This window comes from Vulpes lagopus, chromosome X, assembly GCF_018345385.1.
Source record: "Vulpes lagopus strain Blue_001 chromosome X, ASM1834538v1, whole genome shotgun sequence".
Classification (NCBI taxonomy): Eukaryota; Metazoa; Chordata; class Mammalia; order Carnivora; family Canidae; genus Vulpes; species Vulpes lagopus.
This window is the reverse complement of record NC_054848.1, coordinates 71,274,436-71,418,614: the sequence shown is the minus strand read 5'-3', so window position 1 is coordinate 71,418,614 and position 144,179 is coordinate 71,274,436. Positions and strand designations below refer to the sequence as shown.

The 144,179-nt window shown below is 38.1% G+C and overlaps 2 pseudogenes; both read right to left on the bottom strand.

The window, feature by feature from the left end:
* Positions 1–72,846: 72,846 nt before the first annotated feature.
* On the bottom strand, positions 72,847–109,389 carry LOC121482572 (annotated as a pseudogene).
* A 9,866-nt stretch (positions 109,390–119,255) lies between these two features.
* LOC121483338 lies at positions 119,256–119,757 on the bottom strand (annotated as a pseudogene).
* Positions 119,758–144,179: the final 24,422 nt, after the last annotated feature.

Here is a 144,179-nt window from a genome sequence, read left to right as displayed (position 1 = left end):
GAAGCAGGAACTTTAAAAATCCGCACCTGATTCTTCCTGGATGAAAAGGCACTTAGCAGGGAACTTGGGCAGAACCACAGGAGGGGCAGTGGAGCCTCCAGTCTCCCAGGGTCAGTAACAGGGGAAGTGCACCCTAGGGGAGAGTGAGCGACAGACCACAGAAAATCTCCATAAAGAGCGGGAGTGCGCACCCGGCCAGAGGCTTGTGGGAAGCTCAGGCAGAGGCTCTGGATGGAGGGGGGTGAGCCCTGCTGCCTTCAGGAGCCACAGCCCCAAGAGCCTGATTCCAGCAGTTCAGAGCCCAGATCCCAGGACACCAAGTGGACACAGCTGGCGATTCTGTGCTCCCCTTGCGATAGGCTGATGTGGGGAAGGCACAGGACAGCGAGGATTCCTACCTCTGGTGCCCCCAACCTGTGGAGATCAGCACCTCCTGCCCCCGGAGCATCCAGACCAGTGTGGACTGGGAGAGTGTGGTAGATACTGTGGGAGCTGACTACAGAGCTGGAGAGGTGGCCACAGCCAGTGCTATTGCTCCTCCTGGTGTCACCCTGTGCCTGGAATGGAGCCAGGCCACCAGGGAACAGGAGCCTCACAGGATAAACAGCTCCTCCTGAGGCCTGCACCTAGCAGGGGGCAGGGCAGCCCCCACCCCCAGGTGCACACACATGAGAATCAGCACAGAAGGCCCCACCCCAAAAGACCAGCTGGAAGGAGAGGGGAAGAGCAAGTTCTTGACCAAGCAGTGCTAGAAAGCTCCAAGGGAAGTCAAAGGATTTACAGTACATAGAATCAGAAGATACTACTCCTTTTTTTCTTTTTTCTTTTTTTTTTAATGCTTTTTCCAGTAAAACTCGTCTTTAGCCAATCTGCCCCGAGCAAAATGACTAGAAAAAACTCACCACAAGAATGAAAATCAGACAGTACTCTCTGCCACAGACTTACAGAATTTGGATTACAATTCGATGTCAGAAAGCCAATTCAGAAGCACAAGTATAAAGCTACTGGGGGCTCTGGAAAAAAAGCATAAAGGATTGAAAAGACCTCATAACAACAGAATTGAGATCTAATCAGGCCAAAATTAAAAATCAGATAAATGAGATGCAATCCAAACTGGAGGTCCTAATGATGAGGGTTAATGAGGTAGAAGAACAAGTGAGTAACATAGAAGACAAGGTAATGGCAAGAAAGGAATCTGAGAAAAAAGAATAACAATTAAAAGACCAAGAAGAAAGGTTAAGAGAAATAAATGGCAGCCTCAGAAGGAAAAAATCTACATTTAATTGAGGTTCCAGAGGGCACCAAGAGGGACAGAGGATCAGAAAGCATATTTGAACAAATCATAGCTGAGAACTTTCCTAATTTGGGGAGGGAAACAGGCATTCAGATCCAGGAGACAGGTGATTCCCCCTAAACTCAATAAACACGTCGACATTTAATAGTGAAACTTGCAAATTCCAAAGACAAAGAGAAAATCCTTAAAGCACCAAGACACAAAAGATCTGTAACCTATATGGGGAGAACTATTAGATTAACAGCAGACCTCTCCACAGAGACCTGGCAGGCCAGAAAGGGCTGGAAGGATATATTCAAGGTCCTTAATCAGAAGAACATGCAGCCAAGAATACTTTATCCAGCAAGGCTCCCATTCAGAATACAAGGAGAGATAAAGAGCTTCCAAGATAGGCAGAAACTGAAGGAATATGTGACCACTAAGCCAGTTCCGCAAGATATACTAAGGGAGATTCTGTAATAGAAAGAGGAGGTCCAAGGGAACAACCCACAAAAACAGGGACTGAATAGGTATCATGATGACACTAAACTCATATCTTTCAATAGTAACTCTGAACGTGAATGGGCTTAATGACCCCATCAAAAGGCGCAGGGTGTCAGACTGGATAAAAAAGCAGGACCCATCTATTTGCTGTCTACAAGAGACTCATTTTAGACATAAGGACACCTACAATCTGAAAATAAAAGGTTGGAGAACCATTTACGATTCAAATGGTCCTCAAAAGAAAGCAGGGATAGTTATCCTTATATCAGATAAACTAAAGTCTATCCCAAAGACTGTAGTGAGAGATGAAGAGGGACACTATATCCTACTTAAAGGATCTCTCCAAGAAGAGGACTTAACAATCATTAATATAAATGCCCCGAATGTGGGAGCCGCCAAATATATCAATCAATTAATAACCAAAGTTAAGACATATTTAGATAATAATACACTTATTCTTGGTGACTTCAGTGTGGTGCTTCCTACAATCGATAGTTCTTCTCAGCACATCTCCAAAGAAACGAGAGCTTTAAATGATGCACTGGACCAGATGGATTTCACAGATATCTACAGAAATTTATATCCAAATGCAATTAAATACACATTCTCCTCAAGTGCACATGGAACTTTCTCCAGAATAGACCACAGACTGGGGCACAAATCAGGTCTTAACCAATACCAAAAGATTGGGATTGTCCCCTGCATATTCTCAGACCATAATGCCTTGAAATTAGAACTAAATCACAACAAGAAGTTTGGAAGGATTTCAAACACATGCAGGTATGCAGGTTAAGGACCATCCTGCTAAAAGATGAAAAGGTCAACCAGGAAATTAAGGAAGAATTAAAAAGATTCATGGAAACTAAGGAAAATGAAGATACAACTGTTCAAAATCTTTGGAATACAACAAAGGCAGTCCCGAGGGAGAAATGCACTGCAATACAAGCATCCATCCAAAAACTGGAAAGAACTCAAATACAAAAGCTAACATTGCACCTAAAAAATCTGGAGAAAACACAGCAAATAGATCCTACACCCAGCAGAAGAAGAGAGTTAATACAGATTCGAGCAGAACTCAACGAAATCGAGGCCAGAAAAACTGTGGAACAGATGAACAAAACCAGGAGTTCATTCTTTGAAGGAAATAATAAGATAGATAAACCATTAGCCAGCCTTATTAAAAAGAAGAGAAAGAAGACTCAAATTAATAAATCATGAATGAGAAAGGAGAGATCACTACCAATACCAAGGAAATACAAAAGATTTTAAAAACATATTATGAGCAGCTGTATGCCAATAAATTAGGCAATCTAGAAGAAATGGATGCATTTCTGGAAACCACAAACTACCAAAACTGGAACGGGAAGAAATAGAAAACCTGAACAGGCCAATAACCAGGGAGGAAACTGAAGCAGTCATCAAAAACCTCCCAAGACACAAAAGTCCAGGGCCAGATGGCTTCCTTGGGGAATTCTATCAAACATTTAAAGAAGAAACTATACCTATTCTACAAAACCTGTTCAGAAAGATAGAAAGAGATGGAATACTTCCAAATTCGTTCTATGAGGCCAGCATCACCTTAATTCCAAAACCAGACAAAGAGCCCACGAAAAAGGAGAATTACAGACCAGTATCTTGGATAAACATGGATGCAAAGATTCTCATCAAGATATTAGCCAATAGGATACAACAATACATTAAGAAGATTATTCACCATGACCAAGTGGGATTTATCCCCCGGATGCAAGGCTGGTTCAACACTCGTAAAACAATCAATGTGATTCATCATATCAGCAAGAGAAAAACCAAGAACCATATGATCCTCTCATTAGATGCACAGAAAGCATTTGACAAAAGTCAGCATCCATTCCTGATCAAAACTCTTCGGAGTGTAGGGATAGAGGGTACATTCCTCAACATCTTAAACGCCATCTACAAAAAGCCTACAGCATATATCATTCTCAATGGCGAAGCACTGGGAGCCTTTCCCCTAAGATCAGGGACAAGAGAGGGATGTCCATTCTCACCACTGCTATTCAACATAGTACTAGAAGTCCTAGCCTCAACAATCAGACAACAAAAAGAAATGAAAGGCATTCAAATTGGCAAAGAAGTAGTCAAACTCTCCCTCTTTGCAGATGACATGATAATCTACCTAGAAAAGCCAAAGGCCTCCACCCCAAGATTGGTAGTACTCATACAGCAATTTGTCAGTGTGGCAGGATACAAAATCAATGCCCAGAAATCAATGGCATTTCTATACACTAACAATGAGATGGAAAAAAGAGAATCTAAGAAGTCAATCCCATTGACTATTGCACCCAAAAGCAGAAGATACCTAGGAATAAGCCTAACGAAAAGGTAAAGGTCTATACCCTTAAAACTACAGAACACTCCTGAAAGAAATTGAGGAGTACACAAAGGGATGGAAAAATATTCCATGCTCATGAATTGGAAGAATGAATACTACGAAAATGTCAATGCTACCTAGGGCAATTTATGCAATTAATGCAATCCCTATCAAAATACCATGGACTTTCTTCAGAGAGTTGGAACAAATCATCTTAAGATTTGTGTGGAATCAGAAAAGACCTTGAATAGCCAGGGGAATTTTAAAAAAGAAACCATAGCTGGGGGCATCACAATGCCAGATTTCAGGTTGTACTACAAAGCTGTGGTCATCAAGACAGTGTGGTACTGGCACAAAAACAGACACATAGATCAATGGAACAGAATAGAGAACCCAGAAGTGGACCCTGAAATGTATGGTCAACTAATATTTGATAAAGGAGGAAAGACTATCCGTTGGAAGAAAGACAGTCTCTTCAATAAATGGTGCTGGGAAAATTGGACATCCACATGCAGAAGAATGAAACTGGACCACTCTCTTTCACCATACACAAAGATAAACTCAAAATGGATGAGAGATCTAAATGTGAGACAAGATTCCATCAAAATCCTAGAGGAGAACACAAGCAACACCATTTTTGAACCAAGCCATAGTAACTTCTTGCAAGATGCATCCAAGAAGGCAAGAGACTCAAAAGCAAACATGACCTATGGGTACTTCATCAAGATAAGAATCTTTTGGACACCAAAGGATACAGTCAACAAAACTAAAAGACAACCTACAGAATGGGAGAAGATATTTGCAAATGACATATCAGATAAAAGGCTAGTTTCCAAGATCTATAAAGAACTTATTAAACTCAACACCAAAGAAACAAACAATCCAATCATGAAATGGGCAAAATACATGAACAGAAATCTCACAGAGGAAGACATAGACATGGCCAACATGCACATGAGAAAATGCTCTGCATCACTTGCCATCAGGGAAATACAAATCAAAACCACAATGAGATACCACCTCACACCAGTGAGAATGGGGAAAATTAACAAGGCAGGAAACCACAAATGTTGGAGAGGATGTGGAGAAAAGGGAACCCTCGAGGGAGGGGCAAGATGGCGGCAGAGTAGGGTCTCCAAGTCACCTGTCCTCAACAAATTACCTAGAAAACCATCCAATCATCCTGAAAATCTACGAATTCGGCCTGAGATTTAAAGAGAGACCATCTGGAACGCTACAGTGAGAAGAGTTCGCGCTTCTATCAAGGTAGGAAGACGGGAAAAAAAAGAAATAAAGGAACAAAAGGCCTCCAAGGGGGAGGGGCCCCGCGAGGAGCCGGGCTGAGGCCGGGGCGAGTGTCCCCAGGACAGGAGAGACCCGTCCCGGAGGAGCAGGAGCTGCACCGACCTTCCCCGCGGAAAGGCCTCCCGGGGAATTGGAGCAGGATCCCCAGAAAGGCGGGGATGCCCTCGGGCTCCCGGGGACAGTAACAGACGAACTGCGCCCCGGGGAGATGCGCCGAGCTCCCTAAGGGCTGCAGCGCTCGGCGGGACCCGGAGCAGCTCGGAGGGGCTCGGGCGGCGGCTCCGCGGAGGGGGCTGCGGGGCTCCGGGAACAGCTCAGAGGCGGCGGCTCGGGCGGAGGAAGAAGGGGCTCTGGGAACAGCTCGGAGGGACTCGGGCGGCGGCTCCGCGGAGGGGCCTGCCGGGCGGGAGCACGAATCCAACAGCCCAGGCCCCGGAGCACAGGGCGCCGGGACACAGCCCAGGATCCGGCCTCCCCCGGGACAGGCAGAGGCCGGGAAGGCCCAGGACAGCAAGGACGCTCCTGCCTGGAACTGAGCAGATCAGCGGCCCCGCCCCGGAGCCCACAGGCCCTGCAGACGGAGAGCCCCGGAGCTACTGCGGGGGCTGACTCCAGGGTCTCAGAGCTGCCCCCGCTACTGTGGCTTCCTCCCGGGGCCTCACGGGGTGAACACCCCCATTGAGCCCTGCACCAGGCAGGGGCAGAGCAGCTCCCCCAAGTGCTAACACCTGAGAATCAGCACAGCAGGCCCCTCCCCCAGAAGAACAAGGAGACGGACCAGTTCCAAGGGAAGTCAAGGGACTTAAAGTATACAGAATCAGAAGATACTCCCCGTGGTTTTTGTTTTTGTTTTTGTTTTGTTTTTTTGTTTTTATTTTTGTTTTTTTTGTGTTTTTTTTTTGTTTTGTTTTGTGCTTTTTTTTTCTTTCTTTCTTCTTAATTTCTGATTGCTTCCCCCACCCCACCCCACCCCTTTTTCTCTTTTTTCTCCTTTCTTTCTTTTTCTTTCTTTTTCTTCTCTTTTTCCCTTTTTTTTCTTCTTTCTCTTTTTTCTTTTTCTATTTTCTTTCCTTCTCTCTCTTTTTCTCCTTTTCCCAATACAACTTGTTTTTGGCCACTCTGCACTGAGCAAAATGACTAGAAGGAAAACCTCACCTCAAAAAAAAGAATCAGAAACAGCCCACTCTCCCACAGAGTTACAAAATATGGATTACAATTCAATGTCAGAAAGCCAATTCAGAAGCACTATTTTACAGCTACTGGTGGCTCTAGAAAAAACCATAAAGGACTCAGGAGACTTCATGACTGCAGAATTTAGATCCAATCAGACAGAAATTAAAAATCAATTAAATGAGATGCAATCCCAGCTAGAAGTCCTAACGACGAGGGTTAACGAGGTGGAAGAACGAGTGAGTGACCTAGAAGACAAGTTGATGGCAAAGAGGGAAACTGAGGAAAAAAGAGACAATCAATTAAAAGACCATGAGGATAGGTTAAGGGAAATAAATGACAGCCTGAGGAAGAAAAACCTACATTTAATTGGGGTTCCTGAGGGCGCGGAAAGGGACAGAGGGCCAGAATATGTATTTGAACAAATCCTAGCTGAAAACTTTCCGAATCTGGGAAGGGAAACAGGCATTCAGATCCAGGAAATAGAGAGATCCCCCCCTAAAATCAACAAAAACCTTTCAACACCTCGACATTTAATAGTGAAGCTTGCAAATTCCAAAGATAAGGAGAAGATCCTTAAAGCAGCAAAAGAAAAAAGTCCCTGACTTTTATGGGGAGGAGTATTAGGGTAACAGCAGACCTCTCCACAGAGACCTGGCAGGCCAGAAAGGGCTGGCAGAATATATTCAGGGTCCTAAATGAAAAGAACATGCAACCAAGAATACTTTATCCAGCAAGGCTTTCATTCAAAATGGAAGGAGAGATAAAGAGCTTCCAAGACAGGCAGCAACTGAAAGAATATGTAACCTCCAAACCAGCTCTGCAAGAAATTTTAAGGGGAACTCTTAAAATTCCCCTTTAAGAATAAGTTCAGTGGAACAATCCACAAAAACAAGGACTGAATAGATATGATGACACTAAACTCATATCTATCAATAGTAACTCTGAACGTGAACGGGCTTAATGACCCCATCAAAAGGTGCAGGGTTTCAGACTGGATAAACAAGCAGGACCCATCTATTTGCTGTCTACAAGAGACTCATTTTAGACAGAAGGACACCTACAACCTGAAAATAAAAGGTTGGAGAACCATTTACCATTCAAATGGTCCTCAAAAGAAAGCAGGGGTTGCCATCCTTATATCAGATAAATTAAAATTTACCCCGAAGACTATAGTGAGAGATGAAGAGGGACACTATCTCATACTCAAAGGATCTATCCAACAAGAGGACTTAACAATCCTCAATATATATGCCCCGAATGTGGGAGCTGCCAAATATTTAAACCAATTAATAACCAAACTCAAGAAATACCTTGATAATAATACACTTATACTTGGTGACTTCAATCTAGCTCTTTCTGGATAGGTCTTCTCAGCACAACATCTCCAAAGAAACGAGAGCTTTAAATGATGCACTGGACCAGATGGATTTCACAGATATCTACAGAACTTTACATCCAAACTCAACTGAATACACATTCTTCTCAAGTGCACATGGAACTTTCTCCAGAATAGACCACATACTGGGTCACAAATCGGGTCTGAACCGATACCAAAAGATCGGGATAGTCCCCTGTATATTCTCAGACCATAATGCCTTGAAATTAGAACTTAATCACAACAAGAAGTATGGAAGGACCACAAACACGTGGAGGTTAAGGACCATCCTGCTAAAAGATGAAAAGGTCAACCAAGAAATTAAGGAAGAATTAAAAAGACTCATGGAAACTAATGAGAATGAAGATACAACCATTCAAAATCTTTGGGATGCAGCAAAAGCAGTCCTGAGGGGGAAATACATCGCAATACAAGCATCCATTCAAAAACTGGAAAGATCTCAAATTCAAAAGCTCAGCTTACACATAAAGGAACTAGAGAAAAAGCAACAAATAGACCCCACCCCCAGCAGAAGAAGACAGTTAATTAAAATTCGAGCAGAACGCAATGATATCGAGACCAAAAGAACTGTGGAACAGATCAACAGAACCAGGAGTTGGTTCTTTGAAAGAATTAATAAGATTGATAAACCATTAGCCAACCTTATTCAAAAGAAGAGAGAGAAGACTCAAATTAATAAAATCATGAATGAGAAAGGAGAGATCACTACCAACACCAAGGAAATACAAACGATTTTAAAAACATATTATGAACAGCTGTACGCCAATAAATTAGGAAATCTAGAAGAAATGGACGCATTCCTGGAAAGCCACAAACTACCAAAACTGGAGCAGGAAGAAATAGAAAACCTGAACAGGCCAATAACCAGGGAGGAAATTGAAGCAGTCATCAAAAACCTCCCAAGACACAAGAGTCCAGGGCCAGATGGCTTCCCAGGGGAATTCTATCAAACGTTTAAAGAAGAAATCATACCTATTCTACTAAAGCTGTTTAGAAAGATAGAAAGAGATGGAGTACTTCCAAATTCGTTCTATGAGGCCAGCATCACCTTAATTCCGAAACCAGACAAAGACCCCACCAAAAAGGAGAATTACAGACCAATATCCCTGATGAACATGGATGCAAAAATTCTCAACAAGATACTAGCCAATAGGATCCAACAACACAATAAGAAAATTATTCACCGTGACCAAGTAGGATTTATCCCCGGGACACAAGGCTGGTTCAACACTCGTAAAACCATCAATGTGATTCATCATATCAGCAAGAGAAAAACCAAGAACCATATGATACTCTCATTAGATGCAAAGAAAGCATTTGACAAAATACAGCATCCATTCCTGATCAAAACCCTTCAGAGTGTTGGGATAGAGGGAACTTTCCTCAACATCTTAAAAGCCATTTACGAAAAGCCCACAGCAAATATCATTCTCAATGGGGAAGCACTGGGAGCCTTTCCCCTAAGATCAGGAACAAGACAGGGATGTCCACTCTCACCACTGCTGTTCAACATAGTTCTGGAAGTCCTCGCCTCAGCAATCAGACAACAAAAAGACATTAAAGGCATTCAAATTGGCAAAGAAGAAGTCAAACTCTCCCTCTTCGCCAATGACATGATACTCTACATAGAAAACCCAAAAGCCTCCACCCCAAGATTGCTAGAACTCAGACAGCAATTTGGTAGCGTGGCAGGATACAAAATCAATGCCCAGAAATCAATGGCATTTCTATACACTAACAATGAGACTGAAGAAAGAGAAATTAAGGAGTCAATCACATTTACAATTGCACCCAAAAGCATAAGATACCTAGGAATAAACCTAACCAAAGAGGTAAAAGATCTATACCCTAAAAACTATAGAACACTTCTGAATGAAATTGAGGAAGACACAAAGAGATGGAAAAATATTCCATGCTCATGGATTGACAGAATTAATATTGTAAAAATGTCAATGTTACCCAGGGCAATTTATACGTTTAATGCAATCCCTATCAAAATACCATGGACTTTCCTCAGAGAGTTAGAACAAATTATTTTAAGATTTGTGTGGAATCAGAAAAGACCCCGAATAGCCAGGGGAATTTTAAAAAAGAAAACCATAGCTGGGGGCATCACAATGCCAGATTTCAGGTTGTACTACAAAGCTGTGGTCCTCAAGACAGTGTGGTACTGGCACAAAAACAGACACATAGATCAATGGAACAGAATAGAGAACTCAGAAGTGGACCCTGAAATGTATGATCATCTAATATTCAATAAAGGAGGAAAGACTATCCATTGGAAGAAAGACAGTCTCTTCAATAAATGGTGCTGGGAAAATTGGACATCCACATGCAGAAGAATGAAACTGGACCACTCTCTTGCACCATACACAAAGATAAACTCAAAATGGATGAGAGATCTAAATGTGAGACAAGATTCCATTAAAATCCTAGAGGAGAACACAGGCAACACCCTTTTTGAACTTGACCACAGTAATTTCTTGCAAGATACATCCACAAAGGCAAAAGAAACAAAAGCAAAAATGAACTATTGGGACTTCATCAAGATAAGAAGCTTTTGCACAGGAAAGGGTACAGTAAACAAAACTAAAAGACAACCTACAGAATGGGAGAAGATATTTGCAAATGACATATCAGATAAAGGGCTAGTTTCCAAAATCTATAAAGAACTTATTCAACTCAACACCAAAGAAAAAAACAATCCAATCATGAAATGGGCAAAAGACATGAAGAGAAATCTCACAGAGGAAGACATGGACATGGCCAACAAGCACATGAGAAAATGCTCTGCATCACTTGCCATCAGGGAAATACAAATCAAAACCACAATGAGATACCACCTCACACCTGTGAGAATGGGGAAAATTAACAAGGCAGGAAACCACAAATGTTGGAGAGGATGCGGAGAAAAGGGAACCCTCTTACACTGTTGGTGGGAATGTGACCTGGTGCAGCCACTCTAGAAAACTGTGTGGAGGTTCCTCAAAGAGTTAAAAATAGACCTGCCCTACGCCCCAGCAATTGCACTGTTGGGGATTTACCCCAAAGATTCAGATGCAATGAAACGTCGGGACACCTGCACCCCGATGTTTCTATCAGCAATGGCCACAATAGCCAAACTGTGGAAGGAGCCTCGGTGTCCATTGAAAGATGAATGGATAAAGAAGATGTGGTTTATGTATACAATGGAATATTACTCAGCCATTAGAAACGACAAATACCCACCATTTGCTTCAACGTGGATGGAACTGGAGGGTATTATGCTGAGTGAAATAAGTCAATCGGAGAAGGACAAACAGTGTATGTTCTCATTCATTTGGGGAATATGAATAATAGTGAAAGGGAATATAAAGGAAGGGAAAAGAAATGTTGGGAAATATCAGGAAGGGAGACAGAACATAAAGACTCCTAACTCGGGGAAACGAACTAGGGGTGGTGGAAGGGGAGGAGGGTGGGTGTTGGAGGGGAATGGGTGACGGGCACTGAGGTGGACACTTGACGGGATGAGCACTGGGTGTTTTTCTGTATGTTGGTAAATTGAACACCAATAAAAATTAATTAAAAAAAAAAAAGAAAAGGGAACCCTCTTGCACTGTTGGTGGGAATGTGAACTGGTACAGCCACTCTGGAAAACTGTGGAGGTTCCTCAAAGAGTTAAAAATAGATCTGCCCTACGACCCAGCAATTGCACTGCTGGGGATTTACCCCAAAGATACAGATGCAGTGAAACGCCGGGACACCTGGACCCCAATGTTTATAGCAGCAATGTCCACAATATTCAAACTGTGGATGTTGTCTCGGTGTCCTTCGAATGATGAAAGGATAAAAAAGATGTGGTATATATTTACAATGGAATATTACTCAGACATTAGGAAGAACAAATACCCACCATTTGCTTCAATGTGGAGAGAACTGGAGGGTATTTTCCTGAGTGACGTAAGTCAGTTGGAGAATGACAAACAGTATATGGTCTCATTCATTTGGGGAACATAAAATATATTGAAAGTGACTAAAGGGGAAAGGAGAGAAAATTAGTGGCAAATATCAGTGAGGATGACAGAACATGAGAGACACCTAATTCTGGGAAATGAACAAGGAGTAGTGGAAAGGGAGGTGGGTGAGGGGCTGGGGTGACTGGGTGATGGGTACTGAGGGGAGCGCTTGATGGGATGAGCACTGCGTGTTATGCTATATGCTGGCAAATCGAACTCCAGTAATAAAATATGCAAAAAACAATAAATTCCTTTTGAAAATCAAAGTTAATTGGACAGCAATTTAGAAGCATAAAGAAACAAATTGCATATTTGCAATTTTACAATAATATATTTAAACATATGCATAGGGGCTTAAGATTAACAAACTATAGAACAGAAAACATCTTCCAAAGCTTCAAATGAAGATAAATGAACTTAAAAATAATGGCATTATAATTTGTTGATTTCAGGGACTCTCCAGGAATCAGGACCAAGGGGAGTATCTCTTTAAAATATTGTCTGAAACATGAGAGACACCTAACTCTGGGAAATGAACAAGGGGCAGTGTAAGGGGAGGTGGGTGTGGGGTTTGGGTGACTGGGTGATGGGCACTGAGGGGGGCACTTGGTGGGATGAGTATTGGATGTTATGCTATAAGTTGGCAAACTGAACTCCAATAAAAAAAAATCTTAAGAAATATTGTCTGAAAAAGATCTTAGCGTTTTCCAAAAAGAGCTTTTCCAATACCAACTTAGTGCAATTTCAAATTATACATATATATAGTCATCAGGAAAGATAACTATGTTTTTCATATTTTAAAGATTGAAGAATCAAAAAAAAAAAAAAAAAAAAAAAAAAAAAAAAAAAAAAAATAAAGATTGAAGAATCAAAGCACTGTATTATTATGTAGCATTATGCATGTCACTCTTAACACAACTTGAAATAGAACTTGTTTCTTGATAATTAATCATGGAGGGCAGCCCGGGTGGCTCAGCAGTTTAGCACTGCCTTCAGCCCAAGGCCTGATCCTGGAGACTCGGGATTGAGTCCCACATCGGGCTCCCTGCATGGAGCTTGCTTCTCCCCCTGCCTGTCTCTGCCTCTCTGTCTCTCTCCCTCTCTGTTATTCTCATAAATAAATAAAATCTTAAGAAAAAGATAATTAATCATGGAAAATTCCTTGAGGGCAGGGGTCCTATCCCATTGCAATTAGTACCACAGACCTTGCCACAGAGTACCTGCTCAATAAATATTTGTTAAATGTCTGAGATAACCACTCTTTATCAGGCTCAGAAGAGCCATTTTCCTTTCACTCACTGCCTAGAGTTTTTTTCCAAATACCAATAGAGAGTAATATAGAACTTGTCAATATCAGTATCTTGGAAACTGAATATATAGCAGTTGGGTGGGTTGTATTGTCCCAGTTAAACTTTAGAAAATAAGTGTCGTTTTAGACATCTGTTTGCTCAAAATTCTTGGGTTTGGGGTTTTGTTAATGATCGTATTTAAAGATAGTTATTTTTAGTTGATATTTCCATTTTAACAAGGAATGAACAAAACATATGTTGTTGCACTATGGTCTTTGCACTCATATAAAGAAGGTCCTGGGCTCTAGTGTCTGTCGGTGGAGTGTCTAGATTAATCTGATCTTGGCTGGTCATGCCCTTCCAAGTCTTTACATATTCTACCAGCCTTTCAAACAACAGTGTAAGAGTGGTTTCATTATATCCTGTGCTGGAAACTACCTTGTTTATTTTTAAGGAGTAGATTTCTCTGTTAAATGGTATATTCTAGCATATCTTCTAGTCTATTAATTCCCATATAAAATACAGATTATTGACCTATCATTCATATGCAGTTTCAGTATATATTGATCTCCTATCAATGTGCTGAACTTGGCATCAGGTACTTTTTCCACACTTTGCCTTACATAATCCTCTCAACAACTTTGTGAAATAAGGGCTATTATTACATTTCACAGATGAGTTAACTGAGGCGCAAATGAAGTATGATACTTTCATATTGTCATACAAAGGGGCATTCCAAGCCTCTGGAATTATTGTTGCCATGACAACTACATTATTCTTCTAAAATGAAGTTTGTTGTATTAATTTTATATTATTACAGAAGCAATGCATTTTCATGACAGAAGTATCTTAACATAAGAACAAGTAAAAGGGAAAAGGGAAAAAAATAAATATCAACCATAATAAAAAACATTTAGAGATAATTACTGGTAATACCTTACTATATGTCTTGCAGGATTTTCCTATCTGTATTTTAAGGATCATACTGTGGTAGTTCTATAATTATTTTTTCAATTAATAATTATGACCAAATTTTAGCCAATAAAAAAATGACTAGGAAGACAGTGCAAGATGATGGCATAGAAAGACTCTGATCTCACCAAATCCAGAGCTACATAGAGAATAATTCTCTCTTAAAAAGACTTGAAATCTAGCTGAACAACTCCTTCACAACAAAGGATTAAAAGGCCACATCAAGATGAGTAGAGAGGCAGTAACATGATCTCACCAAAAACTCCACTTCCAGTGTGGTGACCCATAACCAAGAGGGATATCATAAATATGGAGGGTATCCATGAGGAACAAGGAATTTGAATCCCATATCAAGCACTTCAACCTTTGGGAACTGCAGTGGAAAGAAGATTCCCCAAAATGTTTGGCTTTAGAAACCAATGGTGCTTACATCCAGGGGACTGAAAGGACTGTAGGAAACAGAGACTCTGCTTTTAAAGGGATCATGCACAGACTCACTTACCCAAGGACACAGAACAAAAGCAGCACGTTGAAAAGTACTTAGATCATATGTGAAGGAGATTTGTTGGCTAATCCTAAAGCATCTGTCAGAGGGGCAGAGTTCTGTTGGAGCTCTCTCTAGGAATAGAGGTGCCATTTTTGCACTCTTGTTTAATCTTGTTAACACTGGTGCTGGTGGGTGCCATTTTTGCACTGTCCCTCTACCCTATTAGCAGCACTTGCTGTGCCCTTGTGCTCCCCCTGGTTCTGCCCTGCTAAAACCAGCAGGCAGGTGTGTTTCCAGCCTGGTGCTCTCTCATGATTCTGCCAAAGCTACCTGATGCACAGGTTAAACAGGGAATGCCCCTTCAGTGCCTGGTTCTGGTGGCCAGGGACACTAGTGTTTCTGGGACACAAGGAACTGAAGCAATCTGAGAGATAATTTTTGTCAGGCTACCACTCAGGGCACTGCACAGATAACAGACTGAAACTCCCCCAGTCTTCCATCAAGACTGGGAAAAAGAGATGCCTGGGTGGCTGAGCAGTTAAGTATCTGCCTTCTCAGGGAGGGATCCCGGAATCCCAGGATCAAATCCCACATCGGGTTTCCTGCATGGAGCCTGCTTCTTCCTCTGCCTATGTCTCTGCCTCTCTCTGTGTGTGTCCCTCATGAATAAATCTTAAAAAAAAAAAAAAAAAGACTGGGAAAAATAGCTGTTCAGCCCAGTATGTTGAAACAAACATAGACAATCCACAAAATGAGGAAACAAAGGAATATGTTCCAAAGGAAAGAACAAGATAACCTCCCAACACACACACACACACACACACACACACACACACACACACACACATTTAATGAAATAGAGAAAACTGATTTATCTGATAGAATCCAGAGTAATGATCATAAAAACGTTTGCTGGAGAATGGATATACACAGAATGAACCTCAACAAAGAAATAGAAAATATTTAAAAATACCAGACAGCTGAATAAGACAATAACAAAACTGAAAAAAAATATATACTAGAGGGATTCAACAGCAGCCTAGATGAAGCCGAGGAAAAGATCAGTGACCAAAAAGACAGGTAGTGGAACTCACACAAACAGAGCATCAAAAAGAAAGATGAATTTTAAAAAGCCAAGATAGCTTCACTATGGGACCTATGGGACCTATAGGACCTATAGGACAACACCAAACAGAACAACATTCACAGTCTAGGAGTCCCAGAAAGAGAGAAGAGAGACAGAAAAAGACAGAAAACCTATTTGAAGAAAAATGGCTCAAAACTTTTCCAACCTGGGGAAGGAAATAGACATCCAGATATAGGAAGCTCAGAGAATTACAAATAAGATTAACCCAAAGAAATCCATACTAGGGCACATAAAGATAGTTTTCCAGATAACCAAAAAGTAAGAACTCACCACCACTAAACTTCTTACTTCTTGTAAGAAATGTTAAAAAGAATTCTTTAAGGGGAAAAAAGGGCATTAATTAGTAACAAGAAAACAAATGAAAGTAAAAATCTCAATAGTAAAGGTAAGTATACAGTAAAAGTAGTAAACTAGTCTCATAATTAACATGAAGTTAAAAGACAAAAGTGGTAATAATAACTACAGCTACAACAATTTGTTAAGGAATATACAAAATAAAAAGTGTAAAATGTGGCATCAAAAACATAAAACATAGGAGAGGGAAGCAAAAATGTTAGAATATGTTCAAATTTTCTATAGAGTTATATATATATACATACTTATATATTTATATATATCAGCTTCTATCTTTCTATTGCTATCTATCTATGTGGAGAGAGAAAGAGAGACTGATATCTGTAAGCTTCATGGCAATTGGAAAGCAAAAACCTATAGTAGATATACAAAAGATAATGAGAATGGAATCTAAATGTAGCATTAAAGAAAGGCATCAAACCAAAAGAGAAATAAGCAAGAGAATAAGAAAAGAACAGCCAGAAAACAATTAATAAAATTACAATAAGTACATATCTATCTTATAATTACTTTAAATGTAAACAGACTAAATGCTTAAACCAAAAGACATAGAATGGCTGAATGGATTAAAGACAAATGTATATATTGCCTATGAGAGACTAGTCTCATATGTAAGGCACACAAAGACTGAAAGTGTTGGAAAGGAAAATTATGTTTCATGGAAATCAAAACCAAAAAAGCAAGCTGAGGTAGCTATACTTAGAGAGAATAGGACTTTAAATAGGACTTAGAAAAATAGACTTTATTTATTTATTTATTAAATAGACTTAAAAAACAAAAACTGTAATATAAGACAAAGATGGGCATTATATAATGATAAGCAGTCAATCTAGCAAGCAAATATAACATCTGCAAATATTTTTGCATCCAACATAGGAACACCTAAATATATAAAGAAAATATTAACAGACATAAAGAGGGGAAGTAACATCAATGCAATAATAGTAGTGGACTTTAATATTCTACTTACATTAATAGTTATATAGACAGAAAGTCAGTAAGTAAATATGGCCTTCAAAGATACATCAGACCAGATGGACTGAATAGATATACACAGAACTTTTTATCCTAAAACAGCAGAATTCATATTCTCCTTAAGTTCACATGGAACATTCTCCAGGATAGATTATATATTGGGTCACAAAACAAGCTTCAATAGATTCAAGAAAATTGAAATCACATCAGCCATCTTTTAAGACAACAGAGGTATGAAACTGGAAATCAAACACAAAAGAAAAAATGGAAAAATCATGAATAGGTGATTAAGCAACATGCAATATAGGAATCAAAGGAGAAATAAAGAAATACCCTGAGACAAAGGAGAATAAAACCACAACATATGAAAATCTATGAGATGCATCAAATGGCTTCTAAGAGGCGAGTTTATAGTGATACAGGCCTGTTTCAAGAAACAGAAAAACAAATAAACAATCTAACTTTATACCTAAAGGAACTAGAAGAGAAGCAAAGCCCAAAGTTAGAAGAAGAAAAGAAATAATAAAGATCATAGTGTAAATAAATGGAAGAGAAACTTAAAAGATGATAGAAAAGATCAACGGAACTAAAATATGGTTATTTATTTTTAATATTTTATTTATTTACTCGAAAGAGAGAAAGCACAAATGTTGTGAAGGGGCAGAGGGAGAGGGAGAAGCAGACTCCCCACTGAGCAGGGAGACCAACATGGGGCTGAGATCATGACCTGAGCTGAAAGCAGACACTTAACCAGCTGAACCACTCAGGCATGCTTTGGTTATTTATTTAAAAGATAAAATTGACAAACCTTTAGGTAGATTCACTAAGAAAAAAAGTGAAAATGGGAAATAAAAGCAGGGAAGTTACAACTGATACAAAAAAAAATACAAAGGATCATAAGAGACTTCTATGAACAATTATACACCAGTTGTTCTAGGACAGCCTAGAAGAAATAGATAAACTTCTAGAAACATACAATCTCTTTAAACTGAATCATGAAGAAATAGAAAATCTGAATAGACTGATAACCAACAAGGAGATTGAATCAGTCATCCAAAACCTCTTAACAAACAAAAAGTCCAGGACCAGATAGACGGCTTTACTGAATTCTAGCAAATATTCTAAGAAGATTTACCACCTATGCTTCTCAAAATTTTCCAAAAAAGTGAAGAAGAGGGAATTCTTCCAAAATCATTTTTTGAAGCTAGCATTACCCTGATACCAGAAACAAAAAAGGACACCAAACAGACACAACACACACACACACACACACACACACACACACACACACACATTTATAGGCCAATATCTCTGATGAACATAGGTGAGAATATCCTCAACAACTAGCAAACAAGATTCAACAATATATTAAAAAAGATCATACACCATGATTAAGTGGGATTTATTCCAGCAATGCAAGGACTGTTCAATATCAATATTTGACAAAATTCTACATTCATCTATGATAAAAACTCTCAACAGAGCAGTATAAAAGAAGTATGCCTCAACATAATAAAGGCCATATATGACAAGTCCACAGCTAATATCATACTCAATGGTTAAAAGCTGAAAACCTTTTCTCTAAGATTAGGAACAAGACAAGAATTCCCACTTTCACTATTTTCATTCAACATAGTAACAGAAGTCCTAGCCATAGTAATAAGCAAGAAAAAGATATAAAAGATATCCATATTGGAAAAGGAGAAGTAAAACTATCACTATTTGTAAACAAAATTATTATATATATATATAAATGCTAAAGAATCCATCAAAAATTGTTACAACCAATAAGTGTAGTAGAGTTGCAGAATACAGAATCATTACACAAAAACCTATTGCATTTTTATACACTAACCTCAAACTCTCAGAAGGAGAAATTAAGAAAACCATTTCATTCACAACTGCATCAAAATAATAAAATAGGGATGCCTGGGCGGCTCAGCAGTTGAGCGTTTGCCTTTGGCCAAGGGCCTGATCCTGGAGACCCAGGATCAAGTCACACGTCAGGCTCCCTCCTCCCTCCAAATATTCTCCCTCTGCTGGTGACTCTGCCTCTCTCTCTATCTCTCATGAATAAATAAATAAATAATTTTTTAAAAGGAATAAACTATCTATCAACAAATTTAACCAAGGTGGTAAAAAAAACTGTACAATGAAACCTACAAGGTGCTGATGAAAGAAACTGAAGACACAAATAAATGACAAGATATTCTGTGCTCATGGATGGGAGGAATTAATATTGTTAAAATGTCTATATTACCCAAAGCCATCTATAAATTGAATGCAATTGTTATCACAATTTCAATGGAATTTTTACAGAAATAGAACAGGCAATCCTAAAATTGGTATGGAACGACAAAGGATCATGAATAGCCAAAGCACCTTGAGAAAGGAGAACAAAGGTAAAAGCATCATGCTCCTCTGTTTCAAAGTACAAAGTTATACTCATCAAAACAATATAGTATTGGCATAAAAACAAACATGTACATCAATAGAACAGAATACAGAACTCAGAAATAAACCCATGCACATATGGTCAATTAGTGTATGACAAAAAAAGGAAGGAATATACACAATAAGGAAAAGACAGTCTGGTTTATAAATAGTGTTGAGAAAACTGACTAGCCTTATGTAAAAGAATGAAACTGAACCACTATATTACATTTACCATTATATTAAATCATACACAAAAATCAACTCAAAATTACTAAAGACTTGAATATAAGACCAGAAACCATAAAACTACTGGAAGAAAATATAGACAGTAAGTTCTTTGAGATCACTCTTGGTAATTTTTTTAAAAATCTGACTCTAGGGGATCCCTGGGTGGCGCAGCTGTTTAGCGCCTGCCTTTGGCCCAGGGCGCGATCCTGGAGACCCGGGATCGAATCCCACATCAGGCTCCCGGTGCATGGAGCCTGCTTCTCCCTCTGCCTGTGTCTCTGCCTCTCTCTCTCTCTGTGACTATCATAAATAAATAAAAAATTAAAAAAAAAATCTTTAAAAAAAAATAAATAAAAAAATAAAAATCTGACTCTAAAGGCCATGGCAATCAAAGCAAAAATGAATAAATCAGACTACATTAAACTAAAACGTTTCTGCACAACAACAGAAACAAACCATCAATAAAATAAAGTGGCAACTGAACGGGAGAAGATATTTGCAAATCGTAAATCTAGAAAGTGGTTAGTATCCAAAATATATAGTGAACTCATAAAACATAATAACAGAAAAAAATATGATTATTAAATGGGCAAAGGATCTGCATTGATACTTCCAAAGACATACAGATGGCCAACAGGCACATGAACAGATTCTCGACATCACTAATCATCAAGGAAAGGCAAATCAAAATCCCAATGAAATATCTCCTTATACCTGTTGGAATGGCTATGACCAAAAAGACAAGAAATAAGTGTTGGTGAGGATGTAGAGAAAAGGGACCCCTATGACTTGTTGGTAGCAATGTAAATCAGGGATCCCTGGGTGGCTCAGTGGCTTAGCGCCTGCCTTTGGCCCAGTGTGTGATCCTGGGGACCCTGGATCAAGTCCCACATCGGGCTCCCTGCATGGAGCCCGCTTCTCCCTCTGCATGTGTCGCTGCCTCTCTCTCTCTCTCTCTCTCTCTCTCTCTCTCTCATTAATAAATAAATAAAATCTTTAAAAAATAAAAGAAATGTAAATCATTGCATACACTATGGGAAACAGTATGGAGATTGTTCAGAAAACTAAAAAAAGAACTACCATATGACCAAGCAAATACACAACTAGGTATTTACCCCAAGAAAATAAAAACACTAATTAAAAAAATACATGCACTCCTATGTTCACTGAAGCATTATTCACAAACACTAAGTTGTGGAAACAACCAGAGACCATCAATGGATAAGTGGATAAAGAAGATGTCATATACATATAGAAAGGAATACTACTCAGCCATAAAAAATAATATCTTGCCATTTGTGACAAAGGAGATGGAACTTGAGGTTATTATGTTATGTGAAATAAGTCAGACAGAGAAAATCAAATACCATATGATTTCACTTATATGTAGAATCTAAAAAACAAAACAAAATAATAGATACGGAGAACAGAATGGTGGTTGTCAGAGGGTTGGGGATTTGGGACATGGGCAAAATGGGAGAAGGGGTCAAGGGGTGCAATCTTCTAGTGATAAAATAAATATTTCATAGGGATGCAATGTACATCCTGGTGATCATAATCAATAATATATTGCATATTACATAAGTTTATATGGTGACAAGGGGAATTAGACTTATTGTGGTAATTATTTCACAGTGTATACAAATATCAAATCAATGTGTTGTCCACCTGAAACTAATATAATGTTATATATCAATTATACTTCAATTTAAAAACACTAGCATAATCATTTTAGTGACTGCCTAATATACCATTTTATGCCTATGCCATGTTACTTCATTGAAACTCTTTTCTTATACTTTTAAGCTATTTCCAATGTCTTTCTATAACAAATCATCCTGTGATAACTTGATCACAACTCTGTTTCTGCACACACTTTTATTAATATACTTGAGAAAAATTCCTGAAATGGAATTTCCAGATCAAAGAGCACAAACATTTTGACGTCACTTACAGACATATATACTGTGTCTCTTAATTTAAGCCTAGTGACAAGAGAAACAAAAGCAAAAATGAACTATTGGGATTTCATCAAGATAAAAAGCTTCTGCACAGCAAAAGAAACACTCAACAAAACTAAAAGACCTACAGAATGGGAGAAGATATTTGCAAATGACGTATCAGATAAAGGGCTAGTTTCCAAGATCTATAAAGAACTTCTTAAACACAACACCAAAGAAACAAACAATCCAATCATGAAATGGGCAAAAGAAATGAACAGAAATCTCACAGAGGAAGACATGGACATGGTCAACAAGCACATGAGAAAATGCTCCACATCCCTGGCCATCAGGAAAATACAAATCAAACCCACAATGATATACCACCTCACACCAATGAGAATGGGGAAAATTAACAAGGCAGGAGACAACAAATGTTGGAGAGGATGCAGAGAAAGGTAAACCCTCTTGCAATATTGGTGGGAATGTGAACTGGTGCAGCCACTCTGGAAAACTCTGTGGAGGTTCCTCAAAGAGTTAAAAATAGATCTGCCCTATGACCCAGCAATTGCAGTGCTGGGGATTTACCCCAAAGATACAGATGCAATGAAACGCCAGGACACCTGCACCCTGATGTTTATAGCAGCAATGTCCACAATAGCCAAACTGTGGAAGGAGCCTCGGTGTCCATGGAAAAATGAATGGATAAAGAAAATGTGGTTTATGTATACAATGGATTATTACTCAGCCATCGGAAACGACAAATACCCACCATTTGCTTCGACGTGGATGGAACTGGAGGGTATTATGCGGAGTGAAATAAGTCAGTTGGAGAAAGACAAACATTATATGGTCTCATTCATTTGGGGAATATAAAAAATGGTGAAAGAGAATAAAGGGGAAAGGAGAAAAAAACTGAGTGGGAAATATCAGAAAAGGAGACAGAACATGAGCGACTCCTAACTCTGGGAAATGAACTAGGGGTGGTGGAAGGGGGAGTGGGCGGGTGTGGATGGGGTGACTGGGTGACAGGCACTGAGAGGGGCACTTGGGATGAGCACTGGGTTTTATTATATATGTTGGCAAATTGAACACTAATAAAAATAAATTTATAAAAAAAAAAAATAGAACTACCCTATGACCCAGGAATTGCACTGCAGGGGATTTACCCCAAAGATACAGATGCAGTGAAACGCCAGGACACCTGCACCCCAATGTTTATAGGAGCAATGCCCACAATAGCCAAACTGTGGAAGGAGCCTCGGTGCCCATCGAAAGATGAATGAATAAAGAAGATGTGGTTTATGTATACAATGGAATATTTCTCAGCCGTTAGAAACAATGAATACCCACCATTTGCTTCAATATGGATGGAACTGGAGGGTATTATGCTGAGTGAAGCAAGTCAATCAGAGAAAGACAAACATTATATGGTTTCACTCATTTGGGGAATATAAAAAATAGTGAAAGGGAATAAAGGGGAAAGGAGAGAAAATGAGTGGGAAATATCAGAGAGGGGGACAGAACATGAGAGACTCCTAACTCTGGGAAATGAACAAGGGGTGGTGGAAAGTGAGATGGGCAGGGGTGGATGGGGTGACTGGGTGATGGGCACTGAGAGGGGCACCTGATGGGATGAGCACTGGGTGTTATGATATATGTTGACAAATCAAACTCCAATAAAATGTATACAATTAATTAACTAATTAATTAATTAACATCCTTAACAAAAAGAAGATGTGGTATGTATACAATGGAATATTACTCAGCCATTAGAAACAACAAATACCCACCATTTGCTTCTATGTGGATGGATCTGGAGAGTAATTATCCTGAGTGAAATAAGTCAATCGGAGAAGGACAAACAGTATATGTTCTCATTCATTTGGGGAATATAAAAACTAGCAGAAGGGAATAAAGGGAAAGGAGAGAAAATGAGTGAAAATATCAGTGAGGATGACAAAACATGAGAGACACCCAGCTCTGGGAAACGATCAAGGTGTAGTGGAAGGGGAGGTGGGCAGGAGGTTGAGTTGACTGGGTGATGGGCTCTGAGGGGGGCACTTGCCTGGATGAGCACTGGGTGTTATGCTAAATGTTGGCAAATTGAACTCCAATAAAAAATTTTTTTAAATAAAAAAATAAAACAAAATAAAAATAAAAATTGAGCCTAGTGATAAACTCTAATGAAGACACTTTTTAAAAGAAGAAATACTGCCATGTTTCTTCTTTCTTAATGAGTATCCTACCCCTATCTGACTTATCATTCCTCAGTCATCCCTTCTTCCAGTCATTTGCCATCTCAGCATTCATACTTTGCCAGTAAGTTTACTAAAGACTGCCAAGAGGGCAAAGCTAGAATCTTAACTTACATCTTTTTATGAATGATGACTGGCCAAAGGTAGTCACAGAACCATGAACAGGCAGATATATAATTATTAGCATTTGGTATTTGAGTGGATCTTTCTAAAATAGGGACTTCTGGTCCAATAATTCAGATATTTAATATTCAATTATATCTTTCCATTTCTTTATATTGATCTTTCTGATTATGATCTTGCTTTCAGTCTAGTTCCCAACACATTAAAAAAATATTAGACATATTTTTCATTCTACATTTTTAAGGAGGAAGTGTGTTTGTACATTGCCTACAAATAACAGTTCAGGTTAAGGATTTCATTCCAGTGTTTAAATGCAATTAGGGCTTAAAATGACCTGTAAGAAATACCATATTTCAGTAGCTGTGAATAGAGACAAGAAGCATGTATTTGAAAATGAGTTCATCTGTAACATATGAAAGGAATTTATTTATGCTTTTACATCTCCATTAAAGGCATGATGGCCCAATGTCACAACTCTTCTTGATCATTTTCTTCTGTTAATGGCAAATACTTCCCTCTTTAGCACAGTAATTAGTGAATGATCATAATGAAGGCATAGACTATAAGAAACAAACCTAGGAATGCCAGATATATTTTGACTGGCTCAGGGCAATTCTTGCTATAATTAATACTATTAAAATATTACTTCTATAGGGAGCCAGACACAAAGACAGTCTGCAGCTGAGATCCCCTATCAAGCTGGATTCACTTACTGCTGGTGTCTAATACAACAGGATGCTTAGCATCATCTGTTGCAATAGGATTTTATGTGCATCCAGATTTTCTTCTCAGTGGTCTGAATAGCAATTCTTTCTCAATTAAAGTCATTTTAGTTTTAAACTGTGATAGCATATAAAAAAAATAGTATAGAATACATAAGCAAGAATTCCAGAAAATGCTCTTTGCTGCTTTTTATCCCTTTTTTATCCTGTCCTTTTCCGGAATCAAATCTTTATTTTGAATTCTGGTCACCTCCCTCCTGGGTGACTACAATCATCTTGCAATCCTCCTTATATCCAAATTCATTCCACTACAATAAATCTTGTAGCTCAAGCCATGGCATAAATAATCTTTGGTATATTACTGACATACGAAAGTGAGAAATCATAAAGGGAAGTGGAAAATTAAAACAGTCAAGGAAGACGGGAATTGAATACGAAGGAGGAAGCGTAATTTCAGTGGGTAAGAGGGAATTACATTTGTGCCCACCCTCACACACAACAGCACCCCATCTACCTTGATTAGATGGCAGATGCTGGGAATATCAAAGAGATAGAGAATGAGAGACAGACAGAGACAGAGATAAAGGAAGACAGAGACAGAGAGAGAGAGAAGGAGACTGCATGTGACTACCGTTTCCTTGCCAGGTTTCTTTCTCTCTCTCTTTTTTAAAGATTTTATTTATTTATTCATGACAGACACACACAGAGAGAGGTAAAGACACAAGCAGAATGAGAAGCAGGCTCCCTATGGGGAGCCCGATGTGGGACTTGATCACAGGACCCCAGGATTATGACCTGAGCCAAAGGCAGACACTCTACCACTGAGCCACCCAGGCGCCCCACTGCCAGGTTTCTAAGCCAATACTTTTTAAAGAGCAGACAGAACACTCACTTTGAAGAAAGAGCTTAATAGTCTGAACTTCCTCCTCATCCTTGCTTCTCTCATCTGTGTCTGGGGCTCAACCCCTTGGGGACTTAGACAAGCTCCCTCATCTCTATAGCCAGTGCTCCTCCTACATGCTTTGCCACAAGAGCCTACAGTTGATGTTACAAAATATATAAAAACACCTAAAAGGAAATAGCTCAGCAAAATTTCAGTGTCTCAAATGTTAGAAAAGAAACTACACCTTGACCATTCTAGTTTCTCTCTTTAGAGGTTTCTTTCATTCCAACTTAAAAGAAGGAGCAGGAAGGAGATTAGTGGAGAAAGTTAAACTATGGATTACCCTTACAGCATCCTCAGCAGTGGTGTGTATCTAGGTCTAGGTGCCTATGTGTCTGCTTTTGTGCTTAAAGTTCAACACTTTTCTAGAAAATGTAGAGTAGCAACTAAGAACCTGGGATTGTGTATGTGTGCTGTGGTTTTTCTTGGTGTAAGCATAACTATTTTTTAACAGTGTTATTAGTCTCAAGTGTACAATATAGTGATTCAACAATTCCATTCATCACCCAGTGCTCATCACAAGTGCACTCCTTAATCCTCATCACCTATTTCACTCATCCCCCCAACTTCCCTCCTGAAAACCATCAGTTTATTCTAATTAAAAATCTGTTTTTGTCTTCTCTCTCTTGCTCTCTCTCTCAGTCTCTCTCTCCTTTTTTTCCTTTACTCATTTTTTTTGTTTCTTAAATTCCATGTATGAGTGAAATCATATGGTATTTTTCTCTGATGGGCTTATTTCCCTTACCATTATACTCTCTAGATCCATCCAGGTTGTTGCAAATGGTAAGATTTCATTCTTTTTTATGACTGAAAAATACTCTATTAATATTCCGTATAAAAGAATGAAATTTTGTCATACACACACACAAGCACATCTTCCTTATCCATTCAATTGATGAACACTTGGGCTGGTTTCATATCTTGGCTAGTATAAATAATGCAGCTATAAACACAGGATTGTGTGTATCTCTTTGAATTAGTGCTTTTTGTATTCGTTGGGTAAATACCCAGGAATTTAATTGCTGGATCATAGGGTAGTTCTATTTTTAACTTCTAGAGGAGAGTCCATATTATTTTCCAGAATGGCTATACCAGTTTGCATTCCCACCAAGAATGTAAGAGGGTTCCCCGTTCTCCACATTCTCGCCAACACCTGTCTCTTGTGTTATTGATTTTAGCCATTCTGACAGACATAAGGTGATATTTCATTTTAGCTTTGAATTGCATTTCCCTCATGGTAAACGATGATTAACATATTTTATGTGTCTGTTGGCCATTTGGATGTCTTCTTTAGAGAAATGTCTGTTCATGTCTTATGCCCATTTTTTAATTGGATTATTTGTTTTTTGGGTATTGAGTTTTATCAGTTATTTAGATAGATTGGATACTAATACTTTAGCAAATATGTCATTTGCAAGTATCCTCTCCTATTCGTTATGTTCCCTGTTTTTTTTCTTTAAATTCATTAGCTGACATATAGTGTATCATTACTCCCAGATGTTCAACAATTTTTTAAAAGATTTTATTTATTCATTCATGAGAGACACAAACAGAGAGAGAGAGAGAGAGAGAGGCAGAGACACAGGCAGAGGGAGAACCAGGCTCCATGCAGGGAACCCGATGTGGGACTCGATCCTGGGTCTCCAGGATCACGCCCTGGGATGAAGGCCACTCTAAACCATTCAGCCACCCGGGCTGCCCAGTGTTCAACAATTTATCAGTTGCATATAATACCCAGTACTCATCACATTATGTGCCCTCCTTAATGCCCATCATCCAATTACCCCATCCTCCTTCCATCCACCTCCTCTTCAGCAACCTTGTTTGTTTCTCTCATAGTTTATCTCCCTCTCTGATGACTTCCCATTCAGTTTTCCCTCCCTTCTCCTATGATCCTCCATGCTGTTTCCAATAGTTCACATATGTGTGGAACCATATGATAATTGGATTTCTCTGATTGACTTTATTCACTTAGCATAATGCCCTCCAGTTCCATTTATATTAATGCATATGGTTAGTATTCATTCTTTCTGATTACTAATAATAATTATATGTCATATATATATATGACATCTTTTTTATCCATTCACCTGCCAATGGTCATCTTGGCTCAATCCACAGTTTGACTATTGTGGACATTGCTGCTATAAACACTGAGGTATGGGTGCCCCTTCAAATCACTAAATTTGTATCATTCAGGTAAATACAGAGTAATGAAATTGCTGGGTCATAGGGTAGCTCTATTTTTAAATCCTTAAGGAACCTTCATAGTTTTTTCAGAATGGCTGTACCAGCTTGCATTCCCACCAACGGTGTAAGAGTATTCCCCTTTCTCCACATCCTCACCAACATCTGTTGTTTCTAGTCTTGTTAATTTTAGTCATCATGACTGGTGTGAGGTAGTATCTCATGGTGGTTTTGATTGTATTTCCCTGATGCCAAGTGATGTGAAGCATTTTTTTCATGTGTCTGTTGGCCATTTGGATGTCTTCTTTGAAGAAATGTCTGTGCATGTTTCCTGACTATTTCTTGCCTGGGTTATTTGGTTTTGTGTCTTGAGTTTGATAAGTTCTTTATAGATTTTGGATACCCTTTATCAGATAAGACATTTGCAAATAACTTCTCCCATTCCATAGGTTATCTTTTAGTATTGTTGACTATTTCCTTCGGTGTAGAGAAGACTTTTATCTTGAAGTTCGTCCCAATAGATCATTTTTGCTTTTGTTCCCTTTGCCTTTGAAGACATGCTACACCGAGGTTAAAGAGGTTGCTGCCTGTGTTCTCCTCTAGGATTTTGATGGATTCCTGTTTCACATTTAGGTCTTTCATACTTTCTGATTTTATCTTTATGCATGGTGTAAGAAAATGGTCCAGATTCATTCTTCTGCATGTGGCTGTCCAATTTACCCATAACCATTTATTGAAGAGACTATCCTTTTTCCATTGGATATTCTTTCCTGCTTCGTCAAAGATTAGTTGACTATAGAGTTGAGGGTCCATTTCCAGGTTCTCTATTCTGTCCCATTGATCTATGTGTCTGATTTGTGCCACTACCATACTGTCTTGATGATTACAGCTTTGTAATATAGCTTGAAGTCAGGCATTCTGATGTCACTGGCTGTGAATTATTTTTCATCATTCCTCTGGTGATTCAGGGTCTTTAATGGTTCCATAAAATTTTAGGATATTTGTCCCAACTCTGTGAAAAATCTGGATGGTATTTTGATAAAGGTTACACTAAATGTGTAGATCACTCTGGGTAGCATAGAGATTTTAAACAATATTTATTCTTCCAATCAATGAGTGTGGTATGTTTTTCCATTTCTTTGTGTCTTCCTCAATTTGTTTTGTAAGTGTTCTGTAGTTTTTAGAGTACAAATCCTTTAACTCTTTGTTTAGGTTTATTCCTAGGTATCTTATGATTTTTGGTGCAATTTTTACTGGGATTGATTCCTTAATTTATCTTTTCCAATATCATTGTTAGTGTATAGAAGTGCAACTGATTTCTGTGCATTGATTTTATATCCTTCCATGTTGGTGAATTCCTGTATGAGTTCTAGAAATTGTAGGGTGGAGTCTTTTGGATTTTCCACAAAAAGTATCATGCCATCTGCGAAGAGTTAGAGTTTGAATTCTTTTACAATTTAATGCCCTTAATTTCTCTTTGTTGTTTGATTGCTGAGTCTAGGACTTCTATTACTATGTTGAACAACAGTGGTGAGAGTGGGCATCCCTGTCCTGTTCCTGACTTTAAGGAAAAGCTCTCCATTTTCCCCACTGAGAATGATATTCACTGTGGGCTTTTCATAGATGGCTTTTATGATATTGAGGAATGTTCACTCTATCACAACACTGTGTAAGGTTTTAATCAAGAAAAGGTTCTGTATTTTGTCAAATGCTTTTTCTGAATCAATTGAGAGGATTATATGGTTCCTATCCTTTATTTTATGCCACAGAGCCAGGATAGTCGGAGGTGACGATATGAAGAAAGACTCGAAGTCTCACTGAATTTTAATCTGGGGCACGTGAAGACCAAGATTCAGACTTAGACACAGATTCAGACTCAGACCCCAAGAATTTGTCTCCTCCAGCTTTTATTAAGAGGGCTAGCATATTGTCTATAGGAATGATCAACTTTGGGAAGCAGAGAAAAATGTTTACTTCAAAGAGTAAAGAATAGGCTATTGACTAAAGGAGAGTGAGTGGGGGAGCTCTGTCTGGAGAACAATGTGGTCAGGACTCTGTGCCAACTCAGGACCTCACCTATCGCCAGTGTGCTGAGGACTATGAGATTCAATTCTCAGTTAAGCTCTGCAGCTGGTTTCCCACACTTTCATTAATGTGATCTATCACATTGGTTGATTTGCAAATGTTGAACCACCCTTGCAGCCCAGGAATAAGTCCTAATTTGTCCTAGCGAATAATTCTTTTAATGTACTGTTGAATCCTATTGGCTATTATCTTGGTGCGAATTTTAGCATCCACATTCATCAGGGATATTGGTCTGTAATTCTTTTTTGGTGGTCTTTGTCTGGCTTTGGGATCAAGGTAATGCTGACTTCAAAGAATGAGTTTGGAAGTTTTCCTTCCATTTCCATTTTTTTAAACAGCTGCAGAAGAATAGGTATTAGTACTTCCTTAAGTGTTCAGAGGAATTCTCCTGGGAAGCCATCTGTCCCTAGACTCTTGTTTGTTGGGATATTTTTGATTCCTGATTCAATTAACTTGCTTGTTATGGGTCTGTTCAGGTTTTCTATTTCTTCCTGTTTTAGTTCTGGCAATTTATAAGTTTCTATAAATGCATCCACTTCTTCCAGATTGCTTGATCTGTTTCCATACAGTTGCTCATGGTATGTTCTTAAAATTGTTTGGATGTCTTTGGTGTTGGTCATGATTTCTCCTCTTTCATTCATGATTTTATTAATTTTGGTCCTTTCTGATTAGTCTGATTATGGGTTTATTGATCTTATTAATTCTTTCAAAGAATCAGCTTTAATTTCATTTATCTGTTCTACTGTTCTGGTTTCTATTTCATTCAGTTCTGCTCTAATCAGTATTATTTCTCATTTCCTACCTGGTTTAGGCTTTATTTGCTTTTTTTTTCTTTTTTTATCCAGCTCCTGTAGGTGTAAGGTTAGCTTGTATATTTGAGAATTTTTTGAGAGATACTTGTGATGATATGCAGTTCCCTCTTAGGGCCAAGGGCCAACTTTGCTATATCCCAAATGTTTTGAACAGTGGCATTATCATTTTCATTTGTTTACATGATTTTTTAAAATTCTTCTTTAATTTCCTAGTTGACACATACATTCTTTGGTAGGTTCTTCTTTAACTACCAAGTGTTTGAGTTTCTTCTAAATTTCCTCTTGTGATTGAATTCAAGTTTCAAAGCATTGTGGCCTGAAAATATGCATATTATAATCTCAATCTTTTGGTATTATTTGAGACCAGATTTGTGCCCCACATTTGTGTGATCTATTCTGAATGCAATCAAGAAGAATGTATATTATGTTGCTTTAAGATGGAATACTGTGTATTTATCTGTGAAGTCCATCTGGTCTATCGTGTCATTCAAAGCCCTTGTTTACTTGTTGATCTTCTGCTTAATCTGTTCATTGCAGTGAAAGGGGTGTTGAAGTTCTCTACTATTTTTGTAGTATTATTAATGCGTTTCTTTAATTTCATTATTAACTCGTCTATATAATTGGCTGCTCCCAAGTTAGGAGCATAAATGAGTATAATTGTTAGATATTCTTGTTGGATAGACCCTTTAAGTATGATATGGTGTCCCTCTTCATCCCCTAGTACAGACTTTGATTTAAAATCTAATTTGTTTGATATGAGGATTGCTATCCCAGCTTTCTTTTGAAGTACATCAGCATGAAAAATGATTCTCCACATTTTCACTTTCAATCTGGAAGCATCTTTTGGTCTAAAATGAGACTTCTGTAGACAGTATATGGATGAGTCTTGCTTTTTTACCCAGTCTCATACCCTATGTCTTTTGATGGGAGCATTTAGTCCATTTACATTCAGAGAAACTATTGAAAGATAATAATTTAGTGCCACTTATTACCTGTAAAGTCGCTGTTTCTATATACTGTCTCTATTTCTTCCTGGTATATGTTACTTGTGTGGGCACTCTCTTTGCTTACATAATCCTCCTTAATAATTCTTGTAGGACTGGTTTAGTGGTCACTAATTCTTTCAGTGTCTGTGTGTCCTAGAATCTGTATCTCTCCTTCCATTACTAATGACAGAATAGTTGGATAAAGTATTTCTAGCAGCGTGTTTTTCTCATTGAGAACCCTGAATATATCACGTCAGACCTTTCTGGCCTGCCAGGTCCCTGAGTATAGGTCTGTCTCCAGTCTAATGTTTCTACCATTGTAGGTTAAGAACCTCTTGTCTCAAGCTGTTTTCAGGATTTTATCTCTTTTTTTAAGATTTTATTTATTTATTCATGAGAGAAAGAGAGAGAGAGAGGCAGAGACACTGGCAGAGGGAGAAATAGGCTCTGTTCCATGCAGGGAGTCTGACGTGGGACTTGATCCCAGGTCTCCAGGACCACACCCTGGGGTGAAGGTGGCACTAAACCACTGAGCCACCCAGGCTTCCCAGGATTTTTCCTTTATCTCTGAAATTTACAAGCTTCACTATTATACGTTGGGGTGATGATCTATTTTTATTGATTTTGGGAGGAGTCCTCTCTACCTCTTGGACTTGAATACCTGTTTCTTTCTCCAAATTAGGGAAGTTTTCAGCTATTATTTTCTCAATTATACCTTCTGGCCCTCTCTCTTTCTTCTTCCTGAGGAACCCAGTAATTATAATATTGTTCCATTTTATGGCATTGCTGATTTCTTGAAGCCTCTCCTAATGATCCGTTAGATGTTTTTCTCCTTTTTCTTCAGCTTCCTTCCTTTCCATCAACTTGTCTTCTATGTCAGTTTCTCATTTGCCTCATTTACTCTAGCTGTTAGAGCATACAGTGTAGACTTCATCCCAGAGTATTTTTAACCTCAGCCTGATTAGATTTTTATTTCTGCAGTACGAGTTTCACTAGTGTTTTGTATGCTTTTTTCAAGCCCAACTAGTAACTTTATAATTATCCTCAATTCTAGCTCTGACATTTTACCTATATCCATACCAACTAGATCTATGGTGCAGAGTGTTACCTCTGGTTCTTTCTTTTATTGTAAATTGGTCCTTATAATCAATGTACCCACAGAAAAAAATGGATGAATGAGTGAACAAAATGAAAAAATATCAACCATGACCCAAGTGAAATATACACTAGACAAATCCGAAGAAGTCAGAAACCAAAAAAGAAAAGAAAAAGAAAGAGGGGGAAAGAGGGATCCCTGGGTGGCTCAATGGTTTAGCGCCTGCCTTTGGCCCAGGGCACGGTCCTGGAGACCCAGGATCGAGTCCCACATTGGGCTCCCAGCATGGAGCCTGCTTCTCCCTTGGCCTGAGTCTCTGCCTCTCGCTGTCTATCATAAATAAATAAATAAATAAATAAATAAATAAATAAATAAAGGAAAGGATAGAGAGAGAGAATATAATCTCCCAGGTGGACAAAATAGATTGACCCACTTGGTCCTGGGAATATTTTAGTCTGTTAGAAGACACTAAATTGCAAAATTGTAATGAAAGCAAAACTTATATACATACAAAAATAAAATTGAATACAGTGAAAGCAAGCCAAAAATGAAGAGCATATCTATAAAATGTAAATGTAAAAAAGATTTAAAAACAAAGAGTTGATAAAATAAGAAAATAGTTGGGAAGAAACAAAAGAAAATAGAAAAGGAAAGTTTTAAACTGAAAGATAAAGGAATCATGAGGGAAAAAATTCTAATTATATATATATTATTTTCCCCAAGCTGTGGAGTTTTACAATCCTGTGTGCTCCATAAACTTGGTGTTCATCTATTATTTCAGCTGGTCTTCTGTGGGAGCAGCCTGCTGGGCTAATTCTCAGATTTCTCTGCCTGGTGGAGTTGCACTCCCCTTGTTAGGGAACCAGACTGTTTGAGCTGGTAGTGGTTGCTCTATGTGGCATTTGTTCCCTGAAGAATTTCTGCTCCTCTTTAAAGGATGAAACTTAAATGGCCACTCCCTGATCCCCAGCCCCAGAGCTGAAAGATTGCAGTCCCTTCTCTTCAGGAAAGACTCAGGAATGGAGGAGGGGCAAGAAGGCGGAAGAGTAGGGTCTCCAAATCACCTGTCCCCACCAAATTACCTAGGTAACCTTCAAATCATCCTGAAAATCTACGAATTCGGCCTGAGATTTAAAGAGAGAACAGCTGAAACGCTACAGTGAGAAGAGTTCACGCTTCTATCAAGGTAGGAAGACAGGGAAAAAGAAATAAAGAAACAAAAGGCATCCAAGGGGGAGGGGCCCCGCGAGGGGGAGGGGCCCCACGAGGAGCCTGGCTAAGGCGGGAGCGAGTGTCCACAAGATAGGAAAGCCCCGTCCAGGAGAAGCAGGAGCTACACCAATCTTCCTGGTGGAAAGGCGCCCGCAGGGAGTTACAGCAGGACCCAGGAGGGCGGGGATGCCCTCAGGCTCCCAGGCGCCTAACAGAGCACCTGCGCCCCAGGGAGAGTGCCCCGAGCTCCTTAAGGGCTGCAGCGCGCACGGCGGGACCGGGGAGAATCTCTGAGGGGCTCGGGTGGTGGCTCCGCAGAGGGGACTGTGTGGCGCCAGGAGCAGCTCAGTGGCGGCGGCTCTGGCAGAGGAAGAGGCTCCGTGCGGAGGGGGCTGCGTGGCTCCCGGAGCAGATTGGAGGGGCTGGGGTGGCGGCTCCACAGAGAGGCGGCTGCAAGGCCAGGAGCGCGAATCCAACAGCACTGGCCCCGGAGCACAGGGCGCCGGGACACAGCCCAAGATCCGGCCACCCCCAGGGACAGGCAGAGGCCCGGAAGGCACAGGACAGCAAGGACACTCCTCCCTGGAGCTGAGCAGATCAGCGGCCCCGCCCCGGAGCCTCCAGGCCCTGCAGACGGAGAGCCCCGGAGTTCCTGCGGGGGCTGAATCCAGGGTTCCAGAGCTGACGTAGCCACTGGGGTTGTTCCTCCTGGGGCCTCACGGGGTAAACAACCCCCACTGAGCCCTGCACCAGGCAGGGGGCAGAGCAGCTCCCCCAAGTGCTAACACCTGAGAACCAGTACAGCAGGCCCCTCCCCCAGAAGACCAGCTAGAGGGACCAGCTCCAGGGGAAGGCAAGGGACTTAAAAGTATACAGAATCAGAAGATACTCCCCCATGGTTTTTTTTTTTTTTTTTCTTTTTGATTTCTGATTGCTTCCCCCACCCCTTTTTTTTCACCTTTCTTTTTCTTTCTCTTTTTCTTCTCTTTTTTTTTTCTTTTTTTCTTTTTTTTCTTTTTTCTCTTTTCTTTCCTTCTCTCTCTCCTCTCTTTTTTTCTCCTTTTCTCAATACAACTCGTTTTTGGCCACTCTGCACTGAGCAAAATGATTAGAAGGAAAACCTCACCTCAAAAGAAAGAATCAGGGGATCCCTGGGTGGCGCAGCGGTTTAGCGCCTGCCTTTGGCCCAGGGCGCGATCCTGGAGACCCGGGATCGAATCCCACGTCGGGCTCCCGGTGCATGGAGCCTACTTCTCCCTCTGCCTGTGTCTCTGCTTCTCTCTCTCTCACTGTGTGCCTATCATAAATAAATAAAATTTAAAAAAAAATTAAAAAAAAAAAAAGAAAGAATCAGAAACAGTCCTCTCTCTCACAGAGTTACAAAATCTGGATTACAATTCAATGTCAGAAAGCCAATTCAGAAGAACTTTTATACAGCTACTGGTAGCTCTAGAAAAAAGCATAAAGGACTCAAGAGACTTCATGACTGCAGAATTTAGATCCAATCAGGCAGAAAATAAAAATATATTGAATGAGATGCAACCCAAACTAGAGGTCCTAACGATGAGGGTTAATGAGGTGGAAGAAGGCGTGAGTGACATAGAAGACAAGTTGATGGCAAAGAGGGAAACTGAGGAAAAAAGAGACAGACAATTAAAAGACCATGAAGACAGATTAAGGGAAATAAACGACAGCATGAGGAAGAAAACCTACGTTTAATCGGGGTTCCCAAGGGCTCAGAAAGGGCCAGAGGGCCAGAGTATGTATTTGAACAAATCCTAGCTGAAAACTTTCCTAATCTGGGAAGGGAAACAGGCATTCAGATCCAGGAAATAGAGAGATCCCCCCTAAAATCAATAAAAACCGTTCAACACCTCGACATTTAATACTTAAGCTTGCAAATTCCAAAGATAAAGAGAAGATCCTTAAAGCAGCAAGAGACAAGAAATCCCTGACTTTTATGGGGAGGAGTATTAGGGAAACAGCAGACCTCTCCACAGAGACCTGGAAGGTCAGAAAGGGCTGGCAGAATATATTCAGGGTCCTAAATGAGAAGAACATTCAACCAAGAATACTTTATCTAGCAAGACTCTCATTCAAAATGGAAGGAGAGAAAAAGAGCTTCGAAGACAGGCAGTAACTGAAAAAATATGTGACCTCCAAACCAGCTCTGCAAGAAATTTTAAGGGGGACTCTTAAAATTCCCCTTTAAGAAGAAATTCAGTGGAACAATCGACATAAACAAGGACTGAATAGATATTATGATGACACTAAACTCATATCTGTCAATAGTAACTCTGAACGTGAATGGGATAAATGACCCCATCAAAAGGCGCAGGGTATCAGACTGGATAAAAATCAGGACACATCTATTTGCTGTCTACCAGAGACTAATTTGAGACCGAAGGACACCTACAACCTGAAAATAAAAGGTTGGAAAACAATTTACCATTCAAATGGTCCTCAAAAGAAAGCAGGGGTAGCCATCCTTATATCAGATAAACTAAAATTTACCCCTAAGACTGTAGTGAGAGATGAAGAGGGCCACTATCTCATACTTAAAGGATCTATCCAAGAAGAGGACTTAACAATACTCAATATATATGCCCTGAATGTGGGAGCTGCCAAATATTTAAACCAATTAATAACCAAAGTAAAGAAATATTTAGATCATAATACACTTATACTTGGTGACTTCAATCTAGCTCTTTCTACCCTCGATAGGTCTTCTAAGCAGAACATCTCCAAAGAAACTAGAGCTTTAAATGATACACTGGACCAGATGGATTTCACAGATATCTACAGAACTTCACATCCAAACTCAACTGAATACATATTCTTCTCAAGTGCACATGGAACTTTCTCCAGAATAGACCACATACTGGGTCACAAATCAGGTGTGAACCGATACCAAAAGATTGGGATCATCCCCTGCATATTCTCAGACCATAATGCCTTGAAATTAGAATTAAATCACAACAAGAAGTTTGGAAGGACCTCAAACTCATGGAGGTTAAGGACCATACTACTAAAAGATGAATGGGTCAACCAGGAAATTAAGGAAGAATTAAAAAGATTCATGGAGGGATCCCTGGGTGGTGCAGCGGTTTGGCACCTGCCTTTGGCCCAGGGCGCGATCCGGGAGACCCGGGATCGAATTCCACATCGGGCTCCCAGTGCATGGAGCCTGCTTCTCCCTCTGCCTGTGTCTCTGCCTCTCTCTCTCTCTCTCTGTGACTATCATAAATAAATAAAAATTAAAAAAAAAATTAAAAAAAAAAGATTCATGTAGGCTAATGAGAATGAAGATACAACCGTTTGAAATCTTTGGGATGCAGCAAAAGCAGTCCTGAGGGGGGAAAACATTGCAGTACAAGAATCCATTCAAAACCTGGAAAGAACTCAAATACGAAAGCTAACCTTACACGTAAAGGAGCGAGAGAAAAAACAGCAGATGGACCCTATGCACAGCAGAAGAAGAGAGTTAATTAAAATTCTAGGACAACTCAATGAAATGGAGACCAGAAGAACTGTGGAACAGATCAACAGAACCAGGAGTTGGTTCTTTGAAAGAATTAATAAGATAGATAAACCATTAGCCAACCTTATTAAAAAGAAGAGAGAGAAGACTCAAATTAATAAAATCATGAATGAGAAAGGAGAGATCACTACCAACACCAAGGAAATACAAATGATTTTAAAAACATATTATGAATAGCTATACGCCAATATATTAGACAATCAAGAAGAAATGGACGTATTTCTGGAAAGCCTCAAACTATCAAACCTGGAACAGGAAAAAATAGAAAACCTGAACAGGATAATAACCAGGGAGGAAATTGAAGCAGTCATCCAAAACCTCCCAAGACACAAGAGACCAGGGCCAGATGGCTTCCCAGGGGAATTCTATCAAACGTTTAAAGAAGAAACCATACCTATTCTACTAAAGCTGTTTGGAAAGATGGAAAGAGATGGAGTACTTCCAAATTCATTCTATGAGGCCAGCATCACCTTAATTCCAAAACCAGACAAAGACCCCACCAAAAAGCAGACTTACAGACCAATATCCCTGATGATCATGGATGCAAAAATTCTCAACAAGATACTAGCCAATAGGATACAACAACGCATTAAGAAAATTATTCACCATGACCAAGTGGGATTTATTCCCGGGACACAAGGCTGGTTCAACACTCGTAAAACAATCAATGTGATTCATCATATCAGCAAGAGAAAAACCAAGAACCATATGATCCTCTCATTAGATGCAGAGAAAGCATTTGACAAAATACTGCATCCATTCCTGATCAAAACTCTTCAGAGTGTTGGGATAGAGGGAACATTCCTCGACATCTTAAAAGTCATCTACGAAAAGCCCACAGCAAATATCATTCTCAATGGGGAAGCACTGGGAGCCTTTCCCCTAAGATCAGGAACAAGACAGCGATGTCCACTCTCACCACTGCTATTCAACAGAGTATTGGAAGTCCTAGCCTCAGGAATCAGACAACAAAATGACATTAAAGGCATTCAAATTGGCAAAGAAGAAGTCAAACTCTCCCTCTTCGCCGATGACATGATACTCTACATAGAAAACCCAAAAGCCTCCACCCCAAGATTGCTAGAACTCATACAGCAATTTGGTAGCGTGGCAGGAGACAAAATCAATGCCCAGAAATCAATGACATTTCTATACACTAACAATGAGACTGAAGAAAGAGAAATTAAGGAGTCAATCCCATTTACAATTGCACCCAAAAGCAGAAGATACCTAGGAATAAACCTAACTAAAGAGGTTAAGGATATATACCCTAAAAACTGGAGAACACTTCTGAAAGATATTGAGGAAGAAACAAAGAGATGGAAAAATATTCCATGCTCATGGATTGGCAGAATTAACATTGTGAAAATGTCAATGTTACCCAGGGCAATTTACACGTTTAATGCAATCCCTATCAAAACACTATGGACGTTCTTCAGTGAGTTAGAACAAATTATTTTAAGATTTGTGTGGAATCAGAAAAGACCCCGAATAGCCAGGGGAATTTTAAAAAAGAAAACCATAGCTGGGAGCATCACAATGCCAGATTTCAGGTTTTACTACAAAGCTGTGGTCCTCAAGACAGTGTGGTACTGGCATAAAAACAGACATCTAGTTATATGGAACAGAATAGAGAACCCAGACATGGACTCTCAACTTTATGGTCAACTAATATTCGATAAAGGAGGAAATACTATCCATTGGAAGAAAGACAGTCTCTTCCATAAATGGTGCTGGGAATATTGGACATCCAATGCAGCAGAATGAAACTAGACCACTCCCTTCACCATACACAAAGATAAACTCAAAATGGATGAAAGATCTAAATATGAGACAAGATCTAAATGTGAGAAAAGATTCCAACCAAATCCTAGAGGAGATGACAGGCAACACCCTTTTGGAACTTGGCCGCATAACTTCTTGCAAGATACATCCACGAAGGCTAAAGAAACAAAAGCAAAAATGAACTATTGGGACTTCATCAAGATAAGAAGCTTTTGCACAGCTAAGGATACAGTCAACAAAACTAAAAGACAACCTACAGAATGGGAGAAGATATTTGCAAATGATGTATCAGATAAAGGGCTAGTTTCCAAGATCTATAAAGAACTTATTCAACTCAGCACCAAAGAAACAAAAAATCCTTTCATGAAATGGGCAAAAGACATGAAGAGAAATCTCACAGAGGAAGACATAGACATGGCCAACAAGCACATGAGAAAATGCTCTGCATCACTTGCCATCAGAGAAATACAAATCTAAACCACAATGAGATACCACCTCACACCATTGAGAATGGCTTAAATTAACAAGGCAGGAAACCACAAATGTTGGAGAGGATGTGGAGAAAAGGAAACCCTCTTGCCCCATTGGTGGGAATGTGAACTGGTGCAGCCACTCTGGAAAACTATGTGGACGTTCCTCAAAGAGTTAAAATTAGACCTGCCCTACGACCCAGCTATTGCACTGTTCGGGATTTCCCTCAAAGATACAGATGCAGTGAAACGCCGGTACACCTGCACCCCGATGTTGATAGCAGCAATGTCCACAATAGCCACAAACTGTGGAAGGAGCCTTGGTGTCCATCGAAAGATGAATGGATAAAGAAGATTTGGTTTATGTATACAATGGAATATTACTCAGCCATTAGAAACGACAAATACCTATCATTTGTTTCAACCTGGGTGGTAATGCTGAGTGAAGTAAGTCAATCGGAGAAGGACAAACATTATATGTTCTCATTCATTAGAAACGACAAATACCCACCATTTGCTTCACCCTCGGTGGTTATGCTGAGTAAAGTAAGTCAATTGGAGAAGGACAAACATTATATGTTCTCATTCATTTGGGGAATGTAAATAATAGTGAAAGGGAATAGAAGGGAAGGGAGAAGAAATGTGTGGGAAATGTCAGAAAGGCCGACAGAACATAAAGACTCCTAACTCTGGGAAACGAACTAGGGGTGGTGGAAGGGGAGGAGGGCAGCGGGTGGGGGTGAATGGGTGACGGGCACTGAGGGGGGCACTTGACGGGATGAGCACTGGGTGTTATTCTGTATGTTGGAAAATTGAACACCAATAAAAAATATATTTATTATGAAAAAAATGGACCAGACAGTTAAATAAACTCTGTGCCAGAAAAAAAAAATTATTCACCATCACTAACTAGCGCCAGCAGCCGCCCCGTGCAGAGGGAGCTGTGTGCCTAGGAGTGCGATTCCAGTAGTGCAGGCCCCGGAGCCCAGGGCTCCGGGGGACATTGCCGAGGATCTTGGGCTTCCCCCGGGATAGGCAGAGGCTGGGAGGACCCACGACAGCCAGGAAGCTCCTTCCTGTGAGTGGCCTCAAGCTGTGCAGATCAGCAGCCCGCAGCCCGAGCATCCAGGCCCTTGCAGCCTGAGATCCGCCATAGTTACTGCGGGAGCTGACTCTAGGGCTGGAGAGCTGGCCGCCACTGTTGTGGTTCCTTCTGGGGCCTCACAGGATGAACAAATCCCACTGAGCCGTGCACCAGGCAGGGGGATGAGCAGCTCTCCCAAGTGCTCACACCTGAGAATCAGAACAGCAGGCCCCTCCCCCAGAAGACCAGCTAGACTGACAGTGATAAAGCAAGTTATTGACCAAGCAGCACTGGAAAGTTCCAGGGGAAGTCGAAGGATTTGCAGTATATAAAATCCGAGCATACACCCCATTGCTATTTGTTTACTAATTGCTGCCCCCCTCTTTTTTTTTCTTTTTTCTTTTTTTTTCTTCTTATTTTTTTCTTCTTTCTTTTCTCTCTTTTTCCCCTTTTCCCATTACAACTTGTTTTTGGCCACTCTGCACTGAGCAAAATGACTAGATGGAAAACCTCACCTCAAAAGAGAGAATCAGAAACAGTAGTCTCTCCCACAGAGTTACAAAATTTGGATTACAATTCAATGTCAGAAAGCCAATTCAGAAGCATAACTATAAAGCTACTGGTGGCTCTAGAAAAAAGCATAAAGGATTCAAGAGACCTTATGACTGCGGAATTTAGATCCAATCAGGCAGAAATTAAAAACAATTGAATGAGATGCAATCCAAACTGGAGGTCTTAAGGACAAAAGTTAACAAGATAGAAGAACGAGTGAGTGACATAGAAGACAAGTTGATGGCAAAGAGGGAAACTGAGGAGAAAAGAGAAAAACCAATAAAATATCATGAGGATAGATTAAGGAAATAAATGACAGCCTCAGAAAGAAAAATCTACGTTTCACTGGGGTTCCCCAGGGCGCCAAAAGCCCCAGAGGGACAAAATATGTATTTTAACAAATCATAGCTGAAAACTTTCCTAATCTGGGCAAACAGGCATTCAGATCCAGGAAATAGAGCGATCCCCCCCCTAAAATCATAAAAACTGCTCAACACCTTGACATTTAATAGTGAAACTTGCAAATTCCAAACATAAAGAGAAAATCCTTAAAGCAACAAGAGACAAGGGATCCCTAACCTTTATGGGTAGAAGTATTAGGGTAACAGCAGACCTCTCCACAGAGACCTGGCAGGCCAGAAAGGGCTGGCAGGATATATTCAGGGTCCTAAGGGAGAAGAACCTGCATCCAAGAATACTTTATCCAGCAAGGCTCTCATTCAGAGTAGAAGGAGAGAGAAAAAAGCTTCCAAGATAGGCATAAACTGAAAGAATATGTGACCACGAAGCCAGCTCTGCAAGAAATATTAAGGGGGATTCTGTAATAGAGTAAGTCCAAGGGAACAATCCACTAAAACAGGGACTGAGTAGGTATTATGATGACACTAAATTCATATCTTTCAATAGTAACTCTGAACGTGAATGGGCTTAATGACCCCATCAAAAGGCGCAGGGTTTCAGACTGGATAAAAAGCAGGACCCATCTATCTGCTGTTTACAAGAGACATAAGGACACCTACAGCCTGAAAATAAAAGGTTGGAGAACCATTTACCATTCAAATGGTCCTCAAAAGAAAGCAGGGGTAGCCATCCTCATATCAGATAAACTAAAGTTTATCCCGAAGTCTGTAGTGAGAGTTGAAGAGGGACACTATAGCATACTGAAAGGATCTATCCAAGAAGACGACTTAACAATCATCAATATTTATGCCCCAAATGTGGGAGCTGCCAAGTATATCAATTAATAACCAAAGTTAAGACATACTTAGGTAATAATACACTTAAACTTGGTGACTTGAATGTAGCGCTTGCTACAATCAACAGATTTTCTAAGCACAATACCTCCAAAAAACAAGAGCTTTAAATGATACACTGGACCAGATGGATTTCACAGATATTTACAGAACTTTAGATCCAAACGCAACTGAATACACATTCTTCTCAAGTGCACATGGAACTTTCTCCAGAATAGACCACATACTGGGTCACAAATCAGGTTTCAACCTTACCAAAAGATTGGGATCATCCCCTGTGTATTTTCAGATCATAATGCTTTGAAATTAGAACTAAATCACAACAAGAAGTTTGATAGGATTTCAAACACGTGGAGGTTAAGGAGCATCCTGCTAAAAGATAAAAGGGTCAACCAGGAAATTAGAGAAGAATTAAAAGATTCATGGAAACTAATGAGAATGAAGATACAATAGTTCAAAATCTTTGGGGTGCAGCAAAAGCAGTCCTGAGGGGGAAGTACATCGCAATACAAGCATCCATCCAAAAACTGGAAAGAACTGAAATATAACAGCTAACCTTGCACCTAAAGGAGCTGGAGAAGGAACAGCAGATAGATCCTACACCCAGCAGAAGAAGAGAGTTAATAAAGATTCGAGCAGAACCCAATGAAATAGAGACCAGAAGAACTGTGGAACAGATCAACAAAACCAGGAGTTGGTTCTTGGAAAGAATTAATAAGATAGATAAACCATTAGCCAGCCTTATTAAAAGGAACAGAGAAAAGACTCAAATTAATAAAATCATGAGTGAGAAAGGAGTGGGAAATATCAGAAAGGAGGTGGGCGGGGGTGTCGTTGACTGGGTGTCGGGCACTGAGGGGGGCACTTGATGGGATGAGCAGTGAGTGTTATGCTATATTTTGCTGTATTTCGGCAAATTGAACTCCAATAAAAAATAAATTTAAAAAATACCACCAAAAAAAGATACCACCAGCATTTTTCACAGAGCTAGAACAAACAATCCTAAAATTTTAGAGAACTACAAATTGCCCTGAATAGTCAGAGCAGTCCTGAAGAAACGAAAGTAAAGTTGGAGGCATTATAATTCCAGATTTCAAGTTATATGAGCAAGCTGTAGTGATCAAAACAGTATTGTACTGGCACCAAAATGTACACATAGATCAGTAGAACAGAGTAGAAAATCCAGAAATGATCCCACAACTATATGGTTAATTAATCTTTGACAGAGCCGGAGAAAAGAACTAATGGGAAAAAGGCAGTCTCTTCCACAAATGGTGTTGGGAAATGTGGACAGCAGTATAAAACAAAGAAAGTGGACAACTCTTACCTCATATACTAAAATAAATTCAAAATGAATTAAAGACCTAAATTTGAGAAAGGATACCATTTAAATCTTTTAAAAAGAACACAAGTAGTAATATCTTTGACATCAGCCATAGCAACTTTTTTTCTAGATTTGTCTACTTAAGGCAAGGGAAATAAAATATACTATTGGGGCTTCATCAAAATGAAAAGCTTGTGCACAGGGAAGGAAACAATCAACAAAACTAAAAGGGAACATATATAACAGGAGAAGATTCTTCCAAATGGCATCTCTGGTAAAGGATTAATATCCAAAATATCTAAGGAATTTATGCAATTCAATACCCCCCCAAAAATAATATAGTTAAAAAATGGACAGAAGACATGAATAGACATTTTTCCAAAGAAGACACACAGACGTCCAACAGACACATAAAAAGATGCTCAAAATCACTCATATAAGGGAAATGCAAATCAAAACTATGAGATATCACTTCATACCTGTCAGAATGACTAAAATCAAAAACAGGAAACAGCAGGTGTTGGCAAGGATGTAGAAAAGGGAAACTCTCTTGCACTTTTGGTGGGAAAGTTAAACTGGTGCAGGCACTCTGGAAAACAGTATGGTTGTTCCTCAACAAATTAAAAATAGAATTACCTTAGGATCCAGCTTTGCACTACTAGGTATTTACCCAAAGAATACAAAAACACTAATTCAAAGGGATACGTGCACCACAATGTTTATAGCAGCATTATCAACGATAGCCAAATTATGGGAACAGCCCAAGTGTCCATTGACTGATGAATGGATAATGAAGAAGTCGCATATATATATATATATATATATATATATATATGATAAAATATAGAATATAGAATATATATATATGATACAATACTAATTTGCCATAAAAAATGAAATCTTGCCATTTGTAATGATATGGATGGAGCTGAAGAGTATGAAGCTGAGTAGAATAAGTCAGAGAAAGATAAATACCATATAATTTGACCATTTGTGAAATTTAAGACACAAAACAAATAAGCAAAGGGAAAAAAGAAAGGCGAACCAAGAAACAGACTTTTAATTATAGAGAACAAATTGATGGTTACCCGAAGGGATATAAGTCGGGGGATGGGTTAAACAGGTGATGGGGATTAAGGTGTACACTTGAGCACAGAGAGTTGTAGGAACATTTTTAATCACTATATTTTACACCTGAAACTAATATTATGCTGTATGTTAACTAATTGGAATTTAAATAAAACTTTAAAATAAAATAAAATAATAAAATAAAAAGCTAAAAACAAAACAAAACAAAACCCAAAGCTCATTCACCTCCTAATTTGAAAAAAGCTGGAGGGTGGTAATGGGAATTAGGTGGAGATGAGGGAATAAATACTTAGGTGGAACCATTTTGCTCTGTTTTACTCCTATAGCAGTACTGACCATAGGATAAATTGTGAACTATGCAGAATTTTCTTTTGATGTCCTCAAACTTCCCTCCTCCCTAGGCATTTAGCTTCCTCTTTCTGTTTTTTTCTCTTTTGACTTTTACAACATTCCTCATTTCCACTAATAGGTAAATGACTGATATAAACAGTGAATTACCTTTGTTAGTCATTAAAATTTTAACAGGTATCAATTCCATAAACCAAAAAACTAAAACTCTAATTTACCATTCATGTCACTAATATCTGGTGATAGATTTCAAGCATCTGACAGCAGATGAAAGAGATCATGGAAAAGGAGAGATAGATAATGATTCTGAGTTTTTCCAATACATCTGCTATCACTCACTTCTATGTAGGATGAGGCCTAACCTAGTCAACCAAAATGTCAAAAACACTTTCTACCCTAAACCAAGATCAAAATTCATGACAGGATTAGGTTACCCAAGTTTGCAGGCTAGGTTCTTAGCTCAAAACCACTTTGTGTAATAACTTTCAATCAACTTACATTTACATAATTTACATAGCACCCTCTATCTTAGGATGTCTGGTTTTTATTAAGCTCATTTTTAAAACATCCATGGGAAATTGAGGAACATGGTATTTTCTTTTCATAGATGAACAAAGAAATTCAGAGTAGAGTGCCATTGTTAGTTAGCAAACAAAAGCTAGCAACAGAATCACAATAAGTCTTCAGTCTTTGTTTTCTGTATCTGAAAAGAAACAGTTTGACAATTTGACTTAGATTTTTCCTGGTGCTGTGTCTTCTGTGGATCTGGTTTAAAACCAAAATATCCAGAACCTAGGTATCCACATTTTGTTTGATATGCCATTTTGTTTTATATCATCTGCCATAATCTCTTTCCCAATTGGCTTGATATTCTCTCTTATGGATGCTGTAGGGAAGATTGCAATGCTTATTGGGAGATTAGACCAGATGGCCTTAAAGGGCCCTTCCAAATACAAGATTCTCTAATTCTCTGATTTAATTGTGATGATTCAATTTTATGACTTTGGCTATCACCAGATGAAATTATGTAGTCTGCCTTCCATCTGCCCTCAGATATATTTTGACTTATCCCTTTCCAAATTCATCACATCAGTCAATGATTAAGCACACATTTACATACAACATTCCTTCAAAGTGTATCCTAAGGGCTCTGACCCATAAATATAAGTAACAATTAGGAGCAGCAGGTATAATAGTGGTGGATACATCAGGTTATATCAAAGCTCCAGGACAACAGGGAGTCTGATCAGCCAACTTACTATCCACATTCTTATTTTAAGTGACAAAGAAACCTTTCACTATAATTTAGGGTTCCTCATAGACTGGAAATAGAATGAAAATGGGCTGATCATCAAACAATAATAACTAACAATTATTAAGCTATTGATTGCTTACTATGTACAAGGCTAAGCACTTTATACACATTAACTAACTTTAATTCTCACAGCAATGCTATTAGGTAGGGACTAACATTATTGCCCTTATTTTACAGATGAGGAAATCAAAGTATGCATAATTTAAGTAACTTTGCCAAGGTCAGATAAGTAATAAGTGGCAGCACTGGGTCTTAAACCCAAGCAATCTGGCTCTAGGCTTGTAAAGTCTATATGCTATACTGCCACTGCAAGTACACAGGTCACTTGATAGTTATATTGCTTTCTGTAAAGCAATCAATCACCCAGCTGCTTCTAAAACTAAAGCCAAAAAACAATGTCTCTTCTAATAACTTACATAGTAAAACATCTTTAATGGGGTTTGAGCAGTTTTTATATATCTCTCTGGTCAACTAATTCTCTGCTTACAACTGCAATCCCAGACCTTCTTCATTCTCCTCCAACCTCCAACACATCCTCCTCTCCCCTCATTCACAGAGGATAATGTCATCTCCTGGTTTTCAGAGAAAGAAAAAGCTATATGTGCCAACACTCACTTGTTCCCAACATCAAATATACCACCCTGCCTCTGTGTATATCCTGTCATCTTTCAGAAGTAACCCTTCTCCTGAACTTTGTATCTCATCTCTCTCCATCTTCACAGGAATCTTATACCATCAACTACACATTTTCTATTCATACATTTAACCTCATCTTTTCAACCAAATCCCTCCTATTAACTTTCATATATCCTCAATCTGTCCTATTGAACAACTAAAATTTTCACTTGACCCTACATCCTCCCCCAGGTATCAATCTCTCTTTTCTTCTCCTCCTCCTCTTCCTCCTCCTCCTCCTCACCTCCTCCTCTTCCTCCTCCTTCTTCTCCTTCTCCTTCTTCTCCTTCTTCTTCTCTACAGTTTCTTAACAGTTATCTATCCTCCCTGTTTCTATTTCCTTTATCTCACCATTTACTGAACTACAATTTGACTCATACTCATCTCACTCTACCAAATCATCTTTTATTACCACTGATTACCTCCATGTAGCCAAACCTAGCACAGTTTTTATTCTTTTTATTTTTAAGAACACTTTTGATCACTCCTTCTTGAAACATTCTCTTCCCCTAAGTTCCTTTAGACCACACCCTCCTGGTTTTCTCCTATACTTACAGCTGCTTTTTCTATCTCTTCTGCCAGCTCCTGCTCCTCTTATATGTTTCTTAAGGCTGATATATACCCAGGTAAATATAGAGGACCATATTTTTCTCGTTTAAAATACATGTGACTACTTAAAACAAAAATTATAGCATTATCTTGTGGGGCTTATAATGTATATAAATGTAATATTAATGACAACTATCACACAACGGATGGTAGAGAGGACGTTAATGGACCTATGTGGTTTCAAGGCACTACATTTTTCATGAAGCAGTACAATACTAATTCTAATTAGACTGAGAAGTTAAGGATGTATATTATATCCTCTGGGATAACCATTAACAAAATATGAAGAGATATGGCTTAAAGAAACAATAACTAAATCAGAATGGAGTTTGAAAATATTCAAATAATATTCAAATAATCCAAAAGAAGGCAGGCAAGAGGAATAAAGACACCAATAACAGAGAAGATGAATATAGAATAATAAAACAGTAAACTTAATGTAATAATATCATAATTATATGAAATATTTATTTTAAAAAATCTGATTTCTCATCATTTGCCTTTATGGCTTTCTTTATATTTTGTACTTCTAGTATGGTTAAGACATATTCAGTACTAACTCCAAAACCCATTTTTACAGCTAATCCATTGTGCTGCCTCTCAGTATTTGTGTTCCAGAAGATCTATGCTCTCACTCTTGGGCAGAGAAAACTCCACAGGAATTCTGGAAAAGAAAAAAAATCCCAGGGTTCTGCATAATAAATGAAATCTCAAGAGACCTGAAAGACCTTAAAAAATCTAATAATGCAGGCAGCCTGGGTGGCTCAGCAGTTTAGTGCTGCCTTCAGCCCAGGCCTGATCCTGGAGACCCGGGATCAAGTCCCACATCAGGTTCCTTGCATGGAACCTACTTCTCCCTCTGTGTATCTGCCTCTATCTCTCTGTATCTCTTATGAATAAATAAATAAAATCTTTTTTAAAAATCTAATAATGCAAGAAACTGCTCCTTTTCTTGGGGATGATTTAGCCATAGCCCAAAGAGTGATACAAAATTCTGTAACCAGGACATAGGCATTGATGATGTGGATTTTCCACTAAGATTCAGGAAAACAAGAACAAGAGCAAGCCATCATTTGGCCCTATGACAACACCAACTACACCAACTTGCCTCTGATGATACCCTGGTAGTTTAGCTCAAGTTAAATTAGAACAGCAAGATTCAGAGCATTGAGTATCCACTGAATTCAATTTAATTAATGTATCACATGTATATTGAGATTCTCTGAAACTTCTTGGCCTTCTTCTCTATCCTCATACTACCTCTTGCTACATCTTTATGCCATCTACTCCTAAATTTAATCTATTTGACTAATTAACAATTATCCTAGGACTTCTGATTTCTCTTTTCACCCCAAATGTCCCAGTGTTCCTGTTTCCATGGTAACAACTAGCATTTCTTTCTGTGACTTTCATTTGATTTCTTTACCTGTAACTTACCCATTAACACACTGAAATACAACTTCTTCATCTCTCTTAACCCCATACACCCCTTCACAGTGGAATGGATCTTCCCAAAGTTGTAAAAACGCTCCATGTTATTAAACACAGTGGAAGAATTTGGTCCCTATGACTCAGCAATATTTGACACTGTTGACTATTTCCTTATTCTTGAGAAATTCTTTTCTCTCAGCTTCCTTAACTCTTTCTGAGTTTTCTCTTACTCTTCTGTCTATATTTCCCAAAACTTCTTTACAGATTTTTTTCCTCTACATGTCAGTAAGATGTTGGTTGTTATTTAGGTTCTGTCTTAGATTTTCTGATTTTGTCAGTGTACATAATTTTCCAACATGGTTACAATTGCCCCTTTTAGCTGCAAATGCCAGCTATATGTTGGTATCTCTTACATCTCTGTCTCCATCCTTGATTTCTTCTCTAAACATGAGGCAAGTTTATTGAAATGATTATTGGACATGTCTACTTGAATACCCCTCCTTCAAAAAGCTCAGAGAGCTTACACTTATCATGATAAAATTAAGGGCCATCTTCTCACATGTCACCTCAAACCCACTTCTCCTACTCTTGTTCTCTGTCTCCATTAATTGTACCACCAAATGCCCAATTGTAACTATGCAATGCTCTGAAGCCCAAAAGTCTCCCTTGATTCCTTTGTCATCCTCATTGACACCTCCATTCAATCAACCACCAAGTCCTATTAATTAAAACTCTCCAAACCATAAATCTCTGAAATCTGGCTATTTCTTTCCATCAGTACTTCTACTATCACCACTATCACCAGTTGCACAGACTATCACAATACCTTCATAACTTATCTCCTTACTTCTAGTACTGCTCCCCCTTATATTCATTCTTCACATTGCTGCCAGGGTCATCTTGGTAAAATTCAAAGCGTTAAACCTGTTAGTGGTTTCACATTTTATTAGGGAAAATTAAAAACTCATCAATGCTGAGTTTAGACACTTATAATCAGGAGAGTCTGAAATTGCTTGAGTTTAAACTTTGGATCTACCTATCACTAGCTAAGTGATCTTAGGCTATTTGGGTTAACTTAATTGAGCTTCTGTTGCCTTATCTGTAAAATGAGCAGAATAACAATAATATAATAAATCCATTGTGTTGTGAGGATTTAATAAAATTGCATATGAATAAAGCACTTTAGAATGCTTTCTGTCTTATAATTAAATGACTGATATCTTTGTTATTATTATTATTAGTATTCAACAAATATGTTTTGAATTTTTACTATGTGACAGGAACTGTGGTAGATAATGGAAATTCTATTTTGATCAAAATAGAGAAGTTTACTGCCCACAGGGAAGTGTAACTACTATCTAGCCACATTTCTCATCTCTCACAAACTTACACTCTAAATGGTACTATTGTAGTCCCATTACATACTGTTACATACTGTTTTTTTCTGTATTCTGGGCATTTTCTTAGTCTTCCTATTTCAGAAAACATTCTTACCAAGTCCTTCCTAACCTTTTTAAATCTTAATCTTCAGATCTCAGTTTAAATATTACTTCCAAGATTAGGCCCCCTTTATTTCTTAAGTCTCCCCTTATCTTAGCCCACTTGTATATTATATATTTACAGATATATACCCCAATATACTCGAAACACCAAAAGTTGAAGGAATCTGCAGGTTTACCCCTGTCTTCCCTATGCCAACATCGTACCTGATATATGTATACATTAAGTAAATATTTATGGAAGGAACTAAGGGAACTATAAAGGCCACAAGGATCCTTTTGCCACTGTAGCATATATTTTTGGAGGGTGGAGGTATACTTACCAATAAACTGATGGTCACTTTTGTCTGATCTTACATTGTATATGCTACTATGTCTCAAGCCATCACCTGGAACATTTGTACACTAGAAAGGCAGACAGGGGGTAATATGTGCAGAAGACATCCTACCAGCTATTACCTGAACACATAATTGTGCACACTTACTATCACTCAGTTTTGTAATAATGGAAAGATTATTTCTTTTTTTTTTTTTTTTTAAATTTTATTTATTTATGATAATCACAGAGAGAGAGAGAGGGAGAGAGAGAGGCAGAGACACAGGCAGAGGGAGAAGCAGGCTCCATGCACCGGGAGCCCGACGCGGGACTCGATCCCGGATCCCCAGGACCGCGCCCTGGGCCAAAGGCAGGCGCCAAACCGCTGCGCCACCCAGGGATCCCGGAAAGATTATTTCAATTAAAGATTCACAAGAGTAATTAATACTAACTTAATTTTTGAAAAATGGCTATCATGCAGTCTGAGAGTTGGCATCATACCCTAAAGTAGACCCCTACCTATACTCCAACTAGTAAAAGAAGTGCTTACATGGCTCTCTCTTAAGAACAATTCATTTCACAGCCTTACACATCATTGTAAGAGATAGTAATAAGCTGTAATGCTCAGAATTTCAGAAATTATTAGAAACATTAGTGGGCTGTCTGACTACAGTTGGTTCACCATAGATAGAAGCATACTGAGGCCAACAGTGACAAGACTGCCAAAAGATGACAAACATTCTCAGTAAAGTTCTGGCGCTTACCAAGTTCTTTAGCTGCAAAACATTTCAATATTTTAAAAGATGTACTCACATATGAAATGCATTTATGACTAAAATGTAGTTCTAGACAGCATTGCAACTGAGTCATGTTATAGTTCTTAAACTTCTTTCTTCCAGAAAAACTTTTCCTGAAAAATCAATAAATAAGATAGCAAAAAGTAGAGCTGTTCTACCTGGTTCCCTTCCTATTCCCTCAATCTCGTGACTTCTAAGGGTAGGATAGAAAGATCATTAAACTAGCAGTCAGAAAAAAGACTCATAGAATTCCAAGGTAGAAATGGAACATACAATAATTCAAACCACTCTCCACTTATACTTTAATTCCTTTCTATAACAAGAGCCATCTGGCTCCCTCTTCCACAGCCTTTCTGTTCTTGAAAAAGTCATTTGCTGTCTGTGGATTTTAGTTCCTCCAAGGTCATTCACATTATAAAAACAGGATTCAATAGTACTAGGAACATACAAGAACCCTGACCTAGAAAGCAGGTCATGAAACCTGTTAATTTCTGTATTCCATACAACCAGTAGTCCAAAGAAATACGATCTCAGGCATTCTATTGGACTATTTGAGTAGTTTCAGGGGTTCTAAAACCCCTCTGAATTTTCATGCAAAACTATAATATTCTTCTGGTAGTGGAGCCGGTAGATCTTGTTTTCTTGTTTGTTTTGTTTTTTTTGCTTTTATCTGTATTCATTTATTGAAATATTTTGCACTTAAATGGGAAAGCCCAGAGGTGGCTTTTTTTGCTTTTTTTTTTTTCATTTTTTACAAAATTGATTTTTTGGAGGAGTGACATTCTCATTCCAACATTGGGTAATTGAATTTGAATTTGGAAGAGATTTCCTTTGTTTTTGTTTTGTTTTGTTTTGTTTTGTTTCATTTTCCAAACCTTAATCTTCTCTAAATCTTCCTAAGCTATGGATATTTATTACATAAACATCCAGATGGTGCTTAAAAAGGACAATATTTCCCAAAGCTTCTTTGTAATATAAGAATGGCTTTTAACTCTTATTTTATTGTAGTAAGAACACTTAATGTAATATTCCACAGGTAAAAACAATAGATATTTCTTAAAGATTTTATTTATTCCTGAGAGACACAGAGGGATGGAGAGAGAGAAAGAGGCAAAGACACAGGCAGAGGGAGAAGCAGGCTCCATGCAGGGAGCCTGACATGGGACTCGATCTCAGGTCTCCAGGATCCTGCCCCAGGCTGAAGGCGGTGCTAAACCACCGGGCTGCCCGCCCTTTTTGGGGGTTTTAATTCTCTTGTGAAGACTCACATATACATGTAAAATTCAATAAAATTTGTATGCTTTTCTCCTGTTGATCACTTTTATGTCAGTTTAAGCTTAGTCCCAGTCAGAGGCCAAAGAGGATAGACAATTTTTCCTCCATTACATTGGCCAAAAGTGATTGTATGTATATTCATGGTAGGTGTCATGAAGGTATGGCATGTGAAGGGGAGTTAAAGAGGCTAATGAATATAAACCATCTGTTTCTTTGATTACTTGAGTTATTCCAAATGAACAAATGATTGTGATGGATAAATCCAAGGTCCTCCATCACATCAGAGGAATAGCTTCCAAATATTTGTCTATAGTTGGATGACACAGATTTACCAGATAGAACATAATCAGAAAATACCAACATTTTTCACCTTCTTCTGTATGTTACCTAAAGTACCTCATACATCCTTTGTGGTTTTCTGTGGCCCCTCTCCCAGATGTTGGAAATCTTTGTTTAATTAAGAGATATAGGCAAAACTAACATTGACTTTTCAGAGGATTTTGAAAGTTTAAAAAACTTCCAACAACTTATAATTTTTCTAGATGAGGAAATTGAAGCCCAGACTTTTCTTTTCCCTATCCTCTTCATCTATTGGGATATAGTGGTTTATAGCAAGGAATGTATATTTCATCTTCATGCCCATTTCTGTCACAGAGCTTCTAAAATGTCTGCATGTCATCACCTAGGAAATTAAAGTTGTCTCTTATTATGTTAATGAGGTGACTTTTGTAAAGCATATAAGGGAGGAGTTAAGATGGTACAGGAGTAGGTGGACCCTAAGCTTGCCTCATCCCTGGAACACAGCTTGATAAATATCAAATCATTCTGAACACCCAAGAAACCAATCTAAGTACTGAGTGCAAACTACACATCTACAGGTAGAAAAATGTCCACCTCATGGAAGAAACCAGTTTCTTTTAACAAGCAGACCAAAACACACGGTGGGCAAAGTCCAAATACCACCCCCCACACACACACACACACACAAACACTGCAGGTAAGGAGAAACTCTGCAGAGGAGTGAGCTGAGGGAAGTAATAGCCAAAGCACAATAGCAGAGTGCACACTCAAGCACATCATGAAACACTAGATCCAAGACAGTATAGGACCTCTTCTTAATATAGCTGTTACACTGAGGAGCAGGAAATATAACAGGTTTCCTAATAATCACACCCACATAAAAACGGTGACCTAGACAAAATTAAATGACAAAGGAATTCACCCCAAAAGGAAAAAAAAAAAAAACAGGAAAAAGTAACAGCTAGGGATTTAATCAATACAGAAAAAAAAAAAAAAATACAGATATAAGTAAGATGCCTGAATCAAAATTTCAAACACCTATTATAAGGATACTAGCCGGGCTTGAGAAAAGCTAGAAGACACTAGAGAATCTCTTATTGCAGACATAAGAAAACTAAAAACTAGTTTTTACTTTTATTCAAGCTGAAATGAAAGATGCTATAACTGAGATGCAAAACTGACCAGATATAATGACAACAAGCATGGATGAAGCAAAGGAATAGATCAGTGATACACATGATAGAATTATTGAAAAGAGGAGATAAAGGAAGGCACTGGATCATGAGTGTAGATGAAGGGAACTCAGCAACTCCATATGGCAAAATAACATTTGTACCATAGGATTCACAGAACAAGAAGAGAAAAAGGGACAGAATGTTTATTTGAGCAAATGATAGCTGAAAACTTTGCTAATCTGGGAAAGGAAGCATACATCAAAATCCAAGAAACAGAGAGAATTCCCATTAACTTCAACAAAAGCCAGCCATCACCAATACATGTCATAGTCAAATTCACAAAATACATAGACAAGGAAAGAATTCTGAAAGTAAAATGGAAAAATGTCTTAACCTGGGATGCCTGGGTGGCTCAGTGGTTGAACGTCTGCCTTTGGCTCAGGGGATGATCCTGGAGTCCCAGGATCAAGTCCCACATGGGGCTTCCTGCAGGGAGCCTACTTCTCCCTCTGCCTGTGTCTCTGCCTCTTTCTCTGTGTCTCTCATGAATAAATAAATAAAATATTTCTTAAGAAGTCTTTAAGTACAAGAGAAGACCAATCAGGTTCACAGAGATCTGTCCACAGCAATTTGACAGGGCAGAAGAGAATGGTATGATATACTTAATATGCTGAATTGGTAAAAATATGCAGTGAAGAATTCTTTATCCAGCAAGGCTGTCATACAGAATACAGGTAGAGATAGAATTTCCCAAAGAAAAACTAAAGGAACTTGTGACCACTAAAGCAATCCTGCAGGAAATATTAAAGAGGATTCTTTGGGGGAGAAAAAGATCAAAAGTAACAAAGACTACAAAGGAACAAGGAACATCACCAGAAACAACAACATTACCCATAGGACAATGGCACTAAGTTTAGATCTAGTATCAATAATCATTTTGAGATGAGGAGGCAGGGCAAGATGGCAGAAGAGTAGGGTCCCCAAGTCACCTGTCCCCACCAAATTACCTAGATAACCTTCAAATCATCCTGAAAACCTACGAATTCAGCCTGAGATTTAAAGAGAGAACAGCTGGAATGCTACAGTGAGAAGAGTTTGCACTTCTATCAAGGTAGAAAGATGGGGAAAAAAGAATTAAAGGAACAAAAGGCATCCAAGGGAGAGGGGCCCCGCGAGGAGCCGGGCTAAGGCCGGGGCGAGTGCCCCCAGGGCAGAAAAGCCCCCTCGCGGAGAAGGAGGAGCTGCACCAATCTTCCTGGGAGGAAAGGAGCCTGCAGGGAGTTAGAGCAGGAACCTCAGGAGGAGCCGGGATGCTATCAGGCTCCCAGGGACACTAACAGAGCACCTGCGCTCGGGGGAGAGTGCGCCACACCCCGCGGCTGAGCTCCCTAAAGGACTGCAACGCGCCCACGGCTGGACCCGGGAGCACTTCGGAGGGGCTCAGGCGGTGGCTCCGCGCAGATGGGGTGACACGGCTGGGAGCGCGAATCCAACAGCGCAGGCCCGGGAGCACAGGGCGCCAGGGACACAACTCAGGATCCGGCCTCCCCCCAGGACAGGCAGAGGCCAGGAGGGCCCAGGACAGAAAGGACGCTCCTGCCCCAAGCTGAGCAGATCAACGGCCCCGCCCCGGAGCATCCAGGCCCTGCAGACAGAGAGCTCCTTAGTCACTGCGGGAGCTGAATTCAGGGCTCTAGAACTGGCCGCCGACACTGTGGTTGTTCCTCCTGGGGACTCACAGGATAAACAACCCCCACTGAGCCTCAGAGTGGCCTCACTGGATAAGCAGCTTAAACATCACTCACTGAGCCCTGCCCCAGGCAGGGGGCTGAGCAGCTCCACCAAGTGCTAACACCTAAAAATCAGCAAACAGGCCCCTTCCAAGAAGATCAGACAGACAGACAGGGGAAAAACAAATTATTGACCAAGGAGCACTGGAAACTTCCAGGGGAAGTAAAAGGACTTACAGTATACAGAATCAGAGGATACACCCCCTCGTTTTGTTTTTTTGTTTTGTTTTCTATTGTTAGTTTTGTTTTTTTTTTTTTTGCTTTTTGATTTCTGTTTGCTTCCCCCACCATTTTCTTTTCTCTTTTCTTCTCTTTTCTTTTTTTCTCTACTTTTCTTCCTTTTTCTTTTTCTTTTTCTCTTTTCTTTCCGTCTTTCTGACCTCTCTTTTTCTCCTTTTCCCAATACAACTTGTTTTTGCCCACTCTGCACTGAATAAAATGACTAGAAGAAAAACCTCACCTCAAAAGAATCACTAACAGTACTCTCTCCCACAGAGTTACAAAATTTGGATTACAATTCAATGTCAGAAAGCCAATTCAGAAAAACTATTATACAGCTACTGGTGGCTCTAGAAAAAAAGCATAAAGGACTCAAGAGACTTCAGGACTGCAGAATTTAGATCCAATCAGGCAGAAATTAAAAATCAATTGAATGAGATGCAATCCAAACTAGAAGTCCTAACGACAAGGGTTAATGAGGTGGAAAAACCAGCGAGTGACATAGAAGACAAGTTGATGGCAAAGAGGGAAACTGAGGAAAAAAGAGACAAACAATTAAAAGATCATGAGGATAGATTAAGAAAAATAAGTGACAGCCTGAGGAAGAAAAATCTACGTTGAATTGGGGTTCCCGAGGGCGCCAAAAGGCACAGAGGTCGAGAATATGCATTTGAACAAATCATAGCTGAATACTTTCCTAATCTGGGAAGGGAAAAATCCAGGAAATAGAAGAATCCCCCCCCCCAAAAAATCAATAAAAACCGTTCAACACCTTGACATTTAATAGTGAAGCTTGCAGGGATCCTTGGTTGGCGCAGCGGTTTGGCGCCTGCCTTTGGCCTAGGGCGCGATCCTGGAGACCTGGGATCGAGTCCCACATTGGGCTCCTGGTGCATGGAGCCTGCTTCTCCCTCTGCCTGTGTCTCTGCCTCTCTCTCTCTCTCTCTCTCTCACTCTCTCTCTGTGACTATCATAAATAAATAAATAAATAAAATTAATAGTGAAGCTTGCACATTCCAAAGTTAAAGAGAAGACCTTTAAAGCAGCAAGAGATAAGAAATCCCTGACTTTTATGGGGAGAAGTATTAGAGTAACAGCAGACCTCTCCACAGAGACCTGGCAGGCCAGAAAGGGCTGGCAGGATATATTCAGGGTCCTAAATGAGAAAAACATGCAACCAAGAATACTTTATCCAGCAAGGCTCTCATTCAGAATGGAAGGGGAGATAAAGAGCTTCCAAGACAGGCAGAAACTGAAAGAATATGTGACCTCCAAACCAGCTCTGCAAGAAATTTTAAGGGGGACTCTCAAAATTCCCATTTGAGAAGAAGTCCAATGGAACAATCCACAAAAACAGGGACTGAATAGGTACCATGATGACACTAAACTCATATCTTTCAATAGTAACTCTGAACGTGAATGGCCTTAATGACCCCATCAAAAGGCGCAGGGTTTCAGACTGGATAAAAAAGCAGGACCCATCTATTTGCTGTCTACAAGAGACTCATTTTAGACAGAAGGACACCTGCAGCCGGAAAGTAAGAGGTTGGAGAACCATTTACGATTCAAATGGTCCTCAAAGAAAGCAGGGATAGTTATCCTTATATCAGATAAACTAAAATTTACCCCGAAGACTGAAGTGAGAGATGAAAAGGGACACTATCTCATACTTAAAGGATCTATCCAAGAAGAGGACTTAACAATCATCAATATATACGCCCCGAATGTGAGAGCTGCCAAATATATCAATCAATTAATGACCAAAGTTAAGACACACTTAGATAATAATACACTTATACCTGGTGACTTCAATCTGGGGCTTTCTACATTCGATACGTCTTCTAAGCACAACATCTCCCAAGAAACAAGAGCTTTATGATACACTGGACCAGATGGATTTCACAGATATCTACAGAACTTTACATCCAAACTCAACTGAATGCACATTCTTCTCAAGTGCACATGGAACATTCTCCAGAATAGACCACATACTGGATCACAAATCAGGTCTGAACCAATACCAAAAGATCGGGATAGTCCCCTGCATATTCTCAGACCATAGTGCCTTGAAATTAGAACTCAATCACAACAAGAAGTTTGGAAGGACTTAAAACACGTGGAGGTTAAGGACCATCCTGCTAAAAGATGAAAGGGTCAACCAGGAAATTAAGGAAGAATTAAAAAGATTCATGGAAACTAATGATAATGAAGATACAACCCTTCAAAATCTTTGGGATGCAGCAAAAGCAGTCCTGAGAGGGGAAAACATCGCAGTAGAAGCATCCATTCAAAAACTGGAAAGAAGGGGGGGAGGGGCAAGATGGCGGAGGAGTAGGGTCTCCAAGTCACCTGTCCTCAACGAATTACCTAGAAAACCATCCAAACATCCTGAAAATCTACGAATTCGGCCTGAGATTTAAAGAGAGACCAGCCGGAACGCTACAGTGAGAAGAGTTCGCGCTTCTATCAAGGTAGGAAGACGGGAAAAAAGAAATAAAGAAACAAAAGGCCTCCAAGGGGGAGGGGCCCCGCGAGGAGCCGGGCTGAGGCCGGGGCGAGTGTCCCCAGGACAGGAGAGCCCCGTCCCGGAGGAGCAGGAGCTGCACCGACCTTCCCCGCGGAAAGGGGCTCCCGGGGACTTGGAGCAGGATCCCCAGAAAGGCGGGGATGCCCTCAGGCTCCCTGGGACAGTAACAGAGGAACTGCGCCCCGGGAGAGTGTGCCGAGCTCCCTAAGGGCTGCAGCGCTCGGCGGGGCCCGGAGCAGCTCGGAGGGGCTCGGGCGGCGGCTCCGCGGAGGGGGCTGCGGGGCTCCAGGAGCAGCTCAGCGGCGGCGGCTCGGGCGGAGGAAGAAGCTCCGCAGAGGGGGCAGCGCGGCTCCGGGAACAGCTCGGAGGGGCTCGGGCGGCGGCTCCGCCAAGGGGGCTGCGGGGCGGGAGCGCGAATCCAACAGCACAGGCTCTGGAGCACAGGGCGCCGGGACACAGCCCAGGATCTGGCCTCCTCCGGGACAGGCAGAGGCCGGGAGACCCAGGACAGCAAGGACGCTCCTGCCTGGAGCTGAGCAGATCAGCGGCCCCGCCCGGGAGCCCCCAGGCCCTGCAGACGGAGAGCCCTGGAGCTACTGCGGGAGCTGACTCCAGGGTCCCAGAGCTGCCGCCCCACTGTGGCTTCCTCCCAGGGCCTCACGGGGTGAACAACCCCCACTGAGCCCTGCACCAGGCAGGGGCAGAGCAGCTCCCCCAAGTGCTAACACCTGAGAATCAGCACAGCAGGCCCCTCCCCCAGAAGACCAGCGACACGGACCAGTTCCAAGGGAAGTCAAGGGACTTAAAGTACACAGAATCGGAAGATACTCCCCCGTGTTTTTTTTGTTTTGTTTTTTTGTTTGTTTGTTTGTTTGTTTTTGTTTTGTTTTGTTTTGTTTTGTGCTTTTTTTTCTCTCTTTCTTCTTGATTTCTGATTGCTTCCCCCACCCCCCCTTTTTTTTCTTTTTTCTCCTTTCTTTTTCTTTCTTTTTCTTCTCTTTTTCCCCTTTTTTTCTTCTTTCTCTTTTTTCTTTTTCTCTTTTCTTTCCTTCTCTCTCTTTTTCTCCTTTTCCCAATACAACTTGTTTTTGGCCACTCTGCACCGAGCAAAATGACTAGAAGGAAAACCTCACCTCAAAAAAAAGAATCAGAAACAGCCCACTCTCCCACAGAGTTACAAAATATGGATTACAATTCAATGTCAGAAAGCCAATTCAGAAGCACTATCTTACAGCTACTGGTGGCTCTAGAAAAAACCATAAAGGACTCAAGAGACTTCATGACGGCAGAATTTAGATCCAATCACGCAGAAATTAAAAATCAATTAAATGAGATGCAATCCAAGCTAGAACTCCTAACGACGAGGATTAACGAGGTGGAAGAACGAGTGAGTGACATACAAGACAAGTTGATGGCAAAGAGGGAAACTGAGGAAAAAAGAGACAAGCAATTAAAAGATCATGAGGATAGATTAAGGGAAATAAATGACAGCCTGAGGAAGAAAAACCTACGTTTAATTGGGGTTCCTGAGGGCGCCGAAAGGGACAGAGGGCCAGAATATGTATTTGAACAAATCCTAGCTGAAAACTTTCCGAATCTGGGAAGGGAAACAGGCATTCAGATCCAGGAAATAGAGAGATCCCCCCCTAAAATCAACAAAAACCGTTCAACACCTCGACATTTAATAGTGAAGCTTGCAAATTCCAAAGATAAGGAGAAGATCCTAAAAGCAGCAAGAGAAAAAAAGTCCCTGACTTTTATGGGGAGGAATATTAGGGTAACAGCAGACCTCTCCACAGAGACCTGGCAGGCCAGAAAGGGCTGGCAGGATATATTCAGGGTCCTAAATGAGAAGAACATGCAACCAAGAATACTTTACCCAGCAAGGCTTTCATTCAAAATGGAAGGAGAGATAAAGAGCTTCCAAGACAGGCAGGAACTGAAAGAATATGTAACCTCCAAACCAGCTCTGCAAGAAATTTTAAGGGGGACTCTTAAAATTCCCCTTTAAGAAGAAGTTCAGTGGAACAATCCACAAAAACAAGGACTGAATAGATAGGATGACAGTAAACTCATATCTGTCAATAGTAACTCTGAACGTGAACGGGCTTAATGACCCCATCAAAAGGCGCAGGGTTTCAGACTGGCTAAAAAAGCAGGACCCATCTATTTGCTGTCTACAAGAGACTCATTTTAGACAGAAGGACACCTGCAGCCGGAAAGTAAGAGGTTGGAGAACCATTTACCATTCAAATGGTCCTCAAAAGAAAGCAGGGGTTGCCATCCTTATATCAGATAAATTAAAATTTACCCCAAAGACTATAGTGATAGATGAAGAGGGACACTATCTCATACTCAAAGGATCTATCCAACAAGAGGACTTAACAATCCTCAATATATATGCCCCGAATGTGGGAGCTGCCAAATATTTAAACCAATTAATAACCAAACTCAAGAAATACCTTGATAATAATACACTTATACTTGGTGACTTCAATCTAGCTCTTTCTACCCTGGATAGGTCTTCTAAGCACAACATCTCCAAAGAAATGAGAGCTTTAAATGATACACTGGACCAGATGGATTTCACAGATATCTACAGAACTTTACATCCAAACTCAACTGAATACACATTCTTCTCAAGTGCACATGGAACTTTCTCCAGAATAGACCACATACTGGGTCACAAATCGGGTCTGAACCGATACCAAAAGATCAGGATAGTCCCCTGTATATTCTCAGACCATAATGCCTTGAAATTAGAACTTAATCACAACAAGAAGTATGGAAGGACCACAAACACGTGGAGGTTAAGGACCATCCTGCTGAAAGATGAAAAGGTCAACCAGGAAATTAAGGAAGAATTAAAAAGATTCATGGAAACTAATGAGAATGAAGATACAACCGTTCAAAATCTTTGGGATGCAGCAAAAGCAGTCCTGAGGGGGAAATACATCGCAATACAAGCATCCATTCAAAAACTGGAAAGATCTCAAATTCAAAAGCTCACCTTACACATAAAGGAACTAGAGAAAAAGCAACAAATAGACCCCACCCCCAGCAGAAGAAGACAGTTAATTAAAATTCGAGCAGAACTAAATGATATCGAGACCAAAAGAACTGTGGAACAGATCAACAGAACCAGGAGTTGGTTCTTTGAAAGAATTAATAAGATAGATAAACCATTAGCCAACCTTATTAAAAAGAAGAGAGAGAAGAATCAAATTAATAAAATCATGAATGAGAAAGGGGACATCACTACCAACACCAAGGAAATACAAACGATTTTAAAAACATATTATGAACAGCTGTGCGCCAATAAATTAGGAAATCTAGAATAAATGGACGCATTCCTGGAAAGCCACAAACTACCAAAACTGGAGCAAGAAGAAATAGAAAACCTGAACAGGCCAATAACCAAGGAGGAAATTGAAGCAGTCATCAAAAACCTCCCAAGACACAAGAGTCCAGGGCCAGATGGCTTCCCAGGGGAATTCTATCAAACCTTTAAAGAAGAAATCATACCTATTCTACTAAAGCTGTTTGGAAAGATAGAAAGAGATGGAGTACTTCCAAATTCGTTCTATGAGGCCAGCATCACCTTAATTCCGAAACCAGACAAAGACCCCACCAAAAAGGAGAATTACAGACCAATATCCCTGATGAATATGGATGCAAAAATTCTCAACAAGATACTAGCCAATAGGATGCAACAACACATTAAGAAAATTATCCACCATGACCAAGTAGGATTTATCCCCGGGACAGAAGGCTGGTTCAACACTCGTAAAACCATCAATGTGATTCATCATATCAGCAAGAGAAAAACCAAGAACCATATGATCCTCTCATTAGATGCAGAGAAAGCATTTGACAAAATACAGCATCCATTCCTGATCAAAACCCTTCAGAGTGTTGGGATAGAGGGAACTTTCCTCGATATCTTAAAAGCCATTTACGAAAAGCCCACAGCAAATATCATTCTCAATGGGGAAGCACTGGGAGCCTTTCCCCTAAGATCAGGAACAAGACAGGGATGTCCACTCTCACCACTGCTGTTCAACATAGTATTGGAAGTCCTCGCCTCAGCAATCAGACAACAAAAAGACATTAAAGGCATTCATTTGGCAAAGAAGTCAAACTCTCCCTCTTCGCCGATGACATGATAATCTACATGGTAAGCAATTCTTTACTACTCCCTGGCATAAATGGAACAATTTTCTCACCTCTAGTGCCAAAGCTGATTCAGTGTCTAGTTTCTAAGACCACTTGTCAAGGTCCTAAGACCACTTGGCAAGAACAGTTTAACGATGCTTTAGGGCACCCTGGGTGGCCCAGTTGTTTAGCACTGCCTTCAGCCCAGGGCCTGATCCTGGAGACCCAGGATCCCGTCCTACATCAGGCTCTCTGAATGGATCCTGCTTCTCCCTCTGCCCGTGTGTCTGCCTCTGTGTGTGTATGTGTGTCTCTCATGAATAAATAAATAAAAATCTTTTAAAAATGAAATAAAAATAAAAAAATAAACAATACTTTAAGGGGAAGTATAAGAACTGAGTGGCCAGCCCAGCCACATGGGTGGTGTCAGGGAGAAGAACTAAGTTGTTTGCTTTTTCCTTTTCCTCATGTACTCATTTAGTGATAGTCTCTGGTCTGAATCTATCATTCTTATTTACAAGATTAAAAGGGTATACAAACTCTAAGTATATCCTTGATCTCATATTGGGTGGGTAAAGCATTAATATGTGTGCGCATCCCATAAATCCTTCCTACAGACTATAAAATTACAATTATGGATGTGTATATTTCTTTTATAGAGCTTTTTCTCTATGTGTGGCTGCAGCATTTTTTCTAAACCATTCTGACCTCAACATTCAGTCAAACTGATTGGCTATTGTTCTTCCCAGTGATTGGAACAGATTTTTCCATGTCTCGGCTGCTGTGGGATAGGAACTCAGTTAATTAGTTCTGCCTAAATTTACAATTGATGTAGTTCTATAATGATTTTGTCTTTATGTGTATAGAAATAATTGATATCTAGTTTCCTTGTGTCGTTTATTAGATCCCAAACTTCTAGGCTTTAAGACATTTGCCTTTTATTTGAATCATGAAATGTATCTGTTATATGATTATAACTCTGCCTGTTATTGGTTGTATATTACAACAAATATAATTTTAGCAGTGGTCTCACCTGAGTCTGACATTTAGACATAACTGAATGAATATAATTAGTTGGTGGAAATAAGCCACAGGGTTCATTTATGTGGGCTTAGTCACTTGGAGAGGATGCCTAAGAGAAGGCAAAGAGGAGTTGTGAAAAGGAGATGAGAAGAAGGAGATGAAGAAAAGGCAGGAAGAGTCTTATAAGTGGGTGCTTGATTGGCAAAAGATGAAATGAGGGGAACTAATGTTAGAAAGACAACTCAAATTAAAGAGAGAAAATGCTTCATGAGTAGGAACATCAATTTGAATGTCAAAACCCCCACAAAAGTGTTATTAAAGAGTGGAATAAATGTATCATTGATAATAAAACATTATTTTGACTTTTTTTCCAGCACTCAGAAAATGAACCATTAGTATATAAAAGCTCCAAAAAAATATGCAAACATCTTATTGAGTCTCTACAACCTTTCCTTCAATTATGTCATTAACACTGAATGTAGATTTATGAAAACAGATAAATTAAACTGAGAAAAACTACAGTGAATGAATTTGTTGGGAAGCCCTATACTAAATAATTAAGGTAGAGTTGAGGGGGAATTTGTGGTGTATTTCCTTAAGGAAAGTAGAAGTTAGCCATGTAGAATTTTCTACAAGTTGCCTTCATTTTGTGGCAATAACTCTTCTCTGTTATGAATACACAATATTTTTGAATGAGTGGCAGCCTTAGAAACTGAACAGACTATTACCCCAAGGTTTTTTAAAGGAGAATGATAAATCTCCATCATATTCTAAAAACAAATACATTTTAGTCAATCATAAAAACCATACAATACTCATGAAATTGCAAGAAAAACAATGATTCTGTCAAGAACAAACAGATAGAATGTTAAGCCTCTCTGCAATTCTTGTTTTTTTTTCCCAAGTGCTGGAAGTGTTGGCAGACATGCGTATGTGGGGCCCTGATAATAAGCAAAAGAACACATTTAACCTCTGGACCAGGTAAACTGTATAGAGGATTCAGGTCTGATTGTGTAATGTCCAGGGGAAGCCACATAAGATGTCAGTAAAAACTAGGCTGGTATCAATCAAATATTAGATTCACCAGCTTCTAGGAAATTCATTACCATCTAATTAAGTGACTATCTAAATGGAAAAAGAATAAGATAATTTTGTTTTAATAAGCTACTGCTTTTGGAAAGAGTAGTTTATAGAAAGCAAAATTATCAAGTTAGGAGGTATTTATAGAGATAATTTAGATGCAACTTTTCAATTTCCAAATAGGTAAACTCAGATCTAGTAAAGGGAAGTAATTTCCTCCAAGAAGGTGTGTAAAAAAGCAAAGACCTAAATCGCTACTGCTGAATCTACATATGCTTGGGTAGAGCTGTTTGCAAAATGTTACAACCAACCTTCTTGAATACTATTCCAGATTTTTCTCCACTAGAGGTTTCAAAATTCTTATTCACAATATAAAATATTCCCTAACATTTGCACTCAGGGCATTCTATGAGAAAAGGAAAATAGATATTGCAGGTAATAATGACAGATACAAAAGAGGCTAAGGTCGAAAATAACTCAAATACAAAAGCTAACCTTGCACCTAAAGGAGCTGGAGAAAAAAAAAACAGCAAATAGATTCTACACCGAGCAGAAGAAGAGAGTTAATAAAGATTCAAGCAGAACTCAATGAAGTAGACACCAGAAGCATTGTGGAACAGATTAACAAAAACAGGAGTTGGTTCTTTGAAAGAATTAATAAGATAGATAAACCATTAGCCAGCCTTATTAAAAAGAAGAGAGAAAAGAATCAATAAAATCATGAATGAGAAAGGAGAGATCAATACCAATACCAAGGAAATACAAACTATTTTAAAAACTTAATATGAGCAGCTATACACCAATAAATTAGGCAATCTAGAAGAAATGGACACATTCTGGAAAAACACAAACTACCAAAACTAGACAGGAAGAAATAGAATCTGAACAAGCTGATCACCACAGAGGAAATTGAAGCAGTCATCAAAAACCTCCCAAGACACAAAAGTCCAAGGCCAGATGGCTTCCCAGGGGATTTCTATCAAACATTAAAGAAGAAACCATACCTATTCTACTAAAGCAGTCTGGAAAGATAGAAAGAGACGGAATACGTCCAGACTCGTTCTGTGAGGCCAGCATCACCTTAATTCCAAAACCAGACAAAGACCCCACCAAAGGAGAATTATAGACCAAAATCCCTGATGAAAATGGATGCAAAAATTCTCAACAAGATATTAGCCAATAGGATCCAACAGTACATTAAGAAGAGTATTCAACATGACCAAGTGGGATTTATCCCCGGGACACAAGGCTGGTTCAACACTCGTAAAGAAATCAATGTGATAAGTCATATCAACAAGAGAAAAAAGAAGAACCATATGATCCTCTCAATAAATGCAGAGAATGCATTTGACAAAATACAGCATCTATTCCTGATCAAAACTCTTTGGAGTGTAAGGATAGAGGGAACATTCCTCAACATCTTAAAAGCCATCTACGAAAAGGTCACAGCGAATATCATTCCCAATGAGGAATCACTGGGAGACTTTCCCCTAAGTTCAGGAACATGACAGTGATGTCCACTCACGACTGCTATTCAACATAGTAGTAGAAATCTTAGGCTCAGCAATCAGGCAACAAAAAGAAATAAAAGACATTCAAATTGACAAAGAAGAAGTCAAATTCTCCCTCTTTGCAGATGACATGATACTGACCATAGAAAACCCAAAAGACTACACCCCAAGATTGCTAGAACTCATATAGCAATTGGGCAGTGTGGCAGGATACGAAATCAGTGCCCAGAAATCAGTGGCATTTCTATACACTAACAATGAGACTGAAGAAAGAGAATTTAAGGAGTCAAGCCCATTGACAATTGCACCCAAAAGCATAAGATACCTAGGAATAAACCTAACCAAAGAGGTAAAGTATCTATACCCTAAAAACTACAGAACACTCCTGAAGGAAATTGAGGAAGACACCAAGAGATGGGAAAATATTTCATGCTCATGGACTGGAAGAATTAATATTGTGAAAATGTCAATGTTACCCAGGACAATGTACACATTTAATGCAATCCCTATCAAAATACCATGGACTTTCTTCAGAGAGTTGGAACAAATCATCTTAACATTTGTGTGGAGTCAGAAAAGACCCCGAATACCCAGGGGAATTTTAAAAAACAAAACCATAGCTGGGGGCATCACAATGCCAGATTTCAGGTTGTAGTACAAACCTGTGGTCATCAAGACAATGTGGTAGTGGCACAAAAACAGACACATAGATCAATGGAACAGAATGGAGAATCTAGATATGGCCCCTCAACTTTATGGTCAACTAATATTCGACAAAGCAGGAAAGAATATCCACTGGAAAAAGGACAGTTTCTTCAATAAATGGTACTGGGAAAACTGGACAGCCGTGTGCAGGAGAATGAAACTGGACCATTATCTTATACCATAGCCAAAGGTAAACTCAAAATGGATGAAAGATCTAAATGTGAGACAAGATTCCATCAAAATCCTCGAGTAGAACACAGGCAACACCTTTTCTTGAACTTGGCCACAGCAACTTCTTGCAAGATACACCTATGAATGCAAGGGAAACAAAAGCAAAAATGAACTATTGGGACTTCACCAAGATCAAAAGCTTCTGCACAGCAAAAGAAACAGTCCACAAAACTAAAACACAACCTACAGAATGGGACAAGATATTTGCAAATGACATATCAGATAAAGGGCTAGTATCCAAGGTCTATAAAGAATGTATGAAGCTCAAAAGCAAAGAAACACACAATCCAATCATGAAATGGGCAAAAGACATGAACAGAAATCTCACAGAGAAAGACATGGACATGGCCAACAAGCACATGAGAAAATGCTCCACATCACTTGCCTTCAGGGAAATACAAATCAAAACCACAATGAGATACCACCTCACACCAGTGAGAATGGTGAAAATTCACAAGACAGGAAACAACAAATGTTGGAGAGGCTGTGGAGAAAGGGGAACCCTCTTGCTCTGTTGGTGGGAGTGTGAACTGGTACAGCCACTCTGGAAACTGTGTGGAGGCTCCTCCAAGAGTTAAAAATAGAGCTACCCTACGACCCAGCAATTGTACTGCTGGGGATTTACCCCAAAGATTCAGATGCAGCAAAACACCAGAACACCTGTACCCCGATGTTTATAGCAGCAATGTCCATAATAGCCAAACTGTGAAAGGAGCCTCAGTGTCCATCGAAAGATGAATGGATAAAGAAGATGTGGTATATGTATACAATGGAATATTACTCAGCCATTAGGAACGACAAACACCTACTATTTGCTTCAACGTGGAGGGACCTGGAGGGTATTATGCTGAGTGAAATAAATCAATCGGTAAAGGACATTATATGTTCTCATTCATTTGGGGAATATAAAAATTAGTGAAAGGGAATAAAGGGAAAGGAATGAAAATATCAGTGAGGGTGACAAAACTTTAGAGACACCTAACTCTGGGAAAGGATCAAGGGGTAGTGGAAAGGGAGGTGGGCGGGGGGTTGGCGTGATTGGGTGATGGGCACTGAGGGGTCACTTGGCAGAATGAGCACTGGGTGTTATGCTATATGTTGGCAAATTGAACTCCAATAAAAAAATTTTTAATAAAATAAAAACAAAAAATTAAATATAAAAAAATAAATAAAGAGGCTAATGTCAAATCAGAAATTATTCTAATTTACCTGTGAACATAAATCCAAGTTAAACCCAGTTGAATCAAAGTGTGTTCCTACAATTTGAGCATAGGGCTATGATCATCCTCATTTTGTCTTACATAAAGCATATTTGCTCAGTCGCAATATTCCTTATAGCCAGAAATAGCAAAGAATGCCTCTCTTAGTCTTTTTTTAAGTTATGTTAAAAAAACTTAAGTTTTTGTTTATGTTAACTTAAAACTTAAAAACTTAAGTTTTTTTTTTTAAGTTAAAAAAAGTTTAAGTTAACTTATGTATTCCATTCTTCTCTCTCACTCAATGTTATACCTTTTCTTGCAACAGAAAGTATTATGCCACTCATTGGCCATACAACTTTGGGCAAGACATTTAATTTCTCTAAGGTCTGATTTCCTCATGTGTAAAGGACAGTTTCCAGAAAGAGTTAAGTAAAGTCAGTATGCAAAAGTGCTTGACGAATAGTATGTATTGCATATACACAGTAGTTGAATATGAATGTTTGGGAAAACATTATTTTCTGGTACTAACCTGGAGTTGGTTCATGGAAAATAAAATAGAATTACAACATAAAATGATCATTTGTAGGCTCTTTTTGATATATAAATTTATTTTTTATTTGTGTTCAATTTGCCAACATATAGAATAACATCCAGTGCTCATCCCATCAAGTGCCCACCTCAGTGCCCATCACCCAGTCACCCCCACCCCTGGCCCACCTCCCCTTCCACCACCCCTAGTTCGTTTCCCAGAGTTAGGAATCTTTCAGTCTTTCATGTTCTGTCTCCCTTTCTGATATTTCTCACTCAGTTTTTCTCCTTTCCCCTTTGTTCCCTTTCACTATTTTTTATATTCCCCAAATTAATGAGGCCATATAATGTTTGTCCTTCTCCGATTGACTTATTTCACTCAGCATAATACCCTCCAGTTCCATCCATGTCGAAGCAAATGGTGGGTATTTGTCTTTTTTAATGGCTGAGTAATATTCCATTGTATGCATAGACCACATCTTCTTTATCCATTCATCTTTCGATGGACACCGAGGCTCCTTCCACAGGTTGGCTATTGTGGACATTGCTGCTATAAACATTGGGGTTCAGGTCTTCTGGTGTTTTGCTGCATCTGAATCTTTGGGGTAAATCCCCAGCAGTGCAATTGCTGGGTCGTAGGGTTTTTGATAACAGACTAATTAGTGGATAGCCTCTCCCTTCTAAAGTCTAATATACGGATTCCATGGTATTTTTTTCTGTCCTCCAGCTTTTTCTTTAGATATGAATTGACTTTTGGAGTTTTATACTTTCTTGCTTGCACAAGCCACATTCATAATAATCTCCAGTTTGGGTTTCTTTAAAGTGAAATAAAAATTTAAGAAGACCTATGAGAAGATGTGACAAAATATGAGATTTGTTTCAAAATAATTACAATGGAAGAGTGAGTGAGGTATAGCTGAAACAAAATTGAACATGTATAGGTTGCTGTTGAAGCTGGGTGATGAGAATATCATTTTAATTATATTTGACTCTAATTCTAGATATATTTTAAATTTTCTATAAAATAAAAAACATGAAACAATCTTAATGTAGAATCACTTAATGATTATAATTTCTGCCATCTTTTCTTTTCTCTCACCTATATCTAATTTGACAGATTTTGTTTTAGCACTCTACCTTTTCTATGTCTTACAAGGGCATTCAATCTAGATTTCATTGAAGCAACAGATCAGTTTTCATTCATGTTTCATCAGCTTACATAATATTTAATTAAATCACATAATCACATCATTATGTACAACTGGCATAAGTAGATTTGGAACAAACTCAACTAATTTTCAGTAAGTGTACAGCACAAAATATTGAAGTATCTGGGCAAACTTAGCACTTCTAACCACATTACTAGCCACAAGCAGTTAGTGTACTATGGCCATTGGTCACTGGGTCTTACTGGGCATCAATTAATCTAGAAAGCTGCTTAAGTAAAAGTTCACTGAGAGGGAATCTATTGTGTAGTTACTGTCATTATTATTATTATGTTTTCCTACTTTTTCAAACTGGCATTCTAAATTAATCTTTCATGATCTCAAACTTGGGAAAGTTGAAAATTTATGCTTGCCTCAAATGAGCTTCTATAGTGTAATGGAGGCAATGGATGCAGCTATTTCATCTGCTTATATCTGCAAGCACAGGGGTTAGGGAGTGTTTCTATTCCATATTCTTATTGTGTTTTTCTACTTTCTCACAACTCTCTGATTTAGCTTGCTCATTTAAAAAAGTAGAAGTTAGGTTGTTTTACAGACACTGGCTTTGGCAAGAAGCTTGATTACATTTGCTAAGACTTCTAGTAGCAATATCAAGGAATTAATTAAAATGCTGAGACCAGAGTACCTACCCAGAGAGATAAAGAATGAATGTTCTGTAATCCCCAGCTCTAACTTTCTGCATTTGTTGAAATACCTTCAGGAAGTAATTCAGTTATTTCACTCTGCTTGGTGACAAAAGGTGATATGACACACCATGTTTTTTTCCTAGTGATAAAACTATAGGAATCAAAATTCCCTCCCGATCATCCTCCCTCCATGACACCTCATAAAGCTGCTTCCAGAATGAGCTAGTCAAAATTTTGAGTTATTTTTATCAAACATAAAGCTGCAGATGTTTGAAAGGACTGCTTTCCCTTTGTTTAACCACTTTAGTATGACTACCTCATGAACACAAAGGAGCAATTTTCCATCTCGGATATGCAACAGCAGCATGCGTTCTGAGTCATGCACAGTCCACTCTTCAGAATGTGTGCTGTTAGCTCAGAGGGGCTAATAATCAAATTAGGCTGCTAACAAATGACAATTTATAATGCCGAAACTAATGAGAGGTCAAATAATTAACTCTGCAAGGAGTTTTAATTATCCTGTTCTTTGTGACTCCTCAAGAACATTTTTAAAGGAAAACTGCCACTGGTACTTTTAGTTTCATTAAGAAGATTTACATAACCTACTACATAAATGGAAAATATGCACTTTCTTTCCAAGTAAAACAGGGATCTAAAACGTTCTTTTCAGGGTTGAAAAGCAGGCACTGTCTTGACTTAATGTTCAATTAGAATACCATTCATGGAATCCTTTGCTACCCATAGCACTGATGAATGGAGAAACACAGAACATCTATACAAGGGAAATCTCTAGATTGGACAGAATATAGATAGAGAAAACCTGTAACAAACAAAGCAACAATAATATTTTTTTTCTGTCCTTGTTTCCTGTGCCATTTCACTTGTTTTTTATTTCTTTTTTTTTTTTCCAGTTTCTTTGTGCTTATTGATGCCATGATGCTTAGGCCTTGACTAAAAAGTTCTGCAGTGGGTACAACTGTTACTTCTGCTGCTGCTTCTTGGTCTTCAGCTTCTCCCATGCTTGCTAAGCTGGTGGTGCATGGCATGTGTTTTCTTGGTCTGAAGATCCAGAAGCCTATATTTCTTGCCCTTGTAGAATTTTCTGAGGTTCTTTCTGAGTCTGTTTAACAATGATGAGAATGTAGGCAATGGATTTGCAAACAACTCAGATCTTAGAGAGCCTGGGTGTCATAATGCCTGTCACTTTGGTGACATGCAGCTGGTACAACTCCAACTTTCGGTCATCCAGCTGTTTCAACAGCTCCTTTTTCTTGTAGGAAAGATCTCAAATTCTAACCTTGTCAAAGGCTACACAAGCCACTACCACATAGTCTGAGGAAAAGAGCTTTTTTACTCTTATTTGCACTTCACTCTCACATATACATCTATTCACACCACCACAACCACCATAAGCCACCCTTTCTGCAGGACAAAATGCATGTAATCTTTCATGGCCTAACTTATTTTGGATGAGCACTGGGTGTTATGCTATATGTTGGCAAATCAAACTCCAATAAAAAAATGTACAAAAAAAACCCCAGAACTGTATATACTCACAAGCCATACAAAGATAAGATTTATTAAAATAGATGGTACAGGTCAATAACATTTTGGCAATTTGTAAATATCATCAAGAGAAAGTTTGGTATTCAATTTCTTAATTGTGTAGGGGAGGAAAAATAATTCTCTTTCTATACTCCTAGGTTCCTGGCTGCACACTAAAATTTAATGACTAGGGCTATAGTATAGCAATTATTGAAGAAAGTGGAACCCATTTCTATAAGAGCTGTGTAGATATAGAAAAGCAGAAAGAAAAAGTGAAAGAAGAATTTAGCTAAAGGAGCTAATCTACCCCAGACCCAAAGAGTGATGCTGCAGCCTGCGAAGTAAGCACTGCATTTAATTGGAGCATTAAAAAAAAAGTTTGTTTACCTATTTATTTACTTGAGAGAGAGAGAGCAACTGCAAGCAGGGGGAGAGGGGGAAAGAATGGTAGAGAGAGAATCACAAGCAGACTCCACACTGAACACAGAGCTTGACTCAGGGCTCAAGCTCACAACTCTGATATTGTAACCCAAGTTGAAACCAAGAGCCAGACACCTGCTCAACCAAGCCACCAATTAAAAGATTGGAGCAATTTAATAATAGAATGAGGTAAAAAAGAAAAATGAAAGAAGAAAGAAAGAGAGAGAGAGAGAGAAAAGAAAAGAAAAATGTGAAAGGAAAAGGAAGCATTCAGCAATGAAAGAACAAAAAGATTTGAGGAAGAAAGAGACTGATTTACAAGAAAAGGTGAAAGGGATTTAAAATGTAGCCTTACTAAGTGATCACTAAGCTGAGGTGTGATAACAGTTTACAAATCTTTGTATTGTATCCCAAAAAGAGGAGGATAAATTTGTTAAGTAAGAACAAGAAAGGATAACTAGATATTAAGAGAATGTAATTGACCAAATTCTCATTCCATATAACTCAAGTATTTTTGCCCTGCATATTGTATGCACCTTTTGCCCTAAAGCACTCATTTTCCTCTCCCCAAAAGAGGCCTGAGCATCACTCTAATGTTTATGTCTGTTCACACACACTCTTCTGAAGGGGAACAGAATATACCACCTGAAAAATGTGCCTCTTTAACATAAAGATTATTTTTTTTTATGATAGTTATACAGAGAGAGAGAGAGAGAGAGGGGCAGAGACACAGGCAGAGGGAGAAGCAGGCTCCATGCACCGGGAGCCTGACGTGGGATTCAATCCCGGGTCTCCAGGATCGCGCCCTGGGCCAAAGGCAGGCGCCAAACCGCTGTGCCACCCAGGGATCCCCATAAAGATTATTTTGAGCTGATTATTTTTGAGGCTGCAAACACAAAGGAATCTCTATAAACAGAGTAGAAGTTGCCCTTTTGATAAGAAAATTTACATTTATAAGGGAAATTTCCATTTGTAAGGATATCTTCCTCCCTCTACCAGGAAGATAAGGATGACTATTTTTATCAAAGGAGAAGACACAACTTAAATCTGCATATCAAACCTTACTGTTGTTTACGGTGCTTTTCCTGGTAACCTCCCATAATTGCATCTCCACTCACCCTGACATTTTTTTCTTTAGATAAAGATGGTATTTAAAGTGGTAGTTTGGGCCATTTGGGGGAATTTTACTCTCTGTTCCTGGGTCTCTCTCCATGTATACAGGAGGTATACATGTTATCTATCAAACATCTGTTGTTTTACTCTTATTAATCTGTGTTTATTACAGATGGGTCTCAGCCAAGAACCTAGAAAGGTAGAGGAAAATTTTTTTCCTCCTTCTACCTCATGGGAGTTACCCAGGCCAGCATGCCTGTCATGACTTCTACATCTTTTCCAAAATTAGAGCCTAGATTCTCACTCCCCAAAGGCAAAGTCCATAGGTCCAGTGGTCTCAATACTTTAGGTGCATTATAGAAGAACCTGCATTGGAGCTGAAAAGTCCTCCATTTTGAGGAGCTGAGAAATTAATTGGCAGCAGGGCAACATTCTGGCAAAACTGAGAGTAGTAATAATAAAGGATAGTAGAAAGAAAGGTAGGCAGGGGAAAGGGGCCCCATACTATGACAAAATGAGCCTGAAAAGGATTTTACACCACCCTGGAAGGAGCCCTCCACCCTTTACCACAGGAACAACTACCTCAAAGGTAGATGAGCACGTGGACAAAAATATGATTGTGTGACAGATGTATGGAGGGTTAATCAGATTAAAACAGCCCACCATAAGCCCATAAGAACCACTAGACTTAGAAGCTCCAGTGGCAACCATCTCAGGTCCACTCTTGTCTTCATTGCTTTGTACTGTCACTCAATAAACTTTGCTTTACAATCATTCAATAAATTTTGCTTTGCCCCCCACCACTCTTTGTCTGGTCTACTTCTTCACTCTTTGAAGTGATATTACCAAGAATAATGGCACTAAAGAAAAAAAAAAATGCAACAGTAAAACTTTTCTTCAGCAGTCTTTTTGCTCCACCCCAGCTCCAGATTCCCAGACATCTCAGAACATAGAAATAAACCCTTCCTGTAAGAGGCAAAAAGGATCAAATAAACAGCATCAAATAGGGAATGTCTTAATATGTTAGATCTGAGAGCAGAGATGATCACTTTAAAAGAGTACTATGCAGAAAAAAATACTTAAATGAAATACAAGAGTTATAAAGTTAGAATTTTAGACACTGGGGGATCTGAGTGCTGAGCTTTATAAGGGAAGAGGAATACCATCAGTAAACCAGCTTATTGCCTTAGTCACTCAATAGAGGAGGACAAATAATTTTCCCTCTCCCCTTTTAAGTTCTTGGTAGAGCCCCCCGCAACAAAAGACAAATTAACAAACAAAAAACAAAAAGAAATCTTATAACATGTATACCTCTTGTAAAAATGGTTAAAGACCCAGGAAAACTGACTAACTCCCCCAAATGGTCCAAGCCACCACTTTAAATACCATCTCCACATAAACACACACAAAAAAAATGTTGGGATAGGAGAGGCCAGTTATGAGAGATTACAAGGAAAAACACAGTAGACAAGGGTAAAGCAACTATGCAGAATAAAGTCAGTGCCTTTTCCACTGATACAATTCTTTTTTGATTTATAGACAGCTTTCTCTTCCTGGAAGAAAGAGGAAAACACTCTTACAGTTAGAGATTTGACTTATAAATGTAAATTTCCCTAACAAAAAAAGCAACTTCTATGCTGTTTTCAGAGATTCTTCTATGTCTGCACTCTCTCAAAACTAATCAGCCCAAAATAATACTCATGCAAAAGGCATATTTTGAGGTGGCATATTCTGCTTCCCTTAACCACATTAGTGACTCTAAACTACTGCACCAAATCCCACAGATCAATGACACCTAAGAATACTAGCATATTGGATCAATAGTAACCTCTTATACCCCCTAAAAATTCAGAAACACGAACTTGTGAGCGATTTACAGAGCACAAGTACTAAAAGTCTCATGCATTGCAGGATAGCAGTTTGCAACTTTAGATGCTCAATATTTTATTCAGATTTAAATAAGGATTCATATATACCACTTGTGCTTTCCCTCCTAGTCCTGTTAGGTTTTCTGATAGCCCACTTTACTATGGACTCACATGAACTTAAAATGCTGTTTAATCAGCCAAAAATTTCCTGCTTGAGAGAATTATCAAGTTAAAAAATGAGGCATAAGTGGCATAATTTAAGACTCAACCTAGCCTGGACTAAGAAAAAGAAATGCAGAGTAAGTGCTTAAAATATACCACTTGATGGATGGCCTGCATCATTGCTGCGTCCATTCCATCTATATATTTTATATACTAAAGTAGCACTACACTTTCCGAGGAATTTTACAATCCCATAGAAGATTCCCTTTTGGAGGGAGAAGCAAGATGGCAGAAGAGTATGGGTCCTCAACTCATCTGGCCCCACAAAATTACCTAGATAACTTCTAAAATATCCTGAACACCTATGAATTTGACCTGAGATTTAAAGAGAGAAGAGCTGGAATGCTCTTTAGAGAAAACTTTTCACTTCTAACAAGGTAAGAAGGTGAAAAAAATTACAAAGAATAAAGTCGGGGAGGGGAACCACAAGTAGCCAGGTTAAAGCAGAGAGGTGAAAGCCTCTGGGGCAGGATAGCCCAGCCCTGGAGAAATGGGAACTTTAAAAATCCAAGCCAGAGTTTTCCCTGATGGAATAGTGCTTAACAGAGAAATCAAGCAGAATCACAGGAGGGGCAATGAAACCTCAAGATTCTCTGAGTCACTAAAAAAGGAGGGGCAACCAGGGGAAAGCTCACTGCAAAATGTGGTTCGATATTGGTAAAAGGCTGGAGGATCCCTGCAGCCCTCGGGGGCATTTGGGAGAAGCCAGTCTGTTAGGCGGGCTGGCTCCGATAGAGGTGGCTATACCACATTCTCTTTGGGAGAGGCAGTCCTCAGGAGTACGGGTCCAGCAGCACAGGTCTCTGGACCCCAGGGCACACAAGCAATCAAAGCCAGTGATCCTTCCTTCCCCGTGGGACAGGTGGAAGTGGAGAGGGCACAGGAAAGCAAGAATTCTCCTGCCACTGGGCACCCAGCGAGCTGTGCAGATCAGGGCACCTGCACCTGCTCCCTGGAAGCATCTGGGCCAGTGTGAACTGGGAGACTGTGGTTACTTACTCGCAGGGAGCTCAATTCCAGAGCTGGAAATCTGGCCACCATCATTGTTGTTTTTCCTCTTTGTTTCATCTTGTGCCTGGAGAGGCAGGGCCTCTAGGGAACAAAGGCCTCGCAGGATAAACAGCTCAGACTGAGTCCAGCACCTGGCAAGGAACAAGGCATCTCCGTCCAGGCACAGACACCTGGAAACAATGCAGACTCCTCCCCCAGGAGAACTGATGGAAGAAAAATGGAAGAGCAAGTTTATTGACCAAGCAGCACTGGAAAGCTCCAAAACTTAGGGAAAAAAGCATATAGAACTAAAGGGTCCTATTTTCTTTTTCCATTATGGCTTATATTTTTAACAGAGTAAAAATGTCCAATATTTTTTCTCTTTTCCTACTTTAACTACAATATTTTACAGATTCTTCATTTTTAAGTTTTTTTTTTCCTTTTTGACTCATATTTATATACTGACATGTCTTAGATATATTTTTCACTTCTGGATTCCCTTCAATGTATTCAATTTAATTTTTATAGATATACAAGATATGGGTATCTGTTTTTTGGTTTTTATTTTTTCTGCCTTGTTTTATTTTACAATGGTGGAAGTTAGTACCTTCTAAAACACAACCAACAAACACCCAGAACCAAGTGGAACACCATGTTTGTTCATTCTGTACGATTATATCCTTTCTTCCTTCCAATTCTTCCCCTTCCTTTCATCTTCCTTATATTTTTGTGGTCAATGTTGGGGCATTCTATATGTATTGCTGGTTTATATAAATTATGAATTGAACATCTAATGTACAGAACAAAATACACTCAGAACCAAGAGGATCACCCTCTAAGACCCCTCAATTAGACTACATTCTCTCCACTACCACTTCTTCACCACCATCACCCCCCTTTTTATTTCCTTTTTCCTTTTTCCTTTTTTTCTTTTTCTTCTTTCGTCTTCTTTGTTTTTGGTTTTAGGCTTTTTAATTTTTCTATTTTGTTTTAAAATTTGTTTTTCACTTAGTGGTCCTTTTGTTTTATTTTGTTCTGTTCTTTTTCTTTTATTTTCTGGTCTCTGACCTCTTTGGAATCATCTAGGGTGTATTTTGCTTTGGTTGTGCTTGATATTTTTGACTCAGCTTGCTCATACAGCCACTCTGCTCTGGACAAAATTACTCGAAGGAAGAATTCACCACAAAAGAAAGAACCAGAAACAATACTTTGTGCACAGAGTTACAGAATTTGGATTTAAATATGTTGTCAGAAATTCAATCCAGAAGTACAATTATAAAGCTGCAGGTAGCTCTGGATAAAAACATAAAGGACTCTAGACACTTCCTTACTGCAGAATTGAGATCTAATCATGCCCAAATTAAAAATAGGTTAAATGAGATATAATCCAAACTTGATATTCTAACCACTAGGGTTGATGAGGTAGAAGAGAGAGTGAGTGACATAGAAGACAAGTTGATGGTAAGGAAGGAAGCAGAAGAAAAAAGAGAAAAACAATTAAAAGCCCATGAGGAAACGCTTAGGAAAATAAATATCTTGAGAAGGAAGAATTAGAATACATATAATTGGGATTCCAGAAGAGGCTGAGAGAGTGAGAGAGAGGACCACAAAGTATATTTGAACAAATTATAGCTGAGAACTTCCCTAATATGGTGAAGGAAACAGGCATTCAGATCCAAGAGATAGAGAGAACCCCCCCAAAAAATCAGTAAAACCCGTTTAACACCTCGACATTTAATAGTGAAACTTGCAAATTTCAATGATAAAGCGAAAATTCTTAAAGAAGCTCGAGACAAGAGATTCTTAACTTATATGAGGAGAAATATCAGATTAACAGCAGAACTCTCCACAGTGACCTGGCAGGCCAGACAATGCTGGCATGATATATTCAGGGTACTCAACGAGAAGAACATGCAGCTAACAATAGTTTATCCAGCAAGGCAATCATTCAGAATGGAAGGAGACATAAAGAGTTTCCAGGATAGACATAAACTGAAAGGATATGTGACCACCAAAGCAGCTGTGCAAGAAATATTAATGGGGACCCTTTAAAAGAAAGAGGGAACTGAAAGACATAATCCAACAAAACAAGGACTGAATAGGCAATACGATGACACTAAATTCATATATTTCAATAGTTACTCTAAACGTGAATGGGCTAAATGATCCCATCAAAAGAGCCTTTCCCCTGAGATCAGGAACGTGACAGAGATGTCCACTCTCACCACCATTATTCAACATAGTACTAGAAGTCCTAGCCTCAGCAATCAGACAACAAAAAGAAAAAAAAAGGTGGTCAAATTGGCAAAAAAAGAGTCAAACTCTCCCTCTTCACAGATGAAATGATACTGAAATGATACCTCAAAGACTCCACCCCAAGATTGCTAAAGCTCATACAGCAATTCAGCAATGTGACAGGATACAAAATCAATGCACAGAAAGTCGTGGCATTTCTCTACACTAAGACTGAAGAAGGAGAAATTAAACAATAAATTGCATATTCAATTGCACACAAAAGCATAAGATACCGGGGAATAAACCTAAACAAAGAGGTAAAGGAGCTATACCCTAAAAACTATAGAACATTTCTTTAAAAAATTGAGGAAGACACAAAGTGATGGGAAAATATTCCATGCTCATGGATTGGGAGAATTAATGTTGCGAAAAGGTCTATGCTACCCAGGGCAATTTACACGTTTAATGCAATCCTTATCAAAATATCATGAACTTTCTTCAGAGAGTTGGAACAAATAATCTTAAAATTTGTGTGAAATCAGAAAAGACCCCAAATAGCCAGGGGAATATTGAAAAAGAAAACCAATGCTAGGGACATCACAAAGCCAGATTTCAAGCTGTATTACAAAGCTGTGATCATCAAGACACTAGGTAGTATCAGAAAAAAACAGTCACAAAGATCAATGGAACAAAATAGAGAACCCTGAAATCAGTCTCAACTCTATAGTCAACTAATACTCAATAAAGCAGGAAAGAATATCCACTGGAAAAAGGACAGTCTCTTCAATAATTGGTGCTTGAAAAATTGGACAGCCACATACAGAAGAGTGAAACTAGACCATTATATTATACCATACACAAAGATAAACTCAACATTGTTGAAAGATTGAAATATAGACAAGAATCCATCAAAATCCTAGAGGAGAACACAGGTAACACCCTTTTTGAACTTGACCACAGCAACTTCTTGCAAGATACATCTATGAAGGCAAAGGAAACAAAAGCAAAAATGAACTCTTGAGACTTAACCAGGAGAAAAAGCTTCTGCACAGCAAAAGTAACAGTCAACAAAACTAAAAGACAACCTACAGAATGGGAGAAGATATTTGCAAATGACATATCAGATAAAGAGCTAGAATCCAAAATCTATAAAGAACGTATTAAACTCAACACCCACAAAACAAACAATCCAATCATGAAATGGTCAGAAGACATGAATAGACATTTCTCCAAAGAAGACCTATATATGGCCAACAAGCACATGAGAAAATGTTCCACATCACTTGCCATCAGGGAAATACAAATCAAAACCACAATGAGATAGCCCCTCACACCAGTGAGAATGGGGAAAATTAACAAGACAGGAAACAACAAATTTTGGAGAGGATGTGGAGAAAGGGGAACCCTCTTGTACTGTTGGTGGGAAAGTGAACTAGTTCAGCCACTCTGGAAAACAGTGTGGAGGTTTCTCAAAAGATTAAAATATATCTACCCTCCAACCCATCTACCCTCCAACCCAGCAATTGCACTGCTGAGGATTCACCCCAAAGATACAGGTGCAGTGAAATCCCAGGACACCTACATCCCAATGATCATAGCCACAATATCCACAATAGCCAAACTGTGGAAAGAGCCACAATGCCCTTCGACAGATGAATGGATAAAGAAGGTGTGTTCTATATATCCAGTGGAATATTACTCAGCAATCAGAAAGGACAAATACCCACCATTTGCCTCAACATGGATGGAACTAGAGGGTGTTATGCTGACTGAAGTAAGTCAATCAGAGAACAAAAACCATCATATCCTTTCACTCATGCAAGGAATATAAGAAATAGTGAAAGGGTTTATAAGGGAAAGGAGGGAAAATGCTTGGGAAAAATTATAGACATTGACAAACCATGAGAGACTCCTGACTCTGGGAAACAAACAAAGGGTAGTGGAAGTAGGTGGTGGGATGGGGTAACTGGGTGATGGACACTGAGGAGGGCACTTGACGGGATGAGCACTGGGTGTTATACTATATGTTTGGAAATCAAACTTCAATAAAAACAAATGAAAAAAAAAAGATTCCTTTTCATTGAGTTTTAATTTGTGTTTAATATAGAACATATTTGAATGTCTCTTTATCAGCCAAATAGTATTTCTATCATAATTAGATAAAGGCTTAATTCCTAAGGCTATGAATTGCTATAGTGAATCTCTGTTGCTTTTGTCTTTCCAGTATCTTTTGCAACCTTTAGTTAGGGATAAAATCTTTCTTTCCTATGAGAAGACACAATCCATATGGTTTTAATCTTGCCCTGGGCATAGGGGTGGTCTTTTGACACACAAGTGGTCTTATGTCCTAAGTCTGTCCAATCACAGTACCATTTCCCTGGTCCCAATGACTGGTCCAGGGATGAGCACATGATTCACATCAGGCTAGCCAAGTTGCTTAGTTGAAGTAGCTGCATGCAAGTCTAGGGTAGCTAATGGTCATCCTGTCATACCTGTGGAAGGGAGCTGTATGACAATGAAAGTAAGCAGAAGTGATGCATGGAAAGAGTCGAGTTAGATCTAGTTGTGCCTGGAGCTAATTGAAATACTTTTTTGACTTCACAGGTACATAATTAACTCTCCCCCCCACCTTTTGCTTAGCTTAGTTTGTATTGGGTTTCTGATACTTATAACCAAGATATTCTCAAATAACACATTTCCATAATTTACAATGGAAAAAGAATTAAATATAGAGGAATACCTTATTTTATGTAATTGGTATCTTTTTCAGAAGTTGGAAATAAATATATTTTCAGAATCAAATTATAGGTGAAGGGTAGGAGAAAATGCCAACCCAAATTATGCCTCTTTGGCATAAGGATTATTTTGTGCTGATTATTTTGAGAAACTGAAGACACAAGAGAAACTCTGAAAACAGAGTCCCTTTTGTAAGGGACATTTACATTAGAGAAGGGACTTGTGGGAGAAAGACATTGATTATTAGAGATCACTTTTGGGACCCCTGGGTGGCTCAGCAGTTGAGTGTCTGCCTTTGGCTTGGGGCGTGATCCCAGGTCCTTGGATCCAGTCCCACACTGGGCTCCCTACAGGGAGCCTGCTTCTCTCTCAGCCTATGTCTATGCCTGTCTCTGTGTGTCTCCCATGAATAAATAAACAGCATCTTCTTAAAAAAATAGAAAGAAAACTAAACATGAAGCCAATAAGCTCATTCCTTCCCCTCAGACACACAAATTGGTTCAACAGTGAAAATGGAGGTGAAACCAATATAATCAGAATGAATCTCAGAAGTTTTGAGTGCAAAAATTGAGATAATTTATATAGTTTTTCTGGGAATACTGAGGTAAAGATCCTGTTTTTTTCTGGTGAATATGACAAAAGAGGCATGTATGTCTTGGTGCTGTTTACAGCCATTCTGGGAATACCTAGAAAGCAAGACTTATGATGGCAAAACTACACAAAAGGATGCAGCAGAGATACCAAAAGAACTAAAGTCCTTTGAGACTTGATACAGCTGCAAGATCAAGCCTTAACTAAAACTACACTGGAATTTACAGGTACATAGGCATTGTTATTTAAACCAGTTTGATTTGGTTATAAAGGGAGCACAATATGCTATCCCAAAATATGCTTTTTGGGCATAAATATTATTTTGGTTTGATTATGTTTGAGAGATTGCAGACACAGGAGAACCTCAGGAAACAGAATAGAAGCTGCCCTTTGTTAGGGAAATTTATGTTTATAGGGGAAATCTCCACTTGTAAGGGTGTCTTCCTCTCTGTACCAGACTATTTAGGTGACTAAATCTCTAGAAACTTATGAATGGAGAAGTGAGCCACTTAAATCTACATAACAACATACACTTGTCTACAATGCATTCTGTGATATTCTCCCATAAATAGATCCCCCAATTCTCAATATCTTTTGTCTCTATCTAGAAATGGTATTTAAGGTGGTGGCTTGGGCCATTTGGGGGCATTACTTAGTTTTCCTGGGTCTCTTCAATTTTTATAGGAATTATACATGGTATTTATCTTTTGTTTGTTTTTCTCCTGTTAATTTGTCTTATATTACAGGGGTCTTAGCCACGAACTTAGAAGTAAAGGAAAAATTATTTTTCCTCCTTTGTAGACAATTTGCCACAGAAAGTATTCATTCTAGTATATGAAAGATCCTTTTTTCCCCAATAGGGTATCTAGCAAAATCATTGTTATTCATGAGAATGTGACAAATCCTTTAGAAATCCTAAGGAGGAAAAAGATTAAGAATTACTACTGTAAACTACAATATATAATAATATTAGAGTTTACTTACTGGTACTGAATCTTAGTTTTAGTCTCACCTTTATGAGATTGTACCTAGTTCACCTGGTTTAGACTTTTGGATCTTCCCAAACTCTTTAACCTTCACAGTCAACTTCCTGCTTTGTCCACACATGACTAATCACATCTCCTTATAAAGACTTAACTTTTGAGTTCAATCATATTAATCCAATCTCCAAAGTTTGTGTGAGATAATTTATAGGCTTATTCCTTCACTGTGAATAAGAGGAATATATATGACTGTATTGGTCTGTAATCTACTTACGCAGGATGTTTTTAAATCCAGGAATACATCTTTTATGTAAAGAATTACTTTTTGACAGCTCTAAGAATCTGAAATATAGAAAAATATCAAGAAAATACAAAAAAGATCTTTCTATGAAGCCTAATTATGTGTAATAAAGTTCTTGCAAAAATGTACATTGCTTCTGTTAGAGGGCCCACCCTCAGGTCCTTAGAGCTGTTTACTTTTATTTTTAACAGAATTTAAACAAAATTGATTTATTAGGCCATTAAAATTAGAAGTAATAAATCAGTAATCTCCTGTGTGTAGGAGAGAGAACTAAGCACTGGAAGAAAGGGAGGGAGAGAGGAAAGGAGAAAGACTGAGAAACAAAAGAGAGACTCAGAAACCACATTATCATGGAGCCAAAAAAGCTCATATACAAGAACTGATTTTGAAAACAATATGATATCATGCATAGGGTGGTATAATCATTGGTATTAAATTTGATAAACCTGATTAACCTGAAAGTTAAATTACATTCAGTAACATTTATTTAAGAAGGCATAGAAATATGCTATAGATTTTAGAAGTACTTCTCAAAGAATTAAGCTGTGGTTTTCAAAGAAATATACTTCAATTATAAGAAATAACATAGTTTGGGCATATATTAGGAGCTAAATGTATAAGATCTTTGTAAATTCACTTTACTTTCCTGTGGATACCATGTTTACTAAATGACAATTTAAATGTATGTATATGTGTATACCTGTTGAAAATAAATTCTTTAAGTAGAACATTATTTACCTGCAAAAATGTTGTTGAGATAGACCTTATTTTCAACTACAAATAAGGACATATAATCTGACAGAATTTTCTCTAACTTACAAGTGTATTTATGTGAATAGCCTTGCAGATGCATAAAAACAAAATAATTACCCTTTATTTAGAATAATAAAATGAGATGATATTAGGGCTACTCAAAAAAAAAAACTCGGAGGAGGGGCAAGATGGTGGAAGAGTAGGGTCCCCAAGTCACCTATCCCAACCAAATTACCTAGATAACCTTCAAATCATCCTGAAAATCTACGAATTCGGCCTGAGATTTAAAGAAAGAACAGCTGGAATGCTACAGTGAGAGGAGTTCACGCTTCTATCAAGGTAAGAAGAAGGGAAAAAAGGAAATAAAGAAACCCAAGGGGGAGGCTCCCCACAATGAGCCGGGCTAAGGCCAGGGCCAGTACCCCCAGGACAGGAAAGCACCCTCCAGGAGAAGCAGGAGCTGCACCAATCTCCCAAGGCGGGAAGGCACTCACAGGGAGTTAGAGCAGGACTTTAGGAGGGGCGGGGATGCCCTCAGGCTCCCAGGGACAATAACAGACACCTGTGCCCCAGGGAGAGCATGCCACACCCCGCGGCCAAGCTCCCTAAAGGGATGCAGCGCGCCCACTGCTGGACCTGGGAGCAGCTCCTAAGGGCTCAGGCGGAGGCTCCACACGGGAAGGGCTACAAGGCCCCGGGAGCAGCTCGGAGAGGCTCAGGGGGCAGCGAGGCGGAGAGGGGCTGCCCGGCCAGCAGCACGAATCCAACAGCGCAGGCACCGGAGCACAGAGCACCGGAGACACAGCCCAGGATCTGGCCTCTCCCCAGGACAGGCAGAGGCCAGGAGGGCACAGGACAGCAAAGACGTTCCTGCCCCGAGTGAAGCAGATCAGCGGCCCGCCTCTGGAGCATCCAGGCCCCTGCAGACTGAGAGCTCCTTAATTACTGCAGGAGCTGAATCCAGGGCTAGAGGGTTGGCCACTGCCACTGTGGTTATTCATCCTGGGGCCTCACAGGATAAACAACCCCAACTGAGCCTCACAGTGGCCTCACCGGATAAACAGGATAAACATTGCTCACTGAGCCCTACACCAGGCAGGGGGCAGAGCAGCTCCCCCAAGCGCTGACACCTGAAAATCAGGACAAGAGGCCCCTACCCCAGAAGACCAGCTAGAAGGACAGGGGAAAAACAAATTATTGACCAAGCAGCAAAGGAAAGTTCCAGGGGAAGTCAAGGGACTTACAGTATACAGAATGAGAGTATACTCCCCCCATGTTTTGTTCTGTTTTGTTTTGTTTTGCTTTTTGATTTCTCTTTGCTTCCCCCACCCATTTTTTTCCTTTCTTTCTTTTTCTTTCTCTTTTTCTTCTTTTTTTTTCTTTTTCTTTTCCTTATTTCTTTTTTCCTTTTCTCTTTTCTTTACTTCTTTCTCTCCTCTTTTTTTCTCCTTTTACCAATACAACTTGTTTTTGGCCACCTCTGCACTGAGCACAATGACTAGAAGGAAAACTTCACCTCAAAAGAAAGAATCAGAAACAGTCCTCTCTCCCAGAGTTACAAAATTTGGATTTCATTTCAATGTCAGAAAGCCAATTCAGAAGCACTATTATAAAGCTACTGGTGGCTTTAGAAAAAAGCATAACGGACTCAAGAGACTTCATGACTGCAGAATTTAGAGCTAAGCAGGCAGAAATTAAAAATCAATTCAATGAGATGCAATCCAAACTAGAGGTCCTAAAGACATGGGTTAACGAGATAGAAGAACCAGTGAGTGACATAGAAGACAAGTTGATGGCAAGGAGGGAAACTGAGGAAAAAAGAGGCACACAACTAAAAGACCATGAAGATAGATGAAGGGAAATAAATGATAGCCTGAGGAAGAAAAACCTACGTTTAATTGGGGTTCCGAAGGGCGCCGAAAGGGACAGAAGGCCAGAATATGTATTTGAACAAATCATAGCTGAAAACTTTCCTAATCTGGGGAGGGAAACAGACATTCAGAATCAGGAAATAGAGAGATCCCCTGCCTGAAATCAATAAAAACCGCTCAACAAATCGACATTTAATTGTGAAGCTTGCAAATTCTGAAGAAAAAGAGAAGATCCTTAAAGCAGCAAGAGACAAGAAATCCCTAAATTTTATGAGCAGAAGTATTAGGGTAACAGCAGACCTCTACACAGAGACCTGGCAGGCCAGAAAGGGCTGGCAGGATATATTCAGGGTCCTAAATGAGAAAAACATGCAACCAAGAACACTTTATCCAGCAAGGCTTTCATTCAAAATGGAAGGAGAGAAAAAGAGCTTCATTTAAGACAGAAGGAGACCTACAGCCTGAAAATAAAAGGTTGAAGAACCATTTACCATTCAAATGGTCCTCAAAAGAAAGCAGGGGTAGCCATTCTTATATCAGATAAACTAAAATTTACCCCGAAGACTATAGTGAGAGATGAAGAGGGACACTATATCACACTCAAAGGATCTATCCAAGAAGAGGACTTAACAATCCTCCATATATATGCCCCGAATGTGGGAGTTGCAAAATATTTAAACCAATTAATAACCAAACTGAAGAAATACTTAGATAATAATACAATTATACTTGGTGACTTCAATCTAGCTCTTTCTAACCTCGATAGGTCTTCTAAGCACCACATCTCCAAAGAAATGAGAGCTTTAAATGATACACTGGACCAGATGGATTTCACAGATATCTACAGAACTTCACATCCAAACTCAACTGAATACACATTCTTCTCAAGTGCACATGGAACTTTCTCCAGAATAGACCACATACTGGGTCACAAATCAGGTCTGAACTGATACCAAAAGATTGAGATAGTCCCCTGCATATTCTCAGACCATAATGCCTTGAAATTAGAACTAAATCACAACAAGAATTTTGGAAGGACCTCAAACACGTGGAGGCTAAGGACCATCCTGCTAAAAGATGAAAGGGTCAACGAGGAAATTAAGGAAGAATTAAAAAGATTCATGGAAACTAATGAGAATGAAGATACAACAGTTCAAAACTTTGGGAAGCATCATAAGCAGACCTGAGGGGGAAATACATCCAATACAAGCATCCTTTCAAAAACTGGAAACAACTCAAATACAAAAGCTCACCATACACCTAAAGGAGCTATAGAAAAAACAGCAAATTGACCCCACGCCCAGCAGCAGAAGAGAGTTAATTAAAATTCGAGCAGAACTCAATGAAATGGAGACCAGAAGAACTGTGGAACAGATCAACAGAACCAGGAGTTGGTTCTTTGAAAGAATTAATAAGATAGATAAACCATTAGCCAGCCTTGTTAAAAAGAAAAGAGAGAAGATGCAAATTAATAAAATCATGAATGAGAAAGGAGAGATCACTACCAACACCAAGGAAATACAAATGATTTTAAAAACATTAGGAACAGCTATACGCCAACAAATTAGGCAATCTAGAAGAAATGGACACATTCCTGCAAAGCCACAAACTACCAAAACTGGAGCAGGAAGAAATAGAAAACCTGAACAGGCCAATAACCAGGGAGGAAATTGAAGCAGTCATCAAAAACCTCCCAAGACACAAGAGTCCAGGGCCAGATGGCTTCCCAGGGTAATTCTATCAAACTTTTAAAGACGAAATCATACCTATTCTACTAAAGCTGTTTGGAAAGATAGAAAGAGATGGAGTACTTCCAAATTCGTTCTATGAGGCCAGCATCACCTTAATTCCAAAACCAGACAAAGACCCCACCAAAAAGGAGAATTACAGACCAATATCCCTGATGATCATGGATGCAAAAATTCTCAACAAGATACTAGCCAATAGGATCCAACAACACATTAAGAAAATTATTCACCATGACCAAGTAGGATTGATCCCCGGGACACAAGGCTGGTTCAACACTTGTAAAACAATCAATGTGATTCATCATATCAGCAAGAGAAAAACCAAGAACTCTATGATCCTCTCATTAGATGCAGAGAAAGCATTTGACAAAATACAGCATCCATTCCTGAAAAAAACCCTTCAGAATGTTGGGATAGAGGGAACTTTCCTCGACATCTTAAAAGCCATCTATGAAAAGCACACAGCAAATGTCATTCTCAGTGGGGAAGCACTGGGAGCCTTTCCCCTAAGATCAGGAACAAGACAAGGATGTCCACTCTCACCACTACTATTCAACATAGTATTGGAAGTCCTAGCCTCAGCAATCAGACAACAAAAAGACATTAAATGCATTCAAATTGGCAAAGAAGAAGTCAAACTCTCCCTCGTCGCCGATGACATGATACTCTATGTAGAAAACACAAAAGCCTCCACCCCAAGATTGCTAGAACTCAGACAGCAATTTGGCAGTATGTCAGGATACAAAAACAATGCCCAGAAATCAATGGCATTTCTATACCCCTACAATGAGACTGAAGAACGAGAAATTAAGGAGTCAATCCCATTTACAATTGTACCCAAAAGCATAAGATACCTAGGAATAAACCTAACCAAAGAGGTAAAAGATCTATACCCTAAAAACTACAGAACACTTCTGAAAGAAATTGAGGAAGACACAAAGAGATGGAAAAATATTCCATGCTCATGGATTGGCAGAATTAATATTGTGAAAATGTCAATGTTATCTAGGGCAATTTACACGTTTAATGCAATCCCTATCAAAATACCTTGGACTTTCTTCAGAGTTAGAACAAATTATTTAAAGATTTGTGTGGAATTAGAAAAGACCCCAAATAGCCAGGGGAATTTTAAAAAAGAAAACCATAGCTGGGGGCATCACAATGCCAGATTTCAGGTTGTACTACAAAGCTGTGGTCATCAAGACAGTGTGGTACTGGCACAAAAACAGACACATAGATCAATGGAACAGAATAGAGAACCCAGAAGTGGACCCTGAACTTTATGTTCAACTAATATTCAATAAAGGAGGAAAGACTATCCATTGGAAGAAAGGCAGTCTCTTCAAAAACGGTGTTGGGAAAATTGGACATCCACATGCAGAAGAATGAAACTAGACCACTCTCTTGCACCATACACAAAGATAAACTCAAAATGGATGAAAGATCTAAATGTGAGACAAGATTCCATCCAAATCCTAGAGGAGGACACAAGCAACACCCTTTTTGAACTTGGCCACAGTAACTTCTTGCAAGATACATCCACAGAGGCAAAGGAAACAAAAGCAAAAATGAACTATTGGGACTTCATCAAGATAAGAGGCTTTTGCACAGCAAAGGGTACAGTCAACAAAACTAAAAGACAAACTACAGAATGGGAGAAGATATTAGCAAATGACATATCAGATAAAGGGCTAGTTTCCAAAATCTATAAAGAACTTATTCAACTCAACACCAAAGAAACAAACAATCCAATCATGAAATGGTCAAAAGACATGAAGAGAAATCTCACAGAGGAAGATATAGCCATGGCCAAAATGCACATGAGAAAATGCTCTGCATCACTTGCCATCAGGGAAATACAAATCAAAACCACAGTGAGATACCACCTCACACCAGTGAGAATGGGGAAAATTAACAAGGCAGGAAACCACAAATGTTGGAGAGGATGCGGAGAAAAGGGAACCCTCTTACACTGTTGGTGGGAATGTGAACTGGTACAGCCACTCTGGAAAACTGTGTGGAGATTCCTCAAAGAGTTAAAAATAGACCTGCCCTATGACCCAGCAATTGCACTGTTGGGGATTTACCCCAAAGATTCAGATGCAATGAAACCCCGAACACCTGCACCCCGATGTTTCTGATGAATGGATAAAGAAGATGTGGTTTATGTATACAATGTAATATTACTCAGCCATTAGAAACGACAAATACCCACCATTTGCTTCAACGTGGATGGAACTAGAGGGTATTATGCTGGGTGAAGTCAGTAAATTGGAGAAGGACAAACAGTGTATATCCTCAGTAATTTGGGGAATATAAATAATAGTGAAAGGGAATATAAAGGAAGGGAGAAGAATTGTGTGGGAAATATCAGGAGGGGAGACAGAACATAAAGACTCCTAACTCTGGGAAATGAACTAGGGGTGGTCGAAGGGGAGGAGGGCGGGGGGTGGGGGTGAATGGGTGACGGGCACTGAGGGGGACACTTGACAGGATGAGCACTGGGTGTTATTCTGTATGTTGGTAAATTAAACACCAATAAAAATTAATTTATTAAAAAAAACAATTTTGTAAAACCAGAATAAAGTTGAAGGTCTCAAAAAAAAAAAAAGATACTGGTCAATAGGATCCAACAGAACATTAAGAAAATTATTCACTATGAAAAGCACACAGCAAATATCAGGTAGGACCTGATACGACCTAATATGACCAGGTAGGATTTATTCCCAGGGCACAAGGCTAGGTCAACACTCGTAAAACAATCACTGTGATTCATCATATCAGTAAGAGAAAAACCAAGAACCATATGATCCTCTCATTAGATGCAGAGAAAGCATTTCACAAAATACAGCATCCATTCCAGATCAAAACTCTTCAGAGTGTAGGGATAGAGGGAACATTCCTCAGCATCTTAAAAGCCATCTACAAAAAATACACAGCAAATATAATTCTCAATGGGGAAGCACTGGGAGCCTTTCCCCTAAGATCAGGAACAACACAGGGATGTCCACTCTCCCCACTGCTATTCAACATAGTACTGGAAGTCCTAGCCTTAGCAATCAGACAACAAAAAGACATTAAAGGCATTCGAATTGGCAAAGAAGTCAAACTCTCCCTCTTCACCGATGACGTGATAGTCTACATAGAAAACCCAAAAGCCTCCACCCCAAGATTGGTAGAACTCATACGGCAATCGACAGTGTGGCAGGGTACAAAATCAATGCCCAGAAGTCAGTGGCATTTCTATACAATGAGACTGAAAAAGAAGAAATTAAGGAGTCAATCCTATTTACAATTGCACCCAAAAGCATAAGAAACCTAGGAATAAACCTAACTAAGGAGGTAAAGGATCTATACCCTAAAAACTACAGAACACTCCTGAAGGAAATTGAGGAAGACACCAAGAGATGGGAAAATATTCCATGCTCATGGATTGGAAGAAATAATTTTGTGAAAATGTCAATGTTACCCAGGGCAATTTACATGTTTAATGCAATCCCTATGAAAATACCTTGGACTTTCTTCAGAGAGTTAGAACAAATTATTTAAAGATTTGTGTGGAATCAGAAAAGACCCCGAATACCCAGGGGAATTTTAAAAAAGAAAACCATAGCTGGGGGCATCACAATGCCAGATTTCAGGTTGTACTACAAAGCTGTGGTCATCAAGACAGTGTGGTACTGGCACAAAAACAGACACATAGATCAATGGAACAGAATAGAGAACCCAGAAGTGGACCCTGAACTTTATGTTCAACTAATATTCAATAAAGGAGGAAAGACTATCCATTGGAAGAAAGGCAGTCTCTTCAAAAACGGTGTTGGGAAAATTGGACATCCACATGCAGAAGAATGAAACTAGACCACTCTCTTGCACCATACACAAAGATAAACTCAAAATGGATGAAAGATCTAAATGTGAGACAAGATTCCATCCAAATCCTAGAGGAGGACACAAGCAACACCCTTTTTGAACTTGGCCACAGTAACTTCTTACAAGATACATCCAGGAAGGCAAAGGAAACAAAAGCAAAAATGAACTATTGGGATTTCATCAAGATAAGAAGCTTTTGCACAGCAAAGGATACAGTCAACAAAACTAAAAGACAAACTACAGCATGGGAGAAGATATTTGCAAATGACATATCAAATAAAGGGCTAGTTTCCAAGATCCTAAAGAACTTATGAAACTCAACAGCAAAGAAACAATGAATGCAATCATGAAATGGTCAAAAGACATGAAGAGAAATCTCACAGAGGAAGACATAGACATGGCCAATACGCACATGAGAAAATGCTCTGCATCACTTGCCATCAGAGAAATACAAATCAAAACCACATTGAGATACCACCTTACACCAGTGAGAATGGGGAACATTAACAAGGCAGGAAACCACAAATGGTGGAGAGGATGTGCAGAAAAGGGAACCCTCTTGCACTGTTGGTGGGAATGTGAACTGGTGCAGCCACTCTGGAAAACTGTGTGGAGGTTCCTCAAAGAGTTAAAAATAAACCTGCTCTACGACCCAGCAATTGCACTGTTGGGGATTTACCTCAAAGATTCAGATGCAATGAAACTCTGGGACACCTGCACCCCGATGTTTCTAGCAGCAATGTCCACAATAGCCAAACTGTGGAAGGAGCCTCTGTGTCCATCGAAAGATGAATGGATAAAGAAGATGTGGTTTATGTATACAATGGAATATTACTCAGCCATTAGAAATGACAAATACCCACCATTTGCTTCAACGTGGATGGAACTGGAGGGTGTTATGCTGAGTGAAATAAGTCCATCGGAGAGGGACAAACATTGTTTGTTCTCATTCATTTGGGGAATATAAATAATAGTGAAAGGGAATATAGGGGAAGGGAGAAGAAATATGCGGGAAATATAAGAAAGGGAGACAGAACATAAAGACTCCTAACTCTAGGAAACAAACTAGGGGTGGTGGAAGGGGAGGAGGGCGGGGGGGTGGGGGTGAATCGTTGATGGGCTTTGAGGGAGGCACTTGATGGGATCAGCCCTGGGTGTTATTCTGTATGTTGACAAATTGAACACCATTAAAAAATAAATTTATTATTTAAAAAAAAACTCTTGGAAGTGTTCTCTATGTAATATAATCCCTCACCAGCCATAAAATTTCCTTTAGTGAAATTCTACCATGGAAGAATTTACTTCGGCATAACTTCTAGAGCTATGAGGATTTAGCTTATGTTAGTCACTTCTGTTGAAGATTTTTATTTTATTTTATTTTATTTTATTGTTTTTTTTTTAAGGTAATTTTAAAATAAGGAAATGTGGAATTGGTAAGAGAGAAGGGTGGCAAATGGTTGTTTAAGGAAGACTAAGAGTTTTACAGTGCAGCCATGAGAGAAAGGACTTGAATCCTGACCTTGAAACTGCATTAGTTAGCAGGAAGAGAACTAAGATACATGAAAATTTTCCCTAGCATCATAATGGCATCTGGAAACAACGGGTAATTACATTGATTTTTAAGAATCTTATAACCAGAAAAGCATATAGCATTTAGTTGAATGGAAATGCCTAAACACACATAAAATTGTCAACAGGAATATTATCTACAGCAAAGCAAAATGTCTAATAACATTGAAGAAAGGCCAGGAATAGAACCAAACTTCATTGGCCTGAGGTTTGGAAGTCCCTGTTTTAGAAAAGGAAAAAAAATTATAAATACAAAATTATATACAAAATGCACAACTGTCTGAATCAAATGCAAATAAATAGCCTGCTTTTATAAATCCTAAAATAGTATAACCACTTGAGCAAACACATTGCTATTGCCCCTTCCATGATTTAAGTTTTTACCAAAAATGAGGAGACCTGAAGCATGAGCTTCATTAGCTTCATGGTAGATATACTTCCGAGGTAGGTAATTCTTTACATGTCCAGAAAGGAAGTAATGATAGATATAAATTAACTATAGAGGGTTATTTATTATTAAATGTATATGCCAGAGTTAGCCAAACTCTGAAAATTGATAACACACTCTCAGACTGCCTAATCTTCCCACGATTTCTGATACCAACTGCAAGGGAGCTACACTCTACCTATAAAGTTAGATGGCACAGTTCCCAAGACTTCTCTTACTTTCGACAACTGAAAATTATTAGGAATTCCCAAAAAGCCTCCTCAAGTTTGACAATTCACTGCAAAGACTTACAGAACTCCCTGAAAGCTATTATACTCACACTTATGGTTTATTATGAAAAAGGGGCATAGATACAGGAAGAGAAAGACTCATCGGACACAGTGTGGGAGGGTTCCAAATGCAAATCTTCCATTGTCCTCAAAATCCATTACTCTGACATTATCTATGTGTAATGATACACATGGAATATTGTCAGCCAGGGAATCTCATATAAGCTTTGAGTCCAGATATTTTATTGGAGTTTCATTGCATAGGCCTGATTGATTGATTGCTTGATTGATTGATTACCTACATGGTTGAGCTCAATTTTCAGCAACCTCCTCCTGTCCACAGGATCATGCTGATACCACATGGTCTGAGGGCCTCACCATAAGTCATTTCATTAACAAACTGTCAAGTGTATGGGATCAGGTGTATCAGGGATCCACCACTAATACCAAAGACATTTCTGTCACTCAGGAAATTCCAAGGGTTTAGAGGTTACCTCCTAGGAGCCAGGGATTAAGGCTAGACCTCTTTTAAGGCAAGGACAAATTCTTTACTACACAGCAAAAAATACATTGATGTACTCTTTAGTATTCTTCTAACTTTATTTTTATGAATTTTTAAATATTCATAGGGTTTATATGTTACATGACTCCCCGATTCTGTTTTTTTTTTTCTTGTAGGCTTATAAATTCCTCATGTTCATCATAGTTGCCTGATAGTAGGAAGGAAAATTATTTTGTCAAGGTGATTTAGGTCATCTCTGCAAAATGTGACAATTTACAACTGACAAATGTCAAAACTGGATGAATTGGTTTTATTTTATTTTTGTCTTAACTTTCACAAATGACAAAAATACATTAAAAATACATTTAAGGAAAGGAATTGATTGGCTCATGTGACTAGTAAAATATTGCAAGCAATATTTTACTTCAAGAATAGCTGGAATCAGAACATGTGAAAATATTATCAAGACTTTATTCCAATTACTCAGATGTACTTTGACCATCAAAAATGACCATCATCAGCTTCAAAAGTTTACAGTCTAACATGTTTCCATTCTGGATATATTTCATATAAATATAATCACTGGATAAGTGGCATTCTGTGTGTCTTCTTTCAATTAGCATAATGTTTTCAAGGTTTATCCATATTGTAGCCTGAATAAGTTTTTCATTCACTTTTATGCCTGGAAAATATTCCATTGTATGAATATATCACATTTTCTTTATCCATTTATCTGGACATTAAGGGCTGTTTCTGATTTTTACTATCATGAATAATGTTGTTGTGAATAGTCATGTACAATTTCTGTGGAAATATATGTTTTCAATTCTCTTGAGCATATACCTAAGTGGAATTGCTGGGTCATATGGCAAATCTGTGTTTACTTTTGTGAGAAACTGCCAACCTATTTTCTGAAGCAACTTCATCATTTTAAATTCCTACCAGCAATGTTTGAGGATTTAAATTTCTTCCCATCCTTGCCACATTTCTTATTGCCTGTCTTTTTTTATTGTAGTTTTACTGATGGGTGTGAAGTGGTGTTAGCACATTGGAGTTTTAATTAGCATTTCCTTAGTGACTAATGATATTGACAATATTGGCTATTTGTCTCTCCTTTTTTGAAGAAAGGTCTACTCAAGTCCCTTATAATTTTGTTGTTAACTGTTTTCTTGTTTGTTTGTTTTACTTTTTTGTCATTAGGTTGTGGGGGTTCTTTCTATATGCTGGTTATTAGACCCCTCTTAGACATATAGTTTGCAAATATATTCTCTGATTCTGTAGATTGTCCTCTCACTTCCTTGTTAGTTACCTTCACAGCACAAAAGTATTTTAAAAGGAAAATTTATCTGTGTTTTTTTTCTTCTGTTTCTTGTGCTTTTGGTGTCATATTTAAGAAACCATTACCTAAACCAAAGTCATGTATATTTTCTTCAGAAACTTTTATAGTTTCTCTTATATTTGGGTTGTTGATCCATTTTGAGTTTTTGTAGATGATGTGAGGTATGGGAGTTTTTGTATATAAGTTCAATTTTACTCGTAGATGTGGCTATCCAGTACACCCAGCACCATTTCTTGAAAGGACTATTAATCTTAATTGAATTTTCACAACACATTTGTGAAAATTATTTGACAGATATGTGAGAATTTACTTCTGCAATTTCAATTATATTCCATTGATCTATATGTCTGTCTTTATGCTAGCACCACACAGCCTTGATTACTATTGCTTTGCAATAAATTTTGAAATCAGGAAGTGTTGTACTCTGCCACATTTGTTCTTCTTTTTCAACATGGTTTTGGCTATTCTGAATTCTTTATAGTTCCATATGAATTTTAGTATCCGCTTGTCAATTTGTCCAAAAATCACAGCAGGATTTTTACTGGGATTACATTGACTCAGAATAAATATGGGGAGTAGTGCCATCTTAACAATATTAAATCTTCCAATCCATGAACATGTCTTTCCATTAATTTATGTGTTATTAGAGTGTTTTTAATAATATTTTGTAGCTTTCAAAGTGCAAATATTGTACCACTTTGATTTAATGTGCTCTTAAGTATTTTATTCTTATTAATGTTTTGAATGGAATTCTTTTCTTAATTTCATTTCCAGATTGTTTATTGCTAATGGATAGAAATAATTGATTTTGTATATTGATCTTATTTCCTGCAACCTTACTAAACTCACTTATTAGCTCCAATTTTTTGCATGTATGTGATTCCTTAGCATATCCATATGCAAAATTGCATCTTCTTAAAATGGAGACAGTTTTAGTTCTTCTTTTCCAATTTAGATATGTTTTACTTATTTGTCTTACTAAATGTCTCTGCCTAGAAACTGCAATACAACGTTGAATAGAAGTAGTGAGAATGGACACCTTTGCTTTCCTCTTGATCTTAGGGGGTAAGAATCCAGTCTTTCACTATTAAGTATGATATTATCTGTAGGATTTGCATAGATACTCTTTATCAGGTAGAGAAAGTCACTTCTATTCCTAAATGTTCAGTTTTTTTCATTCTGAAATGGTGCTGGATTTTGTCAAATGTTTTCTTATATTTCTTGAGATGCTCATGTGGTTTTTGTCCTTTATTCTATTAAGATGATATATTACATGGATTTCTTTTTCATATTTAACCACCTTTGCAACCTGGGATAAACCTTACTTGATCGTGGTATATAACCTTTTTTATACAATGTTGGAAACTGTTTCCTAGTATTTTATTGAGGAGTTTTGCATCTATATTCATAAAGGCTATTGGTCTATAGCTTTCTTGTGATATCTTAGTCTGGTTTTGGTATCAGGGGAATACTGGAATCATAAAAAGAGTTTAGGAAGTGATTGTTCCTTTTCTAACTTTTAGATAAGTTTGTGAAAGATTGATTCTAATTCTCTCTTTTTTATTTTATTTTATTTACTTACTTGAGAGAGACAGAGAACATGAGCTGGGAGAAGGACAGAGAGAGAGGGAGAGGGAGAGAGAGAGGGAGAAGTAGACTTCTGGCAGAACAGGAAACATGATGTGGGGCTCAATCCCAGGACCCTGAGATCATGGCCTGAATCATAGGCAGAAGTTAACCAACTGACCCACCCAGGTGCCCCGACTTGATATTAATTCTTAAATAATTGGTAACAATTATCAGTGATGCAATCTGCTCCTGGACTTTTATGTGACATTTTTGATTTCTAATTCAATTTTACATCAATTTTTCTTATGTTGACTGCATTGTGTACCATTTCCTACCTTTAATTTTCAACAAAATTGTATCTTGATATTTAATGTGTACCTCTTATCAAGCTCTTTCTTGTATCCAGTCTCAAATTTTGGCTTTTTAATAGAAATACTTAGTGTATTTACATTTAAAGTAATTATTTGTATGGTTGCACTTAAACTGCCATCTTACTATTGGTTTTCAATTAGTTATACTTGATTTTTCTTCCTCCTTTCCTGCCATCCTTTGTGTTAATATTTTTATCTTATTTTAATTCCCCTATTATCTTGCAAGATGTATGTTTTTCCACTGTTTCTTTTAGCAGTTGCTGGGAATTATATCTCTTACTGTATAACAATCTCCTCTGAGTGAATATTGAATTATTTCATGTAAAATATATTAATCTTCCAATGATATATCTCTATTTATCATTCCACATTCTTAGTGTTATATTTTTCATACATATTATATCTATAAACATTATTACCCAACAATAAATTTTTATGATTTTTGCTTCAAACAGTCCTATGTCTTTGAAACATGTTAAAAGAATATATAATATATATAACAAGTTAAAAGATTATATATATTAATATATATAATGAAATCCAAGATTATATATTATTATTAATTGTTATATTAATATATATTATATTATATATTATATAATATATAATCAGCCCCTCTTGTTGTGGGCTGTTATGTTATGTTAATGTTAATGTTATAATACATTATAATATATAATATATTGAAGACTTGTCAGTTATATTCAACGTGTAGACCTATTTTGAAGTACTTATTATTCATTGCATTTTTTCCTGAATGTGAGTTACGATTTCCTGTCTCTTTGCATTTCTATAATTTTTTATTAGGCATTGGAAATAATACATTATAATGATTCTGGATTATATTGTGTTCTGAAGACAGTTTTTTCATTGCTCTCGTAGGCAGTTAAGTTGCAAAGATTCAAACTAAACTCGGTCTCCACCATGGTATGTAGCCCTGATATATTTGTTCATTTCTTACAGTTTCTTGCTGCTACTATTTTTACCCTGGCTTCCTAGGAATTTCACCTGCACCTGCATATATTGATAGTCAGGATTTGGGCATGGTTTATACTCAGATATTGGGGATCATCATCTGTGTAGGTCACTTACTTATGAGGTTCTCCTGCTAAATATCTCTGCCAGCTTTGAGATCTGTTCTCTGATCCCTCAAGCCAGTAACACTTTAGTTTTCTGCCAAACTGAGAAGATTGGGGAATTCATTCAGATTAAAAAAAAAGAAGAAGAAAAGCAGCAAATTCACAACTTTCCTGGTGTACCTTATACAGCTGTTTTTCTAATATAGATTCTTATATGTACCTTCACTGTTTTCTCAGCAGATGCCCTGGTATCTCACCCACACACACATAGTTTAGCAGCCAGCCAGTATTAGGGCAGATTTTATGCTCAGATTTCATATTTCACTCATTTTGCAATTCTTTTGCTTCCAAAATTTCCCCCTTACATTTATTGCTTTTCTAGTTTTCAACTATTTTCTGCTACTCTAATACTGTGAATTTTTGCTGCTATAGCCATGGTGTTAGGGAAAACTCTCAGGAAAGAAAGCCCCAATTTGCAATTCTTCATCCTCCATTGCAGTTTTTCAAGAATAAACTTTCCTCCTTCTGTCTTCTTTTAGACACCTTCCAAAGCTTTAAAATGTTAGAAATATATATATTTTAGATTTCATAATAATTAATTGGACTAGGTTTCACATAACCACTTCACTTTGCTGTCATTAATGAAAGTGCTTCAATAGAACAGTATTTCAAAAAGAATATAAAAGGAATTTGTGGGATCAATGTAGCCATTAGGAATTTTGATAGAAAAATTGGGCTTTTCTTTTTCACTTATTGGCATCACATAGAGAGAATGACAAGTCTATGCTGAAATTATTTTTCTCACAGTCACAGAAATAGACAACTGTTAAACTATTGGTTAGATTATCTAGGAGATTAATCTCATATAGGTATTAAGGTAGTAATTAATCTCCTACCTTATGAATAAAGGTTTATTGTATGCAATCAATTGAAATATGTTTTGGTGAAGCACATTGTGTATACCAAGAAGTTGTGATTCAGCAGCTTATTACATCATTTAAAAATATTAACTTTATTTAATTTTTTGGTTAAGATTATAAAGAATTTATAAAAACTTTTGTTCTATACATAGAGAAGATTATATACCGATGTAATATTCTACTTTGTAAACTGGGTTAAAAAGATGATTCTCTTAGAAGTTCAGAGTGGTATTTAATATTTTCCTTTTTATTAAAAAATGTGGCTTAATTTAGAAAGCTAATTGAGAAAAGATTTTAATTTTGGAAAACAAATTTCCTTAACTATTTCAGATGTATGTGTGAAAGTGAGGTAATTTTAGGACAGACATTAATTTTAATGAAACACAAACACACACAGGCATCTCTTTATTATTTTTATTTTATTTTATTTTATTTTATTATTTTATTTGTTCACCATGATAAGTGTACTTTTTAATCCCTATCATCTATTTCACCCATCCTGCCACCCACTCCCCCTCTGGTAACCCTCACTTTGTTCTTTATAGTTGAATCTTTTCTTGAGGATGAGTTAAGATGATGGAGTAGTAGGAGGACCTTATGCCTGCCTCATCCTTCGAACATGGTGAGATAATTTTCAAATCATTCTGAAGACCCAGGAATTTGATCTGAGGACTGAGAGAACAAACTGCACAAGAAAATGGAGAAAAAAAGGCCATATTATGGAAGGTAGGAGGTGTGGTGATGTGATTTGTGGAAAAAAAGAATCATGAGCACTGTGGAGGGGAGGGAGCCTTGATCACAGAGGTAAGAGAGAGGAAGAGAAGGGATTGCATAAGAAAAACACTTCCCCAAAACCACTGAAAGGGAAAACAAGAGGGGCTGATTATCACAAGTTTTTACATGAAGCAATTTGAGCCTGGTGTGCTCAGGGGTGTTCCTGTGAAGAAGGGGAGCAGAAGCCCAAGAGTGGACAATCTACTCTGAGAATCTCCTAGGTGACACACAGAAAGACAGTCATCCTTCTTGGAGTGCATTTGAAAAAGGCAACATTACCTCTCAGGGTATAACAGAGCCAGCATGCACAATTGAGCTACCCCTCTCCTTAGCATATGAACAGAGACACCTGCTGTGGGCAGCTACTGGATGTCAGCTGTTCACTATGCTTTACCTTAAAATCCAAGCACCTGTGTGATCATACAACTGCTTTTCTGGGACAAACCAGTACCAGACACATTGCCATGAGACCCTCCCTCATTGGATCAGCATGGGACAACACCACACCAATTCATTAAAATTTAGAGTTTTAAAACAAAGCCATGTGCCTGAGATAAAACACAGGAGCCCTGTGCCACCACCACTGGGTGGGCAGATGGTGTGGACACAGAGTGATGGTAGGGATCTGACAGTGGCCCAGGACACAAGAGAGGAGACTATTCGTTCTTCTGTGAGGCTCCATTAAATGTGACAGGTGTGAAATTCCCTCTCTGGAGAAGACAACAGGCCAATGCCATTTTCAGCCCTTCAATCAGTATAGAGAGATATCAGCAAGAAGCACAGCATACACACTTGAGGCTTGAAGTGATTACACCAAGCCCTGCCCACTGCACTCTGGAGGTGCCTTTTTGAAATTTAAATTTAATTTGCCAAAATATTCTATAACAAACACCCAATGCTCAACTCATCAAGTGCCCTCCTTTGTTTCTGTCACCCAGTTAACCTATCACCCCACCCTCCTCACCTTATGCAACCTTTGTTCATTTCCCAGAGTTAGGAATCTCTCATGGTTTGTCTTCTTCTTTTTTTTTTTTTAAATTTACATATTTTTTTTAATTGGAGTTCAATTTGCCAACACATAGCATAACATCATGGTTTGTCTTCTGCTCTAATTTTTCCCCATTCAGTTTCCCTCCTTTTCCTTAATGTCCCTTCAATATTTCTTATATTCCACATGAGTGAAACCATATGATAACCAATTTGTAGAATTCTCTTACTTCCCTCCCCATAATACCCTCCAGTTCCATCCACGTTGAAGCAAATCATAGGTAACCGTCTTTTCTAATGGCTGAGTAATATTCTATTGAATATATAGACCACATCTTCTTTATCCATTCATCTGGCAAAGGACATCATGGCTCCTTCCACAGTTTGGCTATTGTGGACATTGCTGCTATGAACTTGAGGTACAAGTGTCCTGTTGATTCACTACATCAGTATCTTCGGGGTAAATATCCAGTAGTGCAATACCTGGGACATAGGATATCTCTGATTTTAATTTATTTTTAGGTATTTATTTATTCATTCATCAGAGACACACAGAGAGAGGCAGAGACATAGGCAGAGGAAGGACAGGCTTTCCGCAGGTAGCCCAATGTGGGACTCAATCCCAGAAACCCTAGATCATGAACAGAGCCAAGGGACGATGCTAAACCACTGAACCAAACATCTGTGCATCCATTTTGAATGTATTGAGGAAACTCCACACTGTATTCCGGAATGGCTCCACTAGCTAGCATTCCCACAGATAGTGCAGGCTGGTTCCTCTTTCTTCACATCCTCAAAAACATTTGTTGTTTCTGGTCTTGTTAATTTTAGCCATTCTCACCTGTGTAAAGTGGTATCTCATTGTGATTTTGCTTTGTATTTCCCTGATGCCAAGTATTTTTCAATGTGCTTGTTGGCCATGTGTAGGTCTTCTTTGGAGAAACGCCTGTCCGTGTTTTCTGCCCATTTCATGACTGGATTGTTTGTTTCTTGGATGTTGAGTTTGATAAGTTCTTTATAGATCTTGAATACTAGCCCTTTATCTGATATGTCATTTGCAAATATCTTCTCCCATTCTGTAGGTTGTCTTTTAGTCTTATTGACTGTTTCAATTGCATGGATTCTTGTCACATTTAGATCTTTCAACCATTGAAATGTGTTTATCTCTATGTGGAATGCAAGAAATAGTCCAGTTTCATTCTTCTACATGTGGCTGTCCAATTTTCCCAAAACCATTTATTGAAGAAACTGTCTTTTTTCGAGTGGATATTCTTTCCTGCTTTGTTGAGGATGAATTGGCCATAGAATTGAAGGTTGATTTCTGGCTTGCCTATTTTGTTCCATTGATCTATGTGTCTGATTTTAGGCCATTACCATAGTGGCATGATCACAACTTCATAATACTGCTTGAAGTAAGACATTGTGATGTCCCTAGCGTTGGTTTTCTTTTTTTTAACATTCTTCTGGCTATACGTGGTCATTTCTGGTTTCATACAAATTGTTGGATTATTTGTTCAATCTCTGGGAAAAAAGTCCATAGTATTTTGGTAGGAATTGCACAGAACTATAATTACTCTGGGTAACTCAGACATTTTCACAATATTTATTCTTCCAATCTATGAGCCTGGAAAGTTTTTCCATATCTTTTCATCTTCCTTGATGAAAGCTACAGAGCATTCTTTCATAAATGTTCTGTAGTTATTATAGTATAGATCCTTTACCTCTTTGGTTAGGTTTATTCCTAGATATCTTATGGTTTGGGGTGCAATTGAATATGGGATTGATTCTTTAATTTCTCTTTCTTCAGTCTCATTGTTAGTGAATAGAAATGCAACTGATTTCTGTGCACTGCTTTTGTATACTGCCACATTGCTGAATTGCTGTGTGAGTTCAAGCAATCATGAGGTAGAGTCTATTGGGTTTTCTATATGCAGAATCATGTTATCTATGAAGAGGGAGAGTTTGACTTCATCATTGCCAATCTGAATACCTTCTAATTCTTTTTTTTGTCTGATTGCTGAGTCTAGGACTTCTAGTATTATGTGGAATAGCAGTGGTGAGAGTGGGCATCCCTATCGTGTTCTTGATCTTAGGAGAAAGGTTCTTGGTTTTTTCCCATTGAGAATGATATTTGTTGTGGGCTTTTCATAGGTGGCTTTTAAGATGCTGAGGAAAGTTTCCTCTATCTCTATACTTTGAAGAGTTTTGATCAGGAATGGAAGCTGTATTTTGTCAGATATTTTCTCTGCATCTATTGAGAGGATCATGATTCTTGTTTTTTCTCTTATTGATGTGATCTATCACGTTGATTGTATTACGAGTGTTGAACCAGCCTTGCATCCCGGGAATAAATCCCATTTGAACGTGGTGAATAATCCTCTTAATGTACTGTTGGATCCTATTGGCTAGTATCTTGGTGAGAATTTTTGAATCTATGTCCATGAGGGATATTGGTCTGCAATTCTCCTTTTTTGGTGGGGTCTTTGTCTGGTTTTAGGATCAAGATAATGCTGGCCTCATAGAATGAGCTTGGAAGTATTCCCTCCATTTATATCCTTTGAAACAGCTTTAGTAGAATAGGCCTTATTTCTATTTTAAATATCTGGTAGAATTCACCTGGGAAGCCATCTGTCCTGGACTTTTGTTTCTTGGGAGGATTTTGATGACTACTTCTTCAGAGGGTTTTGATGACTGCTTCAATTTCCTCACTGGTTACTGCCCTGTTGAGGTTTTCTATTTCTTCCTGTTTCAGTGTTAGGAATTTTTGGTTTCCAGGAATGTTTCCATTTCCTTTAGATTGCCTAATTTGTTGGCATATAGTTGCTCATAATGTGTTTTTAAAATTGTATTTCCTTGATAATTGGTTTTGATCTCTCCTCTTTCACTCATGATTTTTATTAATTTGAGTCTTTTCTCTTTTCATTTTAATAAGGCTGACTATGGGTTTATCTATCTTATCAATTCTTTCAAAGACCAGCTACTGGTTTCATTGATCTGTCTCTATTTCATGGAATTGTGCTCTAATCTTTATTATCTCTCTTCTTCTGCTTGTTTTAGGCTTTATTTGTTGTTCTTTCTCCAGTTCCTTTAAGTGTAACATTAGCTTGTGTATTCGAGATTTTTCCAATTTTTTGAGGAAGGCTTGTATTGAGATTTATTTCCCTCCTAAGACTACATTTGCTGTATCCCAAATATTTTAAATAGTTGTACTTCCATTTTTCCATGAATCTTTTTAATTCTTCTCTAATTTTCTGGTTGATCCATTCATCTTTTAGTAGGATGCTCCTTAAGCTCCAAGTGTTTGAATTCCTTCCAAATTTCTTCTTGTGATTGAGTTCTAGATTCAAAGCACTGTGGTCTGAAAATATGCAAAGAATAATACCAATCTCTTGGTATTGGCTGAGACCTGATTTGTGACTTAGTATGTGGTCTATTCTGAAGAAAGTCCCATGTGCACTTGAGAAGGATGTGTATTTGGTTGCATTGGGATGGAATGCTCTGCATAGATCTGAAATTGTTTTGGTCCAGTGTGTCATACAAGGCCCTTGTTTCTTTGGTCATATTTTGCTTAGTAGCTCTTTCCTTTGCTTAGAGTGTTGTGTTGAAGTCCCCTACTATTAAGGTATTATTACCTATGCCTCCCTTTACTTTTTTTAATAATTGATATACTTGGCTCTTCACGCATAAAGAGCATAAGTATTCATAATCGTTATGTCTTCTCATTGGATAGACCCTTTAAGTATGATATAGTGTCACTCTTCATTTCTCAGTGCAGTCCTTGGTTTAAAATCTAATTTATCTGATATGAAGATTGCTACCCCAGGTTTCTATGGAGGACGATTTGCATGGTAAATGGTTCTTCACCTCCATCATTTTCAGTCTGGAGATGTCTTTAAGTCTAAAATGAGTCTCTTGTAGACAGCATATAGGTGGATCTTGATTTTTTTACATAATCTGATACTCTGTCTTTTAATTGAATCACTTATCCAATTCATATTCAGAGTAATTATTGAAAGATATGAATTTAGTGTTATACTATTACCTATACAGTCCCTGTTTCTGAAGATTGTTTCTTTGGGGTCCCTTCTTCACTTACAGAGTTCCCCTTAATATTTCTTGCAGAACCAGTTTTGTGGTCACATATTCTTTCAGTTTCTGTCTATCCTGGAAGCCCTTTATCCCTCCTTCTATTCTGGATGACAGCCTTGATGAATAAAGTATTCTTGACTGCACATTTTTCTTGTTTAATATCCTGAGTATATCATGCCAGCCTTTTCTGAGCTGCCAGGTCTCCGTGGATAGGTCTGCTGTTAATCTGTTATTTCTCCCCCATATAAGTTAGGAATCTCTTGTCTCGAGTTGCTTTTAGGATTTTCTCTTTATCTCTTACATTTGCAAGCTTCACTATTATATATAGTGGTATTGATCAGTTTTGTTGATTCGGGCAGGGTTTTTATCTATCTCTTGGATATGAATGCCTGTTTCCCCAGATTAGGGAAGTTCTCAGCTATTTTTTTTTTTCAAATTTACTTTGTGGTCCTCTCTCTCTCAACAACTTCTGGAATCTCAATAAGACTAATATTATTCCTTCTCATACTATCATTTATTTCCTGAAGGCTCTCCTCATGGGTTCTTAATTGTTTTTCTTTTTTCCTCAGATTCCTTCTTTTCCATCAACTTGTCTTCTATGTCACTCACTCTCTTGTCTACCTCTTTAATCCTAGCAGTTAGAGCATCCAGTGTAGACTACATCTCTGTTAAAATATTTTTTATTTTGGCCTGATTAGATCTCAATTCTGCAGTAAGAGAATCTCTGTAGTCCATTATGCTTTATTCAAGAGACATCAGTATTTTTATAATTTTACTCCTGAATTGTATCTCTGACATGTTACTGAAATACATATCCATTAGATGTGTGGCACAGAGTACTACTTCTGGTTCTTCCTTTTGTGGTGAATTCTTCATTCTAGTCATTTTGTCCAGTGCAGAATGACTGTATGATTGAGCAGAGTCAAAATATCAACCACAACCTAAGTATAATATATCCTTGGCAATTCCAAAAAAGTCATGGACCACAAAATAAAAGAAAAAAAAGACTATGAAAGTGAAAAAGAAATTTTTAAAAAATGGTAATTTTTCTTTAAAGGGTGGAGAGGAAATGGTGGGGGAGAGAGAATATAGTCTCACAGAGTGGACCACCAGGGTTATCCTTTTGTTTCTGAATGTATTTTGTTCTGTATCTTAGAAGGTGCTAAATTCCAAAATTTACATAAAGCATCAAATCTTATATAGAGACAGAACAGCAACCCCCAAAACAGAAATAAGATAAACGTGGGGGGGGGGGGGGTGGAATGGGAAGCCAAAAAAACTTAAAAGCAAAGAGTTGTTGGTCGCAGGTTTAAGCCTCATGATGATTCTGAGACTTGTCTTACTGCTGCTTTGAGAATCCGAAGGAACTGAAGACTAAATTCACATGATTTTACTGTAACAGGCAGAGCATACACTTTGTATTTAAAAGATAATCTTCAACTTGGAATGTGAAGTGTCTTATTTTACATTAGAAACAACAGAAACACTCCAAAATGAATGCTAGTTTGAGGGATTTTTTTTTAAAACTAAAAACTCAACCGGTTTCTACTTGTCAGATAATGGTTTCATTAAAGATATTTAATAAATCATTATACACTCTTTCAAAAAAAATAAACAAACAAAAAAAAACAAAAACAAAAACAAAGAGTTGATAAAATATTGTAGTTAAAGCCAGGAAAGAGAAAAAATGTAGTAAATTTTTAGCCCAAAAGTCAAACAAATCATAAGGATAAAACCTTGAGTTCTATATACTATTTTCCCTCAGTTCTGGAGCTTTCTAGTGCTGCTTAGTAAACTTTCTGTTCCTCTGTTTTTTCAGCTGTTCTTCTGAGGGAGGGGCCTAGCTGCACTGATCTCAAGTGTCTGTGCCTGGATGGAAATGCTCTTGCCTGGTGGCTGGGCTCCTTATAAAGTTGTTGTCCTGTGAGGACTTTGTTCCCTGGAGGGCACACCTCTCCCAGTGAGAGGAGAGAGAAAAAAAAAGAAGAATAAAAGAAAATGGCTGCAGCCAGAGCTCCAGCTCTGGAGCCAAGAGCTTCCTACACACCGAACTGTAGTCTCTCAATGCACACTGGCTTAGATCATCCTGGGAGCAGATGTGGGGGCACTGATTTGTACAAATTGAAGGGCACCTAGTAGCAGGATAGTTTTTCCTGTCTCGTGCCATCCCCAGTTCTGCCTATTCCATAGGGTGTGGAGGATAACCCACTTCTGTCCACTGTCAGGCCCTGAGACTGAAGGGGCTCAGTTGCTGGACTAAGAATCTGGTTGGCCTTTCCCAGATACCCCAAGAGGGTTGCTGGATTGCAGCTCTTTACCATGATCCAACCAGGGTTAGCAGTGAGCTTTCTCCCAAGTGCCACTATTCTTATGGTGTCTCTGGGAATATTGAGACTTCACTGCCCCTCTCCTTTGATTCTGCCCTATTTCCCCACTGAGCACTTTTCAGTCAGGGAAGACTCTTTCAGGCGCAGATTTCTAAAGCTCCCAATTGTGCTGCACTGCTTTCCTGCAACAGTTTTGCCAGGATCCCTCCTTCACTGTTTATCTTCCAATATATCCCCTAGTTCCTCTTCTCCATCCTCCTACCTTTTAAAAAGTGATCACTTTTCTCTCTGTAGTGTTCCAGCTGCTCTCTCTTTACATCTCAGGTTGACTTCATAGGTGTTCAGGATGGTTTGAAAGTTATCTAGGTAAGTTTGGGGGACCAGATGAGATGAGGACCCCTACTCTTCTGCCATCTTGCCTCCTCCTGCAGGTACCTTTTTAAATAGGGCAAATGTGATTGAGAGTCAAAGCAGCAGCAGGCCCTTCCCCCAGAAGACCAACACAAACCCTCCACACACACCAGTTATACTGATCATAGAGTGCTGCAAAGCTTCAGATCTAGTGGAAATAGGACCAGGTACAGGTTTTCCTAACATACAAAAGATAGAAACCTAGATAAAATACTAAGACAGATGAGCTCATCCCAAAAGAAACATCAAGAGGTCATTACCAAGGACCAAATAAAAATAAATATAAATAATATGCCTGAACTAGATTTTAAAACAACAATTAAAAGGACACTAGCTGGGCTTGAGAAAAGCATAGAAGAAACCAGAGAGAACATTAGCATGGACATGAAAGACCCAAACACAGGTCAGGCCAAATAAAAAGCCTGAAATTAAAATAAAATTCTGCTATAACTGAGATGTAAAACTGACTGGATATGATGAACATAAAAATTAGAATAGGCAGAGGAATGAATAAGTGATATAGAAGATAAAATTATTGGGATCCCTGGGTGGCGCAGGGGTTTGGCGCCTGCCTTTGGCCCAGGGCGCGATCCTGGAGACCCGGGATCGAATCCCACGTCAGGCTCCCGGTGCATGGAGCCTGCTTCTCCCTCTGCCTGTATCTCTGCCTCTCTCTCTCTCTCTCTCTGTGTGTGACTATCATAAATAAATAAAAAAATTTTTAAAAAAGAAGATAAAATTATTGAAAATAAGATGAAAAGAAGAGGGAAAGTAAAATATTGCATCACAAATGTAGGCCTGAGAAATCAGAAATTCTGTAAAAGGATAATAACATTCATATCTTAGGAGTTTCTAAGAAGGCAGAGAAAAGGGAGTAGACTATTTATTTGAGCAAAGTGTAGCTGAAAACATCCCTAACTTGGGGAAAAAAACAGACATCCAAATGCAAAACACACAGAGAACTCTTATCAAAAGCCAGTCAACACCAAGGTATATGATAGTAAAGTTGGCAAAATACAGATATAAGAAAATAATCCTGAAATTAGCTAAGGAAAAGAAATCCTTAACCCACAAGGGAAGACAAATTAGATTAGCAGCAGATCTCTTCACAAAATCCTGGCAAACTACAAAGAATAGTATGATATATTCAACATTTCAAATAGGAAAAATATTCAGCCAAGAATATTTTATCCAGGAAGACTGTCATTCAGAATAGAAGGAGAAAGAGTTTCCCAGACAAACAAAAATTAAAAGAGTATGTGGCCATTAAACCTGCCCTCCAAGGAATATTAAAGACAACTCTTTCAGTGGGGAAGAAAGAGCAAAAGCAACAAAGACTAGAAAGAAAAAGAGAAAATCTCCAAAAATTATTTTGCAGGTAATATGATGGCACTAAATTTGTATCTATCAATAATCACTCTGAATGTAAATAGACTAAATGCTCCAATCAAAACACATAGGGTGCCAGAAAGGATTTAAAAAAAAATGACCTATCTGCTGCCTACAAAAGACTCATTTTACACCTAAAGACACCTACAGATCAAAAGTGACTGGATGGAGAAACATATATCATGCAAATGATGTCAAAAGAAAGCTAGAATAGCAATACTTATATCAGAACAACTAAATTTTAAATCAAATACTATAACAAGAGCTGAAGAAAGGCACCGTATCATAATATAGGGGCCTATGCAAAAATAGATCTAACAATTGCAAATATTCATGCCCTCAATTTGGGAGCACCCAAAGTTATAAAACAATAACAAACAAAAAGGAATTCACTCAACATAACACAATAATAGTAGGGGACTTTAACACCCCATTAACATCAATGAACTATTAATCTAAGCAGAAAATCAACAAGGAAACAAAGGCTTTGAATGACATGTCGGCCCAGATGGATTTCACAGATATATTCACAATATTTCATCCTAAGGCAGCAGAATATACATTCTTTTCAAATGCACATGGGAGATTCTCCAGAATAGATCACATACTTAGTTACAAATAGGCCTCAACAAGTACAAAAAGATTGAGATGATACCATGCACATATATTCTTACCACAACACTAGGAAACTGTGGATGACCAGGGACTAGCTGGAGTAACTGAACCAAACGAGGCCTGGACTTGCGTCCCTCATTCACTCAAAAGGCTCAGGAGCCTAAAGGGTGAATAGTTGGTAGACGCTTGAGAAAGGGCTTGAGCAATGGTTCTCAGGGCTCGCTTGTATGTGATCGCCCACATAACACAATAGATACAACTTATTCTGACCTGGTCATAAATGTAAATAAGGGTCTGTGCTGTCCTTGCTGGTCTGTTTACCATATCTAATATTCCTTTGAAGTATGCACATCTGGAGCAACAAGCTTATCTATTTACCAAGGTCTTCTGGCACCTGTGAGTCTGTCTTGCATGCTGAGAAAGGGGAACTTTGGAGGTTTCACAAACCTGCTAAAAATAAACACCTTCTTAGCTTTGTTTTGCTCATGCTATAAAATGTTGTAAACCCTTGAATAAAGCTGGCACTGCTTGGACATCATCCACTGTGTCCCTCCTGTCCCCATCTCTTTACTTTTCTTTTATTTTCCTCATCCCCTTATCCTCGGGACCCTGATCTTGTTGCCGCAGCATGCGCAACATGAAATTTGAAGTCAACCACAAGAAAATCTTTGGAAAGACCACAAATACAAGGAGGTTAAAGAACATCCTACTAAGGAATGAATATGTCAATCAGGATATTAAAGAAGAAATTAAAAATACATGGAAGCAAATGAAAATGAAAAGACAATAGTCCAAAACTTTTGGGATGCAACAAAGGTGGTCCTAAGAGGGAAGTATATTACCACGCAGGTCTACCTCATGAAACAAAAAAGTCTTAAATATACAACCTAACCTTACAACTAAAGGCACTAGAACAAGAATAGCAAATAGTATAAAGCCAGCAGAAAAAATAATACAGATTAGAGCAGAAATAAATGATAAGAAACAAACAAAACCAGTAGAACAGATCAATTAAAATAAGAGTTGATCTTTTAAAGAATTAATAAAATTGATAAACTACCAGCCAAACTCATCAGACAGAAAAAAGACCTAAATAAATAAAATCACAAGTGAGAGAGGAAAAATCACAACAAATATTGCAGAAATACAATTACAGGAGAATGTTATGAAAATTATAGGCTGACCAGTGGAGCTATTTGGAAGAAATGGACAAATTCCTAGAAACATACAAACTACCAAAACTGAAACAGGAAGAAATAGAAAATTTGAACAGACCCATAAACAACAAAGAAATTGAATCAGTAATTAAAAACCTCCCAAAAAACAAAAATCTAGGACAAGGTGGTTTCCCAGGGGAATTCTACAAGAAGGCATATAAAGAAGAATTAATATCTATTCTTCTCAAACTATTCCAAAAACTAGAAACGGAAGGAATACTTCCAAACTCATTCTAGAAGACCAGCATTACCTTGATTCCAAAACTAGACAAGCACCCACTAAAAAGTAGATTTACAGGCCAATATCCCAGATGCACATGATGGATGCAAAATTCTCAACAAGATACTAGCAAATCAAATCCAACAGTACATTAAAAGAAGTATTCACCATGATCAAATGGGATTCATTCCGGGTCTGCAGGGGTTGTTCAATATTTGCAAACCTAACAATATGACACACCAAATTAATATCAGAAAGGATACAAACCATATTATCCTAACAATAGATGTAAAAAAAGCATTTAACAAAATATGGTATCCATTCATGATAAAAATCCTCAACAAAGTAATGAGAGAGTGAACATATCTCAACATCATAAAGGTCATATATGAAACATCCACAGCTAATATATTCAATGGGGAAGAGCCAATAATTTTTCCTCCACAATCAGGAATAAGACAGGCATGTCCACTCTCACCACTATTATTTAACATAGTATTGGAAGTCCTAGCCTCAGCAATCAGACAACAAAAAGAAATAACAAGCATCAAAATAGGCAAATGAGAAGTCAAACATACCCTATTTGCAGATGACATTAGACTCTATAGAGAAAACTCAAAAGACTCCACCAAAAATTTGCTAGAACTGATCAACAAATTTAGAAAAATCACAGGGTATAAAATCAACATGCAGAAATCTGTTGCATTTCTATATACCAATAATGAAGCAGCAGGAAATCAAGGAATCAATCCCATTGACAATTACACCAAAAACCATAAGACACCTAGGAATAAACCTAACCAAAGAGGTAAAGCTCTGCAACATGAAAACAATAGAACACTGAAGACAGAAATTGAAGATGACACAAAGAAATGGAAAAATATTCATGTTCAGGGATTTGGAAGAAAAATTATTGTTGACTACCCAAAGCTATCTGCAGATTTAACGCACTCCCTATCAAAATACCAACAACATTTTTCGTAGAACTACAACAAATAATCCTAAAATTTGTATGGAACCACAAGACACCGGATAGCCGAAACAATCCTGAAAAAGAAAAAGTAAAGCAAGAAGGAACCCAATTTTGGACATCAAGCTATATTACAAAGCTGTAGTAATCAAGGCAGTATGGTACTGGCACAAAAACAGACACTGATCAACAGAACTGAATAGAACACCCATAAATGGACCCACAACTATATGGTCAACTAATATTTGACAAAGAAGGAAAGAATATTGAATGGAAAAAAATACAGTCTCTTCAACAAACAGTGTTGGGGAAACTAGATAGCAACATGGTACCACTCTCTTACACTACACAAAAAAATAAATTCAAAATGGAGGAAAGACCTCAATGTGAAACCATTAAAATCCTAGAGGAGAACACAGGCAGTAACCTCTTTGACCTCAGCCACAGTAGCTTCTTATCAGACACATCGCCAGAGGCAAAGGAAACAATAGCAAAAATGAACTCTGGGGCTTCATCAAGATAAAAAAACTTTTGCACAGTGAAGGAAACAACAAAAACTAAACAACAAAAAAATTAAAAGGCAGCCTAGAGAATGGGAGAAGATACTTGCAAATGACATTTCTGATTTAGGGTTAGTATCCAATATCTGCAAAGAACTTATTGAACTTGATACACAAAAACCAAATAATCCAGTTAAGAAATGGACAGAGGGCACGAATAGACATTTTTCCAAAGAAGACACCCAGATGACCAACAGACACATGAAAAGATGCTTAACATCACTCATCATCAGAGAAATACAAATCAAAACCACAGTGAGATACCGCCTCACACCTGTCAGAACGGTGTGATACCACCTCATACTTGTCAGAATGGCTAAAATTAACAACACAGGGAACAACCATTGTTGGCAAGGATGTGGAGAAAGGGGAACCCACTTACACTGTTAGTGAGAATGCAAACTGCTGCAACCAATCTGGAAAACAGTATGGACGGTACTCAAAAATTTCAAAACAGAACTACCTTATGATCCAGCTATTGTACTACTAAGTATTTACCCAAAGGATTCAAAAATAGAGATTTGAAGTGGTACATGCACCCTGATGTTTACAGCAGCATTATCAACAAGGCCAAATTATGAAAAGAGTTCAAATGTCCATCAACTGGTGAATGGATAAAGAAGTTGTATACACAATAGAAGATAAGCCTTCAAAAAGAATGAAATCTTGCCATTTGCAACAATATGGATGGAGGTAGAGTGTATTATGCTAAGCAAAATAAGTCAGAGAAAGACAAATACCATAAGATGCCACTCATATGTGGAATTAAAGAAACAAAACAGATCAACATACGGGAAGAAAAAAGAGAGGGAAGCATCCTAAAGAGATTCTTAACTATAGAGAACAAACTAAGAGTTGATGGAGGGGTAGTATGGGGGAGGTGGACTAAATGTGTGACAGATATTAAGAAGGGCACTTATAGTATTGAGCACTGGGTGTTATTTATAAGCGATGAATTACTAAATTCTATTCCTGAAACCAATATTACACTATATGTTAACTAACTAGAATTGAAATAAAAATCTGGAAAAAAAAAAGGGCAGCCTGGGTGACTCAGAGGTTTGACGCCAACTTTAGCCCAGGGCATGATCCTGGAGACCCAGGATCGGGTCCCATTTTGGGCTGTCTGCATGGAGCCTGCTTCTCCCTCTGCCTGTGTCTCTGCCTTTCTCTCTCTCTCGTCTCTCACGAATAAATAAATAAAATCTTTAAAAAAAACTTGAAAAAATAAAAATAAGTAATAATACTAAGATAATTCAGAATATGGAAGAGTAGGTAAATATTATTTTTGGAAAAGTGGGTGAATATTTTAATATACTAATAACATAGCATATTGTTTTATATGCTAGATTATAAAAATTTTATTTGTGAGGTCCTAGGAATCAACAATCTTCTCTGTAAGAAGACTGAAAGAAAAAAATTAAAGATAATTTTATACTGTGTAATTTCTTATATTGTATTCTTTGAGTTGATTTTTATGCCAATTTTTAAATTGGATTATTTGGTTTTTGAGTGTTGAATTGTGTGCGTTCTTTATGAATTTTAGATACTAACCCTTTACCACATATGTCATTTGCAAATATTTTGTCCCATCCAGTAAGTTGCATTTTAGTTTTTTGTTTATTGTTTCCTCAACTGTGTAGAAACTTTATATTTTGATGTAGTCCTGATACTTTATTTTTGCTTTTGTCTCCTGTGCTTCAGGAGTCATATCTCTAGTAAGAAATTGCTACAGTCAATGTCAAAGTGGTTATTGCCTGTGTTATCCTAATGGATTTTCACTGTTTCATATCTCACATTTAGGTCTTTAACCCAGTTTGAGTTTATTTTTGTATATGATGCTAAGAAAGTGGTCCAGTTTCACTCTTTTGTATATTGCTGTTTAGTTTTCTCAACACCATTTATTTAAGAGACTGTCTTTTTTCCTTTGTATATCCATTTCTCCTTTTTTTGAAAATTAATTGACCATATAATTGTGGGTTTATTTCTGAGTTTTCTATTGTATGCTATTGATGCATTTGCCTATTTTTATTCCAATAATATATTGCTTTAATTACTACCACTTTGTAATATAGCTTGAAGTCAGGAATTGTGATACTTCCACAATTTTTCTTTTTTCTTTTTCAAGATGGCTTTGGCTATCCAGGGTCTTTTGTGGTTCCATACAAATTATAGGATTATTTGTTATAGTTCTAAGAAAAATGCTGTTGGTATTTTGATAAGGAGTGCATTAAATCTGCAGATAGCTTTGGGTAGTAGACTCATTTTAACAATAATTTTTCTTCCAAATCCATGAACATGGAATGTTTTTCCATTTCTTTGTATTGCCTTGAATTTTTTCATCAGTGTTTTATAGTTTTCAGAGTATAGGTCTTTCACCTTTTTGGTTAAGTTTATTCTTAGATATTTTATTGTTTTTGGTGTAGTTGTAAATTGTATTGCTTTCTTAAATTCTCTTTCTGTGGCTTCATTATTAGTGTATAAGAATGCAACAGATTATTGCACATTGATTTTGTATCTTGTGATTTAACTGAATTCATTTATCAGTTCTAAAATTGTTTTATGACAAATACCCACCATCTGTTTTGACGTGGATGGAACTGGAGGGTATTATGCGGAGTGAAATAAGTCAATCGGAGAAGGACAAACAGTATATGGTCTCATTCATTTGGGGAATATAAAAAATAGTGAAAGGGAATAAAGGGTAAAGGAGAAAAAATGAGTGGGAAATATCAGAAAGGGAGACAGAACATGAAAGACTCCTAACTCTGGGAAATGAACCAGGGGTGGTGGAAGGGGAGGTGAGCAGGGGGTGGGGGTGACTGGGTGACGGGCGCTGAGGTGGGCAATTGATAGGATGAGCCCTGGGTGTTATTCTGTATGTTGGCAAATTGAACACCAATAAAAAATAAATTTATGAAAAAAAATTGTTTTAGGTGGAGTATTTAAGTTTTTCTATATCTAGTACTATGTCCTTTATAAATATTGAGAACTTTACTTCTTCATTACCAATGTTCATGCCTTTTAATTCTTTCTGTTATCTGATGACTCTGGCTAAGATGTCCAGTACTCTGTTGAATAAAAGCAGTGAGAGTGAACATCCTTGTCATGTTCCTGAACTTAGACAGAAAGCTCTATTTTTCACCATCGAGTATGAAGTTGACTGTAGGTTTTTCATATAAGGCTGCTATCTTGTTGAGGTATATTCCCTCTGGACTTATTTTGTTGAGGGTTTTTATCATAAATGGATGTACTTTGTCAAATTATTGTACTTTGTCAAATGATTTTTCTGCATCTATTGAAATGATCATATGGTTTTTATCCTTTCTCTTATTGATGTGATGCATCATATTGATTTCTTTGCAAATATTGAAGCACCCTTGCATCCTGGGAACAAATACCACTTAATCAAGGTCTATGATTTCCTTAATGTATCATTGGATTTGCTTTGCCAATATTTTGTTGAGGAAACACAGACATAGACACACAGAGTATGTCTTGAAGTCCAACAAGACTTCCTTTCAAAAAAAATCATTGATTCCACTAGTTTTTAAGAGTACCATAGAATAAATAAGCAGATGCCACCTCTACAGGTGGGTAGCAATTCAAAATATGACTCTTTACCTATTCAGAAACATAACGTTGAGCACGTTTTTATGAAGAATTTATCCCTCCTCACTATTGAAATTGAAGTGAAATTGAAGTGAAAATTACAAATAGACCAATAATGAAAAAGCACAGAGTTGAATCCCTTGACTAATAATAAAAAAGACAGCTGGTATAGCAAAATCAACTTTATGTAAGGACAGGAATTGCCATTTGTGACTAGATTATGGGTAGTCAAAAAATAAAACATTTTGTTTCCCTTCATTCTAGTGTTTCCTCAGGACTTTTGCAAAAAAGAGCTTTACCTTTTGTGTTCTCTTCCTTTCTCAGATTTTCTTCTCCACACAGCCAAAGAATTTTGATAATGAAGCCAAGTATGGTAAAGTTAAAAGGAAAAAAAAGAAATAGCTAGTGTTTTGAAATAGAAAAATAATCTATATTCTGTTTTGTTTTTTAATAAAGCTCAGTAAATACCTTCCAAAGATATCCTGTGGTTTATACAGAAATAAGAAGATTATATCCACCTGTAGTAGTTTTTTAAGCAAGTATAAATCAAAAGTCACAATTCCATGAACCTATGTTCCCACTACCTACACAAATAAATATTACTTCACAAAAGCCCCCTTATATTCTTTCCCACATCCTTCTTCCTTAAAGTTAACTATTATCATGAGTTCTACCACCATAGGTAAGTTTTGTATCTTTTTGACTTTTATATAAATGAAATAAAAAACTATGTATTATTTTTGTCTAATATGTTTTACTCACTATTCTGTTTTGTAATGCAGCCACGTTTGTTGCATGTATAAGTAATATGTTCATTGTCATTGCTGTATAGTATTCCTTTTTATGACTTTCTCAGAATTTATTTATTTTTTTAACGTTCTTAGTTTATTAATCCTCTCATGAAAAATCTGCACAATCACCACAGATAAAGCCACTGCAGAATCTTTACTCTTTCTGTTGTCCAATCTCCAGCTCACTTCTTTTTGCCAGCACCAATGTTGGCTTTTGCAGTCCACCTGACTTTCTTCATTCTGTTTTTGCATTCTTTGTGCTGTTTTCTTGAAGTCTTTTTCTTCTCATACAGGCCATGCCTTGCAAGTCTATGTGTGGGTTCATTTTTCTTTGCATAATCCAAGGAATCATAAATCATGCCAAAACTAGTTGTCTTGCCACCACCAAAATGGGTTCTGAATCCAAATCCAAATATGACATCTGGTGTGGTCTTGTACATTTTGGCTAGTTTTCCCTGAATTTCTGTCTTAGGTACTTTGCTTTCCCGGGGTGAAGAACATCAATGACCATCTGTTTCCGCTGAAGCAGTCGGTTGGTCATGAACTTCCTGGTCTGGATAGGTACTGTGTCATTCATGATGGAGGCCGAGCTTCAAGTAGCCAGGGAGGATCAGAATTTATTAATGTTACGTTGATGGGTGTTTTACATGCACCAGTTTTGTCTTTTATGAATGGTGTTGTTATGAACATTCTTAAACATTTCTCTTAGTGAACATACGTACCAATCTCTCAGGTATATATTCAAGAGTGAAATTGATGAGCCATAGTATAATCTCATGCTTGTCTTTAGTAGGTATTGCCTTTGGGGGCAATTTTGAGTGATTCTTGACAGATTTGGGGAAAATTATCTGGGTGTGATACATGGCACATAATTCCTTCAGCAAGACAGACACAAACATTCTCTGAGATTGAGGTAGCGTGAATGAAATACTGAATGTGGGGATGCCTGGGTGGCTCAGTGGTTGAGTGTCTGCCTTCAGCGTACGGCATAATCCCAGGGTCTGGGATGAAGTCCTGCATCAGGATCCTTGCAGGAAGCCTGCTTCTCCTCTGTTTCTCCCTCTGCTACTCCCTCTGCCTATGTCTGTACCTCTCTCTGTGTGTCTGTCATGAATAAATAAATAAAATATTTTTTAAAAAAGAATAGTGAATGTGATTCACATTCATTCACTCATTAATTCAACAAGTTTATGATAAGGAATTTAACATGTTAAGTAAGCACTGACAGTACAACATTGAGGAAAGCATTCTCTGATCCCACCCAGTATAATTCTACTAAAATCACTTACATGGAGAAGAAAAACTTTGTAACCTTGTGTTATGGGGTAAATTGCCCCTACTACAAAGTCAAATGTTGAAGTCTTAAACCCCAGCTCCTCAGAATATGAATGTTTTTAGAGATAGGGCCTTTAAAGAAGTAATTAAGGTAAATTAAGGAAACACAAGAGGGATGTCCACTCTCACCACTGTTATTCAACATGTACTAGGAGTCCTAGCCTCAGCAATCAGACAACAAAAAGAAATAAAAGGCATTCAAATCAGCAAAGAAGAAGTCAAACTCTCCCTCTTTACAGATTACATGATACTGTACATAGAAAACCCAAAAGACTCCACCCCAAGATTGCTAGAACTCATATAACAATTCTGCAGTGTGGCAGGATGCAAAGTCAATGCCCAGAAATCACTGGCATTTCTCTACACTAACAATGAGATGGAAAAAAGAGAGATTAATGAGACAATCCCATTTACAATGCACCCAAAAGCAGAAGATACCTAGGAATAAACCGAACCAAAGAGGTAAAGGATCTATACCCTAAAAACTACAGAACACGCCTGAAAGAAATTGAGGAAGACACAAAGAGATGAAAAAAATATTCCATGCTCATCAATTGGAGGAATTAATATTGTGAATGTCTATGCTACCCAGGGGAATGTGCACGTTCAATGTAATCCCTATCAAAATGCCATGGACTTTCTTCAGAGAGTTGGAACAAATCATCTTAAGATTTGTGTGGAATCAGAAAAGACCCCGAGTAGCCAGGGGAATATTGAAAAAGAAAACCATAGCTGGGGACATCACAATGCCAGATTTCAAGTTGGACTACAAAGCTGTGATCATCAAGACAGTGTGGTACTGGCACAAAAACAGACACATAGATCAATGGAACAGAATAGAGAATCCAGAAGTGGACCCTCAACTCTATGGTCAACTAATATTCGACAAAGCAGGAAAAACTATCCACTGGAAAAAGGACAGTCTCTTCAGTAAATGATGCTGGGAAAACTGGACAGCCATGTGCAGGAGAATGAAACTGGACCATTATTTTACACCATAGCCAAAGGTAAACTCAAAATGGATGAAAGATCTAAATATGAGACAAGAATCCATCAAAATCCTCGAGTAGAACACAGGCAACACCTTTTTTGAACTTGGTCACAACAACTTCTTGCAAGATACACCTATGAAGTCAAGGGAAACAAAAGCAAAAATGAATTATTGGGACTTCATCAAGATCAAAAGCTTCTGCACAGCAAAAGAAACAGTCCACAAAATTAAAACACAATCTACAGAATGGGAGAAGATATTTGCAAATGACCTATCAGATAAAGGGCTAGTATCCAAGGTCTATAAAGAATGTATGAAGCTCAACAACAAAGAAACACACAATCCAATCATGAAATGGGCAAAAGACATGAACAGAAATTTCACAGAGGAAGGCATAGACATGGCCAACAAACACATGAGAAAATGCTCCACATCACTTGCCATCAGGGAAATACAAATCAAAACCATAATGAGATACCACCTCACACCAGTGAGAATGATGAAAATTAACAAGACAGGAAACCACAAATGTTGGAGAGGATTTGGAGGAAGGGGAACAGTCCCTCTTGGACTGTTGTTGGGAATGTGAACTGGTGCAGCCACTCTGGAAAACGGTGGAGGTTCCTCAAAAAGCCAAAAATACAACTGCCCTTCAACACAGCAATTGCCCTGCTGGGGATTTACCCCAAAGATACAGATGCAGTGAAATGGCAGGACACCTGCACCCCAATGTTTATAGCAGCAATGTCCATAATAGCCAAACTGTGGAAGGAGCCTCAGTGTCCATCGAAAGATAAATGGATAAAGTAGATGTGGTATATGTATACAATGGAATATTACTCTGCCATTAGAAACAACAAATACCCACCATTTGCTTCAACGTGGATGGAACTGGAGGGTATTATGCTGAGTGAAGTAAATCAGTCGGAGAAGGACAAACATTATATGGTCTTATTCTTTGGGGGAATATAAAAAATAGTTTAAGGGGATAAAGGGAAAAGGAGAGAAAATGAGTGGGAAATATCAGTGAGGGTGACAGAACATAAAAGACTCATGACTCTGGTAAACGAACAAGCGGTGGTGGAAAGGGAGGTGGGCAGGGGATTCGGGTGACTGGGTGATGGCACTGAGGGGGTCACTTGAGGAGATGAGCACTGCATATTTTGCTATATGTTGGCAAATCAAACTCCAATAAAAATATACAAAAAAAGATAAATTAAGGTAAAATAAGGTCGTTAGTAGACTTTAATATGACTTGCGTCTTCATAGGAAGAGTAAGAAGAGGAGATTAAAATGCAGAAATGATGCACAAAGAAAGACTCATGTAAGAACACAGTGATAAGGTGTCATCCATAAGCCAAGGAGAGAGGCTTCTCAGAAGAAACTATACTAGCTGACACATAGGTCTTAAGATTTGTAGCCTCCAGAGCTGTGAGAAAATAAATTTATGTTCTTTAAACCACTCATTCTGTTATATTTTGTTGTGGTAGCCCTGGGAAACTAATACACCTCAGGTTAAGTAAATAGTTTTTGGATATGACAAGATCATGGTACAAATAGAAAAAAATAATAATAATGAACTGATTTAATCAAAAGTTTAAAAAATGCTTTGCAAAAGGGAGTTAAGGGAATTGAAAGCAAACCTCAGAATGGGAAAAAAATATTTGAAAATTGTATTTCTGATAAAGGAATGTTATTAAGAACAAATAAAGGAGAATTCTCCAAACTTAACGATAAGAAAACTAAAATCCCGACAAAGAAATAGGCAAAAAATTTGAACAGATACTTCAACAAAGAAAATATACAGATAGCATGAAAGCATATAAAAAGATGCTTGACATGATTAGTCATTATGGAAATGCAAATTAAAACTACATCTAATAGAATGGCTAACATTAAAAAGACTGGCCATACCAAATATTGGTGAGGATGTGGAGGAACTGAAACTCTCATTACAAAAGTTGTGGGAAAACTGCATTGTGAAAATGCAAAACAGGGCAGCCATGTTGGAAAATAGTTCGGTACTATACTTGTAAACATATACTGACTACATAACTGAGTAATACCACTCCTGAACTTCTGTCCAAGGAAAATGAAAACCTGTGTTCACATAAAAGCCTGTATTATAATGGCTATAGCAACTTGATTCTTAACTACTCACAATCAAAAACAACTCAAATGTCCCTAACCAGAAGAATGGATGAACAGAGTGTAGTACATCCATACAATGGAACACTACTCAACAATAAAAAGGAATGATACCTACAACAAATCGATCTCAAATTCATTATGCTAAGTAATACAACTATACTGTGTGATACCATTTCTGTTATTCTAGAAAAAGGCAAAATAAGAATGTAGAACAGATCAATGGTTGCCAGGGGATAAAAGTTTGACGACAAAGGTGACAATAGATTTTGGAGGGAGAAGGAAGGAAGCAGCAGAACTATCCTGTACCTTGACTTTAGAGGTAGTGGTTACACAACTCAGCATATTTGACAAAATCCATAGAACAGTAACCAAAACTGGTGAATTTTACTGCATATAAATCAAATTAATAAATTACCAAAATTGATTGACTCAGATATCCACACACAGTTGAATAACATCCATCTTCCTGAAAAGAATCATTTGCCTAATTTTCTGAATGACAAGTTCAAGGAGTATGTCGCCATAATGTATATGGAGAAATGGAAATAATGTATTATTGCTGAGGAGTGACACTGAAGAAGTAGACAGGAATGAATTTATGGAGGGTAGCCTTATATGCTCTGTAAAAGGATTTTGACCTTGTACTGTAGTAAGGGGGAACTACTGAATCATTTTGAGAAAAAGAATGATATGTTCAGCTTTACATTTTAAATAAACCAGTATGGCTGTGATAAAGAGAAAGGATTTGAAATGTAGAAAGGTAGAAAGCAGGGAGATCAATTGGAATGTGTTTGCTGCAGTCCAGGTGAAATATGAAAAAATCCTGAGCTCAGGTAATTGTAATAGGAACATAAAGTAGGGGAAGTTTTCTGAGCCCTGCGCAGTATGGGTGCATAAGCTCAAGAGACATGGAAGGGAATCAATTATCTCAGAAAGGGATCTTTTGATATTGAAGGGCATCAGATTACTTTTTCACTATCTTGCTTTAGTCATTAGACTGATTGACTTGCTTCAATCACTCCTCTTGGCCCTGTTGTAATTTCCATGATATGAGCACGTATAAATCCCAGGGTTTTTTTTCAATTACACGTCCTCACATTTTTAAAAATTTTTTTAAATGGTATTCAGATGGCAATCAAATAACAGTGATTAAATGGTCTATAGTTAGGATGACCATTTTATCTTATTTTGCTGAGAGATTGTCTCCATTTATTATTGATCTCCTAGAATAATTATTACAGTGTATTAATAATAGTGCCTCCTTTCATTCTCCAAAACACCCTGGTTTAAATGGTAAATGTATGGTCACCTTAAACTATAGTAGTTCCCCCTCCCCCATTTGGCTCTTCTTCAGGGGGAAAAAAAGGAACATAAAATGTCAATAAACTCACATTTTGAATATAAATCAAGAGTGATTTGTTTATCTACAAAAGCCTATAGAAAAGTAAAACAGAATGGAAAGCTATATACAGTGAACATAAAGGTAATCATTTAATAACTTATAAATATACCCCCAATTAGTGGGCTTGATCCTCAAATAATTATTGAATTCTTCCCATATATTTTTCTACATTTGTGCTAACTTTTTTGTAGAAGTTAAAGTCTTACTATCCCTTTGTACTTAAAAATTTGAATAGAGTGTCTCAAGTCCTTGAAAGGAGTTGGGAGGTTATGACTGGTGCTAGATCCCTAACTGTTCTCCTTTCAAAAAGTCATGTTTCATTCTGTCTTCTATAATCTTATGAGAAGCCAAAACAATCTTGCTCAGTAGGATTCTTTGTGAAATATCAAGAATTCTCTACTAAATCATCACCTTACTTGTGCTAGGTCCACATAGGTCAGACAGAAGAAAAAGAAGCATAACAACTTTATTTTGTGGCACACTATTCTGTCACATCAAGATTAGTTTTTGATATACCCTAAACTTGTTTTCACACTCTGATCACAATGCTAAAATATAATTCTGGCCTTGTAAGCCAGTATAAAAGTGACACAGTACTGTGGCAAAGAAGATTGAATGAAAAATAAAATCATGTTTTATTATTTCTACTCATGCTACTTCCATAAAGGACTTTGGGCAATGGGGTGCCTCAGTAGTGCAGTTGTTTAAGCATCTACCTCTTGGTTTTGGCTCGGGTCTTGATCTCAGGGTCCTGAGATGGAGCCCCATTTTAATGAAATAACAGCCGTTATGAATTACAGTCATTGTTAGCAATAATAAAATAAGGAGTAGCCACTATGTTGCTTTTTTTTTCTTTAGTTTTTTTGCTTGATCTTTAGTTTTAAAGTAAATTAGGAGCCCTAGAAACTCTTCACAGATTCAACAGTTTGAATAAAATACTAACTCAAAATATTAATACTTAGCTCTTTTATCTCTGTAATAGTCTGATGACTTCAAGCTTTCTAAAATAAAATTAAATTTGAATAAGGATAGTACTCTTGAGGTCTGTAAATTGTCAGTTCTTGAAAGGTTCCTTCTCTGTATTCCATATTCTTTTTCTAAGGCCTATATGACAGATCATTTAGACCCAATCCTAAGCATAAGATGTAATATGCATGTCAAAAATATTCTTTTTAAAGGTACTGATAGGCTCTTGAATTCCATTAAATCTAAGGGACACCTGGGTGGCTCAGCAGTTGGGCATCTGCCTTCAGCTCAGGGCATGATCCTGGAGTCCCAGGATCAAGTCTCACATCGGGCTCCCCACAGGGAGCCTACTTCTCCCTCTGCCTATGCCTCTGCCTCTTTCTTTCTGTGTCTCTCTCATAAATAAATAAATAAAATCTTTTTAAAAAAATATGTTCAAAAACTTTATCCATAGATGTTTTGACATGGTCAGAATAAACTTTTGCCAAGAAGTAAAGAAAAGGAATCCCTTCAGCTTTCCTTATCCTCAGCAAGATCCAGAATAGGTATTAAATCCATTACCACCATCATCTATTCTATTATTTATTATGTTAAACTTTAATTTATCTATTTCTGTATCTGTCTCCCCCACTAGACTCCAGGAACTGCCTGAGGCTAAGGATTACTCCCCATTCATCTTTATTTCTCTGGCACCTAGTGTAACTGAACCAATGTGGGTTCACTCGATTATGAGTCAGATATTGCAGCAGATTGACTTGTCACACCAAGAAAAGTTTATTTGCAGTAAATAAGGAGATCATGGGGAATAACTTCCAAAGCTGTGACTCCCTGAGCAAAAGTGCATGGTTTCCTTTTATTTAGAGTTAGGATGAATATTTAGGTAGGGAAGCCTTGTCATCATATGTAGAGGTGAGCATAAGGTTGTGCATGCACCTTAAGGAAATATGCTTATACACACATTGTATATTATGTAAATGAGAATTGTTCTCCTCCTTGGTCAGAGATTTTAGTACTATAATGAGGTAAATGTAGTTGTCAGTAATTCTAGAAGTCACTCCATTGTCCTTCTTCTTCACAGATGTGAATCAGGGGTTAAGCTCAAACTGGTCTCCGTGGTCTGGGCCAGCTGAAGGTCTTGTCAGTGCAGTTGCTATGCTATTGCTCAAGGGATGGTTTATATTTGTCTGAGTTGACAAATAAGCTGGAAAGAAAAGTTTAAGGAAAGATGTGGGAAAAAGGCACAAGCAAGTGAACAATAAAGTAAGGTCTCTTAGGGTCCAGCAGGTGACACTAGCATGAAAAGAATTCAGTAACATGGGACACCTGGGTGGCTTAGTGATTTAGCCTGCTTTGGGCCCAGGGCGTGGTCCTGGATTCCTGGGATGGAGTCCCACATCGGGCTCCCTGCATGAAGCCTGCTTCTCTCTCTGCCTGTGTCTCTGCCTCTCTCTCTCTCTCTCTCTCTCTCTGTGTGTGTCTCTCATGAATAAATAAATAAAATATTTATTACAAAAAAAAGAATTCAGTAACTTGTTGAAAAAAAATAGGATCTCGTTTTAATTTTGGAAGAGGCCACATATAAAATTCTTAACAGTATGTCTCTTACATTGTAAATGTCAATAGATGTTAACTGTTATTTACTAAAATGTGATCAGATGGAATTGTACTGAAGCAGATTCCCACTGGCTATAACATTTTCAGGAATTTTGCAAGCTGGTGGTTAAATTATTGGTAATCAGAAATAGCCCATGGTAGATTATCTATTTTACATATTTCTTTGCCAAAATGAAAATTGGCAAATGAGATAATTCCAGACATAGAAACCCCTTCACCTACTCCGCCCCCCATCTCCCCACCCACATGGGCAGTTAAACATTTTTCAACACAGCACTGAGGTCAGATACCATACTATCCTGAGGTTGAATCCTTTTAAATGCTATTAATGTGCACGATTGATAAAGTGTGCATATGACGTGCGTTGGATTTAGAAGAGAAGAGGAAGAGGAAAAAGGAGCATGTGGGGAAGGGGATACAGTCCACCAGCAACTGAGTGATGCTACAAATCTAACTTCCCATTACACCTCACCTCCCTCAGACAATATAGCCTTTGAAACTAGTTATGACACAGGGTCTCTTGATGGGCTTAGTTTTAGCCAACAAGAAAGAGTTGGCTGATCATTTCAGAAGTAACAATTGAATATCAACTATTATTGTCCCTCTGATATAAATATATATAATATATATAGACAATATAAAGATTTTCTAACCATCAAAGTTTTCCACAATGAAGTAGTTAGCTTTGAAAGGTTGTGAGTTCTATATGTAACTTAAAAATGTTCCTATGGAAGCTAGATGAAAATCTACAAAAATATTGCAGAATAAATTCTCACTGGCTGATTCTCTGGCACATTGCCTGCCTCTCAAAGTCTGATCTACAGACTTCTCAGGACCCATCTCAGACCTATTGAATAAGGATCTGCATTTTAATAGGACCCTCAGGTTATTCATATGGAATATGAAATAACTGTTACATAACTCTTAGTTTGAGAAGGCTTTGCTCTAGATCATCTCTAAAGTCACAGTTAACTCTAGGTTTCTATGCTTCTGTCATGACTTGATGAACACATATCAAAAAAGCTTATAATATTTTGCAGGAAATAAAATATCAGAAGGAAATGTCTCTATGTTAAAATTCAGATACAAGTTACAAAATAATCTCAACACACATAAGCAAAATGAAATTCAAAAGCCAAAGTATGAAATTTATGTTTAGACAAATTCCTAAAACAAGAATATCAGGCAAATCCACAGGACTGAGACCTACAAAAGCATCTAGATGAGTGACACACAGGCAAATTATCCCTTATCCTTCTGTCCTAGATTCTGAATTCTATTCATGTGCTCTCATGGGTTTACATTACTTTCTAAGTTTTCTGAAGTCACTGCAGGAATATATAACAAGTTCTTAAGCTAGGCTATTTAGTAAGACCCTGAGTTACAACATCTGCATCCTTGGGGTTCTTCCTATCTCCTGCTGAAACAAAGCAGTGGGTGACCAAATTAATGCTATTGACTGATATTATTAGCATTTTAAATACCACCTTAGCTTCTATACCTTTTCACTGACTACAAAATCTAAGTAATACAACAAAAACAAATCCATAATATAAATTGTTTATATTGATAAATAGCATATATAGTATGAATTATAACAAGTGAATTAACAACTGATATACTGCTACAATTTCTAAATAATATCCTGAAACTAATATTTTCAGCTTAAACTTTATAGTATCAACTATAAAATGTTTCTCTAAAGTGATTAAATCCACTGGTCACTTCTCAGAACTATTGCATTTCTCCCTGATCTCTGTAAGGTAGGACAGAGTTTGCAAACTTTTTGTAAAGAGCCAGAGAGTAAATGTTTTAGGCTTTGTGCATCATATCGTTTCTGTCACAACTGCTTACATGCAGCCATAAACAATAGGTAAACAAATGAGAGAATGAATGTGGCTGTTTCATTAAAACTTTATCTGCCAAAACAGGCGGACTCTGAAGTAGAAGATTCTGTATTGATGAGGGAGCAGAAGGCAATCCGAGGACAAAGCAGAAGCTGAAACCCTCAGGCCCAGCCCCCACTCCCTGGTGGGGTACCTGTGACATTCCTCAGGCACTTCTTTAGTTCTGCCCTAAAACTAAAGGAAGGGAAAAAAAATTGTTAACTGATAAAGATCACAGTCCTGTAGGACATGAATCTCCATCCCTTTGCAAATGTTAGTGATTTATAAGGACAAAGCATTTTGATCAATAGGCTAACTTTCAGAAACCCTTAAGCCCTAATATCACCCTCCCCTCCATTGTGAAGTGGGGGGGGGGAGTAGAAGGGAATGTAAATAAAATAAAATTTCTGTATAACCGGCAGCCCCCACTGACAAATAGTTGAGGCAGGCAGTATATAACATTCTTTCAGGAAACTCCAAACTGTCTTAATGTTAATGCTTTACTAGAGGGAAAAACAACCTTAGCTTGACAATAGCAAGGCCTCCAGCATCCTAAGTGTCTTCATTATCATATCAAAGTCCTTTTGGACACCTTCCTTTTTCCTTACCTTCCCCAGCTCCCAAGTACAGAATCAGTCACCCAAGTATATAATCAATAACCCCTCACAACCTCAGTGCAGCAACTCTTTCTGCCCACTGGTCCTGTTCCTGTGCTTTAATAAAATCACCTTTTTGCACCAAAGACATCTCAAGAATTTGCTTGGCCATTGGCCCTGTACCTCAACAATGTTCCAAAACTAGATCATGTATCACAAGAAGCCTCTCGCTGTAACTGCATATGAACTTCACATGGGTTCTCCCTCTTTTCAACACAGGAACCCATATAGACCTTCTTTCTTGAATATGAGCCAATGAGTATAATCCAGATATGTGTGCCAAAAAAATGTTGAAAGTAATGTTGAAAGTTTGACATATGTGTCTTTTTTCCCCCCATTTGCCTTCTTTACTCTTCTGTCCTTATATAAATGCAAAGCTATATTCTATTCTGCTTATATTTCTCAATCTGATTCTGGAAGAAAATTCACACAGAAAATTCCTTGGTTCTAGTAATGGAGATGGGCAGGCCCATGAGCCAAGGTGACCTAAATTGCCTAAAGAAATCTAGATTCAGGGGCACCTGGGTGGCTCAGTGGTTAAGTGTCTGCCTTTGGCTCAGGTTGTAATCCTAGGGTCCTGGGATCTAGTCCCATATTGGGCTCCCTCCTCAACAGGGAGCCTGCTTCTCCCTCTGCCTTTGTCTCTGCCTCTCTGTGTGTCTCTCATGAATAAATAAACAAAATCTTTTTTTTAAAAAAATCTAGATTCAAAAATATGGAGACATTTTGTGTTTCATCCTCTACCAGTCATGCCAGAGGGGTGACCAGTTAGAGAAGACAGTCCTGTCCTCTCAGGGGGGCCTAACTCATTTCCCCTAAATTTGTTTACTACATGGTACTACTTCCCATGACACTACCTGGTAATGTAGGAAAGACATTAGGTTTCAAAACTGATGGCCAGAAAGAATTCTTGAGATGTCTTTGGTGCAAAAAGATGGTTTTATTAAAGCATGGGGACAGGACCTATGGGCAGAAAGAGCTGCATCAGGGTCATGAGAAAAGGCCCATTATATACTTTCATGTTGGGAGTATATATATTCCTTAGAGACTTCCTTAGTGTAAGTCTCTAAGGAATTTTGAAGCAAGATTTTCAGGACCAGGTTAGCTACTGTTAGAAAAAGGTCATTTATTACTCTCTAATAAGACCTTAGTCACGAGACCCTTCAGATGTATATCGGTGGGTCATAAGATTGAGGGATGATTGCCAACATATATCTTAAGGGGGTAGAGATAAAGGAAGCTTCCAAAGGAATTTTCATATGTTAAAGTAGACTTACAGGATCCTGGGGGTCGGGCTAAGTTTGCCTTTTGCCCTCAGCAAAGTATTGACATACAGGCAGCTGAATTCCTAGAAGAATGTCACTCTGTCTGTTTTAAGGACTTGTCAATGGGCTGTAAGTATTAAGAAAATTTAATTTTTCTTTTGCCTTTGTTTCCCACAACACCTCCCACACTATCTTATTTAACTAATTTGAAGACCAGAGGTTTAGTAGACACAAAGGAGTTTCATATGGTTCAGTGAAAAATGTGTTCTGGTAGCTTTGAGCAGTAGCACAATTAGTTAGAATGTCAGATTAAGGGATCTAGAGATTGCATCCTATTTTGAATTCAAGCACATATCAGAAAGGCCTTGAAGATTCTGTTTTAATTTGCAAACTGAGATTTATCAGAAGCCAAAAGAGACAAACGGTCCTCATCAATGTAGCATTTTTGAAGTTTAATCCACAGGTTCAGTTTCTTTGACTCTTATGGTGTTTGAGATTGTTTTGCGTCTCCCAGAACACCATGCGATAAAAGGAAGCTGATCAATGAAGGGATACCTACATAGCATGTAAAAAGATAGTTATGGGGAATTATAAAACCATTTTATTTCATGGTTGAGTATACCTAATGTTTTTCCAATATTTTCAACTCAGAATTTTTACCTTGCTTAAAACAATGCAAGAAGGGGAAAATACTTTTATTTTAACTTTTGAAATTTATTAGAAACACTAATTTTTGGCTTTATTCCTGAGGAGATTTAGGGATTAATTAATTTATTTGGGAAGAGAGGCAGAACAGAGTCAGATAATCCAGCTGTTATAATTTTGAAGTTAGCATAAATGTGACTTAGAAGCATATTCACCTTGCTATGTGCCTGCTAGCAAAAGATAGTAGTGAAATCCTTAGCAAAGGCACCGAATGCAGTAATCTTAATGAGCTGGAGCCTGAAAACCATCAAGAAATAGCCACAACATCTGCAATACAGAAAGCAGGCAAGGAAGAAAATGATAAATGGGGAAAATGTTAATATTTGGTTTATTCTATGCAAGACATGCATCAAATATCCCCCAGCTTCTCTCTTTAAACATAGAAATGAATATGGGCTGTTTTCCATTTCACTGAAATTGAATGTTGAAGAGACACTTCAATCTCATTGACTAATTCAGCTGTTCCTTTATTTTTTTTAAATTTTTTTTATTTATTTATGATAGAGAAAGAGAGAGAGAGAGAGAGAGAGAGAGGCAGAGACACAGGCAGAGGGAGAAGCAGGCTCCATGCACCGGGAGCCCGATGTGGGATTCGATCCTGGGTCTTCAGGATCGCGCCCTGGGCCAAAGGCAGGCGCCAAACCACTGCGCCACCCAGGGATCCTCTGCTGTTCCTTTAAATTGAATTTTTAAACATATGGGCACACCAACCAATCTATATGCAGAACAATTCTTTGAACAGCATGCAAATGTTCTGGAATTACATGCTAGGTATCACACAAGTGAGTTTTCACAGTACAAAAGAACAAATTCCTTATTGTGACACTTGAGATGACAATACTAAAGAATTTCAGTTCAGCTATAAATTCTTCCCTCAAACCGCTATAGCTTTATCAGGAGTATAACACACTCCCTAGCCTCTGGTTTTTTTAACCAAACAATAATTGCTTATCTCTACTAAGTAATGATCCACCAATCTTCATTCATTCATTCACAACAAACATTTATTGAGTAACTCTTTTTTTTTTTTTAATTTGATGGAGAAAGAGTGAAAGAGCACAAGGAGGGGGAATGAAAGAGGGAAAGGGAGAAGCAGGCTCCCTGTTAAGCAGTAAATCCAAAAGGGGACTCGATCCCAGGACCCAAAGATCATTACCAGAGCCAAAGGCCAACATTCAACCATCTGAGCCACCCAGGCATCCCTATTAAGTAACATTCCTATTGTGTCTAGTGCTATCTTAAACACTGAGAATAGAGAGATAAATATGGTATAAAACTTTTAAAAATTACATTTCTAATAGGTATGACAGATATATATATATAAATTAGTTATCTAAAAGGGTGCCTGGGTGGCTCAGTCGGTTAAGTGTCCAATTCTTGATTTCGGCTCAGGTCATGATCTCAGGGTCATGAAATTAAGCCATGCATTGAGTTCTGGGCTGGGTGTAGAACCTGTTTAAGATTCTCTCTCTCTCCCTTTTCTCCCTCCTCATGCTTACTCTCTCTCTCTCTCTAAAGGAAAAGAAACTAGTTATATCAAAAAAGAGAGAAAGGGAAACACATCCCTAATTTGAGATGTTTATTTCAACCCAACAAATCTCCTGTTCATCATTGTATAACATATTGACCTTATTTTCTTATTTATATATGTGTGTCTCTGGGAAATCCCTCCTATTGGTCACCTTTCTTGTGGAAAAAAAAAATGATTACTACACCAAGGTCTACCATTGTATGTAAGGCACTGACAGCCCAAATGGAGCAGGATGAAATGTGGAAATTCCCTGATGTAATCTGTTAACAATGCTGTGTAAGGATGGAAAAAGTTCAGTCTAGAAATTTCTACTGACATATTTATTTGTGCACAATGAGGATTTTAGCTGCTGATTCCATCCCAACTCAGCAGCCCATGTTTTGCTGATAAGTAGAGCCAATAAAAGGAAAAGGAGACAGGAAAAATGAAAATGTATTTAAGGTATGCCTGGGTTGCTCAGTTGGTTAAGCATATGACTTTTGATTTCTGCTCAGGTCATGATCTCATGGGTCATAGGATCAAGCCCCACATTGCACTCAGCAGGGAATCTGCTTGAGATTCTCTTTCTCCCTCTCCTTCTGCCCCTCCCCATGTGCACTCTCTGTCTCTGTCTCTCTCTCTAAAATAAATAAATTTTTAAAAGTCTTTAAATATCAAGGTATTTTGTGGTCTAAGCAGGGTTGATATATAACTAGTATGCATTAGGTAGACACCTATTTTGATTACTCACTATTTTAATATCACCCTGGTAGTAAGAACCAAATCTATTATGTAAAGTGCACAGAGAATTGAAAGAAAATATGCTATATGCATAAAATGAAATATCATTTAGCTTTTAAAAAGAAGAAAATCCTGCCATATGCGGCAACATGGACAGACCTGAAGGACATTATACTAAGTGAAGTAAGCCAGATATAAAACAGCAAATACCACATTTATATAACTTACCTGAAATAGCCAAACTGAGAATAGAATGGTGGTTTCCAAGGGCTAGAGGTGTTGCTGGTTGAACTGGGGAGAACCTTGGACCCTGAGGCCTCTGCCCAGGACATTCCTAGAATGTTGCTGGAGGCTCTTCGTCTCATCATAAGAAATTATTCAAGAATGAACCAGACATAACGGTTGAACAGTGTAAGTGAGCAAGTTTGTTAAAGTGAAACTATACTCTGAAGCTGAGAGAGTGGATAAGCTTAAGGGAGAGCTACATCCAGGGTTTGGGTCTCTATCTTTTATTGACAGTTGTTAACTAGGGGGTGGAATATTTATTATTTGGGGAGGGTATTTCTTTGGGAGTAGGCTTTCACACATTTTCTCCCTTACTTGGTCAGAGTCTCTGTTTTTTTTTTTTTTTTTTTTTTCCTCTTGGCCCTGTTTGGTTTGGTCCAGCTTCTTGTGGCTTTGTTTTTGGAGTGATGCCAGGACAGGTATCTAAGTTTCCTGATAGAAGGTCATGATTCTCTCTGTGCTGGCCTCCAGGCATCCTAGTAACATAACTAACAGCTCACTCTAACAGAGGGAAGGGGAAAATGGGTATAAAGTTGCAGTTATACAAGATAAATAAGTTCTAGAAATCTGTGCTACAACCTGATGTCTATACTTAACAAAACTGTACTATACACTTAAAAGTTTATTAGAAGGGTAAATCTCATGTTAAGTGTTCATACCATAGTATAAATTGAAATAAAATAAAATAGAATTCTGAAGAACTGCCAAAAAAGAGAATTTGAGTTTTTTAAACTATGTCACCTTTGAGACTCAATCAGGGAGAAAGTGCCTCCTGAGGTGAGTCTTTAAGGACAAGTAAGAGTTAGGCTTACAAAAGAGGCTGGAGACATTCCAGGCAGACAGGGCACACTCATAGAAAAAATCATGATGATAATGAGTGGAAGTACAAGTCTATTAATGTGGATAAAGAAAAGGGGTAGGAGACCAGAAATGTACACAGGTTGTAAATTATAGCTAATCTTGTATGGAGTGTTATGGAGTTTGGACTTTATTCTAAGAATTATGGGGAGTCATTTAAAGGCTTAATCAAAGCAAGATGGGGAGAGCAGATCAGTGAAGTGATCAAATTTACATTTGAAAAGGTTATTCATACTGCAGTGTGGAGAATGGATTAGATTGAGCAAGGGTGATGAGTGAAGACAATTTTGAATACCTTACACTTGCAGTTTTACTAGACTGGTACAATGAAAGGACAGATTGCATAACTTTGAAGAGGCCAGAAGAACTAAATAGACTGAGGGAATTGAAGTTGTCAAAGTAGTGAGGGTCTCACCATAGGAGAGAGCAGCTGTAATGGTATTGGGGAAGGAGTGAGTTGGAAAACTTATGGGTTATAACAAGAGAATGGGTCCTTGGAGTGTGAGATTTCCTAGGTGGTGTAGTTCCAAGTAATTGTGATATGTGATTTATAACAAATAAGTATTTTGGTCTTCAGTCCATGATTCTGGGATCAGAGCTCCCCAAACCCCTTGAATTTCTTAACGAATAAGAGCAATGAGAGCATTGCTTTTGTGATAATACTTGATCATTTGTCCTCTGTTGCAGAAATCCAATTCAGAGCTATAAAGGCTACAAGGAATTCTTGTTATTCATAACAAAACCCTTCCACCTATAGCTGAGTTGACGTTAATGAGGTGACTTTTGAAAATCCCCTAAAGATGGGGTGCTAGTTGCCAGGGAATTCAACCAGAATTTGAGGGTTAAACATTTAGTTCCACTCCCTGATTTCTGAAGAGAGGCTGCAGGTTGAATCAATCACCAATGGCTAATGATTTAATCAATCATGCTTCTCTGAAGAAATGTCTGTTCATGTCTTCTGCCCATTTCTTGACTGGATTCTTTGTTTTTTGGGTGTTGAGTTTGATAAGTTCTTTGATAAGTTTTGATAAGTTTTTTTATATAAGTTTGATAAGTTTGATAAGTTTTGATAAGTTGAGTTTGATAGATATTGGATACTCACCTTTTATCTTATATGTCACTTGCAAATATCTTCTCCCATTCGGTAGGTTGCCTTTTAGTTTAGGCGACGGTTTCCTTCTTGTGCAGAAGCTTGTTATCTTGATGAAGTCCCAATAGTTCATTATTGCTTCTGTTTCCCTTACCTTTATAGACTTGTCTTGCAAGAAGTTGCTGTGACCAAGGTCAAAACTGTTGCTGTCCTTGTTCTTCTCTAGGTCTTTGATGGATTCCTGTTTCACATTTAGATCTTTTTGCCATTCTAAGTTTATCTCTATGTATGGTGTAAGAGAATGGCCTAGTTTCATTTTTCTACATGTGGCTGTCCAATTTTCCCAACACCTACACATGGCCAACAAGCACATGAAAAAATGCTCCACATCTCTTGTCATCAGGGAAATACAAATCAAAACCATAGTTTTGGTGAGAATGGTTAAAATTAACAAGACAGGAAACAACAAATGTGAAGGCAAGGATGTGAAGAAAGGGTAATACTCTTGCATTGTTGGTGGGAATGCAAGCTGGAAAACACTCTGGAAAACAGTGTGGAGCACTCTGGAAAACAGTGTGGAGGTTCCACAAGAAGTTAAAAATAGAGCTACCCTATGACCCAGCAATCGCACTACTTGGTATTTACTCCAAAGATACAGATGTAGTGAAACAATAAGACACCTGGTCCCCAATGTTTATAGCAGCAATGTCCACAATAGCCAAACTGTAGAAGGAGCCACAATGACCTTCAACAGATGAATGGATAAAGATGTGATACATACACAATGAAATATTACTCAGCCATCAGAAAGGACGAATACCTACCATTTGCTTTGACATGAATGGAACTGGAAGGTATTATACTGGGTGAAACAAGTCAAATGAAGAAGGACAATTATCATATGGTTTCACTCATATGTGGAATATAATAAATAGTGAAAAGGAGTATAAGGGAAGGAGGGTAAACTGAGTGGGGAAAAATTAGAACAGAAGACAAACCATAAGAAACTCCTAACTCTGGGAAGCAAAGGGTTGCATAAAGAAGGAGGTTAGAGGGATAGGGTAACTGAGTAATGAGCATTAAGGAGGGCACATGATGAGATGAGCACTGGGTGTTATACTAAATCTTGGCAAATTTAATTTAATTTTTTTTAGAAAATCCTGCTGCTTTAATGAAGCCTCTATATAAAATGAAAAAGATTGATTTCATAGAGCTTCTAAGTTCGTGAATCAGAAAGCATCCACTTGCCAGCACTGGGCCCCAAACTCCACTATCTAGTCAGTCAGTAGCTCAGGTAACAACCTGGACTTGAGTTTGGCATCTGAAGTGGGGGCAGTCTTATGAGACTGAACCTTTAATCTGTTGAATCTGATGCTATCTCCAATAAATAATGTTAGAATTGAATTGTGGGACACCCAGCTGGTGACCAAGAATTGCTCAGAGTGGGAAACACACACACACACACACACACACACACACACGCACACACACAGACACATCAGAATTGGCGCCAAATTGTAGTGTAATGAAAATGTCTACAGTGTAGCCATGGAAGTCGAATGCAGAGGTAGAAGTAAACAAAGACCAAGGGTGCAAGACCTTCATAATTCTGATTGTCTCTCAGAATCATCTGTGGAGGTTTTATAAATTACAGAACCTATGGCTCCCATCCTGAAAGATTCTGATGTTAGGTAGAACTCAGGTATATGTACTTTTAAAGAAATTTTCATGAATGTTTCTAATGTGGTGTTTTTTTTTAAGATTTTGTTTATTTATCATGAGAGATACTCAGAGAGAGGCAGAGACACAGGCAGAGGGAGAAGCAGGCTATCTGTGAGGAGCTTGATGTGGGGCTTTATCCTAGGACCCTGGGATCATGGCTTGAGCCAAAGGCAGACGCTCAACTGCTGAGCTACACAGGTGCCCCAGGAGGAAGGGTTTTGTTTTGTTTTTTAATAACTTAACTTAGCCTCAGAGAGTGAAGGATAAAGGTGTAAATCTCATGTCTTATTATTTATCTGTTTTAAACTGGTTCACACAAAACAAAGATATTTGCTCATTTAGTTTCTCATTGGCATTTCCAAATTTCTAATTCACTTTATCTATGAAGAAATGGCTTTGAGTATGTTCTCATATTCTAAAGCTCTACTTTGTACTTTTTGTAGCTCATTGCTCTCTTTAGCTATTTAATTTAATTTTAGGTGACCATAAACTCTTGGGGAGGAAAAGTGAATACTGTAGACCTGAATCCAGAGGTTTTAAAATGAATTGATTTCTGCCAGATTCAGTAGTCTACTTCACTTAGCTGATTTTCAAGGTCTTTGTGTGAAAGAGAATCAGGATGGAGTGTTATTAGATAATGTAGACTAGGTCATTTTCAGAAAAATGGAATTCTATAGAATACATTACAGACAAATTAGACTGAAGGAACACTTCAAGTGACTGTTAATAGTAGTACTAGTAGTAAGAGTTGTACCAGTAATAATGAAACCTTAAAAATAAATACAGTGCATCAAGTCTTAGTCTTATTCATCTAGTATATTCTATCTTTTAAATTGCTTTCATGATAAAGAAATGCAAATTCATGCAACATTATTGACTAATTGAGATGTATCTAAAGTAAAAAGTGAATGCCCTCTTTCCATTATATGACTCCCAACACTTATCTCCTAATATGCCTCTCTCTCTAGAATTTTTCCTATGCATTTCCTGTATGTGTATATATATAAAATGTTATGCATTTTTCTAATAGTAATATACACACAGATATCCTTCTATGCCAATAAATATAAATCAAATTCATTCTTTTTATCATCTGTATGGCATTTCATATTATGGATGCAGAATAATGTTTTCAATCATATGCCCCTTTATTTGGATATTTGCTGCAAATTTCTTCCTTTTATAAAAATAATACTTCCATAAACTTCTATATTCACATATTGTGTATGAAAGTTTTAATATTTCTGTAGCATATATTCTTAAAAGGAGACATGCTAAATCAAAGAATAGGCATATTTAAAATGTTGATAGGCTATTGCTTAAGTGTTCTTCAAAAAAATTACATTTCACAAATATACAGTGCCATTTTCCCCACCCTATTGCCACTTGTGTATATTATCAATCTTTTCCTATTTTTATTTTTAAAATATTTATTTATTTATTTATTTATTTATTTATTTATAGAAAGAGAGAGTGCACATTAAGGGAGGGGCTGAGGAAGAAGGAGAAGGAGAGGGAAAGAATCCCAAGAAGACTCCACACTAAGTGCAGAGTCCAACACAGGCCTGGATCTCAAGACCCTTATATCATGACCTGACCCAAAGCCAAGAGTCAGATGCTTAACCAACTGAGCCACCCAAGTGCCCCTCTTTTTCTATTTTTTGAATTTTAATTCCAGTATAGTAAACATATAGTGTTATATTAGTTTCAGGTTACTATATAGTGATTTAACAATTCTATACAATTCTCACTGTTCATCCTATTAAGTGTACTCTTAATCCCTTTCACATCTTTTATGCATCTCGCACCCATCTACACTCTGGTAACCATCATTTTGTTCTCTATATTTGAGTCTATTTTTTGGTTTATCTCTTTTCTTTGTTCATTTTTCTTGATTCTTAAATTCCACATACAGTATTGGTCATTCTCTGGCTGGCTTATTTACTTTAGCATTATACTTTCTAGATCAATCCATGCTGTTGCAAATCGAAGATTTTGTTCTTTTTATGACTGAGTAATATTCCATTGTGTATATATACCACAACTTTTTTATCCATTCATCTCTCAGTGGACACTTGGGCTGCTCCCATAATGTTGCTATTGTAAGTAATGTTGCAACAAACATAAGGGTGCTGATATCCATTCAAATTATTATTTTTTGTATTCTTTGGATAAGTACTCAATAGTGGAATTACTGGATCATATGGTAATTCTGTTTTTAATTTTTTTGAGGAACCACCATACTGTTTTCCACAGGGCTGCACCAGTTTGCATTCCCACCAACAGTGCATGTAGGTTCATTTTTCTCCACATCCTCACCAACACTTGTTTTTTATGTTTTTCATTTTGGCCATTCTAACAAGTATGAGGTGATATCTCTTTGTGGTTTTGATTTCCGTTTCTCTGATGATTAGTGATATCGAGCATCTTTTCATGTGTCTATTGGCTATCAGGATGTCCTTTTTGGAGAAATGTCGGTTCATGTCTTCTGTTCATTTTTTAGTCACATTACTTGGTTTTCTTCTGAGCTGAGTTGTATAAGTTTTTTATATATTTTAGAATTCTAATCTGTTATTGGATTTGTCCTTTGCAAATATCTTCTCCCTTTCAAAGGCCATCTTGTAGTTTTGTTGATCATTTTCTTTGCTGTGCAGAAGCTTTTTAATTTGATGTTGTACCAATAGTTTATTTCTGCTTTTGTTTCATCTCAGGAGATATATCTGGAAAAATTTTGTTATGATCAATATCAGAGATACTACAGCTTGAGCTCTTTTCTAGAGTTTTTATGATTACAGGTCTCACATTTAGGTTCTTAATGGATTTTTTAGTTTATTTTTGTGTATTGTGTAAGAAAGTAGTCTAATTTGATTGCTATGCATGTAGCTGTTCTATTTTCCCATACCATTTGTTGAAGAGACATTTTCCCAATGTATATTCTCGCCTCTGTCAGATTAATTGGTCACATAATTGTGGGTTTATTTCTGGGCTATTCTGTTCCATTGATCTATATGTCTATTTTTGTGCCAGTCGCATAATTTTGATTACGATAACTCTGTACTGTATCTGGAAATCTGGGATTGTGATGCTACCAGTTTTGTTTGTTTAAGGATTGCTTTGGCTATTCAGGGTTTCTTGTGGTTTATACAAATTTTAGGATTACTTGTTTTAGTTCTGTGAAAAATGCTGTTGGTATTTTGATAGGGATTGTATAAAATCTGTAGATTGCTTTGGTAGCATGAACATTTCAACAATATTGGTTCTTCAAATCTGTGAGCATGGAATATCTTTCCATTTGTTTGTCTCCAATTTCTTTCATCAATGTTTTATAGTTTTGAAAGTATAGGTATTTCACCTCATTGGTTAGGTTTATTCCTAGATATTTTATTCTTTTTGTAAATGGGATTTTCTTTTTTTTATAAAGATTTTATTTTATTTATTCATGAGAGGCACAGAGAGAGAGGCAGAGACACAGGCAAAGGGAGAAGCAGGCTCCATGCAGGGAGTCCGATGTGGGACTTGATCCCGGGTCTCCAGGATCACGCCCCAGGCTGAAGGTGGCGCTAAACTGCTGGGCCACCAGGGCTGCCCATAAATGGGATTTTCTTAATTTCACTTTCTGCTGCTTCATTATTAGTGTATAGAAATGCAGTGGATTTCTACATATTAATCTTGTATCTTGTGACTTTTCTGAATTTATTTATCAGTGTTAATAGCTTTTTTGGTGGAGTCTTTTGGGTTTTCTATATATAATATCATGTTATCTTCTAATAGTGAAATTTTACTACTTTCTTACCAATATGGAGGACTTTCATTATTTAACTGATTGATGTGGCTAGGACTTCCATCATTATGTTAAATAAAAGTGGTGAGAGTGGACATCTTCCTCTTGCTCTTGGTCTTAGGAGAAACTATTAGTATATCCCTATTGAGTAGGATGTGAGCTGTGGGTTTTTCTTTTTTTTTTTTTTTTTAAATTTTTATTTATTTATGATAGTCACAGAGAGAGAGAGAGAGAGGCAGAGACACAGGCGGAGGGAGAAGCAGGCTCCATGCACCGGAAGCCTGATGTGGGATTCGATCCTGGGTCTCCAGGATCGCGCCCTGGGCCAAAGGCAGGCGCCAGACCGCTGCGCCACCCAGGGATCCCTGTGGGTTTTTCATATATTGCCTTTATTATGTTGAGGTATGTTGCCTCTAAATGTATTTTGTTGATGTTTTTTTTATGAATGGGTGTAATAATTTGGCAAATACTTTTTCTGTACCTATTGAGATGATCATATGGTCTTTATTCTTTCTCATTTTGATGTGATATATCACATTGATTAATTTGCAAATATTAAACTATACTTGCATCCCAGGAATAAATTTACTTAATCTTGGTGAACATTTTTAATGTATTGTTGGATTTGCTTTGCTAATATTTTGCTGAGGATTTTTACATCTATGTTCATTAAAGATACTACTCTGTATTCTCTTTTTTTAGTAGTGTCTTTATCTGGTTTTGATATCAGGGTAATGATGACCTTACAGAATGAATTTGGAAGCTTTTTCTCTTCTTCTCTTCTTAGGAATAGTTTGAAAAGAATAGATAGTAACTATTCATTGGGTGTTTGGTAGAACATACCTGTGTAACCATCTGGTCCTGAACTTTTGTTCAGTGGGAGTTTTTTGATTACTGAGTCAATTTTGTTGCTGGTAATTAATCAGTTCAAATTTTTACATTGTTTCCTGATTCGGATTAGGAAGATTTCTAGGATTTATCCATTTCTTCTAGGTTTTCCAGTTTGTTGACGTAATTTTTCATAATATTCTGTTATAATTATTAGTATTTCTGCAGTGTCAGCTGTTATTTCATCTCATTCATTTCTGATTTTGTTTGAGTTCTCTGTTTCTTTTTACCCTTTTCTTGTTTTTTATTTTAATGAATCTGGCTAAATGTTTATAGGTTTGTTGATCTTCTCAAAACATCAGCTACTAGATTCAATATTCTATTGATGTTTTTTTAGTTTCTATTTTATTTATTTCCGTTTTAATTGTTTACTTCCATCTGGTGGTTTTGAGTTTTGTTTGCTTTTCTTTTTCCACCTCCTATAAGTATACGATAAGGTTGCTTATTTGAGATTTTTCTTGTTTCTTGAGGGAGGTCTGTATTGCTATAAACTTCCCTCTTAGAATCACTTTTTTTGCATTCCAAAGATTTTGGACTCCTATGTATTCATCTTCATTTGTCTCCACGTATTTTTATTACGATTTTCTTTATTTATTCATGAAAGACACACACAGAGAGGCAGAGACACAGGCAGAGGGAGAAGCAGGATCCCTGTGGGGAGCCCAACATAGGACTCAATCCCAGGACCCGGGGATCAAGACCTGAGTCAAAGACTACTGAGCCACCCAGGGGTTCCTCCATGTATATTTTTTATTTCCTCTGATTTCTTGGCTGATTCATTCATTGTTTCTTAGCATGTTATTTAACCTCCATGTATTTTTGTCATTTCCAGATTTTTTTCTCGTGATTGATTTCTTGATTTATAAACTTGCAGTCAATCACATAGATCAATGGAACAGAATAGAGAATCCAGAAGTGGACCCTCAACTCTATGGTCAACTAATATACGACAAAACAAGAAAGACTATCAACTGGAAAAAAGATAGTCTCTTCAATAAATGGTGCTGGGAAATGGACATCCACATGCAGAAGAATGAAACTAGACCATTCTATTACACCATACACAAAGATAAACTCAATATGGACGAAGCATCTAAATGTGAGACAAGAATCCATCAAAATCATAGAGGAGGACACAGGCAACAACCTTTTA